This window comes from Teleopsis dalmanni, chromosome 2, assembly GCF_002237135.1.
Source record: "Teleopsis dalmanni isolate 2A chromosome 2, ASM223713v2, whole genome shotgun sequence".
Classification (NCBI taxonomy): Eukaryota; Metazoa; Arthropoda; class Insecta; order Diptera; family Diopsidae; genus Teleopsis; species Teleopsis dalmanni.
The window spans coordinates 105,588,491-105,700,693 of record NC_051847.1 but is presented as its reverse complement, the minus strand read 5'-3'; the positions used below and the strand labels follow the sequence as shown (position 1 = coordinate 105,700,693).

General features: G+C 33.8%; 1 protein-coding gene across 1 annotated transcript; it reads left to right on the top strand.

Moving 5' to 3' along the window:
- The first annotated feature begins 9,132 nt into the window (after nucleotides 1-9,132).
- Nucleotides 9,133-88,429, top strand: LOC119675294 (forkhead box protein P1-like). The gene is made up of 6 exons (XM_038086489.1): nucleotides 9,133-9,172; nucleotides 9,252-9,328; nucleotides 49,317-49,418; nucleotides 74,792-75,369; nucleotides 88,172-88,241; nucleotides 88,295-88,429. The coding sequence occupies exons 1-6, from the start codon at nucleotides 9,139-9,141 to the stop codon at nucleotides 88,427-88,429; spliced, it is 996 nt and encodes a 331-aa protein (XP_037942417.1). The 5' UTR covers nucleotides 9,133-9,138.
- Nucleotides 88,430-112,203: the final 23,774 nt, after the last annotated feature.

Sequence of the window (112,203 nt, the reverse complement as noted above, 5' to 3'; positions counted from 1 at the left end):
AAGTAAGGCTCTACCCACTTGATAACTTCCCGATGAATCCTTCACTAAAACCAATGCAGTGGCTAGAATTATTTGCTCGGCCGATGACATGTTAAGATGGGAATGGCTGGCAACGTTGTCGTTGGGCATAGCAGCGTGTTCTGTGCGTCGTGATGATCCCGCGCTCTTAATATTCGTTGGCAATTGCGAATGATGCAAGAGAGTGTGATGTGGCTTTGCGCAAACCTTACATTTAAACGTTGATGTGCAATTAACCACATGATGGCGTGGCGATAAGCAGTTTATGCAGAGTTTTAGGCTCTTTACCTTTTCAAACCTTTGAACCACCTCCAGTGCCTTAAAACGATGACAATTCTGTATTAGGTGTTCATTGCTAGAACAAAATGAGCAAGAATTGCTGGATGTAGATGCAACAAATGCGTATTGTTTTGAGCGTCTGTTACTCTTGGAGTTAAGATTATTAGGTTTACGTTGTGATGATGACTGATTGCCGTTTCCACTGTCGAGTGATTCGAGAAACTGGCAATGCCTATCCAATAATTTTGAGCAATCTTCCCAACTGGGTAATGTGTCGAAGTTACGCGATTCATTCCATTTCCTACGTGTAATTGCGTCCGTTTTTTGCATGATTAGCGAGATAAGTAGAGCCTCACATATTTGTTTCTCTGTACCTAGCGAACAGAGTGAACCATACAAAGCGGATGCATTGTTTACCAGACTACGAAGTTGTTGGCTTGACTGACCCGATACTGCTGGTAGATCAAATAGTGTCGCAATATTTTCGGCGAAGATTAGGCTATTATTGTCATAGCGCGATTTAAGCCTATCCAGAGCCTTTGGATAGTTTTCATTCGAAATAGGAAATGCCTGTACTGTCTCTAGAGCTTGACCAGTAAGGCAGTTCAGTAAGTGATTAAATTTTTCAATATTTGTGAGGTATATTTCGCGATCTATGATTTGGAGAAACGAATTAATAAAATTGTTATAATCCGAGTACTTACCACTGAATGTAGGTAATTTTAACAGTGGTAATTTTTTACTTGAGGTGGGCATCATTGCTGTTACGTCTAGCACTGATGCATTGTGGGCCTCTTCCTGCAGTTGAGACATGATTAATATTTTGGTGGAAACGTATAGGTCCTCTAATTCATCTCTAGCTGAGTCAGTTGCATCTAATTTCTCGATCAATGTCTGAAAGGCTAAGATTTGTTTAAAATATGATTCTAAAATACCTAGTCGACATTTCAGTTCTGGTTGTGAGAGCGAATTACTCTTTCCTTTGACGAACGCCTTGATTCTTGAAATACTCGCTTTCGTCGAGGCTCGCTGTTGTTTTAGTTCTGACAGTTCTGCCGTAGTGGTTGGCTCTGCCGTTGCCATTGAAACAGTTGTAGATATTTGAGAACAGCAAAGGATTTGACGAAGTCGAAAAGTCACAATAGCAACAGTGAGCTTTCCGAAATTGAACTGCTCTTACGGTGGTTGTTGTCAGACGCGACGTTGACGAACCCGCACACTTACTGATTGGAAGCAAATATTAACCAGTAATCAACAAGTAAGTTAACTTGTTGTTGTTGTTGTAATTGTTCAGCGTGACCTTGATGCGGACACGAGGTTCTATTTGGCGCTTAGCAGAACCTAAGCCGAGAACCATAGAATGCACAATAGTACACAAGTACGATAGTATATAGTATATATGTACAGATGTACGATATTATTAAAGTTAGCACACTTTAGATATATAACCGTTTAGGAGCAATACTCACACGAGCACATTATGGTTACAAATTAACCCAAAAACAATAAAAGCGAAAGTATGTACAATCAACAAGTAAAGGTATCTTGTTGTTGTTATTTTAAATGTCGAGCACGACCTTGATGCGGACACGAGGTTCTGATTTGAGGTTAGCGGACCTAAACCGAGAACCACCAATTGCACAAGAGTATATACGTACGATAGTACATAGGTAATATATATATAGATGTACGATATATTATAATGGTTAGCACACGTTAGCTATATAGCTGGTTAGAAAAAGTATTCACACGCGCACATTATGGTTACAAATTATCCAAAAACAATAAAAGCGAAAGTATGTACAATCAACAAGTAAAGATAGCTTGTTGTTGTTATGTCGAGCGCGATCTTGATGCGGACACGAGGTTCTGTTTTGAGGTTAGCGGACCTAAACCGAGAACCACCAATTGGACAATAGTATATACGTTCGACAGTCCACAGAATAGCCGTGTGGAAGAAATGCACACACGCGTACACTAATGATTACAAACTTAATAAGAAAAAATGATTACCACACGTGGGTAATATTTAGATTTTTTAACAAATTGGAGATTAATAACCACTATTAAAATTGCAAAAAGTCCTGTCACGGTCGCCAATGTAAATTATAAGCGTTTTTATAATTGGGGTTTGTGATCTTTATTTCAATTTCTTTAACACAATGTAAATTATAAACGTTTTTATAATTGGGTTTTGATTTCATTTAATTTATACAATTGAATTTATACAATTTCGGTTATATATATATTGATTGTTTAATCACTTTTTTATGTGTACCCGTGTGTTGACACGTTCGCGATCGAAAAACAAGAGACAGAATCAAACCAACGGAGTTTACTTGCAGCCAAAAAATATAACAATAAAATTTGCTCATCTCGAGCGCAAAAAAAACAAAAGGCAATAAAACAAGACTTAGAACCGTTGGTTTGATTGCATCTTATACAGGGTTAGTTAGGTAAATTAATTAACCATATATTAACCATATAAAATATTATATATATATATGAATTATATAATATATTAATTATAATAATTTAATTATACAATATGATTTACAATAGATTAAAATATAATAAATTATAATATATAAATCATATAACACATCAATTAATAATTCTACAGAATCCTACAATATTAACAATTTGACTTTAACCGCTCTAACAGTAGTGGTTGCAAAAATTGTAGACGAAGTGGCTAGGAATTGCAACGCTACTACTGCAGCAGCTAAATCGTGCTTGCAATACAGCGGATTGGAGTTCGCTGTGTGGTGGCAACCACCGGCGATGACATCCGTCAAGGTAGTAGTTGTCGTAATACATATGCAAAAAATTAATTTCACAAGAATTGAGACGAGCAAGGAAGAAGAAGTAAAATACCAAAAGCAGTGATCATCTAACGAATATTGTGGCAGGATAAATTAAATTCATTGTTTAGTATTGTAATTCAGTGTTCAATAAATAGAAAGTTTATTCATACAATAAAAGTGTATATGCAAAAACAGCAATTACAATAAAGTTATTGCTTGTATTTCAAGTTTTTAAAAAAAAAAATACAAACCATATAATTAATGTATTAACAAAATTACTCTAATTATTATTATTTAATTAATTTTACAAAATCATTTATCGCTTTCAACAATAATAACAAATCAATGCTTTTCTTTGCCATCTCACACACCACAGTGTAATGAACCTATTCGTTGATAGCTGGAATAACTTACTGTTGTCCAGAGGTGTTACAAGAATATTTTTTGAAATCCTGAATTCTCTCTTAGTTTCAATTGAAAGACTTATACTCTTGATTTAAAATGTTTATTTTTATTTTATTCTACATATATTTACAGGTAAAAAACAAATTTACTTATACTACATATATACTTATTAAAATAAAATTATATCACCAAGAAATTATATTATGTTGTCCTTAATACAGAAGAAACTTTAACATTACCGATTAGAACACGTTAGTATACTAAGAAAACTAGAGCAATATAACATGCTAAACTGCGTATTCTGTTGTTTTGTTTGTTACCATCAATAAACTCCAGATTTCCAACGTCGCACAGTGGGGTAAAAGACCCTTAAAATGGCGATCAATTCACCTGAGTTGAAAAGCTGATTGTTGACTACTTTTATATATATATATAGAACGGAAGAATATAAAAAAAAGTTTTTTTTATTGTTGTTTTCTTTTTACAAATATTTCATTAACATATTGAATTTTGGTTACTTTTACCGTAATCATATATACATTATAAAATATAATCCTTATTGTCAGCATCATCACCATTATCGTCATCATCATCGTCATGACCATCATAATCATCATTATCGTCATCATCATGATCATCATTATCATCATCATCATCACTGATACATTGGGAATTAGTATTTTTTACAGGTGGTGATTTTAAAAGATCTAAAGCTTATGGTGGTATATGTTGAAACTTTTTTTTATTCAGTTTTCTAAGGCTTGAAATAACGGGATCAGAACTAATAAGAAACCTATTCAAAATATCGTAATTGGTCTTTTCTCTGCTACATTTACGTGTAAAATGTTCTCTATATTTTTTTAATTCTTTGTTAAGAGCTTCTTGCGCTTCCTCCGTTAATTGGCCAATTGGTAACATAGCGTGCGATATTATTTCCGGACCATGAATAAAGTATTTATGTAGCGTAGGAAGCATATTATACCAAGCATATTTCGATACAAAATGTCTAGCAGTTTCATGTGCAAAACATCGAAAACTTTTAATTTCTATTTCATGGCCGCAAGAAACAACAATCAATATGATATGTATGCATCCTTTTTATTAAATCTAAATCAACACTAGTGATTTCAGCTGATAGCTCTGCATTTTGAAAGAACCTTCTGGCTGTATTCCCATCATTTAAGTTACCAAATCCAGGTTTTGGTTGATCAACGATTAAACCAGCTCTATCTTTGAAGTCTTTTTGAATACGTCTCTTTGTTTCCATGACAATTTTTTTTTCGTATTCTGACTTTGCTTGCCACTTTTTTATGGGTAATTTATATGATAAATGCAGTAGACATTCAAAAAACCTTATCCAACCATGCAATACCGACAACCCAAAACTAAGACTAAGTTTCAATATTTTTAGCAATCATTTCATCAACTGAATTAAACTTTGCACTAGTTGCACCGCATAAGTAACAACATCAACATTTGCGGATGACACTGCCATTCTCAGCCATAGTGACGACCTATTCACAGCCACAAAATTAGTTCAAGACCACCTCAACAAACTGCAAAAATGGCTCGATCTCTGGAGAATAAAAGTTAACGAATCGAAAAGTGTACACATAACCTTCACTCTACGACGAGATACCTGCCCTGCCCTTCGTATTAATGGAAAAGTAATACCACAATGCAATGACACCAAATACTTAGGAATGCACCTCGACCGAAGGCTTACGTGGAAAAAGCATATAGAAACCAAAGTAACCCAAATTAAACTCAAACAACAAGAACTAAACTGGCTGATAAATAAAAATTCTAAACTTAATCTTACCTATAAAGTGCAACTTTACAACACAATGATGAAACCCATATGGACCTACGGAATTGAACTCTGGAGCTCTGCTTCTCCATCAAACATTAAAAAACTTCAAAGAACTCAATCAAAAATCCTCCGGCAAATAGTCGGTGCCCCCTGGTATATAAAAAAACGCAAATATTCATAGAGATCTTCGAATTGACACAGTCACAGATGTAGTTACCAGTAACACACAAAAGTACAAAATCAAACTCAGGAACGAATACCACAATAGACTTATCAATATTTTGAACCTCTTCTTCAACCATTTGTTTTTCTTCTCTACAAACGCTTGCGCTTTCTTTTTTTAAAAAAGATTTTAAAGGGTCTGCAAAATCTGGTAGAAGATGGTCTCGGGTTTTGCCAAATAATTTTGTCACCACAAAGTAACCTTAATGGAACAAACGATGTTATAAAAACAGCAGCATCGCTGACATTTGGTCCATGAAAGGCCTGTTTAAATAAGGTATGGCCAGAGCTTCCATCAAATCCCCAGTTAGTTTGTAAACAAAAACTTGCTAATTCTTTTTCGCATAAAGTAACAATAACGGAATTTTGTAACAGTACTAGAAGTGCTTTTAACTTAACTTCAGCCGAAGTTTCAGTTATTTTAATATAGTCGGAATGTGAATAACAAAGTTTTTTAGCTGACTGTACCGATGAATATGCCCGAAAACGATCTGGAGCAGCTTGCCTGATGATGTTATATTGATGCCGCGTTAACTGAGCATCAACAATTATAGCCAAAGCTTTTTCATTTGTGATTTTGTTGCCTTTTTCCATTGATTCAGTTAAATTTTTTTTATACTTTACTGCTCTTGTTGGTGAAGATGTTGATAATTCGTATACCAACTTAGAACCCTCAACATTTCCTGAAGCTTTTAAATATACCTTGGTAGCAAAAGCAAGCATAGGCAGCGAATAACTCTCTCGTAGAATTTTGGTTTTTTTGTGTCTAGTGGATACATCACACTCTTTAAATGTAGTTTCTTTACGACCGCGTTTACATTTATTATAAGAAGTAAATCCTATAGATGAATCTAACCAATTACTGTTTAATTTGAGAAAGCGATCTTCTACTCTGTGTGCTTTTGTCCAACGTATTTTAAAATGCCTACAAAAATTTTTCAAAATCTCTTCCAAATTTGTGCCTTCGTCTGCCGCACCAGTACGATTTTTAATTGCGTTTTTTAAGAATTGTGAAATTTCTCTTCAAACCCTTCAAATCCTGAGTTTTTCATAATATCATACAGCGTCTGACGTGAAATGAAAATAGTGTTTGATAAGGTTTCTATAAAGAGAATACATTTTCTTATTATCAGATAACTTTTAGAAATCACATTTTTTTCCCCTTTTACCTTTCGCAAATTACATTGACATCACTTTTATTGTTACTTATTACAAAAACAGAACAAAACAAAAGAAGAAACAAACACATTATACCAACAATGTTTGCTTACATACAATAATTATCAATTACAGTGAGCAAATTGGTGCAGACATTGCAGCAATAAAATCTGAATATTTCAGAAAAGGCACAAAAGGGCAACTTAATATTTTGCCACGCGGTAGTCAAATATATATACTTTACATATAAATTGGAATTATTAGTACATTTTACTGCAAAAATAACTTTATGTTTATTAATTTCCTGAAAATACATGTAATTTCAAGACTATAACAAATAAATTTTTTTTAATTATTTATACACTTATTCTGTAATCGCAAATTCATTTAAATATAAGAAAAATACCTGAGCTTAAAGGTTCCATAATTCAAAAATTACTTGTAAATAAAATTTTATTTCAATTAGCACTTCAAATCACTAAAAAAATGTTCAGCGCACTCTTGACACAGCTTAACAATGAATAAATATGTAAATTCTGAAGCGTGCTATAGAGATACCGTTATATATATAACATTAATTTTTTCAACCAGTGTTGCAGAATTTTATCTACTTTCTCCTAATATCAAATATGACTACGATATCCAAAATATATTTTTCGAATTAATCCACAAAATCAGGGTCAATTACCCCACTGTGCGTCGGCGGCTGATATTCAGGCCCAAACCATAACACTTCTACGCGGTAGATGTTTTACTGCAGCTTTACAATTTTTTTTTTAACAAAGTATTAGGTTTCCGTCACACGTAAGTCATGCCATCTATGCTAGAAATATTGAGTTTAGACTCGTCTGAGAATGTGACGATGTTCCAGAAGTCTGATTTTTTGTGAGCATGCTTCTTAGCATAAACAAGCCGACGGCTCTGATTTTTTTTCTTTATGAAGGGTTGTTTTTAGCTACTCGACCATTAAAGTGGGAGTGTCGAAGCATGCGGCGGACAGTTTCTACAGTGAACATCTTGCTTAGTTTTATCTGCATCTTTCTGAATATATCAGGAGCATTTAATTTTAGATTCTTATTGATTTTTTAACAATATATCGCTCGTCACCTGATTTGCAAATTTTTTTTGGTGCACTTCTGTTCATATTTTGAGTCACACATTCACAAACAAAGCAGTTAATGATGCTCTGCATAGTAAAGCGACTCAAATTACCGAATTCCAAAATTTTTCCCTAAGGCTGATCGTTCTTAAAATGCGTTAGCACCAATTCTTTCTTCTCAATTGTAGTGCGTCGTCCCATTTTTTCATTTATCCTTGCACGTCCAAAATCCCACAAAAAATTAATGACATTTGATTGCAAATACTTTAAAAATATTCTGAATAAAAATCTCGTTGCACAGCGCCACATACTGGTGACTAAGTGTAAATGATAATTTGGATGAAATAAGCTGTGAGCTATAATTCTGTTACGCGATCGGGTTTTTCCCTTTGAGTGAAACAAAAACAAATTTTATGTACTTTGTATCATTTATTATGTACAATAAGCGTGATTTTACTCACTTATATTAAAAACGTAATTGTTTTCTAATTCATTTTTAAGATACAGTGTTCTGAAAATTTAAAACAGTGTTGAATGAAATAAGCTAAGACCCACTGTTTATTTATTGAAAAAATCTTTAATACATAATTTCGTCACAACAGTCAAATTAAATTAACTTCAGTGTGTTACAATACTCAATTTAATGCGAAAAGAGTAATTTTCATGTATATTTTAAAATTATTATTGTTCTAGGTGGAACATAAACATTAGAGCCGCCAATACTATTAATGCATTCAACCACTTAATAATTTCATAATATTTATGTCAACAAATTTGTTTCTGTTTGTGATGCGAAAAATTCCTTAACTACTACATCCAATTCAACCAAATTGTTAAAATGCAGAAAGACTATATGCTTTTTTAGAATTTGAACCATGTCTTAAAACGAAACTTTAAGGACGTTAAATAGAATTGTATAAATTTTAAAAATATTGCTTCAACGTTAATATCAACTTTTTTTTATTATTTATGTGGTCAAAATTAGTGGTAAGCAATATCTGATAATATGTAAGAAACTGAATTACTTGCTATTATTATTTAAAAAAAAACCTGTGTGTCTTATACACATATTATAATATTGGTAGGACTAATATTTCTTGTTTGACTACAGAATTTCTACTACACTTTATGACAACTCGTAAGATAGTGCAACCTGTTTTCTGTCAAATTGTTTTTCGTCAAATTACGTGATCGAAATAACTATCACTTTTATACATAATTCTATTTTCCTTCAGAAAATATATATGTTTTGCAAACATTTCCTAAATAAAACAATTTTGGATAAATTCTACATCAAATTTAATTTATATTTTCTTTTTATTTAAGGGTTACCATATATGCTGGAACGTGCGGGCTTGGATGTACAACAAGGTCCGGAAGTACTTTAGAAACATGCCTTATATCGAGTTATAAATAATTTTTTTTCAACTTTTAAATAATTTTTTTTTAGAAATATATCGTAATCGTGACTTTTACAAAAATGCTGACGTACGGCCTCCATTCACATATGCGTCCTTGATAAGACAAGTAAGGTAGTTTTAATTGCCTATAATTTTTTGTTGAGCAAAATCTTTAGATTTCTATATGTATATGTATTATATATATTCAATTATAAACTGTATGCATATTGCATATTTAGCAATGACGTGGCAAACAGTAATGGTATGTTCCCATTGCTTAATTAAAGCATTTTATTTGATTTAGATCGGTGATGAAATGAAATTTTATGAACGATACAAAAAACTTTAGGATTCAACTTAGTTAAGAATAAATCAGAGGAAATTACATCAAAACTGTCGAGTGCAACATTGCAAAATATATTTCTTAATAAGGAAATGATGAAATTTGAAAGAATTATAAAACTGGTTGATTGTTTTAATATTATTGAAACAATTATTGCAAAAGATACAAATTTTTCTTACCACAACTAGCCTTTGCTCACCAACGAGCCGTTTATATCAATTGACATATAAATAGTTATTAATACATTCTATTGAATGTTACTAGTTCAAAAGGTTTGTTACATTTCAATCGTCTTCTTAAACCACTAGTATCAAGCAATTTGTTGGCTTTTTCATTTGTATGCTGGCGAAGTCTTTTATGATGAGACATTGCCACTTTATATATTTTTACATGGACGGTTGATATATTTAGGTCGCGGTGAAGGCCGCTGTTTCTGATATACTGTAGGACGTTTACTATTGATCACAGTACTGTATTCTGGAAGCGCTGTATAACTTCTATATTAGTTTTGTTTACATAACTCCATAGCTGTGCGCCATACATTTGCGTAAATTATATATGGTCAACTTGTATTGTACTGACAAATGTGAATTTTTACCTAAAAGGCATTGATGGTTTTAATATTTAATTTCTAATTCATTTTTTATTAGTTTTAATGTGTTCTTTCCATTTAATTTTAGTGTCCAGAGTCATACTGAGCTACTTTGCTATATTTGAATACGATATTTATTTGCCATTTGTACTAATTGGTATATATGAGACTTTTTTCATTGTTAAATTTATATGAGTTAATTTTCAATCATTCAAAGCAATTTACCATTTTATTGTCCCACTATATCTTTCATCAACGACGTTTGAAAGTTGCTGCGTGGATTCAATTTCTGTGTTTGCTATAGTAAGAGTAGCAGTGTCATCTACAATGGTGGCTATGAATAAATTTGAGGGTGATGGGGCCAAGTATACTGCCTTGTGTAACACTTGCTTTGATGGGGTTAACATCTCAGCATCAATTTTCATATTTCATGCGCTCTCATGCAAATATATTTCTATGATATCATTATAGTCAGATGATAATATGTTTCTTAATCTTTTAACTAATCCTGTATGCCAAACTATACGAAAGTCTTAGCTACATCAAGAAAAACAGCAGAGCAAACTCCTTTTTTTCAAAGCATTTTTTTATAACATTTGTTATTCTGTGTACTTAGCCAGTGGTTGAATACATGCCTCTAAAACCAAATTGATGTTACGGGATAAGATTCGTTGAAACAGTAGTTGGCAATGACGATATTGGTCTGTAAAATGGTGTGTCTTGTTTGGAGATCATTACAACTTCTGCAACTTTCCAGCTGGTGGGTGCATATTTTAGAGCGAAACAGGCGTTTATTGTATTAGCTAACCTAACTACAACCATGTGGTAACTTCACTATTTACACACAACATACAGTTTTAGATTAAATATCAATGTATTATTAAATATAATACAACGCAATACATAACCAAAACTGCCTATCTTGCCGCCTTTCTCTCAGCTGTCATTATTCTCCCTCTAAAAGACCTTTATGTTAGTTTCTTGAGAACCTCTGCTGAGACCAAAGTCTAGTGATAAGTTTGATTTTTAGTTCGCGTTTTATAATTAGGGTGTTCACGGGGCACTGGTTATCGGGTTATGTGATGATAAAATGAAAAATAACCTGTGTGCACCGTGAACAGACTTTTATGTAGGTTATCTGGTTATTTTTATACAATCAGCTGTTCTTTGTTTTTGTCGTAAGTACAAAGAAATTTAAATTTCAAAATCAACACGAAATGCCTAAAAAGAGTTTAAAAAATCAAATTATAGACTTAAAAATAAATGCATCTATTAAAGATCTTGAATTTTAAAGCTTAATAGTTGCAAAAATCAAAGTTTTTCCATTTATAGACACAGCACACTTCGATCAATGGCACGCTGTCATTGATGAAAGAATGGATGAACTACTGGAGGATGTAAGAACAATCACATCTTATCGACGAGGGGATGAACTAAGTGTGCCAAAATCCATTTATTGGTGAGATAATATTTTATGTTGTTTCGACGAAGGACGATTTTTGCAAATGTTACGTGTCAACAAGATCCAATTTGCTCGTCTTGTTGAAATACTTGCAAATGATATAATATTTAAAGGTCCAGGATCCAATATGCAACTGCCCGTGGATTTACAACTCGCGATAGTACTATTCCGTTCAGGCTCTTCAGGAGAAAGTGCATCAGTGCGAAAAATCGCGACAATTTTTGGAGTGGAAGATGGTGGCACTCTGACTAAAATTACCCAGAGAGTATTTTCAGCAATTTTGAAGAAATTACCGGTATACATTCAATGGCCTAGTACGACTGAGCGTAGGCAACTTATTGCTCATACGTTCAGTGAGTTACCATTCTGTATTGGTTATATTGATGGAAGTGAGATAAAGCTGGCCGAAAAATCTAGCAATAACAATGAGGCATACTTTTCTCGTTAACGAATATATTCTATTAAATTGCAAGTTGTAAGTTCCGCATCATGCACGCATTAGTGGGTAATCCGGGAAGCTACCATGATTCTAAAATATTTAAGAAATCGCATATTGCAACAAACAGCACGTGCTTATTTACTGAAGAAGAATGGATTGCAGGCGACTCTGCGTACCAGTTGACTAAACATTTGATAACGCCATATCGCACCAATTCTTCTTTAATGAATATTGAACAATAAAACAAATTCAATAAAAGACACAGCCAATACCGCGTTAGAGTTGAAAATTGTTTCGGAATCCTTAAAGAAAAGTTTTGCAGTTTAAAACAAATGAGAATTAAAATAAAAGACAAGAAAAGCCAAAAATTTTTCAATTTTTGGATTCTCGTTTGTTGTGTGTTGCATAATATTTTGTTGGAAGACCGCAATTTTTCACAATTTGAAAGTGAGAATAGCGAAAGGTGTGAAGCGCAGTATGATAGCAATACTATTGCTGCACCTACACCTGAGCTAAAAAGACAAACACTGTATAATATGATGTTTGAATAAAAGTACACATTTTTAAATTTTTTTAATAAGTCTGTTTTGTTATTTATTTTTATATTTCACATTAATTTTATAATTTTTAATTCTTTCTTTTTGTTCTAACTCTAATTTCTTACCTACAGTAGTTGTATAGCTGGGCTGTTAGTTTCTAACATATCATTAAATATATTTATAAAAACAAAAGTTATAACCCAAAGAAACAAAAATACAAATCAAAATACAAATTACCTCTATGTTCCTGTGCTCTTGCATATAGCTTAGTACTGTTTTTATTTCTTGCTCCGTCCATTTCTTTACTTCATTTTCCCGTTTACGTTTCCGGATTTCGTTAGACACTGAAAATGGGAAATAAATAAGTCATTTGTATATTTTTATTTAGTATATGGTAGATCATTTTAACTTACTTTTGCAAAATTTAAATGTTTGTTTACAAACGAAATAACTTCAAATGTTAGTGATGCCAATTTGAAATTCAAAATTCGTGGTGCCATTTGGTGAAATTAATCTTTTTTGTGATACCATTAGCTTAAATTTTATATTATTTTTCAACACTGCAAATAATCACATAACCACATAATTTGTATACATAGGCAGGGGTTGTGCAAAATTGGTTTTTCCAAACTGCTTTATGTACAACTTTGGTGAATTCAAACGCTCTGATTCCAATGTCTTCGGTGGTACAAATATTTACCTCAGACTCTATATGTTAGTCCAGTTTTGTATAAAAATACTTCCAATCGGTGCTGCTGCTAGTTAGTAATGGATTTTTTTTCTAATGATATCATCGGAGAGAATTAAATATACTGGAGTGGTTCGAGGTTAGATACATGCTTTCTTCGATATGCAAATAATTAGTTTTGATTTTGTTAATTTGGAAGAAATCTAGTAGGTCTGGTGATTTGTTACAATCAGTTCACCAATATGTTGGTTTCGCTGTTAATATGATGTTCTAATTTTTTTCTCTTAATGCTTTTGAAAGCGCTCGGTTTTTGGTGGTAATGACCCCCGAACACCAAGCGGTATGTTTCGCATTAAAGTCTCCACCAATTATGCATTTGTTTTGATAATGTTCAACAAGTTGCTTGTAGAATTCAGTTGTTATCGAGTACCTAGGTTGACTGTATAGTGTGCCAACTATGAGATTTTACCTCTTCGCTTTGATGCAAAATTTAAATAAACAAAAACAAAACAAGTTAAACAGAGGTAAGACTTTGTCGAAATGTTTGTTTTTATAAATACATATTGTACACAAAACTTTTAGTATTTTGTGTATTTTCATGATTAATTTATTAATTTCTACTAACAATACCAAACTAAATATCATCTGCAAACAATTAAAATGTAAACAAACAAAAACTCTCCTAGAACTTTTAAAGAACTTTCTGACACATAAAAGTTCTTTTACATGCATAAATGAACTAATGTCAATGGAATCAACCAAATCTGAATTTGAGTTAGCTGCAGTGGGAACATGGTACTTTAACAAAGGACTCCTCACCTTTTTAACAAATAAGAAAACTAATCTCTACGATCAAAGGCAAACTCTATTCAAATTTATTTAGAACGAAATTGGAAACGTTCTTTCCCACAAAAATTAAAAACTGATCATTTCTAAAATTGAATCATATGAAATGTATTTAAATAAAATAAATAAAATACATAAGAGCACATACTTCTGTAAATTGTGAAAGGAAAAGCAGATCCAATGATATCAAATGTGTTTTATGTGAGGGATATCATCTTACCAACTACAAAGGATGTCAAATCTACAAAAACATGAAAAAAAATGTATCTTCAATACAGGTCTAAGGCACCGCATCTTCAAATTCAAGAAAATCCTTTGCCTTCTTTAACCAAAAATTACTTTAAGAATTCTCATCCATCACAAACATTCGCACAAATAGTGAAGTCAGACAATTCCGCGAGATGACAACTCTGTTGAAGCAAATGATGCAACAAATCGTAGAAATGACCAATTAACTGATCAACTTAACGAATAAACAAAATTCTTGATTTCGTCGAAGTCAAAAACTGTTAAGCAAGAATATCCATTTAACATTACATACCTAAGCAAAGAAAAGCGTAGGATGCGAAAACATTGGTAAAAGGCGAGATTCCCTGCGGACAAAACTAGCTGAAGCAAACTTTGTGAACTTAACGAGTCCTTCTTATAAAGTATAACAATAGTCGCACGTCCCTATACCTCCAAAACCTAAGTGCTTCATGTGATATAAAATACTCCCTCTAGAAAGCCATAAAAAAATGTCCATGATACCGAAACCAGGGAAAAGCCTAGAAGATGCCAAATCATATCGCTCAATAAGTCTACTTCCGATCCTGTCGAAAGTTATGGAAATCCTGTTGTTAAAGCACCTTGCACCGATTATTCAAATAAACAGACTCATCCCTGACCATCAATTCGGCTTTTGCCAAAAACATAGCACAACAGAATAAATTCATAGACTTGACAGACATATCCATAGTGCGATAGATGGTAAGAAAAATTGCACTGCGGCACATATCAATATTTTGATCGAGTATGGCATGAGGGCCTTCTTTTCAAACTAAAACTGAATCTACCCCTACATTTTTTCATATTTATTTAATCAAACCTCTGGACAAGGCACTTTTTCATTAAGGTAGCATAATGGGTCCAATGCTTTATCTTCTATATATTGCGGATCTTCCCCTTACTGATAAGAGTGTTATCGGTACATTTGCAGACGATACAGTTATTCTATCAGTTGACAGTGACCCAATTCGTGCCTCCACCAAATTCTAAACCTGCCTTAACAATGTTGCTCTAGATGAAAAACTGGCGTATCAAACCAAATGAGTCAAAACCTGTCCAAGTAACATTTACTACAAAACGTTCTACGTGCCCACCTGTTTTAATAAACAATACTGAATTACTACAAGCTGTAGAAGCAAAATACTTGGGCATACATCTGAATAGTAAACTAACTTGGAAACCACACATATTTAGAAAAAGTAAAGTCTTGGTTCTCAAATTGCGAAACTTATTTTGGTACCTCAGCTAAAATTCCAAACTGTCACTAGACAATAAGCGGCTTATATACAAAACTGTACTGAAACCTATATGAAGTTATGGAGCCCAATTATGACTGCATAAACAACTACGTGATCCGACAATCAAGGAAGAAATATCTCGTATTATAAGGAATTACGCTCATCGAGAAACGTTTTAAATATGTATGCACAAATAGGTCACACATTTCTATTTTAATTATATATGGATATGTCACTAAACATAGTCCATACGTGCCTTCTATATATTTCTTATATTCATTCATACCTGTTAACCTACATCAGAAACGCACAACTGGGCACCTTATAATTTTAACAACATGTGGTGACCTAACATATGTGTGACAGCGAATGTCAAAAGCGAGTGAACGAGAGTAACTGAAGTTCGTTGAATAGCGTCAGTTGGATAGCGTCGTGATTAAATATTTTGTTCAGTTAAATAAAGTATATTAAAGTTATGTTATTAAATATTTTGTTCAGTTAAATAAAGTAAATTAAAGTTATTTAAATAAAGTCTGTTGTCAAGTTCAGTTTGGAAATTTTTTGTTAAGTTATGTTTTACAATCATCCTGTCCGTTGGCATTTCAGTTTCTGAGATTTGTGTAACTTGAGTATCAAATTTCTCATTGCTATCGATGCTATCGTTATGCTTACACATGCATGTCGCTGTAACTTGTTGAGTGTGTTGATAACATTTTGCTGTTTTGTACAGTTCTGCCAGATTATTGATTCGTAAGTGACCGTAGGTCTTTTTTTTTTGAACGAGGACTCAAAAGCATCGAAAGGCTAAGTCGGTGCTAAACTTTAATCCGCTAAAAACATATCCTCATGTCCAGATGAAGAGTTCCTCCTGAAACTCTCGAAGGTACTACTTCAGAAAGGTATCCTGAGCATCAGCTCAAATCGTTAGTTATGTCGTCTGAGTTCGTAAGTTCAAAGAGGTGGTGACACTTGCCAGGAGTTTACGCTTGGTGGTTCGTATACCTGAGATATTTGCCATGAGTCGTGATAGGGCAACTGTGACTTTAACTCTAAAGTAATCCTGGTATCTATGAGAACACACAGGTACCGCAAGGATGACTTCGAGGTTATTTCGAAACCACCGCTTAAAAACGAGAAGACTTCTCGTTTTTTTCGAGAATTGAGAAGCACTACTTTCATTTTTTGGACCTCCCGTTTGAGTCCGTTTTCGCAAAGCCAACTGATTACCTTATCAAATGCTGCTGGGCACCGCTCCGTGATTTTCTCTATCATTCTCGCAACGACAACGATTACAAGGTCATCAGCGTAAGCCACGCTTGTGCAGTTCTCTGGGAAGATGACTTTAAGTATACCGTCGTATGCCACATTCCGCAGAGGTGGACCAAGTTCGGAGCCTTACGGAACACCACATGTAACCGTGTACTGCTTGATTCCATCGTCTATCTGGACCTGAAACCATCTTCCGCTAAAGTAGTTGCACACCATTCTCCTGAGGTACCATAGGACCCCAAATTTGTTTAGTGCTTGCGATATCCTCGAACAATTGTTGAACGCGTTTTTGATATCTAGCGTCACCACCGCACAGGACTATTTGGTACCTCCTTTCCCTCGTTTACCGCTAGTGAAGTTTATACACTTCATAGCAGCATTTATCTCAATGGCTGTGACTTGCGGTATTGTAACCAAGCGAAAACGAGTATCGAGGAAAACCACCCTGTCGTTCGTCGATGGAAGTAGCGTCGTAACTATACGGTCAATTAGGTTGAGGTACTCCCACGAATCGAGCACATTGCCACCTTATACGCGTGGCTGGATTTTAGTCGCCTCTTACGACAGGCATGCCGTACCGTGGAAATATTCTAACCCCTATCCAGCAGGAGTAAACCGTGGGCCTGATTATTGCTGTGTGTGTACATCTTAGTGACTTTGGTGTCCACCTCCAATTTTTACTAGCGATGGATATACATGTCATTCAGACTTTGGTAGCCTTTTTTGCCACTTCTTGGATGTGAGATTTCCATACTAATTTTTGGTCAAAAATTATATCCAAAAATTTTACCTCCTTTTGTGGTTTTATTTCCAATCTATCTAAACGAATGGTTAAAGATGATTTACTTTCTATTTTCTCATAAATGAAACAACTGCTGTTCTTGCTAGATTTTCTTTCAGTCCAACCGAATTAACCATTCTTTTTTATTGTTAGACAACTGGATTCTCTCGCACAGATTATGTACGAATTTTCTTCTGCAGATAATGACATCATCAGCGTAACACTAAATTTGGAAGACATTCCTATCCAATTTTTCCAATAGTTCATCAACTATCTATTACTACTATCTACCCCACATTAGGGGTGATAATACTTCAACTCGCAAAGTGTTTGCAAAAACATTGACAGTACTGATCGGTATTTCTACTCTCCTGGTGCGGAGCATATTGCTCATCCAGCGTAAAAGTGTGCCACTGATTCCTCTTCTACAAATAGTTGAGTTTATGACCTCTTGTGAAGTATTATTAAAGGCGTCTTCAATATCTAAGAAAGTGCAAATTGCTATTTATTTCTTATCTATTCTGTCTGTGCTTATCTATGCTTGAAGTAGTAGAAAAACTCGTAAATAACTATATCAGGAACACTACATTGAAAAAAACTCTACTAGATAGTCGCCAACAGTACCGGGAGATTTCAGTAGTTTGAGCGAGTTAATCACCCACCTGATTCTAGGCTCTGTTATTCTTCCAATCTTCCCTCTTTATTATTATAGGCGTTTCAGCGTTTCCTGATTCTATCCCTAGATTCGGAGAGCATTGAGAGTAAGATATTGCCTATATTCTGACATTCTATTGTTCGCTTTGAGTAGATAGATAGTTCTCGAACAGTATTTCTTAGATTTTTTAGGTCACTACTCCAACAAGGCACATCCTTGGTGGAATTAATCGAGCTTAATGGAGAGTTATCCCCATATGCATTTAATATGTAATCATTGAGATTTTCCATGTTATTTTCTAGTTAAATTTCATTCTGTACGATTTCATCTAGTCCTAATTGGACAATATTGCCTTTTCATAATTTGTTTTTCTTAGGTTCCTTAGGATTTTCTGCTTTATTAGTGAAGTTTCAATATCGAACCTTAGGATTGTATGATCAGACATAGAAAGTTCACTGGATACTTTTTAGTTTTTGACAAGTTGATGTTTGTGCTTCCCCATATTTCGTTGTGCACGTTGGAGTCACAACCAAATATAAGTGGCATCTTCGTTCTCTCGCAGAAGACCACTAATTTATCGATCTCTGCAGATAATACCTGAGTGTCACCACCTGGTAGATAGTTTCTTGCTACGATCACGTTCTGTAAGACAGATTAAGTAAATATTAATGTTGAATAAAATGCAGGTTCTTCGTTTGTCACATCTTACATCCCAAATTGTTGCCTTTGCAATAATTGCCGATGCAGCTTTTGCATGGTGGAGATTCATTTGGGAGTCAAGTCATGGTCATCAAGTGGTTATTCCTTCGTTTCTTCTGCTAGACCATCAGCGATGTCTGATAGGGAGATTCTGCCGCAGTCGTCATCGAGTGCCAAGTCCAGTAGAGAAAGATCCAGGGTATCAATGTCCTCACTCTCATGAGGTTGCACACTGATATCCTCAATCTTCTCACTCCTCATCGCATCCTCCTCCACTTGTTCCGAAACAGTTACAAGTAACTTTACTTGAGCTGTTTTGGTTACCCCAGCCGAGTTACTTCCCTCTTGTTCTCCCGCCCCTTAGACAGGTAGATTGAGACGAAACTGAATCTTTGAAAGATTCTACAGCCGTTGGTTTTGATGGCTTCCTGAGGCCGGTTATCAATTCCGATGGTTAGGAGTTAGGGAAAGGCCATAGTCAAGGCAAGAGGTGGGAAGGCTACATCGAACTAGAGTGAAAAGATTCTGAAATTTAATTTGCTATTTGCACAAATTTTTATAATTTGAATCAATGAAAAATAATTTCACTTAAGAAAGATATGGGCGCTGGATATATATTCAATCGTATTACCTATTGATATTGATATACACTTCAATCGCCTAAACCTATATGCATTACCTATATTGTCGCAAATTATTATTACCTATATATTGTCGTATATAACTTCAAGTGATAGAACGTGAAATGAAAAAAAAATTTGGACTAAATTAAATGTAAATTAAAATAAAATAGCAAATAAGTTAATTAACTTAAAAAACTTTTGTACGCTCTTAATTTGAATTTTTAGTTTTTACTTGCCTTGCTCAAACAATAAAGAAAGCAGACATGAAAAGTCCTTGTTAAACGATAGACACAAAGCTTTGATTGCAAATGACAGTTAGCCGTCAGATAAAACGCTGTTTAGTATTTATATGTACACTAATACCCCGATTTACGTTGATGCGACCAAAAAAAAAATCAGTTTCAGCTTCGAATTGCATCGGCAGTACTTACTCATATATTTATAAAAAGTTATATATAAAATACTAAATATTACACAAAATAGACGCAAACACTCTGCAGGGAATGACCGTCGATGAGCTGAAGGATAGGTTTAAAGAAGCAGGTCTGTCAGTCGTTGGTAGAACTACGGAATTATTGAACAGGTTGTCAGAGCATTTGGGTATCGCGAAAAATAGTGATAGCATGGATTTAAATAATTTAGGTGATGATAATGCAGATGGTGAAAGTGAAATTACTGATTGCATTCACAGCGCAGGTGCTGCACAAGCTTCTACGTTTTTTTAAACTTAGGAATTTAGATGATGGTCTGTCACCCTTCGATGGCGATGACAACTCAGACGTGTGTCAGTGGATTCGTGGTTTTGAAGAAAACGCCATCACAGTTGGGTGGAACGATATACAGAAGTACATCTATGGAAAGCAACTCATGAAAGGCGCTGCCAAACTGTTTGTCTGAAGTCATCGAGGAGTGAAGGACTGGGCCTCTTTAAAATTAGCTTTGAGGGAGGAATTTAGTATGGAGGTTTGTGGTACGGAGGTGCACCGTAGGCTGCAAAATAGCCATCATAAATACGGTTAGTCATTACGCGAATATCTTTACAGTCTACAAGGAATTGGTGGCGATGTCAATCTAGATGACGAAAGCCTTATTACATATTTTTTGAGGGAGTCAATGTCAGTCTACAAAACAAATCCGTTCTTTTTCAAGCGACATCACTGACCAGTTTGAAAATGCTGATACCCATTTACGAGAAAATACGCAGCTCAAAGGGTTTAGGTAGGAGTTTTCCCGAGCAAAAGTCAACACAGAAATATACTGAAAGCAGTATGAACAGATTAAACAAAGACAATAAAAAATGCTTCAAATGTGGTAATAGCGAACACTTAGCCAAAGATTGCCGAAATAAAAAAGTAAAATGTTTTAGGTACGGTAAGCTAGGACACCGATCATTTGAATGTAAAATTGAGCAAAAATCGGCGGCTGCAGGGATCGTGAAGATAAAGAACTTGAATGGGAATCGCCTGTTAAACGGCGGTTTGATAAAATCGCATAGAATATTCAAGGAGGTATGCATTGAAGGGAAAGTAGTAAAAGCATTCGTAGACAGAGGGTGTGACATAACGCTAATGGAAGTGAGCCATTTTAATAAAGTAGTAGGTCGTGAATATAGTAACCAGGTTTCGCCACAATGGGCAGACAAGTATATACAAAGAGGTACATAGTTTTAAACGCTGAAGTCGATTGCATTAATTTCAGCATTTGCGTTCATATAGTTAAGGATGTCAATGCATTGTTTCCGATTTCAGCGATAATAAGGTAACTTTCTTAAAAAAGTTGATTCCGAGTTGCAGTGGCGACCTGGGGAATAGTGATTCGTATATGCTAAACAGACAGTCAAGTCCGGTAATCAATGAGGTTGATACGGAATTTAGGTCTTTGTGTGAATTAGAGGGAGTAGGCATATTTCTCGTTGAAGACTTAGACCTGGTCCATCTAGGTGACGAAGAAAAGGACCGAATTTATAGAATGATCGATGAATATTGACCAAAGATGATCAATAAATCAGCAGTCGAAATGTAATTAGTTTTAGCTGACGAAAAGACAATTTACGAAGGACCGAGAAGAATGCCTTACGCTGACCAAAAAATTGTTGAGAGCCAAGTTCAAGATTGTTAAGTGAGGGTATTATTCGAGAGAGCAATTCCGATTTCGCATCACCAGTGATATTGGTTTCCAAAAAGGGGCGGAACTAAACGTCTCTGTTGTGATTATAGAAAATTGAATAAGAAAATAATAAGAGACAATTTTTCTATGGTAATAATAGACGATGGCCAGGTTACAAAAAGCAAAAGTGTATACGACGTAAGACTTACAGAATGTGCCTGTCGCTGAAGATTTCTAAAAATATACAGCATTCGTGACTCTGAGTGGTCAATATGAGTTTCTCTTTGTACCATTTGGTATTTCCAACTTCTTGTCGTGTTCTGTAGGTTCATACAATATATCTTTCGAAAATTAATACAGGATGGTGTAATTGTTGTGTACATGCACGTCATTATTATCCCCTCGAATACAATTCATGAAGGATTGGAAAAGTTGGAGGATGTCTTGAGATTAGCTGAATCATATGGGCTGCGAATAAAGTGGGAGAAACGCCAATTTTTGAAGACAAAAGTAACGTTCTTGGGGTATGTTCTGGAAAATGGTACGATCAAACCCTTGGAGGAGAAGTTAAAAGCAGTCAAAAAGCTTCCGTACCATCCAATGAAAAATCGCTACAACTATTTTTGGGACTAGCTTCGTATTTCCAGCGTTTTGTATCTGATTTTGCAAGAGTGACAAAACCGTTGTCGGACTGCTTGCGGAAAGATTGTTCATTCCGCATTACTGACGAAATAGTTGCGGCAGTCGAACAGCTGAAGTGCTTGTTGATAGGTGTTCCGGTGTTGACACTGTTCAACCCTGATGCTAGCATGTTTGGTTATGGTGCTGTTCTCATGCAGCAAAATTCTGAGGATAAACAAATGCACCCCGTTGAATATATGAGCAGGAAAACCACAAAACCAGAACACTAGTATATTCCTATGAATTGGAAGTGTTGGCTGTCGTATCAGCATTGAAAAAGTGGCGCGTTTATATTTTGGGTCACAGAGTTAAAATAATAACTGATTGTAAAGGTTTTTCCATGACAATGAATAAAAACGATGTACCACCAAGGGTGGCTCCCATATAACTGCTTAACCGGCCAACATTCGGCCATCCTGCTCATCGTCATCAGCTTCTGCTGACAATAAATCTTCTTCGTTAATGACATATCTCCATAATTTCATGTTCTCACAACTGGTTGACATTTTGTTAGGACCTTCTGTGTCTGCTACCTTTTCAACATCGTATCTTCCGTTGCGTTTTACTTTAGTCACTTTATAAGGACCCACGTATTCACTGACTAGTTTTTGTCCGGCCACAAACTGTGTTCTCTTTATCGCTACCGAATCACCTAGGTTATACATACTTTCTTGTTTCCGTTTGCTATCAAACTGCTGTTTGTACGCATTCTGTGCTGCTATTATTTCATCTTTAGCTTTTGTTTTCAATTCTTGTAGATCTTTGTCGTGATTTGATACAACTTCGGTCTCGACCAGTTTCAGGATATCATCAGGTATAGTATTCGACCTCATTTTCGTTTCAAAAAGAATTTTGAACGGCGAAAATTTTAAAGAACTGTGCATATGAGAGTTAATAGTGTTTTGTACACTTGATACAAATTTATACCACTTTGCTGAATTATTTGCGAAAAGTTTCGATAAAATGGAAATAATTAATCTATTAACTCGTTCAATTTGTTCGTTACCACGTGGTACGCCAATTGTGATTAATACATGATGTACACCATTCTCTGTCATAAAGGTTTGAAATGCAACTGACGTGAAGGCTGGGCCTTTGTCGCTCATCACTCGTTCCGGACATCCAAAAATATTTGTCCAATCTGTTAGTTTTTTAATTTCTTCTTCTTGACCTGTTGATTTAGTTGGAAACAGCCAAACAAACTTATAATTTTTTGTTGTTGTATCCATTGGTCCCAAATGGTCTACATGAATTGTATGCAGTGGAGCGTCACCTTTATCAATACAATGCAACATTCCATCTTTTTTTCCAAGTTTCTAATTGTGAATAATACATTTAACGCAAATTTCTATTATTTGTTTTACTTTACCTTTTAAGTGAAAAATCAAAAAATTCTGTTGTATACTATGTTTTGTTTTTTCTGTTCCAAAATGACTATCTTCGTGTGCAGACGTTATAATTTCTTTTTTCATATATCTGGGTACTACGATCAAATCGAGTCCTTTAACATTTTTATACAACATTTTGCCCATCATGGAATAGTTATCAAATTGCGTCTCTTTTAAGACTTCCATAATTGCGCGCAATTGCCCATCTTTGCATTGTGCATTTCCAATTCTAGCTGAAACCTCTGATTTAATGATGTTTCATTTTCATCCTCAGGTGAGCCACTTAGTGCCTGCCGAAATGATGTGATAGCGGCATTTGGTATAATTTTTAGTTCTATCGGACACTTTTCTTTGCTCGGTGCAAATGTGTAATCTCTTACCATACTAACAATTTCACTTCTATATTTTGGCGACACATCAATTTCATCTCTATTAATTTCTATATTGAAAATTTCAGTTTCATTGCATAGCTTTTGATTTAATAATTTAGTAAGATTGAAATCTTTATCATTAGCTGCATATGCGAATTTTCTTAAAAAATCATACCCAATGATGCAGTCATAAAAGCAAATTTGATTTTCTACTACTTCAAAATTTTGAACAACTTTTAAACCGTCGACATTTCCCTCACATTTCACTGTTCCTAGAGGCACGGTATACATATTTCAAAAACCCCGCAATTTCGTAAAGCTTCTGGACACTTCACTGTTTTATAGCAAACTTGCTGTGCGACGTGGTAGAATTGACTACAATTTCATTAATTTTAATTAGTACACATCTTTCATTTTTGTTAATCACGTTGACAGTCTTTTGCGAAGCACAATTAAATGACATATGACCAAAGCGATTGCATTTAAAACATTTAGTTTGTACTTTGCAGTCTTTTCTTTTGTTATTTGCTGCGCCACAAACAATGTTCACCTTTATTCTTGAAATTGTGGCTTGTGTGGCGATTCTGGTTTATCAGTTTCTTTTATTTTTTCCAAAATTTCATATTCTTCTCTTTATTCTCTTAAAGTTTTACATCGGTAGATAAACATTTTTTGCTCTTTTCTCATTCTCAAGCCATCCACTACATATTGAATAATTGCTTTCTCTTCAATATTTCCTAAAGCTGCAATCTTCTTCATTTGTAATGTATACTAATGAAAGCTCTCCGTATCCAATTTTTTACGTTCGTTCATTTGCTTATGAATTTCTGCACTTGTAAACCCGCGAGCAAATTCTTCTTCTAATGCTTTTTTTAATTCTTCGTACGTACTCACTAGTACTCACAGGTAGGCTGTTCGCCATGCCTAGGCCACCATGCCTAGGATGCATAGGTGATCATTGGTACTATTACGGTATTGTACGACCAAACCATCATTTTTGGTAGCAGACCCCATGTTTTGCCATACAGTCTTTGGCACGCATAAGTTGCTCTTAGAGCGTTGCCAGTTACATATGATAAGTGATTTTCCCAAGTAATCACGTTTGTTAATATCGGTGCTAATATATCAACGTATTAACCTTTCGATACCAGGTGATTTAAACGGGCGAAAGTGGAAATGGCCCATTTAGTTTTATTGACTGTGAATTCCGTAAAGCTTCCGTCAGTCTTCTTTAGTGTGGAGAGGCTATTTGAGTGGTCTTTGTTTAGAGATTTCTGGAGTCTCGCAGCCGTGTTTCAATCTTTTGCAGTGCCTCCTCCATGATTCCCTCTTTGATTTTCTCAATTCCTTATTGTAAGTCGTTAAGGCACTGTTATAAGATGCCCAGTCCCCGCTGGACTTGGCTCTATTAAGGAGCTGGCGGGCTTTTTTGCGCAAAATGTCCAGTTCCCTATTCCACCATGGAACGTTCCTAGAACGTTTCTTTTTGACAAGTTCGCAGTTATTTTCAAAAGCCCCTGTAGTAATATTTTTAAGTTTGTTAACCTCAAGATTTATTTCCTGACAATTAGTAATCCTATCTCTAAAACAACTAATGTTTTGTTCTAAATAAAAGTTATATAGAGACCAGTTGGTCTTCCTAACATTTCTTGTTTCAAAAGGGTTTTTAACTTCCCCTTCCAAATCAAAACGTATGTAGCGGTGATCTGATAAGGAGTTTTCCTCCAACACCCTCCAATTTGAAATGCTATTAGATATAAATGCGCTTGCTAAAGTGAGATCTAGTAACTCCCCCATTATCGCATTTACAAAAGTAGGTTCATTACCTTTATTTTCTATAATTAAATTGTTAGTTGTTATAAAATCAAAAAGTGACTCACCTCGTGTATTAATGTTCGTGCTTTCCCATACTGTATGGTGTGCATTGGCATCGCAGTACATTACCCACTGTAGGTTTCGGATACGGCAGTATTCTGTGAGCTGCTGGAGCCCGAGTGACACCGCTTCCTCTGCGTCGCCAGGTAGGTACAAAGATGCAAAAACAATTTTTCTGGTTACTCTAGTACTAGGCACTTCTGTATGCACTGACACAAGATCACGCTGTATGAGCTTTGTAATTGGAAGAGATTTAATGGTTTTGTTAATCATTATCGCCGCTCTGGGACGATCAACATTACTATCATAGATTAACTTACACGTTTTTGTCTGTAGATCGTTTATACGTCCATTTGTGGCCCATGGTTCTTGGATGGCCACAAAATCCAGACAGTGTTGTTCCACCAAGGCACTGAGCCTATATGAAGCTGCTATCGCCCGGTGGAAGTTGATTTGGAGGCAATGAAGCTGCCTCCAAGAATTTTGCGGATGTGGCGGAGTCCGGGACATTATTTCCCAGACTGGTCCTTGCGGACCTTGCCGCCCTTCGTACCGCGCAGCAGTTCCGTGGCCTCCGGATCTTCCCTTTCCCATTTCCTGAGACGAGCAGAGAGAGTAGAAGGTTTTTGCCCTCGGGCACGGACTCTGCCTCCTCTCAATGATGGTCCCCCGGAGTTGAGACCCGTTTTCGGCATTTAATTGCTTGGTTGAGCACGAGCCGCAGATGTTGACAGTTGTTCGTCGTCAACCACTTCCTTAGCTCTGTTTCCCTTGGGTCTTGGTCTCAGCACGGCACTACTAAATCCATAAAAGACTTTATTGCCCAGCTTTCTGACCATTTCGGACGATAAAGGGTCCAGAGCAATCGCTATGTCGACGAGATCGCCCTTATTAACCCTGTGGAGCACCCGCCAGTCCCTGACACGCATGCCTGAATTTTGGCACTCAATTTGTCCCAAAATTCGGTCACTTTGCCAGGAAGCTGAGCCTGGGAAGTAGCCAACATAGATTTCAGATTTTGGCACTTCTGCCTCGTCTACTATCTTAAGCTGGGCTCCTTCCCACGGCTTCAAGACTGGGATTGTCTCCTTACACCAAGTTACAGTCTCGTCGTCCAGACAGTTAATGGTTAACCATCCGGGCTTGAGACTGTAACCGGCGAAGTGAGGCTTCACCCCAGGACCCCGACTAGTTTCGTACATCTTGTCGAGGATGCAATTCTGCACCATACCAATCTTTTTAGAGGGAACAGTCTCTGCTAGAGTAGGCTTTGAACAGAAGTCTTCGGAAGATGCGCCTGCCCTACGGATACCATTGCCACCTCATTTCTGGGACCTGGTTTGCCCCCGTGTGAGGTCTCTACTTCCTTCATCCTGTTGAAAATCGACAAAGCAGTTGTAGGCGCTGTTGATTTGTTATCAACTTGTTTGCCCTGTAATGCAATCCGCTTTGTCGGTTTCGAGCTCGATGTTGATGTAGAGCTGTCCGATCGGGATCGTTTTGGTGTTTTCCGTTCCTTTGTTAGTCGCGGTGGCCGGCTTTGCTGCCAAGGACCTTGCTGTTTCCAGCGAGATGCCTTTGGCAAGTAAAGCCTTCAACCTTTTGCGTCCAGCGCCGGATAGCTTCACTCTTGTTTGAGTCTTTTTGGTTGGATCAGGCTCAAGAAAATCTCTTTCCTGTTCCGAGGAAGTGGACACTCCAGCCGACTCCTGGCTGAATGTCCATCTCCTCCGGCTTGTCGGGTAGAGGACCAGGTGCCCCCTCCAACAAGTCGTGGTCCATTTGTTCACTTATGAGGGTACCATGTGCCCCCTCGGCCAGTGATGAGTTTTGGCTTTAAATATGTAAAAAAAACAAGTTTTAATAAACCGTGCAGGTTGGCCACCCATGACGGCCTCATGGGAAGGACAAATTGAAACCGTAGGTTTGCCAGACCTGGTACGGAGTTCGCTATTAAGCTTGACTCTACCCCGTCAAGCAAGTTCACCGGCATAGCTGTTCTACTGTGAGTTAAGAGGGTTTGTTTGGGGCAATAGGTTTGTTCATACTCCAGGCTATCCAGGCCTAGCCTTGGGAACCTGACAGGCCTGCCCTAGGGGGTTTTATTTCTCCCCCACCCGACTATCGGCGACCCACAAACAGCAGAGACCAGACCGTACTGAAGGCGAGTCATTGGTCTGATAGATAGCCGCACTTTCCTAAAAGGACTGACCAATTAGCAAGTGTCCATTAAAGTCCATTAGCTAGCCTCAACGACTAATCAGGAATCGTAGATACCTACTTTCAACCTGTGCTTTGCCGGCAGTTCTTAGTTTGTGTGCTGAATCATGCCACATGAAAAGTCATCATGTCATGACTTTCATATGATATGCTTCAGTCCACAATAAGCCCCTACACCACGACAAGGTAACTACCTAGCAAGGGTAGTCACTAATTATAAGTATAGAATTTAATATTCATGACCGTACCCTTTAACTGCCGACTGCTGACTTACTACTATTACTCTTACTGCTTGACTATACAACTGCTTCACCGACTTCTACTTGACTGCTTAACTTAACCACTGCTACTGCTTGACTATAATATGTAACTTACATATATAAGTTAACGACGCAAACATTGAAGCGCTTTAGATTTACCAACAGTTTATGCAGTATCAGCAAATAAATTATTTTTAATAAATATTATCATTGTCATACTCATTTAAATAACTTATTAATTGTAAAATATTAACAATAAAATAATTTATGATTGAGTTCCAGGCACTACGTTAGCATAAGATCATATGTCTTTTTTGCATTCTTATGCTGAAGTTTAAAATCAGTTTTTAAAATCGCTACATAGTGAGTGAGCGTAAAACTCGAAACTCGATAAAACTTTGGTTTTATAAATTGCTTATAAATTGTAAGCCGGACAAAGTGTGCTCACAATAGTCCAACATTGCAAAAATGCATTTCTAACGACACACCTTTTTCATGAATTGGCGTAATATGTAACTTAAAAAGCTATTTAAGGTAAACATGAAATAAGCTAACAAATGATATTACGAACGCAACAATCAGTAAACTTCAAACTACATAGCTTAATATTCTTAATAGAAAAATAAATAAAAATAAAGACACTACCAGTACCGAAAGCAGCTAAAGATTAGATCAAATCGGAAGCTGAAATTTTCGAAATATAAAAAAAAATGTTAGATATTAATAAGACAAAATTAAATTTTTTTTTTTTTTATTATAAATTGTTTTATTATATATGATATTAAAGAACAATAAATAAAACAAAACAAAACATAAAGCAACTAGTTATTAGATAACTAACAAGCAATTTAAATTTAAACAGATTAGGCGATTCCACGCAATAATAAATTAATTGTACTACATTTCAATGATTTAAGCCCAAAGATCGCACGGCTTTTGGCGCTTTAGACGGCGTATTGGCTCAGTTGTTGCTAGTAAATGCGCCTCAGCATTTATGTGACAACTAAGTCTATCTTGGTGTGATTTGGCTTTGGTATGAATTTCTTCCTATACTGGTGACACTCCAAGGTCACGATGTAAGTCAGAATTTCTCACGTACCATGGCGCGTTTGTTACACTCCGTAGCATGAAATTTTGGAATCTTTGGATGATGGAAATTTGTGTTTTGCTTGCGCAACCCCATAGCTGTATTCCATATGTCCAGATTGGCTGGAGCATTTGTTTGTATAATACAAGTTTATTGAAAAGCGATAGTTTTGATTTTTTTGCCGATTAACCATTTCAACGATTTGAATTTAAGATGTAATTCACTTCTTTTCTTTTTTATGTGCTCGCTCCATCTTAGTTTAGCGTCCAAAGTCATACCCAAGTATTTCGCAGTATTCGCGTGAGGGATTTGTGCTTCATCGATGTAGACAGGTATATGACTGATGTTTCGATTTGTGAAATTTACATGCACTGATTTTTCTTTATTCAGATTAATTTTCCATTTTTTTATCCAAGCAATTATACTGTCCATACTATTTTGCAAATTATTAGCTGCTATTACTGCGCTTTCTCCAACTGCAAGGACTGCAGTATCATCAGCAAAAGTTGCTGTGAACGTCGTTGCACTCGTTGGCAAGTCGTGTGTATAAATCAGATATAAGAGAGGACCCAAGACACTACCTTGCGGAACTCCAGCGTTAATTTTATGCAGTTTACTATAGGCATCACCGTGCTTTACTCGAAAGTAACGATCAGATAAGTAAGAGGAAATTACGTCATAATACTCCGTTGGGAGAATATTTTTTACTTTGGTAAGCAATCCGAAGTGCCAGACTTTATCGAAAACCTGCGACACATCTAAAAACGCAGCTCAGCAGATTTTTTTACCTCAAGAGCTTTTTCTATTACATTGGTAATCCTATGGACTTGATCTATGGTGGAGTGATTGCACCTAAACCCAAACTGATGTAAAGGTATTATGTTTTGACTTTCAATCAGAGGAAGGATTCTTTTCAGTAAGACTTTTTCAAATATTTTTGAAAGTACAGGCAGAAGTGCTATTGGTCTGTAACCACTTACGTCATTAATATCCTTTCCTGGCTTATGTACCATGATAATTTCAGATACTTTCCACAGGGATGGAAGGGTTCGCATCTGTATTATAGCGTTAAATATATTCGTAATTTTAACTAGGCATTTTGCAGGAATTTCTTTTAAAACTTCAGCACTTATCAATTCATAACCTGGGGTTTTTTTAGCTTAAGTTCATTTTTAAAAATCATCATTACCTCAAGCTCTGTGGTTGGTGGAATACAGGATGAATGTGCTGTCCTAGGAGGGCAGATTACTGCATTGTTAACGTTTTCGTCTATGGAAAACACTTTTGACAGGTGTTCGGAAAAGACCTCCACTTTTTCCTCATCGCTTTTAGCCCATTGATTAGCGAGATTTTTAATTGGAGCTTTGTGTACTAAAGGTCGCTTAAGGTTTCGTGTGCATTTCCAGAGAGAATAGTTGGTAGCACGATCATTACTTAAGTTAGATAGGTAATAGTTGAATTGATTATTTTTAAATTGCTTGATTTTTAGGCTGAGTTCTTTTGCAAGTCTGTTAAGAATGGCTTTGTCTGCTGGAAATCTGGATTGCTGCCACTTTTTCTGCATCTTTCTTTTTTCCCGCATAAGATCCACAATGACTTTTGGGTATTTATGAGGATAGGTTGCATTCCTTAATGTGGGCGTGCTGCACCATGCCGCATGTTGTAGTAAATTTGTAAGGTTCAAAATTTCGCTTTCAAGATCATTTACTTCACAAATTTCTTTTGAAGCAATGGTGTTTTCATTAAGGATTCTTCTGAAGTAACTCCAATCTGTGTATTTATTTTCAAGTTTTAGACATTTTTTATTTATTAAGGCAGATTCGAAGAGGGTTATGTAGAGAGGGAATGGTCGGAGCTTAGTTCTGCTCCATCTGTTATTTTTAAATTGTAGGACGAAATTTGCTTGGTTATAAAGAAATCGAGTAGATCAGGCACCTTTGTTGGGTCAGTTGGCCAATAGGTTGGGTTCCCGGATGACAAGCATTCGCAGCCAGTTTGCTGTATAGCTTTGAGGAGTTCTCTAACTTTCGTTGTAATTAGGCGAGAGCCCCAATGCGTATGTTTAGCGTTGAAATCGCCACCCATAATGAAGCGATGCTTATGAATTTCTATAAGATCTTTGTATTGTTCGGATTTAATCGAATGTCTTGGAGGACTGTATACCGATGTTAGTAGTACATCGGTATTTTAGTAGTACATGATATTTTTCTACACATAAACTTAGTGTAAGAAATTTTAATATAATAATATTTTTATAAAATTAAAAACTAAAAAAAAAACCAATAACAATAACATAAATAAAAATAATTCTTACAGCATTGGATTTTTATTTTGGGTGAAAAGTGATTGATTCCACTTTCAAGCTTCGTAAGCTACGTCTGTATATTAACAACAGTTTCAGCTTAACCTTAACAAAGAATTTTTACATTAGCTGCGTTTCAGCAAACCTGATCCGCTCAATGATCTGAATCATCTTTGCTGAAACGATACGGATCACGTTTGAAAATAATTGGCAACGCATGAAATATGACAGTTGGGTTTGTATACAAAATTTTTTGATTTATGTGAATAATTTTGGCGCTAAAAAAATAAGTGAGAAAATTTTGAATACAAAAAATCTAAAACTTGGAAAATAAATAAAATCTGTTAAAATGTCTGAAGTACGAAATGTAAGTTTTTATTTAGTATTTACTTAAAAACTTAAATTTAATTCTATAGTAAATAAATGGAAATTGCAGATTTTATTAGAATTATCGAGCAAAACTGACTCTTCCATTCCCTTTTTAAACACTAGTCCAAGTGTATTAAGCTCAAGGGATGAAGTGCATCAGCATGGATATAGTGGAAATTTTATGGAAACGATCAATAATTGTTCCGTTAAAGATTATTAAATTGGTATTTGCGCATAAAAAATACAATTGCTATATATTAATTATGTTTCATATTTTAATAGATTTGTTAATAAAATCCAATCAGCAAATACAAAATAACCGTGGTGGTCACAATTGAACGAGAGCAATGAAGGAAATTTACATATTTTTGTGGTATATGGCAAATATAAATACTTTTCGCGAATTTGGTATTTGTTTTGGCATACCAAAAGCTTCTGTATGGAGAATAATTGAAAGAACTAGTGTTTAGCTTATATCAATTGCAAAATTTCCGTTCGTGATTGACAGCACACATGTTAAAATAAATGCGTCTCACCATAGCAATTAGGCTTATTTCAAAAGGAAGCATGAACATAGCTTTTATAAACGTGTATTTTAGAGAGCCTGTTTCCTTATGTATTGTTCTGTTTTAATTAAATAAATGTATTCAACTTAATGTTTATATATTCATTTCAAATTAATTGATTTTCATAAATTATCAAACAACACTTTTTTAATAATAATAAAACGTAATTAATTAAAGTAATAATTTTAATAAATTTTAATAATTTTAATTTATAGCAATATAGCAATAGTAATAATTAAAACATTACTTCAAACAAAGAAATAAATAATAATGACATATTAAATAAATAAGTACATAAAATAAATAATAAATAAATAAAATCAATAATAAATAAATATAAATGTAGATTTGTTTATAATTTTACTACACCGTTGCATTGCATTGCCAACCTCATTTGCATTAAAATACGTTCCACTTTTATCTTTTACATACATTCCACATTGAACCAGAAAGTGAACCAGATCAATTGCTGGTTCACCCCATTGTTTTTGTTTTGCATGTAAAATTGAGCGGATTATGTTTGCTGAAACGCAGCTATTGATGACAGAGCACGCTAAACACATTATACTACCAAAAAACGACGTGTTGAAATACTTAAAAATACAAGTAAAAAAGGTATGAAGAATAAGGTCCAGACACAGGTCCACGGAATCTAATAGATGACTTGACATAAAGTGGATAAACCACTGAACCCTGTTCTGCCTGCAGCCTTTCCATCAGCAGAAACCAAGCCTCTATTAGGTGCAACTGCCACATCGATCGAAGTGTTCCTTTAGAGAAGTTTAATGGGTCTTTCGTGCCATTCAGAAAACATATTTCTTCTGAATGTCAAAGCCGGGTATTCACAAAGAAAGTGTTTGATGGTTTATTTTTCCTGCAGGTTTTCACAACTTCTGCAGTGATCGTTACAGGGAACGCACAGTTTCTCTGCGTGGGTTCCTATAAACAAATGACCAGAAAGAACTGCAATAAGACTTATAGTGTTCACGCGAGCCCTTTTGACAAATTTCCAAGATATAGTTTTATTGTAGGTGGATCATATTAACCACTAAATTACATAAGACCTAAGTGCCTTTTATTTGCTATTACCAAGCTAACCAAACTAAAAATAGTAGTGGCAAGTACTTCTCTCAACGATACATAGGGTAACATAAACTGGTGCCGATAGGAACACGTTCCTGGAAGCACGAAAGTCGTCTAAACTGTCAGCTTTTTTTTCCTTCGATGTTCCTATATCTAACGTACAGATAAGGGTGTTGTCAGCCAACCGGTATAGCTCATGGAATATCTTTCTATATTCTTTTATTTATTTAGATTTTGTAATAAAAGATTGAAAGTCTTTGATTGGTGTCTGGCTGCCAATTCGCTAAAATTTCAGCCTGAATAATGGTGATCACATCACGTAGCCTAACAGAATTAGGTAGTTGTTTATGCTTGCAGATGGCGCTGATTTCTACTTTTACTAAGCAGTTCGTTTTCGACCCATCATCTCATACGATAGTTGGGAATTGCACATAAAATCCGACTATGTCCATATGTGCGTTCTGTCTAGACACCTGCCACTTTCAGCCTAACAGCGCTGTTGCAAACAATATTTATATTATAAATATCGATTAGTGGCAAGTGTAGTATTACGTTTAGGGCGTCCAAAGATGTCGTCCTAAAAATTGTGTAGCATCAACGCATTCTGTCCGTTGAATTCTGCTGAGTTTTTGAATGTTATAATACTTACTCAGAATTGACCACCTAATAACAGTGCCATATGTAGGAATTGATCATACAATAGCCATGTTTATCAAATATGTAATCTGCAATGTGTATAAAGAATATTATCCAAGACCAGCAATAGCGATGAATTAATCCTCACGTGTGGCGTGTCTTTGCTGATGTATTCGCTTTAAATTGCACTGCCCAACATTGACTGAATAGTCCTCGTCTTCAGCATAGTCAGTGAGTCATGGATGAAAAGGCTGTTAAGTAGTATTGTTTAAAATGAAATGGTTATTCCACAATACGGATGACCTCATCTAGAGCTATTTCCCTAGATCTACCTTTGAGTTAAGCATGCTGAGATTTCGAAATTGTAAAACATTCCACTATGGGATTTAAGCGAACCTCTTTTACCCTTTCCTATGTTTTAAGTAAGAATGAAGTTAGACTAATCAGCTTATAGTCTTTAGCAGACTTTTAACTGACTTTATTTGCTTTGAGTATAAAGACGACCTTTATTATCTTCCAACTAAGTGGTACATAGCTAAATTTAAACCATGCTTTTTATATTTCCCTTAACCATGGAACCACTAAGCCTTTTAGTTTGAGAAACATGACAGAGAAGAAATCGATCAAGTCTAATGATTTGCACAGACAGAAACTCTTAATGGAATATCTAATTTTTCCGCTTTGACTACTGCTTCAGCCACTTGTGATGATGTATCTACCAAACTACTACAAATCTACTAACTATATTCCATAGTACTATCTTGTGAGTTTAAAAAGTGAGTTTGTAAGAGTACTTTTAGTATCATATTAGAGGTTTCAGTTCATGTGCCGTCGTCTTTATTAAGATTAGAAGGGTTTGAACCATCTAGAAGGGTTCTTTGGAGAGAATCCTGCTGAGCCTAGCAGAAGAAAATATTAATTCGATGAACTCACAAAATTCCTTTTCATACATTTTGAGACAATTTTTATACTTTTGCCAGCGATTACTCTTATAACTTGCAATAAACTGTTTTCGCGGTCTTTGTCTGTGTTCTACCGAGGTGGCACAATTTTTTGCTTTCAACTATTGGACAAAATTGTTTGGTAAGTTATAATAAAGGCTGTCTCAAGATTGTGAGACTTGTCATCCTCTCGTTTAACTCACAAATGGATTGATTTTACTTTATTAAGCCCCACTTTAGTTACCCTTGTAAAAGTGTTTGGTAATACATATTAATTTCTTTAACTTTTAGGTGGAGCATTGTGCCGCAGCAAAATTTTTTCATTTAGAACGGTTATTAGCTAATAGCTTTAATTCTCTCCAACTTTTCTGCATGCGTGACGTTTCTAAATCCATTTGTATTCTTCAGTTGTGCGCCGGTCTATTCCTTCTTCTGTTACTCATGAGGTTCCACTCGATCAACATTTTTATGGAATCAGTCATTGGTCTGGGGGTCAAGACTAAATACCACAAAGGGTAAGGAATTACTTAAAGCATGTCGGGCCACAGGTTTTGAAGTTCTCTCCACTGGCTCTCCAACATACTGGCCAACTGATAGAAATAAATTACCAGATGTCATTGATTTCTTTATTGTAAATAAAATTCAAAAAAGAGACATTGAAGTTAAAGCAGGACTTGACTTAAATTCTGATCATTCTCCAATATTGCTTACTTATGGATGTAATATTCTATCTACGATACCTAAACCGACACTAACAAACCGTCTAACAGACTGGAATTATTTTAAGGCCCAGATAAATGAAAATATTGACCTATCCTGCAAAATACGAAGTATAAATGACCTAGAGAGTGAAACGCATTGCTTTACAAGCTTGATTCAAACATCGGCATGGCGCAGTTCTCCACTGCAGAATAGTAAGCAATTTGATAAAATCTATCCGGTCGAAATTTTAAATCTAGTCTATAATAAAAGAAAACTACGTAAAAAATGGCAACAATCACGATTAATACAAGATAAAAGAAACCTTAATAATGCCACTCAAAAATTAAGAAGAGAAATCAGCAATTTTAAAAATGAAAATGTTAAGAAATATCTTACAAACTTGACATATGATAGCAAAACTAACTATTCTCTCTGGAAAGCTATGAAAAAATATAAAAGACCGATCACACATAATCCTCCATTAAAAAAAAATAATAATGAATGGGCGAAAAGCAATATTGAAAAGGCACATGTTTTGGCTGAATATTTAAGTAATACCTTCAATCAAGAAGAAACCCATCATATAGAGCCAAATAACAACATAGATGATGAAGCTATTTTGCGGATAAAAAATAAAGAAGTAACTGGGGAAATCAAAAAATTGAAATTAAAGAAATCACCAGGATATGACCTCATAACTAGTGAAGTGTTGAAAAAGCTACCTCCAAAAGGAGTAGCCAAACTTGCACAGATATTTAATGCGAGTATAAAATTAAATCATGTCCCTAGCTATTGGAAAGTTGCTGAAGTGGTGATGGTACTAAAACCAGATAAGGACCAACATTCTCCAACTTCATATAGACCAATCTCTCTCCTGCCAACCATAGGAAAACTGTTCGAAAAGCTTATCTGTAAAAGACTTGAAAAAGTAGTTTGTCAAAGAAATCTTATCCCAAATCATCAGTTTGGATTTCGGAAAAAACACTCAACAATCGAACAAGTACACAGAGTTACGCACGAAATAGAAAAGGCATTAGAAAACAAAGAAACTTGTTCAGCTGTGTTTCTGGATATATCAAAGGCTTTTGATGGGGTTTGGCACTCTGGCCTGATATATAAGTTAAACACTATCCTGCCACAGCAATATTGTAAACTACTGGAATCGTATATTGGCGAAAGGTACTATCGAGTTAAACTACTTGACGCGTATTCGAAATTATATCCTATAAATCGCGGGGTCCCTCAGGGGAGTATACTAGGCCCATTGCTGTACCTGCTGTACACATATGATTTGCCAGTGAATCCAAGATGTATTGTTGGAACTTTTGCAGATGACACGGTATTAATGGCTACAGGTCCAAACAACAAGGTGTCTACCACTAAGCTTCAAATCGCTCTTCAAGAAATTGAACAATGGACAAATAAATGGAAGCTGATAGTAAACAGTTCAAAATCTAATCATGTAGACTTTACTAACAAAAGAGAAAATCAAATTTCATTATTTCTAAATAGCGTAAAAATTCCAGTTGCAAATTCTGCGAAATATCTAGGTATGACTCTAGATGCCAAACTGAGATGGAAGGTACACGTCAAGAAAAAATTAAATGAGCTAAAAATAAGATACAAAAAGTTAACTTGGCTTATTGGAAGGAGATCTAAATTATCTCAGCAAAATAAGCTTATGATCTATAAACAAGTCTTCAAGCCGGTCTGGCTCTATGGCGTCCAAATCTGGGGTTGTGCGAAGAAACATATAATAGATATGATGCAAAGATTTCAAAACAAAGCAATCAGAGATGCAGTTAACGCTCCGTGGTACGTGCGAAATTCTGATCTACATCGAGACCTAAAAATACCTACTGTCAAACAAGAAATTCAGAAGGCTGCTAAAAAACATTATGACAGGCTGAGACAACACTTAAACAGCACCATTCCAGCGCTACTTTGTGATGTCACTCACAGACGCTTATGCCGCTTCAAACCTAATGACCTTTTGAGGCGTTTCAACCAGCAAGGAGATGACTAGTTCGTATCTATATGCTCACCCTAGATAGACTTAGATAAATTTACTTGTAATAAAAAAAACCTCTTGTTAGTCAATATGACTAGTTGTTGTAAATTTAAACTCTTCATTTTGTTTAAATATAAATAATAAAAAAAAAAAAAAAAAAAAAAAAGTCATTGGTCTGCGCAGAGTATGGCCTATCCAGTCCAACTTGCGCTTCATTATCTCAATTTTGATTGGTGTGTGATTAATGATGAAACATAAACTTTCATTCGATAGCGTATTTTGCCAGAACATTTTAACAATTTTTGTAAGGACTAGTTAATAAAGACTTGTAGCGCGTTAATGTTAATGCAGTGTTCCATGATTGACATCCATATGAAGGGTGAACTTAATGCTTGAATTAAATATTTGAATTTTAGTTTGACGCAATATCTTGGGTGACCTCCAATATATTTAGGCGGTCAAAAGCTTCTTTTGATTTTTTTATGCGGCTCGTGATGTGAGCTTTGGATCCGTCCTTCTTTGATATTTTGCAGAATATCTGAAGAATTCTACGTCGTCAAGATGGTAGTTGTTGATGATTAAAAGATCTTGAAGATTTGTGTTGATGCACATAACTTTCGTTTTGATCACATTAATTTTGAGTCCCGCTCTATGTGCAATGGCCACTAATCTATCTAATTTCCGACTCATTTCATTATAACTGTGCTACATAAGGTACAGGTCATCTGCATAGTATAGGTCATTTAAACTGTCTTGGATATCCCGCTTTACTCCGCTGGCTTAACTTATTGAATCTCCCATAACCATGTCGAGGCCAATATTGAAAAGCAGCGGGGGTTCACAAAGGTTTGATGTTAAGATTGAAAAAAGTCCAACTCTGATCCAAAAAGAGTTTGCTATCAGATACTCTGCAATTACTAACTTTAATTTCTCGATTTACGGATAGAACTTCTATGTCCTGCACTTCTTCCCATCAAGCAAACTTTTATAATCTGAGGGCAGTAAAATTTATAGTTTTACTTCCGTTACAAATTAATAGATTAGAGAAAGGCATCGAAGAAACCAATAGCTTTGTTATTACCATATAGCGCGATTCTTTCAAAATCCATCCAATTCTTTCCACAAATGTTCAAAGAAGATCTGTCGATTAAGGTTTTTTTTTGTGTTGGGAGAAAAGCTTGAAAGCTTAGTCAGTGAAAGATTTCAACCGCCCTTAAACCTCGCTTCGTTCGAACGGAAAGCTGCACAACCATCAAGAGGCCATTTTTGAATTGAAATGCACATTTTTCTGACGAGGTTTCCACTTTTGGGGTTTCTTTAAAAACAGTGTGTATGCTTTGCTTTTCTTCGTTAGAACACGGGCATTTGAAAAAAGGTGTTCAGAATCCTCTATTTCGGTTGGATATATTGGATAATTGGCATCATCTTCATATTTAAGGCGATGAAGGTAATACTTAAAACAAGCGTGACCACTAAGTATTTGGGTAAGGAAATAGTCAACTTCTCCATGTTTGCGGTGCACCCAAAGGTCAATATCATTCATCAGTGCGTACGTCCATATTCCTTTTTCTGATGTTTCTGATGACCTGCGCTGTCATTCTTGAATACTTCGCTGCTTTTCGACATCTCTTGTTGTTGGTGTTCTTAGTACCTACAATGCTTTATTTTCCATGCCAATATTTCTAGTGGTCGCATTCCCACTATTACTACTATTGGCACATTTAATACTGTGCGGATGGCACTGACGACCCTTTATGTGGGAAACGTTTATTTTATGCGACATTTAAGTTTTCTTAGATGTGGCACATTGATACTGCATAGAGTATAAAGAAGCTTACAACATTTGTCAGTAATTTCTGTCTGCTTGCTCGTGGTATTTGCGCAGTATTTACACGTGTTGCCTCATCATTCACCATCTTAAGGTGATATTTGAATGGTGTACGAGTGTCTATTAGTAATCCGAGGTACTTTATACGAGATACTTTAAATATTTTATACTTTGTTACTTCATGGCTTCCTGCCTTAAAAGTTATCACTTCTTTCACCTTACTGGTGCTTATTAGAATCGCTTCTATTTTTCCTGATGCGAGCTCGAGTTTTGATTTGCGTTTTACTCTTGACGTCGATGCTTTTAGTAAACATCTTGTAATGCCAATCGCCATATCTGTAGCGCTATTTTCTGATATCTTTCCACATATCAGAAAACCTTCACTGTTTAACCTGCACTGACGATTTCGGTGGATGCTGTAATGTGTAGTTTGCGCTTGTACTGAAAGCTGAACGCATTTGGTAAACTCAAGCTTTCGGCACTTTATTTAATATTTCTTTTGAGGACGTTTATATAATATTTTTCCTCTATAATGCCGTCAATGAATCCCAATTCGCCAAAAACTGCAGCGGACATGCACCTCCATACAAACACCATTTTTTATGGACATTACAGAATTATTTTTTTTTCAGTTCGGAGTTTGGTTCTCTCCAGACCGATTGGCAGCCATTAGATCGAAAGATATAAAATTTGCTTTCATCCAAGAAGATCACACTGTTTCAAAAACCGATTAACTTGCTTAAGGATTTTTTGCATTCGCTAAATTCTGCTGGTTGACCTCAAAATAAATGATTTTCGCTTAACAACACACTAACTGCAGTTAGTTTCATATAATATTCCCTGGCCGTTATGCGTTGAATATCCTTCCCAAGCTCTCGCTTAACCTCAGGTGTGATCTTGGTTGACAATATTTTTGAGTTGGTCGTCACTTATCTTATTATCTCAAAGCTATAAGTCAGCCTGTTGCTTTGCACTTTGCAATGATGCCAAAAACATCGCAAAATGTTCGAAATGTTATAGCAGGTTCTATCTATTATTTCCTATATCTCGATATAAGATTTGACTTAATTGCGCAAAGGATGAATTATTTCCACTACGATTCGCTTAGATTAAATTTGCTAATATTAAAGGCACTATGACATTTTTAGGTAATAACTGGACCACAACAACACTTTTTATGTAGAGATAAAAGCTACTTTCCAGAAAAACGTTGCCAGATGGTCGACATTATACTAAAACAGTTCTTTAGAACCGTAATGTGCACATTTTGTCTGCAAAATTTAATACCTTCTTTTGCTTTCTAAATTTTGGGAATTTAAATATAAGAGATGATGTAATGAATTGCAACGAATTTAGTTACAAATTAAGCAGTCTATCTATAAAACTCTTTGTAAGTTAAAAATTGTAGTATTAACGGGGTGAAACAATGTTAAAGTTCAATATGCTTGATGTGATCGTGGCTGTATATAAAAATTGGGAATTTTGGACAGACTTGATTCTTGATTTTTGTATATCTGTATTGCCAAAATAAGATCAGTTCATAGAAAACATGTATATATATGTAATGAAATTGTTTATATAATTTTCAATTTTCTAACATCTGTTTTATTTTTCTAGCAATGTCTTGTACATAACACAGAATTATAAATTCCTTAATATATAATTAGTGAATTACTTCTACATAATTACTATCAGTCATCTTCGAAAATTTTACTAAAAAAATTACTTTGTGGCGCACGAGTCTTTCAACTACAAACGCAATTTTAGCTTGAAGATCTCATTTGAAAATTGTACTTAAGGCTTGCGCAACAGTGGTACGATCTCTATCTCTCGGCAAGCATTACCTATAACTTATTAAAAATATTTAAATGTACTCATTACCACTGGCAACAGTTATAAATAATAAACAAACATCTCTGTCATCTGACTGGAGTTTACCATTTTCTCCCAAAAATCATTCACAATAGATCACTAGATCCGACCACTTTGAGCGTAACGAAGAGAAATCGTTTTTGACAACTTATTTTTTATAATATTTTGGCACACGTATTGAATACATGTGATCTTACCACGATAACATAAAATTATGTATGTACCATATTTAGTTAATAATATTACATCACGTAAACAAAATATATATTGTAACAAATAATGTATGACAAATACATGTGTAAATTTTAATATATAAACATTCAAATCAATTTAATCATGTAATATATATTCTGTAAATTCTTCATTTTATTGCTTTTTTCATATGAATTTTACAGTATTTTAATTTATTATGTTCGGTGACAAAGCTTTTGTAAAAGTGAGATTTTTTTATAAAATAAAAAAAAATAGATTTGCATATTTTTTAAAAAATGAGTTATATTTATTATGTTGAGGCTAGTTAAGTCAGTGCACCTGAGCACTTTTACTCTCTATTAACTGCAAGGTTTCTTCGAAACCCCTCTTTGCGCCTTAACAAGATTATTGTTTATCACTTCATCAGGCTAAGCAATAATTGACCTCAGTTCTGCATACCTCCCCGAGGAGCCTGTAACCATTTTGAGATTGGATAACTCTGTCAGATTTTGCAAATAATTTCAAGGCTCTATCCTTTTCTTTTTGTATTTTTTGATGGGATCAATCTTGAGGTCCCTGAGGATGTCATTCGTCCTAATGTACCATGGAACTTTGAGAAGTCTTCTCAGAGCCTGGCTTTGTACAATTTCTAGCTTATTTCTAAAACTTATTTCAGTTTTCAAAACACATTTGTAGACAATGATTTTATTTTCCAGAGAAAGAGAGGAGTGTTGGTTGAGCAACCAAGACATATTTCTTAATTGAATACCAAGTGATTTCCTTTTGTTGAATATGTCCATTTTCCACGTTAAACCTCTGTCTAGATGAATTCCGAGGTATTTTGAAGCAGTTGATTGTGGTACCACAATATTGTTGAGCTTTACTTTCGGACAAGTTGCTCTTCTTAGTGTAAAAGTGACATGAGATGACTTGGACTCATTTGCTTTTATACGCCAACGCCTAAACCAAATTGACATGTCATCGAGACTAGCTTGTAGCATCAAAGAGGCGGTTGTTGGGTTTATAGATGTAGCCAAGACTACCGTGTCATCCGCAAATGTCCTAGTGAAGACACCAGTTCTTGCTGGTAAGTCATGCATAAATATTAAATATAACAGTGGACCTAAGACGCTGCCTTGCGGTACTCCAGCCTTTATGCAGTGAAGTATGAGATATGATCTTCAAACTTTACATCGCTCTTTGCCATAGTATGAAATCAATCCATCCAATAATAAGTAAACAAACTTTTCAGTCAGCTAGAGCTGATTATAACTTATCAAAACTTACTTTGTGAAAGGCTTCTTCGATGTCCATCATGATGGTCATCGATATGCCTCCTGAAGTTTGCTTTCTCTCAGCTGCCCTCCCGACCTCGTACAGGACAACTCTGTGAATCTGCCCACCCTATAGGCATGTTGACAACTGCTTTAAGGATATTTCAGTAGCATAGTGCCTTCTATGCAATTGGATACAGTGTATCCCTAGGGTGGCTCAGAAAAACTAAAATGCGATTTTTAATGAGCGCACCCCCTAGGAATATGCCATTGACCTTAAAAATGATATTCCCAAAGTTTTGGAGCAATAGGATTAAAAATGACGTTGCGCCACTCGAGCAAAGTTGGGTTTTCAGAAATTTTTCAATTCAAGGTCATTTTTTATCTTTTTTACTTGTTTCAACAGTTATTAATACATACTCATTTGATAGATAATTAAAATGTCTTTTTAATAAGATATTGATGAGCAAAATCGGTTAAGAATTATGCGCAAAACACAATAATTAGTTGAGCGACTGTGCTCTGTTTTCTATTTCATACCTTTTAGCTGGCATGCACAATTACGTAATAGTATATGCTACGATTTAGTTAACTATTTATAAAAAATTATGATTTCAAGAAAACTTTTTTTTTCAGTAATTAATATATTGTGTTTATTATGTTTTGTAACATAAATCTAACTATGTGAAGGATAATTTTTATGATAATGTTCGACTACTTGCAGAACATGTTGTTTTTTCTCTTCATATTTTGTCAAAATCAAATTATAATCCATCATAAGCCTAATTCCTTTTTCTATACAATCATTTATCATATGAAGTCTGGTACAGAATTCAAGTGCATCTCTATATTCTTGCGTCTCCATCCATGGCGAAGGATCGAAACTGATAAAACTATTAGATAGGCAAAAACGATCCAAAAAATTTGTTATTTCTTCGGTCACGAAATTAATAAGGTTCTTTGAGAAAAATTACTTCATTAGTGGGTTCCCACTCTTTATCTAACCAGAGATAGCTGAGAGCTTGGATCTATGACCGGTAACTCTACAGTTACTATCTATGCAGATGGCTCAAAGATGGAAGGCGGTACGGGAGCAGGTATCTTCTCGAAAGATATGCAGATAAGACAGTGCTACCGAATCCCTGCTACTTACAGCGTCTTTCACGGCGAGATATATGCTATCGAGAAAGATGTCAACATTAGACAATAAAGTACAATTTGTCCTTCGAATATCACGATTTTTGTAGATAGGCCGCACTGAAAGCAATTGAATCTAAATTCCAAGATAGTCGCATCACTGATGAGCATCCAACATCATAAGGTCTCTCTTTGTTGGAGATAGTACATTTCGAATGCTTGGGCATAGCAATATTGAAGGGAATGAACTAGCAGATGAGATGGCCAGAAGAGGTTCTGAATTGCATACTGGAGAGGCCGACCTCTCAATACATACACCGATTTGTAAACTGTTTAGGATAATAGAGGGAATCAATACTGTGACAATTTATAAACTAACCGCGAAGACTGTAAGGTCGCTAGAATCGTATAGCCTAAGTTGGACAAAAATAAAACGAAAAGCCTTTTAGGCTTCAACAAACCTGCAGTTCGTGTGCTTTCTGGAGTACTAAAGGGGCACTGTGCCATTGCGCCGATGCTCCAACGGTGGCGAGTTCCAACAAGTGGATTATGCAGGAGTTGCTAAGATGAAGAGGAGCTAAAATCTATCAACCACTTCCTGCGTCTCTGTAAAGGACTTTAAACAAGGCTACTTTAACATCTCCTGGTAAATTTTTTTGAGGGCATCCCAATGGGCAATATATGTCTCCGAGTAGAAATGCTGACAACTGTCAGCACGAGCATTCCGAACATAACCTTACCTAGTATGGGTTAAAATTTTCACACATATGCTCACCATAAAAATGTATATATCTCGTACAAATTATCCGAGTTATATGTAAATTGATCTCTTAAAATAAATATTTTTAGTAAGTACATGATTTTCGCCATCCATCGAGAATCTTAGATGGCACCTGGGCGCCACAGGTAACCAGGTAACTACTACAAAATATGTATAGCGTAGCGATCCGAAACCTTGCATTTGTCAAGGGCGGAACCTAAACTAGGAGTGATAAATTGAATCGTTCTGTCTGCGTTATCCCAATATTGTTGAACTGTGACTAAAGACTCAGCTTCCATTTTGAGACAATTTCTTCATCGAATTTATTCCAATTAAAATCAATGGAATTTTTAACCGCTCTTGCTTCGTTTCCCTGTACGACCATTTTCTCTTTTCGATTCTTTACGAAAAACTTCTTGTTTTGACTACATTTTCAATTCTACTTAAATATCTATGTAAATTATTAAGTAGAAATGGTTTATTTTTGTTTTTTATTTATGTTTCTTCCGTTTCTTGTAAACATTTGCGATTGCATTGTGCATGAGAGCACAATGCAAAAGTATGAAATAGAAAACAGAGCACAGACGCTCAACTAATTATTGTGTTTTGCGCATAATTTTTAACCGATTTTGCTCATCACTATCTTATTAAAAAGACATTTTAATTATCTATCAAATGAGTATATATAAATAACTGTTGAAACAAGTAAAAAAGATAAAAAATGACCTTGAATTGAAAAATTTCTGTTTTTTGTACTGAAAACACAACTTTGCTCGAGTGGCGCAACGTCATTTTTAATCCTATTGCTCCAAAACTTTGGGAATATCATTTTTAAGGTCAATGGCATATTCCTAGGGGGTGCGCTCATTCAAAACTTCATTTTTAATTTTCCCCCTTATAACGTGAGCCACCCTAGTGTATCCCCTTACCAGTATGCATGCCTTTATTTTTCCAGCTGTCTGTGGAAAGAACAGCATGGTGACTGATGTAACGAGTCGCTTAATTGTGTTATGAACTATCCAGGGCTCTTGAATCAATAGTCTGTCCAACTTTTCTTCATCAAAGTGTCACAGTGCTACTTTACTGTGATAAATATTTAATTGTTCAACCTTTATTGTTTTTTGGTGTGGGACCACCCACCACCCTAATGGGCTACACAGATCCATTTGTCCCATACCAGAGTGGTTGTCATGCTCATCGTGTATCTATTTAGAACTTCACTCTGGCTTCATCTAGACTACAGATGTAGACCCCCTGCGGTCTTACTTGCCTGAGCGTGTTCTTTAGGACACCACACTGTGATCATAATGACAGCATTGCTTGCATCGCCAAACTTGCTAAAATTAGTGATCATCCATTTCTAAATGTCTTTCATACAGCTGTTTTGGTTCCGCAGCCTGCTGATAATACTTTTCTTGCTTACGGTAGAGTCGCAGATAAATATAAATATTCTCCTTTGGTTTCGAAATACTGTTAGCTTGTCAGCCGCCAGTTTAGCTTCTGGTCAAAGGTCTTGCAGCTTAGTTATCGTACTAAGTAGTCATGGCTTGGATTGTTAATTTTTACACTTAATGGTAATGTAGCCATTGTCAAAGCGAGCGTTGTCAACAAAGCCTATGTTACTTTTTCCGCCATCTAGGGACTCCACGGCGTTCAACAAAGATGCTTTGAAAGCAACTATGTTTCTCATCAATTGGTCCTTCGACTTTTGAATCGATCCCATCTACCTGGACATAGGACCTCTTTTAGACAGGGCCATTGTTCTTCTACAGCCCACTTGCCATAACTATGCTTATTTGCAGCCTAACTGGTGCTAGGCAGTTGATCCGTAAGCCTAGTTTGAGGCCCCACTTGGCTGACATTTGTTGTTGGTTGTCTACCTTATTTGACCCCAACCTTCCGACCTATGAATTTTGGCTGGTTGACACCCCAGGTTGGTGGGCTTTAAACCGAACCTGGGGTGCAGTTTGCGTTCTCCACGCCAACAGTCCTTTTCCCAACCAATACAACTCAGTTATGTACCTATTTAGGTACTCCACGTTGCGTTTTGGTTGGGTTTTCGACCATCGATTTAACTTGACTAACATTCCTTACTGGCTGTTCACCATCAGAGTTATCGCCTGTGGTTCTAGCTGAAAGAGTTGAACTGGCTGTCGGAACTCCAGCTCCATGATATAAGGTTTACTTATTTTCATTTATATTGTACAACGTATAGTTAAAATAAGAAATTGAAATATTATGTTATTAGTGATAAGATTTTAAAACTTATTGTTAATGGAGCATCCAAGTTAAAAGAATACATCTATCTATATACATAAAAGAAAGTCGTGTTAGTTACCACTTATAACTCAAGAACGGCTGGACCGCTTTTAATTATTATTGATTTGGTGGATTCGTCTCCGCTCCGAATAGCAGAATATCTTACAAAATATTGGAAAAATCCACAAATTTTAACATAAATAATACTCTGTTTCAAACTGTGGACAGTTCGACAGGAGTGATACTGATTTTCTTTTTGTTTTTTTGTGTGTTATCAATATTTCAAATATTTCAAATTTCAAATTTAATAAATAAATACTGTCATCAATATATGAGCTGAAAGTACCGAAATTCTATTTTTTTTTTGTTTCATAGAGAAATAAGAAAATTATTTAAACTACAAAAAAGGAAAACTTTATTTTTAATTTATTGAATTTTCGGTTGGCCAGATAGCTGTTTGCAAAAAAGCATATATATTTTACCGGTCAATTTGTTTGTTTTGTGCAAGTGTTATTAATATATTTTAAAGTGTGTGTATTATTATTAACAAGGCTGCGACCCAGAAAGTCTAATCTTTCCCAACATAGCCGTAATACAAATAGGCGTCGAAACATTACGCATACATCCACTGAAGAAGAACGAGAAATCGCACGAGAAAAGGGCTGCATTAGTATGACCCGACTTCGCGCTTCTCCAACGTAACAACAAAGAGAGGCAGCCTGTGAAACGGCTAGGTTGGCAATGAGAAATCGTCGAGCTTATCACGATTGTGACATAAGTAATGCATGTAGATTTTTTTGCAGTTTAAAAGAAAAAATAATTTCAAAATAATTTTTACGAACTTAGTGTAGAATAACAATGCAATATTATCAAGTTTTTCAAGTTAGCTTTTTAACACTTTCATTTTATTTTCATTATACATTAATTATAGAATACCTTAAAGAACTGAATTTCCATTGTCAACTAAAATTTGTTGTTTGAGTTTTGTATTCACATGTATTCAATAGGTGTGCCAAAATATGCAACAAAAATTTTGTTTAGCAATTTCTTTTCGTTTCGTTCGGAGTAAGCAAAGGTTCTATTCTTTGAAAGCTTTTCTTTGATTATAATGTTACCATCCTTCTTTACGATGTGTGACCCGCAGCATGTTTTTAATCTACTACATTTACGCAAATTTTCTTTTGATGTACTGGTAAAACTACATAACTTTATTCTTATGGTATATAAAATAAATGAATTTAAATTGATCAATTAATAAAACTAAATTTAAGATTGTAACCTTTTATACGCAACTATGAACGTATGTATTTGTTTCTGCGGCACGCCAATCTATACAGTGATTTGTATTGGCCCGTGATCGCCTCTGGTTTGGACAGCCCTGCTTTAGATAATGAATATTTTAATTTAAGTTTCGTGATCTTATAAAAGGTGTTTTCGGTCGTTTTAAGGAGCAGCAAAAACAACAATTCTTTGCAAAGGTCTTTAATTTGTACGCAAAACAACAACACTATTCTATTGCAATACGGAGTCTCCAACGGAAGACTTGTTAGTTGTAATAACAATATTTTGCAGATGGGAACAATGAACGACGGAATACACCTAATTTAATAGTTTACTGTTTAAATATTGTCATGTCGTTTATTTTATGTCGTTATCTTAATTATTTTTATGAATTGCATAGTACATAAAAATGTGTTTCGCAAAAAATATCTTTACTTTATTGACAACTTTTTAAACATTATTTTTTGTTTTAGTCTATTATTGAGTCTCCCGACAAGCAACTTACTTTAAATGAAATCTACAACTGGTTTCAAAACACTTTTTGTTATTTCCGACGGAATGCAGCAACTTGGAAGGTATGTTTACTGTATTAATACAAATATTCACACTAAATATGTACATAAATATGCATGAACACATAGAAGAAAAGAGAGAGAGCGAAATACACAGAATGAAAAAGAAAAAGCAATACAGACACGATTTTATATACACATACGAAGAGGTTGATATGCAGATGTCTGAGTTGGTGATTCATCACCTTAACTCTATCATATCTGTGGACAGTTTTAAGTCACACTAGGAATATCTGAATACGGGGCTTTATAATATGATGGATCTGATGTTTTTGTATCTGCCTGTGTTTATCAGATTTTGCTGTGTTTTTAGGTTGCTGAGTGTTGGATTATTGTGATTGGCAATTATATTGAACAGTGTCAGTGCACGATCTTTAACACGTACAGAGTGCGTCTATGTATACACATATGAAACAGAAATATATATATATACGCATTTGCGTAGGGATTTTAAATGCCTATATATAATACATATAGAGATATTTACATAATGTAAACTAGGCTTCCTTATTTCAATCTTTAAAAAACTATCAGAACATCATTTCAAACACCATTCTAATAATTTCCATATAATAGCTATGCTGGCATTCACTCACTCTGGATTTAATTAAAGAAAATCCACTCTGGGTATTAGCCGCGTTTTACGGATTTACGTAAAAAGAATGTTATATTAGTTGTATATTTATCGCTTTTTTGCATGTGACTTATTATTGATTTATGCTATTTTGGTTATATGTTCTGTTGGCATTACGCCATTTTAAAATATATTTTTGCAGTAGTTATTATTTGACTTTTTAATTCTAATCATAGTTGATAAAAAACTGAAGTGATAAAAAATAAAAGCTTATAAATTATTCTTTATTATTGTTAATAGAAATTTATTATTATATAGTAGTGTATGTAACTATCGCCGACGTTTCGATGTTTATATGACTTCTTCCTCTGGGCGGAGTACTATTATAACTGCTCTTGAAAATATATAAGGCGGTTATTTATAGAGAAATTTGTTTACAATTTTAGTGTTCAAGCAAGTTGACAGTCAATCATTTCCATAGACGAGACCTGCATTTTCTGTGGTGAAATTTTCCACAGAACTTAAAAATCATAAGTATTTTTTTTCTTGTGTACGGTTTTCCATTTATTTGCATAAAACCGTTATTTTGATTTTCAAAACAAAACTCCCCATATGCCCTTATAATGTTGAAGACTGTTTTAATAAAAACATTTTGAGTGGCGAATAAAAATTTCAAAAGTTATACGCTATTTTTAAAATTTGTCTAAAATAGTGTGTAATGTGGATTTATTCCACATATTTGACAGCCTAAGTTTTGCCTTACTTTATATTAAACAGAATAAACGACGAAACGTAACATTGCATTTATTGTTTAGGAATTTATCCTACGCACAAAGTAACACTTCACACACTTCTGAGTGCACTGAAGCTAACTTACGGTTTATGCTGATTCAGTTATGATAACCATAGTCAAGCTGCACACAGCATTCTTTGTTTACTTGATGAACAATGTTGCTGAAAAATGTTATGGTTTCTCTTATAGAAATAAATTTAAATACGACAAACACCACCACACTTATATTAAAAATGGAAATCCCAGAATAACTGGCTTGGTTTGGTGAGCTTTTGCTTTCAATTTCGTTCTAGTCAAGCCGAGAAACTACTAAAACAAAAAAGATGCAGATTATAGAGAAATTCTTTTATCATTAATTGACAATTACAAACTTATTGGGACATAGTTTTCTAAAAAAGTATTTCTGGTACTCTCATGTGGACTTCAAATCTCGATGATGAACAAGGTGAAATGTTCCATCAGATTATCTCAGCAATGGAGAAAATATATCAAGGGTATTAGGACGCGAACATATTTGAAGATTATTGGCGGACAATTTAAAAGACAACTACAAACTATAACAAGTTTGCAGAAAGCACACATGTACCTTGAGTAAACATACGACAGAACATACAAGTCAAGTACGGCTTTAGGTCAGTGTACTAACGAACGCTGACTTTGAGCTTCAAATTTGGCAGGATACGAGTTCACTCTTGGTACTTGCAGTTTTAAAAAATTATTTGCAATAATTAAATAGAAAAAATAATTCTAAGCCCAGTGATGATGTGTGTTTGGCATTAGTCGAAAAACATAAAAAAAGAGTTGTCGTTGTTGTTGTAGTTCACTACTTTTGAAACCTCTCTACAAAATTTTTTTTTTTAATAGCTTTTTTTTTAAAAAACATCCTTTTATTGGATATGAGTAGTACAATCTTAACTATTATTTAATTTATTACTATTGGTGAATTGTACTTAATATATATTAAATAATATAAATATTAAGTAATATGTGTGCGGGTTTACTGAACTAGTGTTCAGCTCCCATACAAATAGTTTATAATACAATGTTTAATAACTTATAATACAATGTTTTATAATTTATAATAACAATAATAATACAATAATTATACTATAATTTATAATAATAATACAATAATTAATAATACAAATAATTTATAATACAATATTATCTATGTTAACTGATGAGGTTTTGTTCGCTTTAATCTTCTGAGCTCATTGGTAATATCCAACAGTTGAATAGCTTCTACATTGATGTGGTTGAGTATTCGTTTTTCATGCGCCCAACAGTTACTTTTTGTATGGTTTCTTTAACTGATGAAACTTTCAAGTCTTTACATATTTCTTGGTTTGTTACATATCGATAAGCATTTATAATCATACTTAAACATTTGTTTTGACTTCGCTGCATGATGTCTCGGTTCGATTATTTCGTACAGCACCATAGCTGTATGCCATACATCCAAATCGGTTTCACGATAGATAGATAAATCAGTCTTTTACAATATAAATTAAGTTGAGAATGATGTCCGATTAGCCAATACATTTGCCGACATTTGTACTTGATTTGGTCGGATTTCTGTTTGACATGATGTTTCCAATTAAGTTTATTATCAAGATGTATCCCAAGGTATTTTGCTGACTTTGCGTGCGGAACTTGTATGCCATTTAGATATGTATACGAATTGTTACTTGTACGCCGCAATGACAATGTTACATGAGTGGATTTATTTTGGTTTAGTTTAATCTTCCAGTCAGCGGTCCAACGGCTGATATTGTTGAGCGCTGCCTGTAGTTTATTTTTGGCTGCTTCTTGTGCATTTTCATATGCCATTAGTACAGTATCATCGGCGAACGTACCGATGAATGTGTCTCGAGCTGTAGGTATGTCAGCAGTGTAGACGGTAGTATTTTGCTCATCTTATATATAAGTCCTTAGTGCCATACACGATCAAATGCTTGAGATACGTCAATAAACCCTGCAGGACAGTATTTCTTTTCCTCAAATGCTTTTTCAATTGTCTTAATTACTCGATGAATTTGATCAATAGTCGAGTGCTTATTCCTAAATCCAAACTGAAAGTCAGGTATGTTGATCATAGGCTTAAGGCGTCTAAGTAATAGCTTCTCGAATAGTTTTGAAATTGTTGTTAACAGAGATATCGGTCGATAAGAGTTAACTTGTTCTGGTGGCTTATCTGGTTTTTTTATCATGATAATTTTTGCTATTTTTAAACATTTTGGTACGTATTGTAACCGAAGGCAGGCGTTGAAAAAATATGTCATCATGATAATTGATTTGCGTGATAACTCTTTAAACAGGCCCTGTGATATTTCATCTATTCTCGGTTCTTTTTTTGGATTGAGGTTATTATCAATTTCTTGTGCTATTTCTATAGAAGTTATTGGTTTGATAGTTGACGATGGTTGATATACAGGTGTAATATTGACATCAGATGGAATGTCATGCGGTTGGAATACTGCGACAAGATGTTGGGCAAACATTTCTGCTTTCTCATTATTTTTTCTGACCTGAAGGAGAGGGCGCTTGAGGCGACGGGTTGCCTTCCATAATGAATAATCTTTATCTGATTCGGTTCCAAGTCCACTTAGGTATTGCTCGAAACTTATTTGTTTATAATTTTTAATTAGCTGATTAACAGAATTACTTAGCCAATTAAATATTGTTTTATCAATTGGATTTCTGGTTCTATACCATGTACGTCTATCTTTCCTTCTTTCCTTGATTAAATCCCTCATCTCAACTGGATATACAGCTTCTTGTTCAAATTGTTCTTTTGGAATCGGGGTAGCATCTGCGGCTGCTGCAACAAAGTGCTGTGTTTGCTTCTCAAGGTCTGCTTTAGTGCACAGTCTCACCTTCAAGTCAATATAGTTATCTAGGTTTTCTCTAAATCGGTCCCAATTTGTGTGTTTATTGGAAAGGTTTAATTTTCTCTTCATTTTGATAAAATTTGCACTTAAAATTAGTAAAACGGGAGTATGGTCGGATGTTAGATATTCCAACCCTTCTGTTGCTACAAAATTAGATGATATCCATTTCGAAAAGAAAAAGTCTATCAGATCAGGAATTTTGTTGCTATCTGTAGGCCAGTATGTAGGAGAACGTGATGAGTGATAATTGCATTTTGCTTCATTTATGGCATCGAGTACTTCATTACCTTTACCAGCAGTAATCAGCCGAGACCTCCAGGTAGTATGTTTGACATTGTACTCTCCTCCAATAATGAATTTTGGCCGAAGGGTTTTGAATATGGTTAAGTATTGCTTTTTGCTAATGGTATGACGTGGCGGACAGTATACAGCTCCAATATTTAATTCAGCTTCGTTGTGTTGAATTGCGATAACTGTGGCTTGTATATAATTCTCTTTTATTTCATCTTTTTGATAATGCTGTATATTTTCTTTAATAAATAGAGCAGTACAACCACGGACTGTGCCGCTTGGATGTGTAGTCCCGTAGGCGCAATAACCCATAATATTACTATGATTTAATTGCGAAAAGTGGGTTTCGGGTATCAAAGCAATATCTATATTATTTGTTTTCAAGAATAATTCTAGCTCATGAGCTCTTTGATTGAGCCCATTTGCATTCCATGTCATTATTCTGAGGAATTGATTACTCATAGTAAATCGTTTTAACTTTCTTGGTTGTTGGGGACTGGCTTTCTAGCTTGTTCACCCTTTCATTTAACTTGTTAATGCTATTTTGTATTGTTTGAAGCAATACCATTATATCGGCATTAGTTGGTTCATTATCATTTATTGTTGCAGTTTGTGTTTTTATCGCTTTATGTGTCTCTATAGACATTTTTGCAGTCTGTGCATAACTTAATGGAGGGTTTGCACAATTTTGATGATATTGTAACTTAACAGATTGTACTTTGAGTCGTTGGACAACTTTAGGTTTGATAGGCTGTTGTGCTTTTAATTTCTTTTGGTACACTGAGCAACCTTTATAATTAGCTGTGTGTCCCTTTTCATGACCCTTTTCATGACGTGCGCACTATGCGCACGTAGCTTCACTGTTACGTGGTTTTCGACATTGTGATGTGGTGTTCATCAGCACATTTGACGCATTTCGGATGTCGGTTGTAATAGCTTTTAGTATGCCCCAATTGCTGACAGTTAGTACATTATGGAATACTTGTTACTTTGGAGTTCAGTAGATCACGATTCGAAAACAGTTTTGATAGATTTCGAAAACAGAAGTGGAAATGATTTGTAATTTTTTATTCCGTTGATTGTTATTTGTTTTTAACGTTTTGAACTCTTAACACATCATGACCAAGATTATTGATGGCGGCAACCATTTCCTGAGTGTCCATGGTAGCTGGAACTCCTCTTATTACAAATCTGTACGCCTTTTCATTTTTGAGTTGATAGGTATGATATTCTATATCATGAAAATTTCGATTATGATTTTCGGATTCTATATGATTCACATTTTTGATTTGGCGATAGTCGTCCTCATTTTGACAAGTGATCTTGATATCACTGTTGGATAAAGCCTTAAACTTAACCATTCCATTTATTTTTTTTAAGACTAAATTTCTAAAGCTATTGAAATCTTTTACATTACTCACGTTAATAGGAGGTGGCATGGGGATCTTGATTTCTTTTTGATGTTGCTGATCTTTTTTTACCTCTGGTTTGGTTAAGGTTTGGATAGTGTATCATCACTTCTCTTACGCTTTTCTTTTCTGACTGTTTTTTTTTTGTAACTTTTGTGAACTCTTTTGCCAGTTCACTGTACTTCTTCCGCTTTTGATTCAGTACCAACTTTAGCAGTGGTTGCTTGTTGTTTTAACATAGCATTTGCATTGCTCAAATTCGCAATTAGTTTTTCTTGTTTTTGACACAAAATTTTTAAATCATTAATCTGCTTACTTAAAAGTTTGAATTCTTCTAAGTTTGCCATGACTTATTTGTTTTTTCACATATTTCAGTGAAGACTTTCGATAAATGTTTTTTCATTTTTTGTTATTTGCTTATTACACTTTATAATATTAAAAGCTTTTATATTATTAATCACTTATAGAATTTACAAAACTATCAGTGGTTTGTGTGCAGCTATAGAAAATGTTTATGGTTTGTGCACAAGCTAAAAAATTCTATGATTATACAGTTATGTTAGCTGTCTCTATTAGCTAAATATTTAAGATTTTATTTTAGCTGATAAGTGGTTACACTATATGCTATAAGAGCAGATATAAAAGATCACTAAACTGTCTCTATCAGTTATGTTTATTGTTTCACTTTCTAATGCACTGACAAATTCTACAACAAGGCGAATTCTGACAAAAGCGCCAAGTTATTTTTGTAAATCAAACAAATGCTGTTTACACAAGATTTTTCACCTATGATCGTGCTTTCAACTTATCGTTTTGTTTAATTATTGTTACTTATTTTTGTAAATCTGTAAAACTTTGTACAGTCCACATTTACGAGCTTTATCACAAGTACTTCAAAAACACGTCTACTTGCGTTGAAAATAAAGCACTAATTATTAATCGAAAAGTAAAAAATATTTTATTCAAAGTATTGGCCATTGCTTTCTACACATTTTGACCACCTTTCTGGCAATTTGTGGATACCACGCCAAAAAAATTGTTCGTCTTTTAAAGCAAACCAACCAGACACCCAATTTTCGACCTCCTCGTAGGAATCAAAGTGCTGCTCAGCCAATGCGTATCCCATCGATGAAAACAAATGGTAGTCGGAAGGAGCCAAGTCTGGTGAATACGGCGGGTGGGGTAGCAGCTCCCAGCCAAGTGTTTTGATTGCATCCTGAACCCGTTTTGCTTTGTGTGCAGGTGCATTGTCATGGAGCAGAATTACCTTGCCGTGTCTTCTGGCCCATTCTGGTCGTTTCTCGATCAATGCATGGTTCAAATTTATCATTTGTTGTTCATAGCGACCAGCATTGGACGGTTTCACCAGGTTTTAGGAGCTCGTGGTACACCACACCTTTCTGGTCCCACCAAACACACAGCATTGTCTTCTTGCCGAATCGATCTGGTTTGCAGTCGATGTTGTGGTTGTCCCGGATTAACCAATGAATTTTTTCCGTTTAGGATCCTTAAATAATCCATTTTTCATCGCCAGTAACAATCCGATGCAAAACCGATTTTCTTTCGTGTCTTTGAAGCAAAATTTCACAAGTGTTTTTTCGGTTTTCCATCTGTCTTTCATTCAATTCATGTGGCACCCATTTTCCACACTTTTGGATCTTTCCCATAGCTTTTAAACGGTCAGAAATTGTTTTTTGTGCAACATTTAACATTTCTGCCATTTACTTTTGACCCAAAGTGTCATCTCCATCCAATATCGTTTGCAATTCGGCGTCTTCAAACGTTCTTCATTTCTCACATCAAAATCATTATTTCTGAACCGTTGAAACCATCTTTTGCACTTTTGCATGTTGCTTCTGATAGAGCATGATCACCATATACCTCGACAAGCATTCGATGCGACTCTGCACCACTTTTCTTCAAATGAAAACAAAAAATTAATGCTTTCCGCAAATCATCACTTTCTGGTACAAAATTCGACATTTTTAACACGATGAAAAAATACGATGTTGTCTGTTCAATGACTTGATGTATACTAAATATATTTCACACATGTCAAACAAAAAGAAATAAAGGCTCGTTCACAACAAATGTTCCCTGTCGAAACATTCGTATCTTTACGCTCACTTCATACCGGTACACCTGGTAAGCCTGCAAAAATACATGTCTCTACAAAATAAATCGAAAAAATTATTTTTCTATATTGGTTTGACTTGTTAATAAAAACCACTTTTTTGGGCATATTTGGAATATAGCGTATAACTTGAAATTTTTATTCAACTGTTATATTTAAGCACTCAAAATGTTTTTAAAACAAAAAAATTTTTTTTTTAATATGTCTGTGTGAATCCCACCACATTGAAAATAGAAAAATATGAAAAAAAACGAAAAAAATTTGAACAATTTTAACTGTAGCAACTAAATCAATTAAAACACATTGACGTTACGTAGCTGAAAATATTCGTATGAGTTTCAGTTTTAATTTGATATACAATACTAACTTCACCAAAAAAAAAGTTATAAGGCCATATGGAGAGTTGTGTTTTGAAGAAAATCAAAATAAAGGTTTTTTGGAAATAACTGGAAAACCGCACATAAGAAATAATATCACTATGATTTTCGGTTTCTGCGGAGCTGCATATATTCTAAATTATGACATACATCAATACCTCAGAATGTAACTACAACAACAATCTAAAATTGCAGTTTTTATGTCGTTAATCGCTGACAATATCAGGTAGATAAAGAAAGACTGCAATATATGTGACTGAACTAGAACTCCAAAAAGAGATTACGAGAACGATGCCATCATCGGAATTTGTTAACACATTTAAGTATCCCCAGAAAGTAGAATTTAATCCACGCTTAAAAAATTTGGTGCTTAAATGGTGTAACTAATAATTGTTATAAGAAACTGTCTAGAATTGCAAAACAAATCATTTTATTTACATATGCTGACCGAATACTTTCAACTAGTCATTAAACTGTTAGTATTATATTATGATGTCCTATAAACATGAATTAGTGACCGGGGATCAGATTATTTTCTGGTTACAATTGTTATTATTTTTGTAAGGAAAGTCTTGTCAGTAACTAAGAGAGAATCGGTAGTAGTCTTATCGGTTTGTAGACTTTTACGTTTTCTGGTAAATTACTCAGTTTGATGATCATTTTTAGTTATGCTATTTTCCATTGAGGTTGAATGAAACATTAAGCAGTGACGACATTACATAGGTGTATTTGGAATCCTATCATTTCATTTGATTATTTGTGTAAAACTTTCAACTCTACCAAGTCTACTGGATTTTTTATGACTATTACAACATCACGATATGTAAATTTTATCAATAACAAAACCAATTGATGAATGATGTTTCAATGAAGCTTTGAAAACTTTTCTGTGCTTTTGTATTTTGCCACTCTTTTTTCTCATTTTTGAAGCCGGAATTAAATGTTTAGCGCCAGTATTGTCATAATCTGATTTAAACAATGATCCTTAAAAAAAGTTTTATCATTTGCAATTCGTGGTAACATAGAAAGCTGTTCTGTTTCTTTTGTGGTGAAATGAAAAATAGCTACTAATCGCTACCGCATGCAAGTAAATAATTAAATTTTAATACAAATGTAATGAAGATGTATGCAAGATGTATGTTCCATTATTATTACTATTATTTATACATAAATAATTATTTACGGAATTTACCTCATGTCAAAAAAAAAATAATAGCAGCTATTATTTCTTTCAAAAAAAAATTAATTAGTTCTAAAATTATATCTTAAATTCATATAATTAAATAAAGAACAAGATGAATAAATATATAAAATATATACTTTCAAATATTTTTAAAGACAGTATAGTATATCAGGCAGTATACATTTGCGGCGTATTAAAATTAAGTTAGAAATCAATAATAGGTCTTTCATTTCATGTTTGATGAAACGACCGTAAACAGCTTTCAGTCTTGCACAAGACCACTGCCAAAAAAACGAAAGATCTTTTAAACGATCTTTCACAAGATTTGTGAGTATGGTGATCTGAAACATATTTGCCAGAATTGCTCTATGTATTTCATGTTCTTACTGTTGTTTTCTAAACAGAGGTTTTTAGCAAATTGTGGTGAAACTGCTATAACAAAAATTTTTTTAACAATATAGGTCCCGATATAATATTATGTCTATATAAGTTATATAGATATAATGATTTGTACTCAGGTCATTTGCGCAACTAATTGTGAAAAGGCCACTTTCAGGACTTTTATAGCGAAATCTATAGCAGTAATGTGTTGCATGATACGTTGTACGAGTTAGAGCACTGCATCAGGTAATAAACGAAAAAGAACGACAGCGCACGATTCGCAATTGTAAGCAAATTCAAGAAACGCAGCTAATATTGTTGTTGACACCAGAATGTGAGCCACTCACTTCACATCTCTGCTTTATATGTACCATCTCTTGGAATATAAGTTTTTATAATTCTAATATATGTTACTGTTTAGAATTATGTTATATTGTTTCTTATCTCTTATGTCAAAATAGAATATTATAATGCACTGTTTAAGACATTTTAAACAACCATATTGCGTTAGCTCGGTACAATCTTCTCGTGTGTGCGGTTGTATTTCAGCTTTTGTGATCAATTGCTAAAATTTATTGCTACTTATAGATACTGCGCTCCCCGTCGTAAAATAAGTTGATGGAATATTCGCCACGTTAGCAGCTTGAAATCACGTGTCTTGCTGCTGTAATAGTTTCAAAACTAACCGCGTATCTTATATATGAGCCCTTTATGACATACATTGTCAAATACTTGTTTAACATCGGGGAATACTGCGGAGCAATATTCTCTGAACTCAAATGCGTGAATTATTTCATTTGTTATACGATTCACTTGCTTAATAGTTCCATATTAGTTCCTTAATAGTTTCTCTAAAACCAAACTTGTGGGGGAGTATTAGGTTTTGACGGTCAAGGTATGGTTTCAGCTTTAAAAGCATGAAAATCTTTGCCTGATTTAATAATCATGCATGTGTTCCACTCTGTTAGTCAAAGTCAAATTTAATAATGGCACTAAAAAATCCAGTCATGAAATTAATGTCCAAAAGGGGTAAGTTTTTTATCATGATAGGTGAGATGTTACCATATCCTGGTGCCTTATTGCAATCTAACTTGTTTGTGATTATTTGAACAAGATCATTGGCTATAATATTCATATTAATAAATGGTGCATATAGACGCTGTACGGGAAAGTCATAATCACCACACTTTGCTACATGATCGGCAAGTGAACAACGAGTCGCCAAATTACACTAATACAGAGCATCAACACAACACTTGTGTTGCGGTTGCAAATAAAGTTTCTCGAGCATTGCCATCCGTTTTAATTAGTACTGCATTAATAGAAATGAGAGCTAGCTCAGGCCAAAAATTATTGTAAGTGCTCTTTCAGGTAGTGCTTCAGAGATGACATTTATCAGTGAATTCATCGCCTTACAATCTAAAGTCAACAGAACTCATGCTAAAGTGCCTATATATGGGGCCAATGATTAAAATGTTGCCTACTCTACAGAATCGATCTCATTTACTATTTACTCTATGAAATCAAACTTATTGCATTCAATTTGCCTCGAGTATGTAGCATTATACCAAATACTGCAATTTCAAAAGAAAAGTTTGAAGTTTTTTGAATTTAAATTTAGCTGATCCATAGTTAAATGTTCCAGGTCCGGTAGGCATTATTCTGAGCGCTTCGGACTATGCTGCCATTTTACTTAATGAAGTGAAACGTGATTCAGCAAACAACACCATTCTGGACTTCTGAACACACAAAGACGCTTAACTTGAAGGGGTGCACACAACTTTTCGATTACACACTGTAACATATGGAACATATTGTGCCTCATATCTTGCTATAAAAGTTTTGCGCACGCTGGAGAAAGATGAGCAGGTCCGCTTTCCAAACGCTTTAAATTAAATTTGGAAAGAATTCTACGTTCAAGATGGGCTGATGGTACAAACTGCATACGTCAACGTACCAGTAACGGAGCATAACAAAATCCTAAGCACACGTAGGCTAGGAATAGGATGGGTGTTCTGCAGAATTCGACATTGCATCTTACCAAGATGATGTTTCAAATGCTGGGACTACAACCACTTAGCTAAAAATTGCAAAAAATAAATTGATCGTAGGATTGTGTAAAGAAAATGTGTACTAAAAAGGAGAAATGCGTCCTATTCACAGGGAGCCATTCTGCAGACAGTGTCCGCTGTCCAAAACATATAAAGGCGAAAAACGAGAAGGAAAATGGAAATTGTCCAACTAAGTTTCAATCACTGCAGCCCAGGACATGTTACAGCAAATAGTGGTGGAACAGAACTTCAAACAAAAATAAGTGAGCAATATCGCAATTTAAATGAAAGTGAATGGATTTCTGATACAACTGGCAAAGCTGCTACCTAAACCATATAAGATAGCAGTATACAAGGAAACTCATGATAACAACAAGAAGGTTACACGTGGGACAAGAAGAATAGAGTGCACTACTTTTCTTGGTATGTACCCCCTAGCTTAGACCTAAGATGATTCGAAGTCATGATGTCAGAAATTGTTAATAGACTTCGTATTACTGAATAATGGACAACATGCCTTTAAAGCAGGTAATGGAAAATCAAAAGTAGACCTAACCTAATAACTCAATAGTCTATCACATCTCCATACAGAAGTGTGACATTATTAAGGATAACTTACTTTAGACTTTTTATCAAAAGAGCGTTATTTGTGTTATTTACAGTGATTTGTAAATTAGGTATTCGCTAAAAAATAAACTTATTGTCAGAAAATTTTCTTGTCCTAAATTCCTACGACTTTCGACGTGGATTATCAAGATAAGAGTGCATCGATGAACTTACTTCCGCATTTGGCCATGAGGCTTCATTCTTTGCCACTGCGAAACGCTGGAATATGATTTTAATCACGGCTGCAGTTCGCTCACTGACGAAATTCGTAAAGATCGTACAAAATCAGTTATTGTGTCAGAAAACATTGATGCTATAAAAGAATTGATAATGCAAGATCGTCATGCGAAATTCTCTAGGATTGAGGGAAGTTTAGGCATTAGTTCCACCAGCATATAAAAAATGTGCACGATTATTTCAGGTACTTATTTACAATATTTAGATTGTAACATAAAATTGTAAGCACAACATTTTAAGCTACATCATAGAGCAATAATAATAAAAAAACAATTACAAAAGTAATAAAACAATTATTAAAAATCATAAGCAAATGTAATAAAATAAATAAAACAAAACAATAATAAAATTTGTAAATAAAACACCATTGTAGTTACAAGAACAAAACACCAGAATACATCACACTTCTCCGGTATATAAGGAAAGACAAAAATGCAAGCAAGACAGTCAGCAAGGTAATGAGCTAGAAGACAGGTCGCTCAGAACATACATCAAGAATAGAAATTTACATTTCTATTCCCATTCTTTTATTAAGTAATAGTTATCTACATTTCTGGTATTGGTATTTCACCAACACCAAGTTAATGACTAACGGAATCTACATTTCGGTAGTGACCATTTCCAAGGTGATAACAATTCCTATTTATGATCATCAACAAATCGTTCCTGGACAAACATTTCGTTACTAACCGTACAAAGCGTGGCAAAAATTCGATCGTTTCCATTTTCCACTGTTCCTACCAAATAAATTTTATTGTAGGACTGAATCTGGAATCCGGCGAGTGCAACCTCGGCGAAAAACGTTCATTACAACATTTAATATTTCAACTATTCATGTACACAACAATTTTTTTACCAGAAGTCTTCAGCGAAATACGGAAAACAAACAATTGCCGTCAAATCATTTTCCATGAAGACAACAGACTAAATATTGATTGAAGAAGACAAAGTTCCTGTAGTGATAGCACAAAGAGTACCTAAAACTCTTAACAAAATTGCTGACAAAAAGGCGCCAGAACACTAGAATCTTATAATGGCTTATCAACGAAGCAATTTGAATTCAAAAATGACAAATTCACGATAGATGCAATTTGAATGGTGACAGAAATATCACGTGAAGCTACAAGTGGTACTAGGTAGGGATTTGGCGATACAAAATACTGTACCTTACTGACGCTTTATGTAAAGAATGCCTTCAATACAGCAAGCTGGTCAAAAATAATGGACACCCTAAACAATCTTGAGGATGCAGGCTACAGATACAGATAAGGGAGTGAAGCAGTATACCGTATCCAAAGATGTACTACAAGGATCAGTGTTGTGACCAACACTGTAAAACACAATGTTCGATGGTGTCTTGCGAGTTACCAGAAAATTACCAGAAGGTGCAAACGACATGCTGAGAAAGTGAAAAACTACAAACGCCATGCACTGAATTAATCAATATGATTGCTGAATGGCTTAATAAAGCAACACTCGAGCTCGCAGCATGAAAAACATAAGTGATTTAATAAGCACTAGAAAGGTGAAAGAAGTGATAACTTATAAGACAGGAAACCGTGAAATAATATCTGACCCAATATTATGTACCTTGGAATACTAATAGACACTCGTATACCATTAAAAGATCATCTTAAGATGGTGAATGATAAGGCAACACATGAAAATACCGTGTTATCACGCGTAATAGCAAATATTGGTAGATTAAATCACTTTTCTTTTGCGCTTCTTCACATGCCATAAGTGTGACCAATGTAGAAGATACGTCCTTGTTCTTGTCATGTGCCGGTAACTTATATTATCTTATTACTGTCAACAAATAATTATTTTATTTGTTGATAATATAAATAATGTGCAGATATTTGTTTCTATATATTATAAGTAAAGAAGATCAGTTCTGCGGATCTTACTTTGAAATGCAATTGATTTTTAACAATTGAATTTGGGTGATGTTACTTTTTTAAAAAAAGTTGCGCATTATGGAAAATAAAGATATTAATTGAAAGTTTCCAAATTCTGTAAGAATTTGAAACATGAAGTAGCGGAGAAAGAACACAGTGCCAAGTGAAGTACTTCTCAGCAGTATAAAATTTTTTTTGATAGTAAGTTATAATATACATATAGAAATAAAATTCTGTACATAATAAGATTAATTGAGAATTTTAATCTAATTGCTTGTCGATTTTGTCAGTAGTTATAATTAAGTACCAAAGAAATCGACTAAACATAAATTTATTTTATTATTGAGTTTTGCTTAATTTTTTATCTTTAATTACAGTTTAAATGTAACAAAATTCTTAAAATAATTTAATAATTTAATTCCTAAATTTCTTGTCGAAAAATATTTTATTTTAATTATATATTTATTTTTTTTATTAATTATTTATATTTTTATTAATAACTTTAATTATATATTTTTAAATAAGAAAAATATCTATTTTATGCCATATGCGTATTATTTCTTTTACGCTGATGCAAAATTCATCAAAAAAAAATTTTATCACTTATTGAATTTGCATACAAAAATGTTACATTTTCGTACAAAAGTAGAGGTAAAATTTACAAAAAACGAACATTTTAAGTTAAAATACAAGTAATGTTGTCATTTATAATTTTTAGTTTATATTATAAATATATAACAAAACTTATTATTTTAAATAATATATTTCAACGCTCACAAATATCAATCCCTTTAAAATTTGCAACAAAATAATATTTACTATTTCAAACAAAACTGTGAAATCCAAGTAATTTTTTTGCACCCTTAGGCACAAAATCGAAAACACACATCCGGTGCGAGCCCACCCTACGGGATAGGGGTTAGAATATTCCCGCGGTAAGGCATGCCTGTCGTAAGAGGCGACTAAAATCCAGCTAGGCGTCGGAGGGTGTGGCTTAAAAGGTCACAGAAACCCTGAGAAGCCCCTAAGCTGAGCCGAGTAGACGCCGGCTCTAACTAAGCGTCCACCATCCCGGGATGGCATCGAGGGACACGTAAGCGCACAATGTCTGCTTCCAATGTGAGAGCAATTGATGCGCCAACGAGGGAGTCGGAAATGCGCAGCGTCTGTATATCATGTTAGGGACGACTGTCGCATCACAATTCACATACGAGAGATGATAATGGAGGAAGCCTATAAGAAAAGGCATCAGGATCGATACCAGTAAGATTCTGATTACGGCATACTGGACAACAGCAAACGATTGGACATGATGACATGATAATGGAGAAAGCCTATAAGAAAAGACATCAGGATCGATACCAGTAAGATTCTGATTATGGTATACTGGAGCAAACGATTGGATATGATGACTTGGGCTGGTGGATGATGTATTCTGTTACCAATATGGGCTAGAGTGAAATCTGGTCCAGACGGCTTTCAGGCTAATGCTTCATCTGCCTCCGTCCCGTTAAAACCTGGCAAGCCTTAAAGAACGATCTTGGATTCGTCCTGTTAAGTTGGGGTGTAGGGGCAGTTAAGAATATCTTCTGCTTAGCTCCCGGTTTGGCTCTGAACACATGCGCTCATAAGGCTATGTGTCAACCCTCTCATGACCTCTCTGCATTGCAAAGATAATCATGGAACCACAATAAGGGTAACTACACAACGAAACCAAGATAACGGCTTTAAGTTGGGACCCAATTGCAAAGAAAAATGTTCACAACTACAAAAACACCAATACACTCTGGCGTTAACACTCCAGCCGGCACCGAAAGTGCAAAGGAGTCACGGATAGTCAGTCCCAGCCAAAACCCCTTCATGAGGGCGCAGAGACTAACACACTCACCTGTGCTATCACAAGAGAGGCAAAATAACGAGAGAGCTCGCTCATCCCCTCCGGAGCTTAATGGGAACAGTGTTCCAAAAGTGAAAAGGGAAGCGTTCATTAAACTCGGGGACAAAATATCCGAGCTAAATGAGATGATGGGTGGAGGAAGAAGGTCCATCCACCAAGCAATGCGTGATCTTGTTGCAATGATATCATCGCTCTATAAAAGAACTGCCGAAGAGACACCAAATAAAACTATCACTGCTAAAAGCAACGATAGAGGTACCCAAACAATTCAGCCGCAGCAAACACCAGTTATATCCAAACGGTTAAGAGAAGAAATCGAAAAAAGTAGGAAGACACCGCCTAAAAAGACGAAAACAAATCGACCTGTGGGGGCAAATAATACTAAGTCTAAGGAGCCAAGGAAAGCATTGGAAAGCAACTTAGATACGGTGGCCGGTACGAACGGCAACGCTGATGTACCTCAAGCACCAATTGAAGACAACAACAAACGACACGCTTGGGTTTTACAAACAAAAAAACGCGTGAAAGTACCTCGACCGGATGTAGTGATCATTAAACCGTCTAAGAAACATTCCTTTGCGGACATACTCCGGAAAGTAAAAGGAGCTCCAGAGCTTAAAGCAGTCGGTAATGATGTTCACTCTATCAGGAAAACACAAAAAGGGGAACTTCTGCTTGAATTCAAAAGATCAGCAGAAACAATAACAAGTGTCCACCAAGACCACATTAAAAGTATACTACCTGAGGAAATAGAGGTCAAAACGCTAACGGAAGAAGCTACCTTTGAACTACGATACCTGGACGAAATAACCACAGAAGAAGAAATAATTGATGCATGGAAAAATCAAATAGGCGAAACACATCACTCGGCGATCAAAACAATAAGAAATGCCCCTGGAGGTACCAGAACGGCTATAATTGTAATACCAAAGAAGCAGGCCGGTAAAGCTGAGGAGGTGGGCAAACTACGAGTTGGATGGACCGTGTGCCGATTACTCCAAAAAGTTACCCCCAGGAGATGTTACAAATGCTTCGATTTTGGACATGTGGCAAGGAACTGTCAGAGCTCCAAAGACTGGTCAAAACACTGCTACAAGTGTGGTGGAGAGGACCACCTTGCTAAAGCGTGTCAAGGTGCCCCTCACTGCCTACTTTGTAGAACTGACACAAATATTGACGCTAACCATATTACGGGAGGACCTAAATGTCCCCACTACTTGACTGCCCGCCGGAGGATACTAAATAAAAAAAGATGAAAGTTTTACAGCTGAACTTAAACCACTGTGAAGCGGCACAGGATCTTTTAAAGCAGACTGTACGCGAATTAAAAATAGATCTAGCTATAATGAGCGAACATTATAGTACACTAGACAATCACTGCTGGGCTACCAGCAAGTGCAACAAGGCATCGATATGGACGTGTGGTAAATTTCCACTAGAGAAGGTCTTCGACGGAGGGGAAGCATACGTAAAAAGTACAGTGAATGGAATAACGTTTTTCAGCTGTTATTTACCCCCCAGTCTATCAATCGAAGAATACAAACAAAGACTGGACAATATTGTTAGCGACGCTAAAAATATGAAGCCGATAGTGATTGCCGGTGACTTCAATGCCTGGGCAATTGAATGGGGCTCAACATTGACAAACCCCAGGGGAGAGTGCCTACTAGAAGCATTGGCCACCCTGGATGTAGTATTACTGAACTGCGGCCAAAAGGATACATTCACAAGGAACGGTAGAAGCTCTAAGATTGATTTGACATTTATCAGCGATCCACTAGCTAATTCAACTGAGTGGCAAGTGTCAGATATCTACACACATAGTGACCACCAAGCTATCATATTCGAAATACATGACCGCTCAGCAAGAACCATTCCTGCGGTAGCCACTCCAAATCCGCTATGGAAGGAGTTAACTTTGGACAAAGAAGCTTTTAAGCTCTCAATGGACGACATCCACCTAACTGGCAGTGCGAATGATAAAGCAATACAACTGATGCGCTGCATAACAAATTCATGTAACGCATCTATGGCAAAGAAAGGCCGGCGGAATGGCAGACAACATGTGTATTGGTGGACTGGCCAAATTTCCGAACTGAGAAGAAAATGCAAACATGCGCGACGCCTATGTCAAAGAGCAAGGGGTCGCGAAAATTTTATAGCGCACCAAGAAGCCTATAAAACATCGAGAACTGACCTAAGAAAGGCGATATCGAATAGCAAGGCAAGATGCTTCAAGGAAATGTGTGCGGAGATCGAGAATAACCCCTGGGGACTAGGATATAAAGTGGTTATGAAAAAATTATATAGCTACCGTCCACCAGTTACAACAGACGCAGCTAAGCTACAAGCAATAGTTGAAGGTCTCTTCCCGCAGAGAGCTGATATAACCTATACAGTACAAGATAGTGAGCCACAGAATGAAATACCTGAGGTTAGCAGGCAAGAATTGGAAGTGGTATGCAAAGGTTTGAAACTAACCAAAGCACCTGGAGTAGATGGAATACCAAACCTGGCACTAAAGATGGCCACAGAAACCAACGCTGATTCATTCAGGGAAGTGTTCAACGCATGTATAAAGGAGAGAACACTCCCCAGATATGGAAAATACAAAGGTTGGTGCTTATACCAAAGGGCAATAACGTACAAGATGCATCAGGCTACCGCCCGCTATGTATGATTGATACGGCCGGTAAACTTTTGGAAAAGATAATTAGCCGAAGACTAGAAGAAGCCTTGAATGGCAATGGTTTATCAGATAGACAATTTGGTTTTTGGAAGGCACGCTCCACAATAGAGGCCGTGGAAGCAGTCATAGCCATAGCAAAAAATGGCATTAAAGGAGACCGTTGGCTCGAAGGAGACAAAGAATACTGTGTCATCATTACATTAGACGTTAAAAACGCACTTAACTCAGCGGACTGGGACACTGTTCTAGCAGCACTTCAAAGGAAAGACGTTCCAAAGTACCTAGTAGAATTAATCGTTGACTATTTTAAAGAGAGAGTGCTTTTGTATTACACAGACAGAGGCACAAAGTCATACCAAGTAACAGCAGGGGTACCACAGGGCTCGGTACTGGGTCCAATATTGTGGAACATTATGTATGACGGGACAATGTTTTACTGAAAAGCTTACGTCATTGCAAGCTGTAACGAATCTTTCCGACGAGGTTTCGCTCGCCGGGTTGTTACAAGAAAATTTCTTTATAACCTCTTCTCGTCGTATAATAATTTAAAAACCGGGTTATTCCAGTTTAATTAATTGATTTTTACAATATAAAAATTTTACAATATTTATATTTATTACTTATTTACTAACAAAATTTATTACTATTACAAATATGGAAAATTACTATATTTCCTGTAATAAGAAAATTCGATTAGTATTAGGAAAAGTGTCCAACGTTACCAACTAGGCTACGTTGCTTGGAATCAGCGTTACCGACTAGGCTACGCTAGTAGGTTGGGAAACAATGTGTTATAAATTACTTAGATAACTAGTTAAATATTTCCTTTTGTGCTGCCAACTGCTCTGCTTAGTGGCCTGTGATCAAGTGACATTCAATTCCCACGATGCGCACTGTTCGAAGTGCTGCGGCCAAGTAAGGTTTGTTCGATTTTTCGTTGCCTTTTATACTGGTAACTTGTAACGGGACTTTGGTTCTTGTTCTTGCGGTATGTGTCTTCGTTTTCAATATTTGTGATGTCAAACCTAGTTGAACGAACAGAATTTGATGTCTGTGGTTCGACAACGATCAAGTCAGTGTAGTATTCTAGACTGATGTCATCATCAAAATACTTTATGTTTATATACGAAATGAATATACAGAAACAACAGGACATCTACATTATATTCGTTGTTATTCAAAACTAAGTGCTTATCTTCTTTCGCTAAACATAAAAGTCAACCAATTTCAAAACTTATAAAATGGTTAAAATATGTTAAATTGAAAAAAGTAAAATATTGTACATATTTAGTATTTGGCAGATATCACTTGTGGTGCTAGTTTTTGTCAATATTATTATTCTTTTGTAACTTTGAATGAAATCAGGAAGCCTAAATACATTATTAATATTAAGCTAAAAAAATTTTTGAATTGAATTTGATACGAAACATTTATAAAATTTGTATTTCAAATTTGTTGTTTGTAATTCAATCAATATCGGTTAATAAATGTATTTTATATTGTTTTACATAACGATATATTCTAGAGTACTCTAGATTCTTTGGTAAAAGTAGTTTTCCAATTGTAAATTGTGTATATTGAGATCGTTGACATGAGTGAAACATAAATAAATGAGTATGATTCCTAAAACCATGAAATGCCCTACAAAATCATTTGGGAAGTATATTCTATCACTTTAAAATTGTTGAATTATTAATAATTTAGCGGTTAATTTATCTAACATTATAATTTTTAATAGTGACTATATTTCTTCACTAATCGTCTTATAAAAACTTTATTTAATTATATTTTTTCAAACATTTGAAAGTGCATAACTATATAAACAACTATAGATTATACATTATGTTAAATTGAAATAGAATGCAAAAAAACTTAACACTGAGAGCTAAGAAAATGTGAAAAAAATTGTAGTTTCATTTCTAAGTTATAATCAGCAGCTCCACTACGATGTTAAGGAGATAAAAAACAAAATTGTAACAACACCAAAACCACATTAGGGGTATTCAGGCATTTGATTAGTTGCTTAGTTGATTCAAAAACTTCATATAAAAAAAATTTAGTATTTTGATGTTAATCAGTTGCTTGAACGACCCAAAATGCGTAATCTGATTAGTTTGTTGTGTGTAAATGCCTTGGCAGCACTCGCATCAACAGCAAACGTGAAACATACTTGTGTTTGCAAAATTGTTTACACACAATTCAAACAGCTGAGAGAGACAGCTAACAAATTTCTATACAAAAGTTCATTTTAAGTTATTATTACAACATTTGGTTATTATTACAACACTTGGTATTATTAATTAATTCATTTGCTGGAGAGCTTTCGAAAAGTAGTGAACTACAACAACTTTTTTTTTTATGATTTTAATTAATTGAAAATTTGGTTAACCATACAACTGTTTCGAATATTGCCAAGCACTCATCATCAGTGATCTTGATCTTATTCAATAATCTTCTTCTATTTAATTATTCATAAATTATTTTTTTGAGACTGCAAATACCACGGGTTGAACTCGTGCCTTGCTAAATTTGAAGCTCAGAGTCAGCGCACCTTAACCAAGTGACCCAATGCCGTGTATGACGTATATGTTCGAAGTTGGAGTTTTGTTAATTTGCTGTGAAAGTTCATTAACAAATTCACTTGCTGTATTATATTAGAATAAAATCATAAACCAGCTGTACTGTAGAATAGTTAAATTAATTCATTCTACGTTAATAGATATGATAAAGAATCTTATTCTGGGATTTAGAGATCACATCCATATCTCGACTAAAATTATTAAGACACCCCTATATGCTTCTCCATGATTTTGTAAAATTTTTGGAAATGGAATCACCTCTCACCGCTTGTCACAGCCAGTCACTGCTTGTGTATGTTTTTTGTAAAAGGAAACCCAGTATACCATAGTATGTGTTTACATGCAGTATGATTTATATTTATATGTTAAAACATATGTACATATATGCATGGAATCAGTTTTTGCATGATATTATAGAAAGTACTAAACTATTTTATTAAAAAAACCACACAACGAAATAAATCATTTAGAATGCCGTTCGTCATAATTTGTCTCTGCATAAATGTTTTGCACGAGTCGAAAATGTAAAAGGGGCCGTTTGGACTGTAGACGAAATCGAATTTCATAAGCGGCGTCCACAACGTTCCTCTATATCATCAACAATACCTACATCTACTAGTTTGGCGTTCGGGTACGACAACATTCTGAAATATCACTTTTTTAAATATTACCTTAGTAGGAGTACTCATTTTTAGTACTAATTCAATTTATTCTTCGATAATCTTTTGTTATAAAAAAGCTAAATTTTATTTTTTAAACTTCGAAAAGTTTTTTTAATTGAATAATAAATAAAAGTTTTTGTATGTAGCCGGGAGACGCACATATTTGTATTAAAATTTTGAAAACTACTATATCGGTACTTAAAACAGTACTTTTTGAGTTGCTGATTATTATCTTGAAAAATGAGTTTTAAAATGAGTATATAATAAGCAAGTAAATACACAAAACGTAAATGTATTTCATTTTCAATGAATAAATCACTAGTAATTGTTATTTGATAATGTTTTTTTTCACTGATTTCGTCGTTAGAGTCAGTCAGAGAAAAAAACAAAATGTACAGTGCGTTAAGTTTATCATATATCCTTTAAACTCACGAAATAAATTACTTAATTTATTTATGTTTATTTGATAAACACAGTTGCAAACAGATTCAACTGTAGGTATCTGTCAAATATGTATGGATCTGTACGACATGGAGGGATACCTGAAATTCGTTCAATCAAAATGTGTAAAACATTTTCAAACAAATAAATACAATATCATCAAACATATGAAATGTATGAAACGAAAAACTCATCGTAAGGAGAGTAATGAACTTGGTGATGAAGTTAACAATATAAAGGTGCATCCACATTGAAGCGAACGATTGCGAACAAACGAACTTTTGCAGATACAACTATCTGCGAATTTTCGTTCGTTCGCAAGCGTTCGTTTTATATGGCGTTTACATGGGCCGAAAGTGAGCCATTTGGAAGTGTTTACGGTCGTTGTAATTCGTTTGTTCTCATTTCAAACAGCTGATTTTTCAACTTGCCCGTTGATTTGATTTTTGGCCTGTGCCAAAAAATGTTGTATGAAGGTTAAATATACCTTCAAACCTTAAAATATATACTAAAACATATTTTTAACTTCGATTAAATACTTTTTGAGAAGTAGAAGTTCTAAAAAGAGGTGAATCGTTTTCAAGAAAATGCAACCACCAAACCTTTTTTTGTAAAATATATTTACCTTTTTTTGTAAATATATCAAAAACAGCTTTCTCAAACTGTCAAAATGCCATGAAGAGCTTTTATTTAGGGTATTATCAATGTATTCCTTTGTATTTGGAACATATTTGAACGCATTTGAACGTCGTTGGGACGCATTCATACAGAATGTGGTGAAATGGATCGCATTCGCGCTTGAAATTTTGTATGCAAGAATGAGCCATTCGCTTCTCATTTTCAATTTTTGACCAAAATGAGCCATTTTCGGTCAGTGTACGTGCCGTATTAGTATGGATGCATCTTACCGTGACAACAACATTATACATTTACAGGGCAATTCTGACAAAGATCGTTAAAAGTCTTGTGTAAGATCTTTGTAAGAGATCTTTGTTAGATTTTAGCTATTCTGGCACAAAAGTCTTTAAAAAAAGTTTTATCATTTGCAATTCGTGGTAATATAGAAAGCTGTTTTGTTCCATTTCTTTTATGGTGAAATGAAAAACAGCTACTAATCACTACCAAATAAATAATTAAATTTTAATACAAATGTAATGGAAAGCCGCAAGATGTACGTTCTATTATTATTACTATTATTTATACATAAATAATTATTTACGGAATTTATCTCATGTCAAAAAAGAATTAATAGCAGCTCTTACTGCATTAACTGAAGCAGTGGCAAAAAAAATTAATTAGTTCTGAAATTATAGCTTAAATATATATAATTAAATAAATAAATCAATATTAAAATATTATTAAATATTAAAATTTAAATATATATATACTACATTATACATGCATAAATATATAAAATATATATTTTCAAATATTTTTATAGATATTTTAAACGATCTTTCACAACAGTTTTGAGTATGTTGACCTAGAAGATCGTTCCCAGAATTGCCCTGTAAGAGTAGTACTACATTACCACCACATTGAACAAATACTTTATTTGCTTAGTATATACGATGGATTTCTACTAATTTTTAATATATTCTGTATGATATATTCTAATACTCGATTCATATGAGAGTTTTGTTTGTAATTTTAGCTGTCAAAAATTTTCATGTTGCATTGAAAGCAACAACAATTGATGGCTAAAATTCCAAACACGACAACTAAAATTACAAACAAAATTTTTGTGTGAATCCAGTATAAGCTTATGATATTCATATTTACAGCAATCAGCTGCTCGAAGTACTGCATAATCAAAATATAATCAATGTAGTTTAAAAACTAATATATTATTATAAGCATTTTTAAATTTAGCTATTTAATATATACCGAATCTAAATAGTAAGGAGCTAATACAATGTGTGATTTCCGGATTTATTGGGCCTTGATTTTTTCGCTTATATTAAAATTATAAATATAAATATATCTAAATCACATCAAATTTTCATAATTCAAATTTTTTCAAATTTTTTATTAGTTTTCACTTAAAATTTTTTTATAATCTTATATAACTGTCTTTTACTTATTCCATTATTTCTTACTTATTGTATAATAGTCGTTTTTAAATCCAATTTATTGAACTTTATTAATAACAAAACTTTTAAATATTTTTATATCTTACTATACTTTATTTGTTTTCTCAATCCACTCTCATCATTATGTTTTGGAATAATATAATAATTATTATATACAAACTGACAAATTATAATGCCTTAACGCTAGAATGCCATACGTACAAATCTGTCACTGCATAAATGTTTTGTGCGGTATGAGGATGACTTTGGCTCCTTTTGGATGGTAGATGATAGTGAATTTATAAAACGGCGTCATTTATCACGTGGCCGTCCACGCAAATATGAGCCATCTTCATCGCCACATTCGTCGAATACTTCTCCGCAATCTGCTACTAACACAGAAAGTATTTGCGAAAATAGTTCAAAAATGAGATACCAGGATCGTATTCATAGCAATACGAATGCTATTTGGAATACTGGGGGAGATCTTAGTTCCACTAAAAGTCAAAATATGCAAAATAGTTTCGATTGCAATACTATTGAAAATGGCGATAGTGATAGCTTCAGTATCTGCAAGAGAAGCCAAAGAAATCTGAGCACAAACAATATACAAAACAATCAATATGACTTCAAAAATGGCATTGTAGCTGAAAGTAACATTACTGGTAAACAGCAAAATAAAGGCAATACCGAAAGCATTTTAGAAGAAAAACAAGGCAGTAATGATAACTTCGCGATTATTGATGATAGGAATGAAGACTGCGCTTCAAAAGGATGCAGCATGCGGTAAGTTATTTGGTTATCTGGATAAACCATACTTATATATTAACATAACGTAAGGTAAGTAACCATAGATACTATAATTTGTGAACTTACATGTGTAAGAGTAAATATGTATAATGACTTATAAAAGCATACAACAATATAATACCTGACAAAAGAATCCTTTTAAAATACCATGAAATTTAACATTGATGTTGAACATACTTTCTATAAAAGTTTCCGCAAAAATATAATTTGATTCTGCTGAAATTGTCTTATTGTACTAACATACTGAAGCTAGAAGATTTGGTTATTATACATGACTTGAGGTTATTTTAGACAGTACATTGCTTCAGTGCGGTTGGTATTCTATGTTGAAGTTTTACTAAACTAGATATTCTACTCTCACTAATAAATCTTTAATAAACTTGTCTTATATGGCATTTACACTGGCTTCAAATTACTCGATTTGGTCAAAAATCAAAAATAAGAAGCAAATGATTCATTTTTGCATACAAAATCTCAAACGTAAATGAGATCCATTAAATCTCATTCTGTATAAATGGTCTATTCCACGAACTACTCGTAGTAACATTGAGCAACACTGTTTATACACAAGTGCGTTCCACCAGCTTATTTTCGAGTAAATGAGAGCATCTGAGACACCGTAACATCAAATAAAATTTTGTTGATGTGTGAATCAGCTGTTTTGGTTTGAATTTAAATTTTTGTGTTGTTTATTTGCGCGGCACTGGTATTCTCACCAGACTTTACACAAAGCTGTTCCATGAAAATATGTGTAAAGAGCGTAATTTGGCACTTTATTTGTATTCCGCTCTCAGTTTGCATTTTGCTTGTGTTTTACTTGAGTTCAACTACTAGTCACTAGTGGAACAGACTCATTATGTTGTTGCATCTTATCGTCATTTCTAAATGCTTACATTTTGTTTGACGGTATCCTGCGAAATTTACACTTTGTTTGCTTGCCAAAAAACTAAAAAAATTTAAATATTATGCATTTGAAACGATGTTGCGTGTATATATTCGCCCATCGAGTGTATACTATTGCCTACTTACATACGCTATTTGTACGAACTCATACGCACCACACAAATGATTTATAACTACAGCCATAGTCAAAAGTATTTACACAACGAAAGTTTTTGTACATATTGTATAAAAACATGAGGGGTATTCACTCTCTCTTGCAAACTCATTGCAAGGTGTACGAAATGCACAGATTGTATGAGAATGCAAATAACAACAACAAAATACACGCACAAAATTTCGTGCAATTGCGTGCAATCTTCCACTACTAAAACCTATGTATATTTGCTTGCAACAAAACAGAAATGGCAGAAATCAGCTGTTTTGACATTTGTTGCTTCTCATTTTTAAATTTGAATTGACGGTTAGTAAAATTTCGAGATATGTTAATTTATGGCTATGCTATATACATGCGTTTCGTTCAATAATTTAAAACGATGTGGCCATTAATTAAGTTTTCACAAATATAATATTATATACATACACATTTGTGAATTAATTTATCTACTTATCAATTTCAGCGAAACTTACAAAAATTTGTCCACATTTTGAACTATTGAATGAAGTGTTTGGACGCATGTCTAATTTTCAGCCACTTGTGATATGTACAGACACATTGCCACAGCCACCAGCTAGTTCTGCACTAGGCGACGAAATTTATTTTATTGAATCGTCTGCAGACAACACATCATCCAGCTCTGCACCGAAAGTCGTGGGTTCTGCTGTGCAAAGCCCCACTACCCCCTCGATAAAAAATATAACAAATAACAATAATAAATTAAGAATTAGTTATATTTTTATTATACTAATTATTTTTATATTATATTATTATTACATATATTAATATATATATACGTTTTTATACATTATTCTTGTCCTGAAATAAACCTACTGGAAAAAAGTAATGTCGCAATTGACTTCTTAAATATATATTAAATATATATACATATATGTATTATATGTTTTATATATTTGTATTCGTAAATTATTGATTATTCGTGATTATTGGAACACTTCGAAGCTCCTTCATTGGTTCTCTGACTAGCTTCATTCTGCATAAGCTCATCAGATTCTTAGTCGTTGTCATGCACGTAATCCACGTGTTCCGTATCATCACATGAAGGTCGCAAAATGTTGTGCAATATGCAACAAACAAGGAACCAATTTGAACAAAAATTATGACTCGTATCATTCTGAATACGGATTTTTAACTCCTTAAGACTTCCAAAGCGTTCCTTCAGAAGTCCAAAACAATGTTCAATCCTTAAACGAAATCTGCTATGGCGTAAGTTAAAAGTTTTACGTTTGGAGTAGTCAAGCTGTTGGGAGTTTGACCGAAACGGAGTTATAAGAGTTTTAAGTAATGGATAAACAGAATCTAAGTAATGGATAAACCTGCTAACCATCATTCTAAAGAAAATAAAGAATTTTCTTGGATGCAGAGAGCGCTTGTACGAAACATGCGAATATCATGTGCACTTCCAAAGTGAAAAACTGCGACATGTCGAATCTTCAGCTGATAGTCACATACGACTTGTGCTTTTATTGAATACACTCTATTTTTTCAAAAATAGGATGTATGGTTAACCACTGGTGCTTCGGCAAGTTTTATTTCAGTACTGTCAATATCCAATGCAATGTGGAAGGTCATGACAGGTTTTCTCCAATTTACCTTGTCGTTCAGCTACATCTGGCCACGTTATAAATTTGGTTTGTAGTTCCAATATGGAGCGAAAGACTTTTCGGGTAATCTTATAAATTGTTTCCATATCTCCAACATCAAATAATGTAGCGACTTTACGAATAGCCGCATTTTCGCCTGATGAACCCAAACGATATAAAACAATAGCAAGTTGAAGATCGAGCGGGAATTGTTGAATTGAATGTGAATTAGTGAACTCCGCGCTAGTGTTTATTAGTAAGAATATTAAGAAAAATTTGTTCCAATTTACTCTAAGCATCTGACGAAAACGGTCTTCATCAAATTCTTGAAGAATGGTAGATCTCCATTGAATAGATTTTGGTACGGGTTGGTGATTTCCGTGATGGTTTACTAAAGTAAACAAAAGGTCTTCATTTAATTGCTCCATCACTTCCCAGTAATTCGCATCATCTAACAAATAGAAACTACACAGTAGTGAAAACTACATTATCAACATGTTAATATCTTCAATCAGAATATTTAAAGCACTATTTTCAATAAAAAAATATACACATTTTTGTATTTCACTTGTTCGCGGCATTGTTATACTTTTATTTTTCTTTGCTCAATTTGATACGGCTGCAAAAACAGCTGATTCATTTTGATGATGCAATTCTGCAACAAAGGTTTTCTCGCAGTCTTGCAGTTTTTGTATAGCATTCTTGCATTTCGTGCTCCTTGCAATGAGTTTACAAGAGAGAGTGAATACCCCTATGTTTTTACTGTTATTGTTGGACGTAAGTTGCAAAAAACTTTTTTGTTGTCACTTAGTTTTATCTATGCAGAATCAAATAAAAAAATAATTGGAAAGATAACTGTTCATTTGACAAAAATATAAGCAACTGTGTTGATGCTTATTAGTTGTCAAAAGTATTTACACACATGTTTTTCGCGTCAAAAGTATTTACACAAAACGTTTGTTTCATTTTCTTCTTCTTAATTGATGAATTTTTTAAAAATCTTTTTATTTTTATTTAATTAATATAATTAATATTTGGTTACACCTTTGGCATCAATAACTGCCCGCAACCTAACTGGAATTGATGCAATCAAGTACATACATGCATTACTATATATGTACATAATATGTATAGAAATATAATAAAAATTAACGTTCAAAATAAAAGTTAATTTTCTTGAAAAAACAAAACCGACTTTAAACTAATTAGTTGCTTTTATATAAATAATTTCTAAAATAATATCAGTTATTAAAAGCTTATATGACATAATACCCATGAATGACTCAAAAATTAATGCACCGTATTTGTGCTGAGTATAAGTATTAGTAAGCATTATGTATATAAAAAAAGTGCGAGCATTACGCATAAATCTTATAGAGTAGAAATCTGAAAACAAATTGAATTAGTAGTGCTGTGTGGTTTTATTTTTCTACATCAATCTACATATGTCCTGCAGAAACGTGTGAACATATAAATTTTAATTTTGTTTTAAATTTCTTTCTATATACTCCACATCTATAATTTTTTATTTCATACCAATTATATATTGTTTTTCAGCACCAATTTTGAATTAAGAAAATTATTTTATTTTATGGCCATAGCCATATGTATGTGTGTATTGTATCTATTTTATAAACTCATAATAATAATGTATGTAATTATTTATTATTATTCATTATGACAATCAGTAGCGAGGCGTCAGCTTTTTGGCAAATTGTTCACAATTTAATCAAAACAGAATTCCAACTATAACGTAGTTATTCCCCCTACTCCTGAGTTTTGTCCTTTCCACAAGCAAATAGCATACAATACTAACAAAATAATTTATTTAAATATTCGCAGCCTGTGATCCACTGGTTTTTATGGTAAATAGCTGTAGGAAAACGGCGACTTACCACAGATTTCGACATTTTTACATCAGGTACCAAATTCTTCATATTTGGAGTTGGTCTATTCATTTTATAAATTAAAAGCTTTTTTTCAGAAGATCGTTTAAAAAAAGATATTTGAATAAAATCTTTAATCACACATTTATCCATTTCTAAATATTATTTTTCATTTCAAATTTCTTTAATTTTTTTCTTTATTTTTACCATTTGCTAGTATAAAATTGCAATAATGACTTTGTTTTTGGTTTATTTCCAACCTCTACATAAGAGTAAGAAACTCTCATGCATTCATTTACTCTTTTATTTTGTATTTACTATGCACGGTTCAGTTTTTTTACTGAACCATTTGCCAATATAAAACGGCAACCGTGACTTTGATTGTATTTGCACGCTTTGTATGAACTTGCGGTTCAATTTAGTCGACTGAACCTCTAGTCAAATGTGTAAGAGTAAAATTGAATACAAATAAATCACTCTTATAAGTTAAAGTTTTATTGAGTACCGTAAATATAAGTACACACGAAGATATAATATTCAATATACAAACTACCAGCAAGCTATCACACAGCACCGTCGCGATCAAACCATAACCATTGACTGACTTGTTTCGTTTTCGCTTTTGTTTTTTTACCTTCCAATCAGGGCTGCCATCCTCTTACAGCTCGGCCTTTCCTGCTGCTTCGGATCGTCCTCGATCCGTGATTGTCGAGTTGTTTCCTTCGTCTTCGTCAGCACCTTCGTCTTGACCGTCACAGAACTGAGGTAAAGCACACCATGATTTCATTTTGTCGCTGGAGTAAACCGACGAATAATGGCGCTGAGTACGTTGGGAACCAGGTATGTTTTGCACGACATAGCGATCGTTACCTAGTACGCGTGTAATTTGAAATGGGCCTTTATATCTGAGTTAAGTTTACGTGAGGTGCCGGTTAATGGTGCCTCGTATTCAACCACAACCAAGTCGTCAACGTTGTACTTAGTCGGTGTTGAGTGCTTTTTGTCATAACGTTGTTTGGCCTTTAGTCGTTCTGCATTCAGCCGCTTTACTGCTTCATTAAGATTGTTCGTTAGATTGTCGTTCAATATATTATCTCGCTGTAGAACAAGCACTATCTTATTCTGTAGTATATCTCGTGGTTTAAAATTGAACAACAGTTCTTGTGGCGTTCGAGAGGTCGTTTTATTGCGCATACTGTTTATCGACCATTGAATCGTACGAAGGGACTCGTCCCAGCGCTTGTCGTTATTTATCGTAGGTAATAGCATAGAGAGTATAGTTCTATTGCATCGCTCGACTAAGCCATTTGCTCGTGGTGTTCGTAGAGAATTAGATATATGTTGAATGTCGTTCTCGTTGCAAAACCGTTTGAATTCTTTCGATGTGAGTGCCGACCCACGATCCGATATAATTCTCTGTGGCATTCCCACATAACTACTTATTTCACTGAGAACGTCGACTACATGTCGTGTCGCTGTACTTTTCACTGCTCGAATAATTGTAAAACGTGTGAACGCGTCGATAACAACCAACATGTGTTCTTTTTGTTTTGAGCTTTTCGGAAAGGGACCTAAGTGATCGACGTGTACGGTTCGGAACGGTATTGGTTCAATTTCGCTAATATGCAGTTCGCCTTTCTTTTTACCTCCTGGCACCTTATTATATGTGCAGTCGATGCAAGATTTTAAATATGATTTTACAAAGTTACTCATGCGAGCAAACCACATATGCTCGCTTATTCGTGCAATCGTTTTCTCTAGACCCAAATGTCCAGCTTTATCGTGGGCGTTATATACAACTTGCCATCGCAATCCTTTTGGAACCACCCAAAGATTTTTGTCTTTCATCTTTTTGTATAGTCTGCCATGCTGTAAAATAAAATCTTTGCCTACCGTTGCATCGCCATTACGTAAATTATTGACTGTTTGTTTGATGGATTCATCTTGAAGCTGCATTCCGAAGGGCCAATTATCACGGCTTACTTGTATTTTATCGACTCGTAGAGATGGTTTCTAACTTACGTGATTCTTCGACTGGGCACGACTCAATGCGTCTACATGAGCCATTCGTTGACCTGCACGATGTTCTATTTCGATGTCATATTCCTGAATACGAAGCCACCACCTTGCGATGCGTGGTATAAGCTCCCGTTTTCTCATGACCGTGTTCAATGCGTTACAGTATGTGATGACTTTTATTCGTTTCCCATATACATATATAGTACTTAAGCCTTTCTATTGCTTCTACTACTGCAAGAGTTTCGAGTTTATAGCTGTGATACTTCCTTTCGTTATCCGTAGTAGCTCGACTATAATAAATAACCGGTTTCCATCCAGCACACTCTTTTTGCATTAACGCGCCTGCCAAACCTACAGCGCTCGCATCCGTATGTACTTGATGTTCTGCCTCCGCCTTGTATGCTGCCAGCATAGGTCGCGAGACTAAAATTGCCTTTAACTCTTCGAAAGCATCGTTTTCTTTGTTTGTCCACTTAAACGTTTGATCTTTTCGCAATAACTGATTTAATGGAGCGCCAATAACTGCATACCCTGGCACGAATTTTCTAAAATATCCACTCAAGCCAAGAAACTGTCTGACTTCTGTAACGTTTTCTGGTGTTTTGAACTCGCGTACAGCTTTTGTTTTAGCCATCCCGGGCGCAATACCATCTGGGTTCAACTCGTGGCCTAAAAATTCAATGGTAGTTTTCAAAAATTCGCACTTACTTAGGTTGAGAGTAACCTTTGCTTTACACAACGCTCTTAAGACACGCTCCAATTTTTAGTACATTTCGTTCACCGTTACACTACCAATTAGTATGTCGTCCATATAATTCATCATGTCATCAGGTTTTACAGTTTCCCTTATCTTAGCGATAAGACGTTGAAAAACTGCCGGAGCATTTTTAAGTCCGAACGGCATTCGCTTGAATTCGTATAATCCTTCGGTTGTAATAAACGCAGTAAACTTTCAACTATTTTCCTCAATGGGAATTTGATAATACCCGCTGTTTAGGTCTTAGACAGTAAAGTATTTAAAACGTTTTGCTTTCTGTAATTGTTCTTCAATATTCGGAGTTGGAAATATTTCTTTTTTCATATGCTGATTTAACCGTCGAAAATCTACACATAACCGATCGCTACCGTTTTTCTTTTTCACCAGAATTATGGGACTTTCATATTCAGAATTAGATTTACTTATGATGCCACTATCCAGTAATTCCTTTATCGATTACACATTTCTTCCATTCAGGTACACGAAACGGTTTTTGGGCTATTGGTATATTAGTATCGAGTTCAATATTCATTTCCATGAGATCGGTGCATCTAATATCACTTACTCCCGTTGCGAACACATCAGAGTATTTGTTCATTGCACTAATTAATTCAGTTTTGACAAACCGTTCATCGATTCCACATTTGATTTTATCGTTGCATAACTGCTTATGTTCGTTTTTCTTAACAATTTCACCGCATACGTTTTCAAAAGTTGTTTCCCCATTTACTTTTTAACATATCTTGCCCTAGCAAGAGATCCACCTGCAACAGTTCGTTGTCTACTACGTACAGACATACAACTCGCTCAAGGCTGTCTATTTTCATGTTATCGTGTATTTTTGTATGTGCGTAAGCAACACCACCACAAAATCCATTTATCTTAAGGTTACATTCTTCCTTAACGCATTTGAGACAATTCACTGCCAGTATCGATCAGTGCCGTGAATGTATTATCGTTAATCGAAACAACTTTCTCCAACTGATTGCCTTGAATAACCGTCTTATTCACAGATTTCGTCGTACGTGTTCCTACGCTTTTCTTGCCGCAGTTTTCGGGCTTGTTTCTAGAATGTAATTTTTGGCAGTCAACGCACCTACGTCTACGTTGTGGTTATGGGCATTTCGAAGAAATGTGTCCCTTTTTTTGACAATTAAAACACACCAACCGCTTATCGTTGTCGCTTTTTCCATATGCTTTCATTTCAAAATTTGTTCTTTCGGGTTTAAACGTACGCACCGGCAAATTTTCCGAGTAATCAACTAATGTTTGGCGAAACTCACGCATCGAACTAAAACGATTTGCTGCAATAGCAATTTGCAGTTCACGCTGTTTAAGGCCATTTCTCGCATATTTGATAATAGCTGATTCACTTAGTCCGAATTTTTTTCCAAGCACGCCTATGCGAAAACAGTAGTCGAGGAGACTTTCATTAGTTTTTCGCATCGTTTGTGACATTTTAAAGTGTGTAACAGCCTCATCTGGCACACTACTGAACTCGTCGAGCAAGCCTTTAGATAATTCAACCCAACTCATATATAAAATCGCCGAGGAGTCCAACCAGAGTTTTGCCGCGCCTTTTAGCTGGCTATACACCGCTAATAGCAAACATTTCTCGTCCCACTGGTATGCTGCGTAGGCCTTATTTACCCGTTCTATAAATTGCTCGACCGAAATCGAGGCTTCGTCTGTCGGGTCAAATTGAGGAATCGTTGCCGAAATCTCTTTCACCGAAAATGGACTACGCGCCATGCATGTGACCGCGCTACTAGTTGGAGAATTCGATCGTTCTTGATTAATGCGCGTATTTGTTGCACCGACGTTAAGACTTGTTTGCAACATCTGCATCATTGAGCTGAACATATCTCGTAGTTCAGTAATTTGCTCCTGTACGTTTGCACTGGCCACTTCGATACTATCCTATCCGACGGCTTCACTTAGACGCAGAATTAGTTCATTTTTAAGGCCTTCCGTCGATAGTCCTTCTTCGTGCAGTCGTTCTTTTAATTCCGTTAACTCTAAACTGTTTATTTTTACGCGCGGCATTATGTTTGTTTCAACCGCTTTTGAATTTCACAACGAAATGAAATTATTTCTCTACTGTCTATGTTATCCGTACAACACGCGTTCCTTTTTTTTTTTAATGTCAATTCACTTATATTCTTTTTCTTAGTTCGTTCCGTTTTCACTATTGCAACGTTTCGTATCGTTTCGCTAACGCTAGTGTTCGCAGTACACACACGCTTACACACACGTTTAGGAATTTTATACGTTCATTCCTTTCGTTTATTTTTACGTTTCGTTGCCGTTCGTTAGCGGAATTCTTTGTTATGTCAGCGGAGCACACACATTTGCCCAGCGGAGTCTCACTCACGTCTTTGCGTGTACGATCCCACTTCTGATTTGTAAGAGTAAAATTGAATACAAATAAATCACTCTTATAAGTTAAAGCTAAAGTTAAAGTTTTATTGAGTACCGTAAATATAAGTACACACGAAGATATAATATTCAATATACAAACTACCAGCAAGCTACCACACAGCACCGTCGCGATCAAACCATAACCATTGATTGACTTGTTTCGTTTTCGCTTTTGTTTTTTTTTACCTTCCAGTCAGGGCTGCCATCCTCTTACAAATGTAAAGCGATTTTCGCTCAGTCATTTTTTTCCCTTTTGTATTTACTTTGCATAACATTGGAAGTTCACTTTTTTTATTGAACCGCTTGCACGCATTAATTTAAGAGTTATTATTATTTTACATACATATTTTGCGGGGCTTGCTTTCTCTTTTATTTTTATATTTGTTTGTATGTTTTGTGTTCTGTATTTAATAACATAGTCCCAATGTGAATGTTATTTCATTTGCATGCTTTGTAAGCAGCGCGGTGCAGTTTTCATTCTGAACCTTAGTATATTTTAAAAGGAATGTGTTTTCTCTTAAATAATGTTGGGTGTAACTAACATATGTGAAATTTTGTTTGTATTGTACGTTTTGTGTTTATGTTCATCTGTTTGGAAACGCTATTATAAAAAATGTTAAGCAGCAACATAGCGAGATTATTTACCTAATAAAAAAAAAGTCTAAAAAGAAAGCTTTGCTAAGGTGTTCAGTAAATACTCTAAACCATTCGACGCCTCGCCTCTGATGACAATAAATAAATCTTTTTCAATTATTTTAGTTACTTTTGTTCATGTTTCTGATTTAAAAAGTATATACATATATAATATACACATTCTATCAGAGACGATGACATTTCTGTGGTAACTTTACTGTTTACACATAACATACGGTTTTAGATTAGATATAATTTTAATTCTCAATACAATACAACAATTATTCTCACTCAATCTGCTAGTCTTGCCGCCTTTCTGTCAGCTGTCATTATTCCCCTTCTAGTGTTGTACTCCGTTTACTACAATTTCTTAATTTAAAAAATCAATTAATGAGTCTTATAGCATTGACAGATGAGCGCACTAAATTATCATTAAGCAGCCTTTAATGATCATTTTAAAAATACCCTGACAGACGGTATAAATTATCATTAAGAAGTTGCTGTATGTTTTTTGTTATTGAAAAAGCAAGAGAATTTTATATTCAAAATGGATAAGCAAGAAAAATTAAAGAAACTTGCTTTAATTAAATATAAAATATATAAAAAAAATATGAAATATATAAAAATAAAACGAGTACTTACATTTACCAATGTTTACAAATATGTTTTGTTTACATTTTGACAACCAAATAGCTTGAAATTTGTTCCATTTTTAATTTCGTTTCACTTGCATATGCAGCACTACCATATCTAAAAACCTAAATGACGAATAAATTGGGTTATAGCATTGACAGACGAGCGCACTAAGATATCATTAAGCAGCCTTAAATGATCATTTAAAAAATACCCTGACAGACGGTATAAATGATCATTAAGAAGTTGCTGTAAGGAAAATCTCATGCTCTTGCGTCCATGCGAGGGGCTTAAGTTTATTAATTTAAGTCATCTAAAATCAAAAGATATATAAAATATATAAAAAAAATATAAAATATTTAAAAAAAATATAAAATATATAAAAATATATCGAGTATTAACATTTACCAAAGTTTCCAAATATGTTTTGTTTACATTTTGACAACCAAATAGCTTGAAATTTGTTCCATTTTTTATTTCGTTTCGCTTGCATATGCAGCATTACCATTTCTAAAAACCTAAATGACGAATAAATTGGGTTAAATTCGGTCATTTAAAGACCATAAATGATCATTTAAAACTGCTAAATGAGCAAATAAATTATAATTTAGCCCCTTAATGATAATTTAGCTCCCGTCTGTCAATGCTATTAAATTCGGTCATTTAAAGACCATAAATGATCATTTAAAACTGCTAAATGAGCAAATAAATTATAATTTAGCCCCTTAATGATAATTTAGCTCCCGTCTGTCAATGCTATTATCATTTGCCTTTCAAAATAAAAATGAAAATATTTTTTTTCTTTCCCACGCAAAATTTGTATGTTGTGCTCTTTATTTTAAAAAACAAAAACTATTATTTTGGTATTAAAAACGAAAAACCAAAAAGAACAACCATATTTTGCATTAAAAAGAAAACAATTATAAGTCACAATATAATATAAATATTAGTCATATAAGAACGTATACTTTTTGAGCAGAGCAAAATAAAACTTTTAGGTGTGTGGTGGTTGTTGTTGTGACTGACAGACAAATTATGTAAAACGATTGGTGCAGGCGAAAAGTTAATATTTTTTATTTAATAAATAATGCAATTACAAATTTAAACGTCTATTTTTATATATTTTAAGTACACATCTTTAAAACAATAAAATTGGCATGATCGTACAACTGTGTATTTAATGAATTTTTTTAATGCTATTTTATATATATTTTCGATGGGCAAAACTCATCAATTTTCACTTTAACAATTTGGATAAAGTTCCTTGTTGCTGTTGTTTTGCAATGAAAGCGAAATGTATTTAAGTGTAATAGAAAGGTTTATTTCAATTTTTTTTATACAATCATTCATTAAAATATTAATGCAATAATATGAATAATACTCACAGATTTCTTAACCTTACTAACAAGTAGGCAACTGATTGATAGACGGACATATAGATAGACAGGCAGATAGATTTACAGGCGGATAAATACACAGACAGACAGACAGACAAACAAACATACAGTTATTTAAAAAAATTTAAGTTCATAGCAGTGTTTCAAAGATAGCAGGTAAGTCTAAATTATCGTAAGATATATAACTTTTTTATCAATATGTTTTAAAATTTATCCACGGTCTTATTTTATTTTTCTTTATTTTCAACTAAATAAATAATTCACTTATTTCACAATTACGTTAAGTAAATTACCTTTAGTTTTCTATAAACGGAATCTTATCACAATTAAGTGTTGTAACAACTAGAATTTACTAATTCTTAAATATACAGGAAAACTACACATGATTCGATATCAAACTTATCAAGCTACAGCAATGGAAATACGTCGCCAAATATGAAGGTAAAAAAATTGCTAATAGAATTTAATTTAAAATTTTTATTCGGAGCTTACAGAATAATTGGAACTTACCATCCTTGGAAGAAGCTTTTACAGTGAACACGCATCTTATGAGACTCAACAATGAACACTTAAATAATATTGCGAGCAATGTGCATCATCAATATATATCAAAATATAAAATGGAGTAAGTTGAATAAGTCCATTTCATATGAAAAAGCTATATTGATAAAAAAATATACATACGTGTATAAAGCTTATATATTATAATTAAATAATATTAAACTTCATTTAGTAAGTGCGCTCCGAAGGGGGCAAAAATAACAACTATGTTGCTAAAGGCTCAGTTATAAGGTAAGTGACGTAAGAAATTAATTCAAAGCGAAATGCACAACCAACCAAACGTGTGTGTTTGATAAAAACGAAATAAACAAAGTACACAGTTTTTATTTATTTCGTTCCTATCAAATACGCAGGTTTGGTTGGTTGTGCATTTCGTTTCGAATTAATTTCTTATGTTACCTACCGTCTAACTGAGCCTTAAGTGATATGTGTATGTATATAATCTCTCCCACTCTCTCAGTATAGACTATTGTGTGCACACTTAAATATAATAAATTGAGTTTGTTTCGAACCGCAAAATGAGACCGGTGTTTTATGTTGCTCGTGTTTATATTAAACGGCGACGAGGAAAAAATTAAAAACAAAAAGTGAAAAGTAAAACTAATAATATTAATATTAATAAATAAAAACAAAATTAATAAATCCTAAAGGAAAAACCATAATAACAGAATGTATGGCAAATTCAGTAGATAAAAAAAATTGTTTTTGATAAATGTGAAGCTCTAGTTAAATTAATTAATTCAAAATGTGATATAAAATTTTATTTTATTTTTTATTTAACAATATACATTTAATGAATCGCTTTAAATTAAAGTCTAACAATAAGTTTTAGAATTTTAAAGACTAATAACACTACATTACAAATTAATTTATATAAACATCAGTGATGACTGCTCTAAGGTGCGGAGGTGTGCGGCGCACACCCTTACATAATTTGCAAATTGTCAAATTTTATATATTAATTTATTAAATATCTTTACATCTAGAATTAATATTATTTATTACATTTTCAAATATATAATTTTAAAGATTTGAGTTTTAGCAAAAACAATTAAATATAATTGTCTATGAAAACTCATTTAATTTGTTTCTTTTAGCTATTAGAGTCGTTAGTTGTGCTCATAAGTTTGCAGCTCACATCGCAAAACATTTCTATCATATTTCGTCTTTCCCCTTTACGCAATTGCATTCATTAATTTCTGTCATAAGTGTGCACAAAAGTAGAATGAACAAAGTAATGTGTGTGTGCTCTAGCTTAAAATATGAGAAGTAGAAATTGGGAATTGTATGAGAGTATTTTCTGTTCTATTCGAATATCAACTACATGTATAACAATTCAACATGTTGACTTGCCGAAGCGGTTAGATGTGCGACTAAAGTTTGCAGCTCACATCACCATACATTTCTTTCAAATTTCGTCTCTCCCCTTTTAGCTGTTGCTCCCGCGAATAATAACCGCTTTGTGTGCGGAGTAGCTGGCCGCACATTTATTCGTTGCAAGTGTGTTCGATTGTGTTTGATCACTGCATAAACATGTATGGTTTAAATGTTACAAACTCTTGTTTGAAAAAAGTTGATTTGGTGTTATAAGAAGTATGTGAAAAGTTGTATTTATTTCATATTGATATAATGTTATACTTATATACAGGGTTTGAATTGCTGTTGCTAATTGCATTGCTTGCATAATTGCTAACGCATTACATATGAAAATGAAATAAGAATATGCATTAGCAACAGCAAAAAACGTAAACTGGTTTCATTTTGATTGCTTGCTAATAGTCAATTTTACATTTTTGACTATTATGCGTTTGGAATATATGCAACGTGCTTGCTTATGCGTTAGCTGCTTGTGTTTTGCTATTAGCAAATGTGTATGGATTTCTTCTTTTTGTTTTTGTTTTAAGAGAATATATAGGCATTATTTCTTTGTTGGTGCATTGAATATAGTTATGCAAAATTGTAACTAATGTGTGTGCGTACAAGTTGTATGCAAATAATATAATTTTATCTGTAATTAGATTATGCCTAAATTTATGTTTTTTTAAATTATTAAATTTATGATATATATGATATATATCTTATATATAAAATTAACATTGTCAAAATGTTAGTTACCGTACTCCTCCGAAACGGCTTTACCGATTTTTACCAAATTTTATATGCGTATTCAGTAGGTCTGAGAATCGGCTACTATCTATTTTTCATACCGCTAAAGTGATTAGGGAGTCCCTACCCAGTAAAAATATCCTTATTGCTTAACAAAAAATTTTTTATTTTTTTGACATAAATTTTGTTTATATTTTTGAAAAAGAAAAATTTTTTCTTAATATTTTATGTAACTACGCCAACAAGTACATCGAGCATTTACATCGACTTCGTTCTTCGTCTTCGGCTTGCATGGCAGATGGAAAATGTACTAAAAATTTTTCTAAAGATTTCACTAATGATACTATAACAAATACCGACGGATATCCAATATATCGTCGAAGAAATCCCGATAATGGGGGACAATGGCGGGTGGTAACGTATTCGCCTCTGCTAAGCAAGACATACAATGCTTATATTAATGTTGAGTTTTGCAGTTCTGTGAAGAGCATCAAATATATAAGTATGTCCATAAAGGCGGTGGTATGGCTGTGTTTAGAGTAGAAAATACTAATGTAAATGCTCCTCCAATGAACAAAAACGGTGAAATTACGCTCTACCAAATTGGTCGGTACATCACCTCCAATGAAGCTGCTTGGCGTATCTTCGGCTTTCTAATTCATGAACGGGATCCAGCAGCTGTTCAGGTAGCCGTCCATCTTGAAAATGGTCAGCGTGTATTTTTCACGAACGAGACAGTGATTGATCGTGGTACAAATCCACCTAAATCTGCACTCACTGCATTTTTTGAATTGTTTAATAGTACGGATGATTTTGGTGCCTTTGCAAAAACATTACTCTATTCACAAGTACCACGCTATTTCACATGGCCTTAAACAAAAAAATGGATGCCCCGCAAGCAAGTTTCACCAGTTGATGCATGTCTCAATTTATTTAAATCAAACGCTTATTTATAGTTAATCCAAGACACACTGAGTACTTTTATCTTCGACTGTTGTTGGTTAATGTTACTGGCCCATTATCATTATTATTATTTACAGTCAATCCAAGACAATTTAAATTTGAAGATACAACAGTTGTTGCCAGGGAACTTGGTATCATAAAATCTATTGATTTTAAATTAATAATTTAATAAATAAACTATAATAACTTAAAAATAATATTGTTTGGCGTTTGTTATTTTTATTATCCTTTTCGTTCATAGCGCTCCATGCCTATTTCATGCATATACCACATACTTACACACTTATAATAAGTAAGTTACTTTTTGTCTACACTAGAATTTATCTAGAAACTAGAAATAATTTATAAGGCAAAACAGCGTTTGTCGGGTTATCTAGTATATATATATATATATATATATATATATATATAATAATTATTAATTATTAATTCATATATATATATATATGTTTATATTTGTGAATACAAATAATATTTGTGGGAAAATTTTAAATAATATGTAGAACATATTATATACAAAGTTGCCGTTATTCTAAGGTATTTCATTTTAATCGGTGTTTCATGGCTCCGCGACTTAATAAATTCGCAATTCTTCAACATTTTAATATAAATAGTGACAGCGATTTAGCAGTTCGACTTCTTCGTACAGCTCGTTGGCGATGCTTTTCAATACAAATTTTTTATTAAATTTTTCTTCTAAGCCACGACAAATAGGGTCAATAATCTTTCTCATATTTTCCGAATTAAGGACATTAAATGGAATAGCGAAATAACTCTTTTTTGCTCATTTCGATTTTAATTGTTTGTTTTCGGAATGATTTTTTCACAACTATTGCACTACTACTTGAGCTGGAATCTTCATTTTCATTTATATTTAACTGGTGCATATTTTTTAAATGTGTTCTGAAATTAAATATTCTGTCCCTCTTCAACGAATGTTTGCAAATTTTACAAACTGCTCTAAATCGCTATCACTATTTATATTAAAATGTTGAAGAATTGCGAATTTATTAAGTCGCGGAGCCATGAAACACCGATTAAAATGAAATACCTTAGAATAACGGCAACTTTGTACATAATATGTTCTACATATTATTTAAAATTTTCCCACAAATATTATTTGTATTCACAAATATAAACATATATATATATATATGAATTAATAATTAATAATTATTATATATATATATATATATATATATATATATATATATATATATATATATCATATATATCATATATATCATAAATTTAATAATTTAAAAAAACATAAATTTAGGCATAATCTATTTACAGATAAAATTATATTAATTGCATACAAGTTGTACGCACACACATTACTTAGAATTTTGCACAATTATATTCAATGCACCAACAAAGAAATAATGCCTATATATTCTCTTAAAACAAAAACAAAAAGAAGAAATCCATACACATTTGCTAATAGCAAAACACAAGCAGCTAACGCATAAGCAAGCACGTTGCATATATTCCAAACGCATAATAGTCAAAAATGTAAAATTGACTATTAGCAAGCAATCAAAATGAAACCAGTTTACGTTTTTTGCTGTTGCTAATGCATATTCTTATTTCATTTTCATATGCAATGCGTTAGCAATTAGTCGTTTGACAAAAATCGACTGGTCAATATTTATGCATTAGTCAAAATATGGTTGCTTTTGCTAATTTTCAGCAAGCAATTCAAACCCTGCTTATATATAAATTATTTATTTAATTTGTTTAATATATTATTTTGTTAATGAATTATTAAATGTTATATTGTGAATATATTGTTGTCTAATGTAATATAGTTATTATTAATAAAACATCTTATATATTTCAATTTATCATTTTTAATTTAAGTGGTAAATGTGAAAACAACATTGTAGAAAGGCCGCACTCCCTTCCAGATAGGACTCGCGTCGCCACTGATAAACATACTGTAATGATATATATAATGATTTGTAAATTATTGCAAGGGGCCTTTAAGTAAGTAGCCAGGGTTTATTTACCAGATATCACTGCGTATATGTTCAATAAATCAGGATGATCTTTAGGAAAGCATGATGGCGAGTCTATCATTTCGTTTCAGTATAGAGGAAGTTGTCATATTACCAAGAGGTCTAGCCAGCAGATTCACATGGTTTTCAAGATTTGAAATATGTTTCTGCATTATTCTCTTGAATTAGATTTTAACCATCGGAGCACCCGTTATCATTCTTAGAATCTTTGCTTGAGCTCTTTGCAGGATTTCCACATTTGAAGAACAGGGATTGGCATATAGCTGTAAGTCATACATCCAGTTTGGCTTAATGTCTTGGTTGTATAACTAGACTTTGTACTCTAAACATAAGGGAGACTGATGTCCGATTAGCCAGCAAAGGCTTGAAGCCTTGAGCTTCATTTGAGTCCTTTTTGTTTCAATATGCTTCCACTAAGTTAAGCGTTTGTCAAGGTGAATACTAAGGTATGTCACTGTTTCTGTTTGCGAAACTAGTATTCTGTTGAGAGTGTTAGTTGGTGAAAGGAATCTGTTAAGAGAGAATGTTATATGACGACATTTTTGCTTATTGACTTTAATTCGCCATAGTGATAACCAGCTTTCTATAAAGCACAAATGATTTTGCAGTTGACTGGAAGCGATTGTGGCATTCTTATGTCGGCACAAAATAGCTGTCTCGTCAGCAAATATTGATATTACTAAATTGGTATTTGTAGGGATATCTGAAGTAAAGATGAGGTACAAGAATGGATCAAGAACGCTGCCTTGTGGAACTCCTGCACTTATTGGAAAGTCTTTAGTTGTGTGCGCGTTGTACTTTACATTAAAAGATCTGTCTATTTAGTTTGATTGAAGTACTGCGTGTGAATTTTGCGGGAGTATTTGTCGTATTTTGTGGAACAGGCCCTCATGCCATACTTTGTCGAAGGCAGGATTGTACAACATCTTAAAAGACACCAGAAAAATATACTAGATTTTCAAAAGCACTTCTTACTTCGTTAGTTATTCTGTTCACTTGTTCGATAGTACCATGTTTTTCACGAAATCTAAATTGATGGCTTGGGATTAGGTCTCGTTTTTGAAGAAAAGGCATGAGTTTTGCTAGGAACACTTTCTCAAACAATTTTGACAAAAAATGTAGCAAGCTTATACGAGTTGCAGATTTTTTAACATAATTGGAAATATAGAATCGTGTCCAGGTCCAGTTGCAGACAAGTTTTTCTTTGATGGTTACCTTGATCTCGTTTGCGGAAATTTGTAAGTTGATAATATTATTGTTGATATGTTGAGTTGGAAAATTCAAATTATTAGCTTTTTCTTCGTAGCTGCAACTCCATTCACCGCTGGAGTTTTTTAACGGAGGCACTGCGTCAATAGGTGTTTTTATAGTTTCATGAGCCTTCCAGAGTGATCCTTTGCTGGCCGTGCTTTGGGACAGTTTTTTAAAATATTCGTATTGCTTTTCTTCCTTATTCTCTTTCAAGAGAGCTCTTTTGTCGATTTACTGCCTCTTTTAATTTTGTTTTTAATTTTGTAATTGGTATGAACATAAGTACTTATGTATTTCTTAAATTTCAGCAAGTGGGTCTTTGAGTTGTAAATCTTTGTGGACCTTGAATTAGTTGGGGTTCTTCATGAACTATCAAGAAGATTGGAGAATGATCCGATATTAATTCATAACTTATATACACTGAAATAGAGTCGACGAATACCCTTTGTTACATCGAAATCAATTAGATCTAGGATTTAGTTGTTATCTGATGGCCAATACGCAGGATGTCCGTGTGATGCGACATCTAGTTTGTTGCTCTTGTGTGTTATCACGTTAAAAAGTTTTCGATCTTTAGGATTGCAGAGCCGAGAGCCCCAAAAAGTGTATTTCGCATTATAGGAAATTTTTAGCATATGAGCCCACAAAACAGTGTTTCAATCTTCTACGGACTAAAATTCCCGTACCACTATGTGCATTACCGTCAGGATGATTTGTTTTGTAAATTATATAGTTTGGTATAATAAAGAAGTTCTTGTTAGTTAAGTGAGTTTCAGAGATAAACATCACATCAACTTCATTTTGGTTCAAAAAATTCAAAATTTCTAATTTATGTTGGCTTATGTCATTTGCATTTCATACACATATTTTTATACTACTCATTACCCGGCTAAAATTGCTGACATCAATTGTGATTGCATTTGTATTATTTGGTTAAACATAGTTTGCATGAACTGTGAAAAAATCATTTCAAAATTACTACTTGGAGCTTGTTGAATTGGAGCTTGTTGAACTGGAGGTTGTTGTTCCTGTTGGGTATTCAATTTTAATATTTTATTTTAATATTTTATGACCACAGAAACTCCCTTACTGCTTTTAAGTTGATACGTGTAGTAGTTCCTATTGTTTGCTTGTAGGTCTCTAACAACGTCAACCAGTTTGCTTTGCTGTCCACTTGAATTTTCGTTTCATGTACATTAACTTTTGTAATAGGTACGACATAGACATTTTTATTTCCTATCAGTTGTGCGTAGTGCTCAATAAGTGCGTTTGAGCTACGTTCTCGCAAATAAATTGGTGGAGGTTTGAGGTTTTCAGTGGACTAACTGCTGGTACTTGTTTCATTCTCATTAGCCAGCAAGGAAAAACAATTGTTTTCGAGCGGGGTTTTTGAGGTTAGATCTTCTTGGAATTTGGTGACTGCTTACTTTTGGCTTTTTAAGAGACGCTTTCTTTTGTTGCTTATGTTCACGTAGCGATCCGTAACTGTATGCATTGCCTGTTGTTTTATTTTTCTTTTACCTTTTCTTTGCTTATTGTTATTTTTATTGTTTATTGTTGTAGTGTTTGAATCTGCAGTTGCCTTTTGAGTATTTTCATTGAATCCCTTATCGCGGAGTGTTTCATTTTTTCCTCGTTGTATAAGTTTTCAAGCTGCTATTGAAGTTGATTTACGAGTATTTGTTGCTGTAAATGCTTTGCATGAGCAGATTTGGGTGTTTCCTTGTTTAGAATACCCGAAGTCGTGTTGGTTAATAACTGTTGTATAATGCTTTTTGTTCCATACATTATTGTGACATGTTCTTCGTTTGTTAAAATGTTCATTGAATTATCTTTTTTTTTATTATTTAATTTAGTTTTATTTGCAATTGCTATTTAATCAGCTATTTTTGATACATTTGTTTCAATTATTGGTTAGGGATCATTTATTATAGCGTCTTCTTAATTTACCATTATACCTATAGCCATTTAGACCATTTTCACTAATCTGAGAATGCCGTCGTATAATTCTTTCACAATGATATGATATCTAATATAATATCTAAGATTTAAAAATATTTCAATATTTATTAGTATTTAAAGCGTCCTTTCGCGTATTTATTAATTTTATTTATTTAGCATAAGTTAATAAGTTAGCTGCACAAATTACACAATTACACGATTTCGTGAGTTGCAATTTGTATATTTTTTTATCTGTTTCCAACTCTTTTCTTGTTTTTCATTTTAAGCTTCAGAGCTTAATTTGCTGTCTCTATCATCTGTTTTTAAATGTGTGTGAATTTGAGGCAAATAAAGACCTTCAAAAACAAAGCAATTCTGCAGAGCAAAAATTCCCTTTTTTGCATAAAAACAATATAAATATATTAATCTTTTATTTTTAAAGTTAAGTCGAGCAGTATTAATTTTATAAATTTTGTAAAGAGTCACCGTCTCGATTGTTTGTGATAAAATTTAAATTATTTTCCACGTTTTACACTTGAAAAAATATCAAAAGTACGCAGTGATATTATTTTGCGCGCACACCTTAAAACTTTTTGATATGAAATGATTGTGATTTCACCTGTAGAATTCTGAAATAAAAGTTCAAAAATGTTTTTTCATGTTGGCTCATGTTCGCTGAATGCGAAATGTTCAAAATAGATATAATTGGCATAAACGAAGCCACATGGAATGGCACAGGCGAATTTACGAACCAAAAGGGAGATATACGTATGTACTAATGTATGCCCGAACGGGACCCTCATATCAGAGGCATTGCAGTTTACGTAAGAAAAAATGTCAAGCATTCAATCTTATGTTGGAAAGCTATATCCGAAAGAAAAAAACAATAATACAAAGAAATTCAACATGTCTCTAGTACAATGCTACGCTCCAACTGAAGACAGTCCACTTGACCAAAAAGAAGCATTTTATAGTGCGCTAAAATAAACGCTGTCAGAAATTTCTAGAGTCGATTTAATTATTCTTATGGGTGTTTTTAAAGCCCAAATTGGTGACAATAACTCCCACGGCACTGAAACATGTAATGAAAATAGTAGGCTGCTTTCGGAACTTTGTATGAGTCATGATCTCAGGATTGGAGAATCCCTATTTTCTCATAAAACGTGTCATTAGGTCACTTGTAGGTCTCCCGCCGGAAACTACGAAAATCAGATTGATCTTATCTGTATTTCAAAACGATGAAATTTCTTTGTGATATCAGAAATAAAAGCAGCGGTGATATCGACAGTGACTACTATTTAGAGGTGGTAAACTGGAATTTAATATACCTCAATATAGGTATGAACGCCTGCAGCAAACACGGTGCACATATAACACCACAAAGCTTAGAGCTGAAACGGCAAAGAACGAAATGATTGCACATATCAGCGTCAGTTTGCTGGAAGGAATCTGCAAGGATACCCCCGGCTGCCGTAAAAGATCTTAGGATGTGGGCAAGATCTAAGTAGCTCATTTTGCAAACAGGATGCGTTAACACGAAATTGTTGAGCGGGTTGAACCCGCTTAAAAAAGCTGAATATAGCACAATGTACAAGAATCATAGCAGGCAGATCAAGAAAAAAGTCAAGGGTGACAAAAAGAACTACTACGATGAACTAAGCATGAAAGCGTAAGTAGCATCAGAAAAGGGCGACATAAAGCAACTGTTTAAGTTAACTAAACCACTAGGTGATAAATCTTCCCAATTGAGCACCCCAATTGAAAACCAAAATTGACGGCTGGTGACTGCTAATAACGAGCAGGCGGAGGGATGAAAACGACATTTTGAGAAAACTCTGAACATCATACTCAGCGAAAGTGACGAGCTGACAGCACGAAGACGTCTGAATCCCAATAGGCAAATAGATACAAGAAAACCTAATGAAAATGAAATACGACATGTAATTATTAGCATGAAAAGTGGTAAAGCACCAATAAGTGATTGTCTGCCGATTGAGTGTTTTAAGATGGACCCCAACGATGTGTCAAAACTTTTGCACCTCTTGTTTGAGAAAATCTGGGAGCAAGAAACATTTCCTCTCGAATGGAAGAAGTCTATCATCGTCAAATTACCGAAAAAAAGTAACAGAAAGAAGTGCAGCAACTAGAGAGGAATTTCTTTAATACCAGCAGTTTTCCGAAACATTAAACGAGCTTATTCGAAAAACTCAAGCAGGTTTCCATCCAAGGCACTCGTGCATCGACCAAATCAACACTATTAAAATACTTGCTGAACAAGCCTCAGAACTGAATGCTGGTAATATCTAATATTTATTGATTTTCAAAAGACGTTCGACCCGCTTAAGAGAAGTTACGTAATTAAATTTAGCGTTAAACGCTAAAGGTATCCCTAATAAGATTAATAATATCCTCAAAAGGAGCAACGAAGGGGCTACGAGCGGAGTTTAACATGAAGGTTTTCTCAGCAACAGCTTTATTTGCAGAAACGGAAATATGGATGGCTCAGCCACACACTGAGAAAGTCGACAGATGCAATTGCCCACATAGCTGTAGAATGAAACTCCCAAGAAGTGAGGAGACGCGTATATAGGCGTTTTAACACACTATAATCCACAAAAACCGATTATTATTTCATGCTATGTAGGTCCTTATGGCTTTGGCGATAGTGTTTGCAATGAAGAAATTCCACAATTATATTTTTAGGTTACCGTTCAGCATTGAAAGTGACCACCAACCATTGCAGGAAATTTTTTCAATTAAAAATGATCTACCATCGGTAACACCGAACCGGTTGCAGCGATATGCAGTTTTTTATCAACATATGATTATTCAATTAAATATAAAAAGGGATCGCAAATGAGACATGCAAGTAGGCTGACTCGTTTTCATCTGTAAGAAGATACAAATAAAGATGACGAAAGTATTAATATTTTTAACCTTATAAGCGAGCTTCTAAATAAGTTTGAGGATATCAAAAATAAAATGTGGAAAGATGTTACACTATAAAAACGAACAATTATGCTAAGAATGGATGGCCAGAAAAGATTGATAATAACTTAATGTACTTTAAATTATCAAAAATCGTTAGGCACTGAAGATAAGTGGATTTTTAACGGCGAAAAAATTGCAGGTTTAGAGTCATTGAGGTCGAAAACGTTAGAAATGTTAAATACTAGATTAAATTATCGGGTATAATGCTGCAATTCAGGAGTTCGTTAGGACATGTAAAATAACTAGAAAGTAACTAGTGCTGATCCATGCCGATTTTTGTAAATTTCAAAATTTGGACATCTTAGTAATTATTTACACTTATTCGAAATGACTGCATGCTAAAATTTTGGGCAAAACTAACGCCACTAAGATCTACTTTTGCAATTTTTGGGCTTCCGAAATTAAATTGTGACGGACAATGGTCCACTAGGGTGGCTCAGAAAAACTAAAATGCGATTTTTAATGAGCGCACCCCCTAGGAATGCCATTGACCAAAAAACGATATTCCCAAAGTTTTGGAACAATAGGATTAAAAATGACGTTGCGCCACTCGTGCAAAGTTGGGTTTTCAGTACAAAAAACAGAAATTTTTCAATTCAAGGTCATTTTTTATCTTTGTTGCTTGTTTCAACAGTTATTAATATATACTCATTTGATAGATAATTAAAATATCTTTTTAATAAGATACGGATGAGCAAAATCGGTTAAAAATTATGCGCAAAACACAATAATTAGTTGAGCGACTCTGTTCTGTTTTCTATTTCATAACTTTTAGCTGGCATGCACAATGCAATCGCAAATGTTTACAAGAAACGGAAGAAACATAAATAAAAAATAAAAATAATACATTTCAACTTAATAATTTATCCATTTCATATATGCTGACTTTTTTTAATTAGCTTTATTATAAATGAGTGTTTCCCTGATGATGGTTTTAAAAAACCGAAACGTCGGAAATAAATATTAAATAAGTAAAATAATAAGAAAAATTTTTTATTAAAAAACCAAATTACAAAATCTGACTGATAGCCCAACACTCATTTATAATAAAGCTAATTAATAATTTATATAGATATTTAAGTAGAATTGAAAATGTAGTCAAAACAAGAATTTTTGCGTAAGCAAAGAGAAAATGGTCGTACAGGGAGTATGACTGAAGTTAATATCCTTTTAGCAAACGAAGCAAGAGCGGCTAAAAATTCCATTGATTTTAATTGGAATAAATTCGATGAAGAAATTGTCTCAAAATGGAAGCTGAATCTTTAGTCACAGTTCAACAATATTGGGATAACGCAGACAGAACGATTCAATTTATCACTCCTAGTTTAGGTTCCGCCCTTGACAAATGCAAGGTTTCGGATCGCTACGCTATACATATTTTGTAATAGTTACCTGGTTACCTGTGGCGCCCAGGTGCCATCTAAGATTCTCGATGGATGACGAAAATCATGTACTTACTAAAAATGTTTATTTTAAGATCAATTTACATATTACTCGGATGATTTGTACGAGATATACACATTTTTATGGTGAGCATATGTGTGAAAATTTTAACCCATATTAGGAAAGGTTATGTTCGGAAGGCACGTGCTGACAGTTATCAGCAGTTCTACTCGGAGACATATATTGCCCATTGGGATGCCTTCAAAAAATTTTACTAGGAGATGCGAGTTGCTAACCTTTGTTATCCTTGTTAAACCATTTGGCTTTCCAGATGAAGTTGAGGAGATCCGATAAGTTTGCTTTCGTTATCTCTTCCAAGCCAGTAAAATAAGGATCCCAAGATATTAAAGTAGCCTTGTTTGAAGTCCTTGACAGAGACACAGGAAGTGGTTGATAGATTTTACCTCCTCTTCATCTTAGCAACTCCTGCATAAACCACTTGTTGGAACTCGCATAGTTCTATGCTCGCCAGCGGAACATAGGCGCAATGGCACAGTGCCCGTTTAGTACTCCAAAAAGCACACGAACTGCAGGTTTGCTGAAGGCTAAAATGCTTTTCGTTTTATTTTTGTTCAACTTAGGCCATAAGATTCTAGCGGCCTTACAGTCTTCGCGGTTAGTTTATAAATTGTCACCGTATTGATTTCCTCTATTATCCTAAACAGTTTACATATCGGTGTATGTATTGAGAGGTCGGCCTCTCCTGTATGCAGTTCAGAACCTCTTCTGGCCATCTCATCTGCTAGTTTATTCCCTTCAATATTGCTATATCCAAGTATTCGAAATGTACTCTGTCCAGCAAAGAGAGACCTTATGATGTTTGATGCTCATCAGTAAATCGCGATATTTTAATACTATCTTGGAATTTAGAATCAATTGCTTTCAATGCGGCCTATCTACAAAAATCGTGATATTCGAAGGACGAATTGTACTTTGTTGTCTAATGTTGACCTCTTTTTCGATAGCATATATCTCGCCGTGAAAGACGCTGTAAGTAGCAGGGATTCGGTAGCACTGTCTTATCTGCATATCTTTCGAGAAGATACCTGCTCCCGTACCGCCTTCCATCTTTGAGCCATATGCATAGATAGTGACTGTAGAGTTACCGGTCATAGATCCAAGATCTCAGCTATCTCTGGTTAGATAAAGAGTGGGAACCCACTAATGAAGTTATTTTCCTCAAAGAACCTTATTGATTTCGTGACCGAAGAGATAACAAATTTTTTTGATCGTTTTTGCCTATTTAATAGTTTTATCAGTTTCGATCCTTCGCCATGGATGAAGATGCACTTGAATTCTGTGCCAGACTTCATATGATAAATGATTGTATAGAAAGAGGAATTAGGCTTATGATGGATTATAATTCGATTTTGACAAAATATGAAGAGGAAAAACAATATGTTCTGCAAGTAGTCGAACTATAAAAATTATCCTTCACATAGTCAGATTTATGTTATAAAACATAATAAACACAATATATTAATTACTGAAAAAAAGAATTTTCTTGAAATTATAATTTTTTATAAATAATTATCTAAATCGTAGCATATACCTATTACGTAATTATGCATGCCAGCTAAAAGTTATGAAATAGAAAACAGAGCACAGTCGCTCATTTAATTATTGTGTTTTGCGCATAATTTTTAACCGATTTTGCTCATCCGTATCTTATTAAAAAGATATTTTAATTATCTATTAAATGAGTATATATTAATGACTGTTGAAATAAGTAACAAAGATAAAAAAATGACCTTGAATTGAAAAATTTCTGTTTTTTGTACTGAAAACCCAACTTTGCTCGAGTGGCGCAACGTCATTTTTAATCCTATTGCTCCAAAACTTTGGGAATATCATTTTTAAGGTCAATGGCATATTCCTAGGGGGTGCGCTCATTCAAAACTTCAGTTTTAATCTTTCTTCTTATAACGTGAGCCACCCTAATGGTCCACCATTCAGTACAATTTAGCAAACATAATAATACGAATATTTAAAATCACCATATCATCCACAATCGAATGGATGTGCGGAAAGGGGAAAGGAGAGTAATAAATGCATTAAGAAAGTATCTGATGGATCAAAAAATTAAATATAAATCTAGGAATTTTAAAATAAATAATTTTTAATTTTTTGAACTATTGTATTACTTCAACAACGACAATAAGGATGTCACCAGCAGATATAATTTTTAAATTTAAACCAAAAACTTTGTTAAATAATATAAATTCAAAAATTCAGAATTATTTCAGCAAAAAGGAAAATAAGTAAATGGGAAATTAATACATTTCAAAAGGGCAGAGAAGATAAAGCACTGAACAAGTTTGGAAGGGGAAAGCTGAATTTCAGTAATATAATGTATATAAATATTGAATGGATTCATGCAAAAGTGGTTAAGAAACTAAGTCGAACTAGATATCAGATTTTTATAAATGGGATATTAAGATAAGGCATATCAACCAAATAAAAAAGTATAAAGGAAAATCTGTAACGATTAATCCTAGAGTTCACAAGTATTTAAACGAAGACTTAACTTATAAAGAAGTTTCAAATACGGATGTTGTTGATACAGCAGAACCTTTCGCTAACCACTATGCCACAGAGCAAGGTAAGCATACCCGGAATGAATTACTGGGGTTGGGAGATTCGCAGCGTCTTAATAAAGGAAGACGAGTAAACTTAAATAAATTTTGAATTTAATGATTTGAATATACAAAAAAAATCATTGAAATTATTTTCAAAATTAATTAAAATCAAGAATATTTAAATTTAACTTAAAGTTATTAAAATTACAAGTAAATTAAGCATGAAAAGAATATGAATTACATGAGCTGTGACAAAAGAGTTATGTATTGTTTAAATAAAAGTGTGGGGGAGGTGATACGTATCTATCTATGTATATATATACAGACATAGTCAAAAGTATTTACACAACGAAAGTTTTTGTACATATTGCATAAAAACATGTTTTTATTGTTGTTGTTGGACGTCAGTTGCAAAAAATTTTTTTGTTGTCGCTTAGTTTTATCTATGCAGAACCAAATAAAAAAAGAATTGGAAAGATAACTGTTCATTTGACAAAAATATAAGCAACTGCGCTGATGCTTATTAGTAGTCAAAAGTATTTACACACATTTTTTTTGCGTCAAAAGTATTTACACAAAACGTTAATTTCATTTTCTTCTTCTTAATTGATGAATTTTTAAAAAAATTTTTTATTTTTATTTAATTAATATAATTAATATTTGGTTACACCACCTTTGGCATCAATAACTGCCCGTAACCTAGCTGGAATTGATCGAATCCAGCTGCGAATCAATTTGGACCGAATATTTGCTATTTCAATTATATTATTATTATTATTTATTGATTCAAAAAAAATTCATACAGCACTTACAAAAATTATAGAATTTTACTTAAAATCTAAATTGACAATAACATATTTGTTGTGTGTCAGATTGGCATACAAAAGAAGGTGCATAATATTAACATTATTATTTATATAAATTCTTCAATAATTAATTTTCTGTAACTCAAAACACTTTTCATAAAATTATACAGTTTATAAATATTGCTACCGTTTAATAAGATTTTCACTTCTTCTTCAGACAGAAGTGCTTTATCAAAAAACTACGCCTATGTTCTCTGAAAATTGGACATACACCAATAATATGACATATATTTTCTATTTCATGACGATTACATATAGAACAATCACGATCAGATGTATTAAACTCTCTACCGTTCAGATTAAAAAGACCGCCTCTACATTTAATAAATAGGCTCGATATGTGCTGAGTGTTTTCGAAATAAAAATTATGCATAATGTCATATTGTAGCTGTGGATACATATCATAAGATCCCGACCTAGCATTCGTTACAAAAGAATCATGTTCCCTCCGTTCATATAAAGTTATAATATTTTTGTGCAATAGTTTAAGGTCCATTCTCCTAAAACTGGTTATTGAAACACCCAGTTCTAAACACATATTTTCCCAATCTTAGGCCCAATATATACCTTTACTAATTATAAGTTCCGCTAATATTTTAGGAAGCCTTGTGGGGGGGAGATTAAGAATTTTTCTTACATATGCGAAGTGTTTGTATTGTGTCTAAGAACTGCGTCGGTAAACCCGTTTCTAAGTGGAGCATATAGTTGGGGGTATTAGTGGGTAGAAATAGTATCTTTTTTGTAAAAAATCTAAAAAGTTTTTCCACTTGATCATAGTGTTTGTAACCCCAAACTTGGGCACCGTAAAATACAATCGAACGTGCTGCCGAGTAGAAAATTTTCAATTTATTTTTAAAAGTTATTTTAGGATTAGACAAATACTTTGCCCATGTCGAGTTAATTGCACTTTTACCTAAGGAGAGTTTAGAAGTCAAATGTTTGTTATAGGAAAGGTTATACGTAATTAATATTCCGAGATATTTATATTCATTGACAATTTCTACTTGCCTTTCCCCAAATTTCCACGACAACGAATTACTTACTCTAGAACCTTTTCTGAAAATCATTATCTTAGATTTATCTAGATTCGCGATAAGACCCCATTGTGAACAATACATAAATAAATCATCTATCATAATTTGCAATACATCAGGTGAATCCGCAAGTAGAACCACATCGTCAGCATACAAAAGCACTTTTATATTAGTTGAGTTAATAGGTACTCCACCCGTTAAAAAGTCATGCAGATCATTTAAGTATAGGGAGAACAAAATCGGGTTGAGCAGACATCCTTGTTTTACACCTTGAGTAACTTTAAATGAAGAAGATATAAGATTACCGTCCCTTACGCAACTGCTGGTGTTCGAGTATAATTTCATCAGTGTGCTCAAAAACTTATGAGACAAACTTAAAGAAGCTAATTTGAAAAATAAGGCATTCCTGGGTATAGTGTCAAATGCTCATGAAAAATCCACAAAAAAGGCATATGTTTTTTTATTGTTACTTGAATTTAATTGTATAATAGAGGTTAGATTAAAAATATTATCAACACTTGAGTAAGATCTCCGGAATCCAGCTTGGTATTCATTTAATATATTATTGAGCTCAACCCAGCTATTCATACGCGAAAGTAGTATACCAGTAAATATTTTATGTATAGAGTCCAGCAATGATAATCCACGATAATTAGTAACTATATTGGGATCTCCTTTTTTAAACATGGGTTGAATTATCGATTTTAAAAACGAAGAAGGTATGACACCGTGAAGAAATATATAATTATATAGCGTAAGTAACTCGTTAAGGAAACCAACAGGAGCATTTTTGTAGAACTCATAAGGAATACTGTCGTTACCTGAAGCTTTGTTAGATTTGGTGTTTGCAAGCACAAGCTGGAGTTCACGAAATTCAAAAGGAGAATCAAGGAAACGATTGAGAAAAGGCGGAAGACACCAAGAGATAACTGGAAGGTCGGAATTGCATGTAAGCAGTTTTTTCCAACTTCGAAGACTTCGTTTACTATTCGAATATTCGAATTCTTCGAATACTTCGTAAATTCGAATATGAACAGCACTAGTTTTGACTATGGCTGTATATAAAATCGTTTGTTCGTCTGTTTGTTACTCAATAACTTTTTAATGACTAAACTAATCTTCTTGATACTTTCAGATCATATTTATATAGTTTTTAGGCGTAACATAGGCTTATAAAACATTCGATATTAGTTATAATTTTAACTTAAATAATAAATTTAATAATTTCTGTTTCAAACTGTGCGACAGTTTGAATGATACTGATTTCTGTTTTGTTTATTTTTGTTTATTTTTGTGTATTTTTGTGTATATTGTTCGAACTTTTGCGAAGTAGCAGAAAAGACAGATAGAAATTCTAAATATTAATTCAAATAAATTGAAAATTAGTCAAAATATTCTTTTCTAATAAATACATTTATGTTAATAATGTTAAACTTAAATGAAATTATAGTTTTCATTATGTATATGAAAGTAATACTAATTTCATATGATATTTAATTTCACCAATTTTTTATTATATATTTATTTAAAATGAAGCAATTATTTATTGCATTTTCAATATAAAAAAAACATTCAAATATAGCTAAAGTACTTCAAAAATGTCACATCATTGTTTGGGATGAATGCACAATGTCACATAAATATTCATAAAGATTTAAATGCCACCGATAGACTTTTTAGAGTGGCTTTAATTTTATTGGCAGGTGATTTTAGACTAACATTGCCAGTTATTCCACATTCAACCTATGCTGATGAAATCAATGTTTGCCTAAAATCATCTATTTTGTGTCGAAGTGTCCATATATTTTATTAAAAAATTTTTGTGAAATTGTTAATTCGAAAGAGGAATTAATAGAAAGCGTATTACCTAACACATACATATCAAAATTATCAGAATCATCAATGGCTTCAAAGTAGAGCAATTCTGGCTGCCAAGAACTTAGATGGCAATGAAATCAATTTCAAAACTCAAGCTATACTGCCTGTTAATTTAATTTTGTTTAAGTCCATCGGCAAAGTGGTAGATGAAAACGAGATTATGAATTATCCGACTGAGTTCTTGAATTCGCTTGATTTACCAGGTCTACCACCACACAAATTACTACCACCACACAATTTACTTTTAAAAATTGGTTCACCAATCGTTTTATTACGCAATCTAAACCCACCAAAATTATGCAATGGAACAAGATTAATTATAAAAAGAATTATGATGAACTTAATTGAATCAATAATATTAAATGGAAAATTCAGAGAGAAATTATATTGCTTCCACGCATACCAATTATACCAACCGATGTTCCAATTCAATTCAAACGATTGCAATTTCCAATTCGTTTAGCATTTGCGATGACAATTAATAAATCTCAAGGTCAAACACTAAAAGTAAGTGGACTGAATTTGGAAAATCCATGTTTTTCGCATGGGCAACTATATGTTGCAGGTTACCGTGTTGGAAAAGCTTCTGACCTATTGTTACGAATTTCATCAGAGTAGCAATAAAATGTTTAAATATTATTTAAACTTTATGTCTATTGATATTTTATAATAAGTTAGTTGGAATTTGTTTTTGAGTGAAGCTGTGTTCTAGAAAATTTGTTCCTAGTAATTACTAGTTCCTTTTAATGCTCCAATACTACAATACTATAATAAAGTATAGTTTCGCTAATTAAGAAGTTTGTTTCATTTTTTTACAAAATTCTGAGATTCGAATATACACGCATAAAGGCTATATATACGCTTAAAGTGGCCTAACAAAAAATATTGTTCATGATTTAGCTTTAAGGTAACATTATAGTAGCCCATAATTAAACAGTTAAATAATAATATAATCATTTTCATTTGAAATGTAGTGCTTATAAGGATTTGAAATAACATGAAAATATTTGTTACATAAGTAATGCATGTGAGCTTTTTGCAGTTTCAAAAAAAAATTCAAAAAATAATTTTCGCATTAAATGCTAAAAGTTAAGTTGACATATACGGACACTACTAACATTGCTCAGGCTTTATCCTTAAAATTATGCGATTTAATTCTAGACACGGATTGCTTCTTCTTAACCTGTCAATCTCTTTATCTACACAGATATTGGAATCACAACAAATATTAGAACTCTGCTGAGCGAGGAAATTGCAAGGGGAGACAACGTTTGCCGGGTCAGCTAGTGTATGTATATAATCTTTCCCACTCTCTTAGTGTAGAAATTATGGGATACTTAAGAGCACTATTCTGTATATGGGTCATTCTTTTACAAACCGGACGGATTTTAGTAAAAAATGACCTCATGATCTCCGATTTGGCTGAAAATTTTGTGATTTTTTTCCTAGGAGGTAAAAACCCCCATGGGGTTTTAAGAATTGGCATAGTAGACACATTTTCAAATGGCTATATCTCAAGTTCTATAAAAGGTAGAAACTTGAAATTTACAGTGTGTTAAAGATAATTGATTGAGCTTTTATATATTTTTTTAAACAATTAAAATTGTTAATATTTAAGTACTAATATTAACCGTTAAATTTCAAAAAAAAATTTTTCTCAAAACTATTTTTTAAATTTTCGTTTTTTATATTTTATTTAGATTTAGTTTTAAATTTTACTACGAAATAAAAATTTTCAGGAAACCATTATTTTTTGAAATATTTTAATATTTTTTTTTCTCCCGCAAAACACATCAAGCACATGCGTATTACATTTCTATTGAATAAATTTTCAAAGAATACACTACATATATTCTTATATAATATTTTTGATTTCGATTAATAATAAAATTCTACATAAAACCCAAAAATTTCAGAACGATATTGTAATTAGAAGTACTTTTAAAAATTTATTTATCCTTCATATCACACCAAACACATACACACGATTTTTCAGTAAAAAAAAAAAAAGGAATATGTCACACAAATTTTTTTTTTTATTTCTGATTCAAATTAATATATAAATTCTACATCAAAAATAAATATTTCCACTGTGATATTAATTTTAGAAGTAATTAAAAAAAATTAATTAATGAGGTGTCCTTCACGTTACTCATACGCACCAAAGTACCATGAAGTCAAATTTCGAAGGAAAACGATACAAAAACTTTTACTTTTTATTTCTGAATTGAGTTTATCATTAAATTCTACACAAAAATGATGGACGTTAGTATTCTCAAAAGTATTTTTATTGAATAAATAAATCACAAATTTAAAATTTTTAATATTCCTGCGGATAACTCTAAGAATAGCGATAAAGATGACTTGCATCAATTTTAAAAAATCTGCAGGAAAAGTTTAATGGCACAGCAAATAGAACTATGAAAATAAAAATAGTGGGTGTGATACATAATTGGTCTATCCGAAAGGGTCATGACTTACTTCTCAAACGCTACAAAATGTATGACTACTGTTGCTAAAAAACTTTCTTCAGAGAAATGAATCTTAGAAGACCCAAATCCAAAAAGCCACCGCTAGGAAAATGTATAACCAATAGAATTTTAAATTTTTACGAATGTGAAGAAAACAGTCAAGTAATGCCTGGGAAAAAAAATCTGCGTATCTTTACAAATTGACGGAAAAAGAACACAAATGCAAAAACGGCTCATTCTAAACAATTTGAAGGAGTTGCATACTCTTTTTAAACTCAACCATCCAGACCTGTAATGTAGTTTTTCAAAATTTGCATCTTTACGACCACAACATTGCGTTCTTGCAGGAGCAAGCGGCACACATTCAGTTTGTGTGTGCTCCATACACGAAAACGTACGATTAATGGTATATGGAGTGAATATAAAAGCACTGACTGCATGTAGTAGAAAGCCGATAAATAACTATAAAGATTGCCTACAACGCATGATTTGCAATACTTCACGCACAGAATGTTTTCTAGCAACCTGCGCCAACTTTCTTGGAACTGAAAATATCAATGAACAATTTCTGGAGATATTTGACGACAACATGATTGACACCGTTAAATACAAACAATGGGATCGTGAAGAGAGAAGTACATTAAAAACGTTGATATCCCAAATAGACGAATATTTGTAATCCTTAACAGATGGTTTAGACAAATTGCTGTTGCATTCTTTTATTGTTAAAAAACAGGCAGAGGTTTTAAATGATAAGAAAAGCTACTTAACAAAAACTGAATGCATAGTTTTGCGTGATTTTTCCGAAAATTATGCTTTTGTTGTTCAAAACTCTGTGCAAAGTATTCACTGGAATAATAATCAGGTAACAATTCATCCGATTGCAATATATCACCGTCTTGAAAATAAAAAACTACAAATAAAAAATTTTGTTTGCATATCTGACTGTTTACATCACAACACAACTGCTGTACATTTGTTCCAAAAATACGCGATCAAATTCATTAAAAAAATTAGTACGGATATCAAAAAAATTATATATTTTTCCGATGGATCGGGTTCACAATACAAAAATAATAAAAATTTTATTAATTTAACTCATCACAAAGCAGACTTTGGTTTGGAGGCAGAATGGCACTTTTTCCCAACTTCACACGGCAAAGGACCATGCGACGGCTTAGCTGGTACCTTAAAGAGGAATGCTGCAAGAGCTAGTCTTCAACGAATACATAATCCAATTCAAACACCAAAGGAATTATTTAACTGGGCTAACGAATGTTTACCAAATATTGTGTGCCATTTCTCAACGTTAAAAGACTATGAAGTAGAAGAAAATAAGATTAAACACCGCTTTGAAGCAGCTATATCAGTTAAAGGCACATTAAAATATCACTGCTTTATTCCAAATTCCAAAAAAGTATTAATGGCAAAAATATTTTCTTCTTCAGACATTACAGATTATGTATCAATAATAAAATGAGAATTAATAAAATGTAAAAACCATAAAAAAATATATTTTGTTTTTAGCTCCTTACAGTTTCTTTCCTGTAACATTTCTTACCTGCGCAAAGTATTTTTCCAACTGTAGCAAAATAACACTTCACCGAAAAAGGTAGATATAATTATGTGCTGCAGTTTTCTAGGTAGATCGGCTAGTATGAAACTAATTAACTTTTTAATTCACCTATATAAGAAAAAAATTTATTAAACGGTTTAATTATGTTAAAATTCATAATTTAAAAACAGCAATGATGCGGAACTAATTTAAAATGTTATGTTTTATGTATACATTTATTTTAGAAATAAAAAGTAAAAGTTTTTGTATCGTTTTCCTTCGAAAATTGATTTTATGATACTATGGTGCGTATGAGTAATGTGAAGGACATCTCATTAATTAATTTTTTTTAATTACTTCTAAAATGAATATCACAGTGGAAATATTTATTTTTGATGTAGAATTTATATATTAATTTCAATCAGAAATAAAAGAAAAAATTTGTGTGACATATTCCTTTTTTTTTTTTTTACTGAAAAATCGTGTGTATGTGTTTGGTGTGATATGAAGGATAAATAAATTTTTAAAAGTACTTCTAATTACAATATCGTTCTGAAATTTTTGGGTTTTATGTAGAATTTTATTATTAATCGAAATCAAAAATATTATATAAGAATATATGTAGTATATTCTTTGAAAATTCATTCAATGAAAATGTAGTACGCATGTGCATGATGTGTTTTGCGGGAGAAAAAAAAATATTAAAAAATCTCAAAAAATAATAGCATCCTAAAAATTTCGTA

Bases quoted from the DNA above. Each gene is read 5' to 3' on its own strand.
- LOC119675294 (XM_038086489.1), top strand. From the start codon at position 9,139: ATGCTGGAACGTGCGGGCTTGGATGTACAACAAG. The intron at 9,329-49,316 runs GTAAGGTAGTTT...TTTTTGTTTTAG, and splicing joins ATGCGTCCTTGATAAGACAA to TCTATTATTGAGTCTCCCGA. The intron at 75,370-88,171 runs GTAAGTTATTTG...TTAAATATACAG, and splicing joins TCAAAAGGATGCAGCATGCG to GAAAACTACACATGATTCGA.